The sequence below is a fragment of the Rhinatrema bivittatum genome, chromosome 1 (genome assembly GCF_901001135.1).
Source record: "Rhinatrema bivittatum chromosome 1, aRhiBiv1.1, whole genome shotgun sequence".
Lineage (NCBI taxonomy): Eukaryota > Metazoa > Chordata > Amphibia > Gymnophiona > Rhinatrematidae > Rhinatrema > Rhinatrema bivittatum.
The window spans coordinates 511,746,657-511,885,400 of NC_042615.1; the positions used below are offsets into that span (position 1 = coordinate 511,746,657).

The 138,744-nt window shown below is 45.3% G+C and overlaps 2 protein-coding genes across 2 annotated transcripts; both read right to left on the reverse strand.

Annotated features, from left to right (window-relative positions):
* Window positions 1–5,781: 5,781 nt before the first annotated feature.
* LOC115096704 (mucin-2-like) lies at window positions 5,782–82,471 on the reverse strand. Its single transcript, XM_029611720.1, has 11 exons — window positions 74,043–82,471; window positions 69,768–69,866; window positions 63,386–63,504; window positions 59,022–59,080; window positions 58,628–58,776; window positions 36,179–36,238; window positions 24,989–25,151; window positions 19,457–19,633; window positions 18,929–19,029; window positions 18,308–18,384; window positions 5,782–6,451 (listed from the first exon to the last, which is right to left on the reverse strand). The coding sequence occupies exons 1-11, from the start codon at window positions 81,679–81,681 to the stop codon at window positions 6,407–6,409; spliced, it is 8,688 nt and encodes a 2,895-aa protein (XP_029467580.1). The 5' UTR covers window positions 81,682–82,471; the 3' UTR covers window positions 5,782–6,406.
* Window positions 82,461–112,319, reverse strand: LOC115098470 (mucin-2-like). The gene is made up of 2 exons (XM_029614986.1): window positions 112,189–112,319; window positions 82,461–89,551 (listed from the first exon to the last, which is right to left on the reverse strand). Exons 1-2 carry the CDS (start codon window positions 112,283–112,285, stop codon window positions 82,461–82,463), a joined length of 7,188 nt encoding a protein of 2,395 aa, XP_029470846.1. The 5' UTR covers window positions 112,286–112,319.
* Window positions 112,320–138,744: the final 26,425 nt, after the last annotated feature.

A 138,744-nucleotide genomic window follows, 5' to 3' on the forward strand; every position in this document is an offset into this window, starting at 1 on the left:
GTGTAATCTGTTCAGGGAAAGGGGAAGGAGAGACTAAACCATATTGATAACTTCAATATATGGCTCAACTCCTGGTGTAAGGAACAACGTTTTGGATTTATTGGGGGCTGGGGCCATGTATGGAATAATAAAAAGCTGTATGTCAAAGATGGCTTACATCTCTCTATGGCAGGAAAAAGAATCCTGAGATAAATTCAAATCCTATGTCACAAGGCATTTAAACTAGAAGCCGGGGGTGGTAGAAAGAAATTAGAATATCACCCCCAAATACAAATGCAATGGAAAAGGGTGAAGTGGATAACAAAACTCAACTAAATAAGTCACAAAAGGAGTCCAAGAAAAGCAGTAACCTGAACGAGAAAAGCTGGAAAGCTATGAGCACAAATGCTCGTAGTTTGGGCAATAAAATCCCAGATCTGCAAGTGGACTTGGACATTGTTGCTGTCACGGAGACGTGGTTCACGGAATCTCATGATTGGGATGCGGCAATACCGGGCTATAACTTATTAAGGAAGGACAGAAAGGCAGGAAAGGGAGAGGAGTGGCTCTTTATGTCAGAAACAATATCCAAACATCTGAGTTACAAAGAAGATGGAGCAAAGAAGAAGCACTATGGGCCGACCTAAAAAAAGATGATGGGGCTTCCGTTTCTATTGGAGTGGTTTACAGGCCTCCAAATCAAATGGAAGAGCTTGACAAAGATCTAGTTGAAGAGATCCAAAAGATGGGAAAGAAGGGAGAAGTGGTGATTGTTGGAGATTTTAATCTGCCGGATGTAGACTGGAGAATCCCTTCTGCAGAATCTAACAGTAGTAGAGAGATAGTGGATGCCCTGCAAGGGGCTCTGTTCAAACAAATGGTAATGGAACACACAAGGGTGGGAGTTATACTTGACTAAGTTCTCACTAATGGAGATAATGTCTCTAATGTCCAGGTGGGTGCCCACCTCAGCACCAGTAATCATCATACAGTATGGTTTCATATCACAAATAGGATACAGAGAAGTAGCACGAAGACTCAAGTTTTGCAGTTTAAAAACACGTACTTTGATGAAATGGGGAAGTACCTGGAGGAAAAACTAGAAGGCTGGGAGAATGAGAGAGATGTGGAATAACAGTGGACCAAACTAAAAGCAATTACCAAGGCAACTAATCTATATGTTAGAAAGGTAAAGATAAGCAAAAGAAAAATGAAACCTATCTGGTTCTCAAAGGAGGTGGCTGACAAAATAAAAGCTAAAGGAACACGTTCAAGAAATATAAAGAATCCCAAAGAGAGGAACACAAGGAAGAATATCTGGTGGAACTGAGGGAGATGAAGAAAGCAATCAAGAAAGTGAAAATTCAAGTGGAAGAAAGGATTGCCAAAGAGGTAAAGCGAGGTGACAAAACATTTTTCAGATACATCAGTGAAAGGAGAAAAGTCCAAAGTGGTATACTGAAATTGAAAGGTGAAAAGGATCAATGGGTGGAGACAGACGAAGAAATGGCAGAAATATTAAACGAATACTTCAGTACCGTACTCACTAAAGAAGACCCCGGAGAAGGACCGACACTAGTTAACAAGAAACTGGAGGGAAGCGGAATGGATGAAACTCCGTTTATGGAAGAGAATGTATGGGAAGATCTAGGAAAACTGAAGGTGGACAAAGCCATGGGGCTGATGAGGTTCATCCCAGGATACTGAGGGAGTTAAGAGATGTGCTGGCAGCTCCGCTGTGTGATCTGTTCAATAGCCCCCTGGAAACGGGAGTGGTGCCGAGTGATTGGAGAAGAGCGACGGTGGTCCTGCTTCACAAGAGCGGGAGCAGACAGGAGGCTGGAATCTACAGGCCGGTTAGCCTCACCTCGGTGTTGGGAAAGGTATTGGCGTCGCTGCTGAAGGAAAGAATTGTGAACTATCTACAAGCAGCAGAATTGATGGACCAGAGGCAGCATGGTTTCACCAAGGGAAGGTCCTATCAGACCAATCTGATCGACTTTTTTGATTGGGTGACTAAGGAATTGGATCGAGGAAGAGCGCTCGATTGTTATCTTTTTGGATTTTAGCAAAGCTTTTGATACGGTCCCGCACAGGAGGCTGGTGAATAAAATGAGAAGCTTAGGAGTGAGTGCCAAGGTGGTGGCCTGGATTGTAAACTGGTTGACAGACAGAAGACCTTGTGTGATGGTAAATGGAACTTACTCTGAAGAGAGTGCGGTGTTAAGCAGAGTGCCACAAAGATCGGTGTTGGGACCGGTCCTGTTCAATATCTTTGTGAGCGACATTGCGGACGGGATAGAAGGTAAGGTTTGTCTTTTTGCGGATGACACTAAGATCTGCAATAGAGTGGACATGCTGGAAAGAGTGGAGAGAATGAGATGGGATTTAAGGAAGCTGGAAGAGTGGTCGAAGATATGGCAGCTGAAATTCAATTCCAAGAAGTGCAGAGTCATGCATATGGGGTGTGGAAATCCAAAAGAACTGTATTCGATGGGGGGTGAAGGGCTGGTGTGCACGGAGCAGGAGAGAGACCTTGGGGTGATAGTGTCTAACGATCTGAAGTCGGTGAATCAATGTGACAAAGTGATAGCTAAAGCCAGAAGAATGCTGGGCTGCATAGAGAGAGGAATATCGAGTAAGAAAAGGGAAGTGATTATCCCCTTGTACAGATCCTTGGTGAGGCCTCACCTGGAGTACTGTGCTCAGTTCTGGAGACCATATCTCAAAGGAGACAGAGACAGGAAGGAGGTGGACCAGAGAAGGGCGACCAAAAAGGTGGAGGGTCTTCATTGAATGACTTATGAGGAAAGATTGAAGAATCTAAATATGTATACCCTGGAAGAAAGGAGGAGCAGAGGTGATATGATACAGATTTTCAGATACTTGGAAAGTTTTAATGATCTAAAGACAATGACAAACCTTTTCCATTGGAAAAAAATCAGCAGAACCAGGGGGTCACGATTTGAAGCTCCAGGGAGGAAGACTCAGAACCAATGTCAGGAAGTATTTCTTCACGGAGAGGGTGGTGGATGCCTTGAACGTCTATTTTTGAAAAATAAGTGGGAGACTTACTGTCCCATGTTGGAACATGAAAGGAGGTAAAACGAATATCCAATTGTAAGATGATATACTTAGGCTCCTGATGAAGCGGGTAATGCGAAACTTCAGCCGTCATTGAGCTAACTTAGACGAATGTCCTGGATATTCAACTCTCTTAGTTTTCCTCCACTGTAATATGAGATATTCAGTGCCTTGAGATTTTTTTCAAAGACTGTGGGGAGGTATGATTTACACCATCTAAAACCGAAATGATTGAATATACCGGGCGATCTCTGACTTAATTGCAGAAACACGCTGACAGGCTTACTGATGCGGCATTAATATTAATAATAATACTTACATTTTGATAAATTATTTAAGAAATAAAATTCAAAAAGAAAATACAAAAAAAGAATAATAAGTGACATTTTTTGGCAACTACATAGTGAAGTTACGTTGCATTTCCTTTTTTTTGTGTTCGTTTATATCTGTTTCTAGCAGGAAAAAGGATAGTAAGGGATAAATTCAAATCCTATGTCATAAGACATTTAAATTGAATGATGGAGGTGGTAGAAGGACATTGGAATGTCACCCTCCAAAAATAAAAATAAAACCAAATACAAAAACAAAGGAAATGGGCGAAGAGTGTTATGTTTTAAGGTGTTTGAGTGGATTCTTGGGTACTGTGGTGATGACTACACCCACAGGGAGGAGCCCTGTGAGGAACCACAGTACTAGGCTAGACTCGAGACATGCAAACACTGAGATTTGTCTTTTATTATACAGCTGATGTGTTCCATCAGAAGTGGCAGTAGTGAGGTGATCCAGAGGTAGCAGTCCTGGGATCCTCGGTAGAGGAGATGCGTCTCACAGAGATAGTATAGGGAGATCCAGTTGCAGGCTCCCAGTGCAGCAGAGCTGTAGATGAGACAGACTGACAATGTTAGATTACTCACTAAGTTGGTAGCTGATTAGGTGGTGATTCCAGCAGGCAGAAGTAGTTGAATACAGGCACCGAGCCAGGGAGAACAGGCCCTCAAGGAGAGAGTACCTGATCCCATATAGGCACCTGAAAGAAAGCAAAGGGCCCCGGAGGAGCGGGTACCCAGGATACAGAAATACCCCAAAGGGCAGAGAGAGCTTCCAGCAGCAGCAAGGAAGCAGCAGAATAGCTCAGACTGGAGGCTTTTGATCCATTCACCAATCCAATCTCAATCCTTGCTAACTCGATTAGCTAGCAAACAAGGGCAGGCTAAATACCTGGATGGCGTGACGTCACTCGAGGGGGATGCCCCCAAGGTTCCCACCATGACGTGGATAAAGACGTGGGTGGCATGCGCGCGCGTACCCTAGGAGGCCCTTAGGAGATCATGGCATGAGGCTCTGCCATAGCCGTTCCGGGGACGCCGGAGAGAGCAGCAAGCAGACACGGCAGTAGCCATCTTCCCAAGGGTAGTGGGGAGAGCAGAGAGAAAGGTGAGGCACAAAAGTCGAAGCCATCTGAGACTGATGGACGCAACAAAGAGGATTACAAAAGTCAGCTGAATAAGGCCAAAAAACAAGTCCAAGATAAGCAGTAAACTGAACGAGACACTGGAAAGCTATGAGCACAAATGCTTATAGTCTGGGCAATACAATCCCAAACCTGCAAGCCCTAATGGTGGAGGTGGACTTATACATTGTTGCTGTTATGGAGACATGGTTCATGGAATCTCACGTTTGGGATACGACTATAACAGGCTATAACTTGTTGAGCAAGGAAAGAGAGGACAGAAAAGGGGGAGGAGTAGCTTTTTATGTCAAAAACAATACCCAAGCTACTGAACTGCAAGGAATGTGGGGTAGAGAAGAAGCATTATGGGCCATCCTAAAAAAAGATGATGGTGCATTCATTTTTACTGGTGTGGTTTACAGGCCTCCAACTCAAATGGAAGAACTAGACAGAGATCTGGTCGAAGACATCCAAAAGGTGGGAAAGAAGGGAGAAGTGTTAATTGTTGGAGACTTTAATCTGCCGGATGTAGACTTGAAAATCCTTTCCATGGAATCCACCAGAAGTAGAGAGATAGTGGATGCCCTGCAAGGGGCTCTCTTCAAACAAATGGTAATGAAACCCATGAGGGAGGGAGTTATACTCTACCTAGTGCTCAGTGACAGGGATAATGTCTCAAATGTCCGGTTAGGTGCCCACCTCAGCACCATTGATCATCAAATAGTATGGTTTGACATCGCAAACAGGATGCGGAGAAGTCACACGAAGACTCGAGCTTTGACTTTCAAAAATACACACTTTGTCGAAATGGGGGCATACCTGGAGGTTGAATTAGAAGGCTGGGAGAAAAAGGAGAGGTGGAACAACAGTGGACCAAACTAAAGGGAACATGGACTCTGGCTATCCTTTTGCAGTTTTTGTTAATTGCAATAAAAAATTTAACAAAACACAAGCCTGCTTACCTCAGCAGGGCTGGAAATAGAAAATCATCAATTTATGCACCTGAATGGAGGAGTAGCCTAGTGGTTAGAGCAGCGTGCTATGAACTAGGAGACCAGCATTCAAGTCCCGCTGTTGCTCCTTGTGACCTTGGGTAAATCACTTTACCCTCCATTGTCTCAGGTACAAACATAGATTATAAGCTCTCTGGGGATAGGGAAATGCCTGCAGTACATGAATGTAATCCACTTAAAAGGAATAAAAAAAAAATCATTTAGCAAAGTTCCTACTTTCTCCTAGTCGTGTCTGTGGCCTCCTATCCTCTCTGGGATCTGCCTTCTTAACACTCTCCCCAGAGGACATGCCTTTCAACCAGGATTTCCTTGTGGGTTGTCATAAAATAGAGGGTCTTACATGGACTCCTTTACATGAAATAAGTGGTTTTTATTTGCCAGTACATTTTAAATTATTATGAATATATGACACAAGAATCAGCATGGATAATTCTGCAATGTGAGAACAGTGTGTTGTGGGTCATCATCAAAACCCCATGTAGGTATCATGCCAAAACATGTAATATATCAATATATGACAGACAGCTGAAGAGCAGATCATCAAGAGAATCCCAAGCATATATAAAGCATGAATACAGCATGAATTAACCCCTGTCCAAAATCATCCATCAAAATAGCCAGGGAATGTTGACCATTCTGAATCAACATTGCCATCTGGACAAATTCCTTGTTTGCCCTGTAGACCAGAACTTCTCATAAAGTGCCAGAACCTTTCTTGAGGGGTCAAGTTTTCCTTGCTGTTCCATGGTTGGTTTCCATCGCATCATATCATCTGTTTCTATGACTTGCTCAGAAATGCCTAGAGCTGTGAACTTCATTATTAAGCTTGTGGAATTGACTCTTCTTGGTAAAGATTGCCATAGCTGATCCAAGTGAATAATTACTGTGGTAAGTCTATAATTATCTCAGGCCTTTTCACAGATACCTATAAAAGAGAGATTGATGAAAGGGATAAAAAAATTGATTGTGAGTTTGAATTAAAGAAGAGGTTGAAGATCTAAGCTTATAAAACCATATCTCAAATTATTCTCTGTCAACAAGCAGGCATGGAAGATGGTAGGAAAAAGGTTCTGGAATTGTTTCGGGAGGAACGGAGTTAGTTGGATAAAGTATCCAGCTAGCTCCAATATTCTGACCTGTCTAAAGTTAGATCGAGTTTAGCGCCCTCTTGGCAGCAAGGTGAGGTGGCCTCTGGGCATTTTGAGGGGCACTTTTTGCCACTCCAAAATTTTGCTGCTTCAGATGACCACATCACCCTACCTCATTAGAGAGCCGTCCCTGTATCTGGACCTATCCAGCTAACTTTAAGCCCGGTAAGTTTATCCGGTTAACTAGCTGAGCCACTGAGTGACTGAATATTGCCTCCCTTCTGTCTGCTATTGCTGTCTTGGCCTGGACCACATCTCCTCCAGCTGCTGCAGCTATGGTCAGATGTCTCCTAGAATGGAGCAACATCACACCTGGAAGGTGAAGTCCCTAAGGAAGGCACTGGCAAGTAAGAATCTAAAGCCTTTGCATGAGGATGAGCAGCAGGGCTGCTCCTCATCAGACTCCCAACATAGGAAATGAAAACAGGAATCTTTTCATTCTCATTCCTGTAAGCACAGAAAATTTCCCCCCTCTGTGGCACCAGTTCCTGGATCCATCTCAGGTCAGGGGTTGAGTTTGGTATGGAAGCTTATGGCACTGGGTGAGGCACGAAGAAAAGCACCTAAATAACGTGAAGGAACCCCTTCAGAGCCATCTCCCTTGGAGCCAAAGTAAAGATCAGCACCATAGGCAGGAGCAGGAACCTCCTCACCACCGAGGTGGGAGATAGCCTCATCAGTGCAGGTCCTATCATCCTTCATAGCTCAGAAGATTCCCCATGGCTCTCAGCTATTTATTTTACTTGGATCTGGGGCCAACCAAGGTGCCATCTTTCTCATTGCTGCAGAGCTCACATTCTAAGGGACAGTCATCACACTTGGCACAGCATGTGAAGGTGCCTTTATTGTGTCAGAGCAGAGCACTTCGGCACATAAGTTTGAGCTCCGCTATGATGAAGAAGGAGACACTGATGGTACCATCCATGAACTAAGGTGCTGTTCAATAGGAGCTGTAAACACCCAATGTGGAATGCCTCAGAGCCATTTGCTGTCACGGCAGATGTAGCTCCTTGGCTTTACAGGCAGCATTTAATGAGGATGATCCAATGCATATCCAGCATAACTCTCTGCTTCAACGGCAGGGGGAAAGAAGAAAAGTGGATCTATATACAGACAACAAACAACAAGGACTGAAATACATAGTCTGGGTAAACAAATAAGCATGGGTGTAGCTTGCTTATTGGGGCAGTTACTACCCCTAACTAATTAAGCTAGATATTTCATTTAGCTGCAGTTCCAACACAGCTCTCTACATTAATGGTGAGGGTGGAAGGGAAATAGAACCAAAAGGTTACTAAGAGCCAAGAGTAACCGATAAGTATGAGAAAAAAAAAAGTGCGAAACTTGCTGGGCAGACTGGATGGGCCGTTTGGTCTTCTTCTGCTGTCATTTCTATGTTTCTATGTTTCTATGTTTGAAGAGGACATCTCTCTTCCTACTCCAGCACAGAGGGACTCCCAGCTATTTTTTGAAGAAAATGGTTTAAAAACAATAGTTTATTCTCTAATTGTGACACCACTTGACTATTGCAACATATTGTATCTTGGTTTACCACAGACTACAATGAGCTTTTCGATATGTCCAAAATTTAGCAGCAAGAATTATTTATGGGCTTTCTTTACGACAACATATTACTCCAACTTTCACTCAATATCACTGGCTCCCAATAATTTGGCGAATCAGTTCAGGGATTTAATTTTCATTTTTAAAGGTATCAATGGGCTTGTATCTCTGGTTTTTAATTTGGATTTGAAACTCTATCAGCCTACAAGGTCACTACGTTCAGCAATACAATTACATTTGGAATTTTTCTCTTTTAAATGTATATGATTAGATGTATAACATGAGTGGTTATTTATGGTTCAGGGTCCTTTTTATGGAATATGTTACCAGTGAAAATTAAAAAAGAAATCTGTCTTAAAAGGTTTAGAAAGTTGATCGAAACTTGTCTTTTAATCAGGCTTATGATATCATATAGCCTTATTTTATCTGTTATTATATTTTATAGCTTGTTAGATATTATGAAGGGTTTTTCCTTGGAGAAACTAATTTAAAGAGAATGAGGGGTAATGATGTAAATTAAGAGACCCAAGAGGGGAAAAGGTGAAAGAAGAGGAGGAAGGGAAGGAGAGAGGGAGGGAGGAAGAAAGAAGGAGGAAAAGGGAGAGAGGAAGGAGAAAAGAAGTGAAAGGAAAAGGGAGAAAAAAAAGAAAAAATATATGCAGATGCCAATATTGTGCCTTCTGGTTGCCTGGAAATCTGGTCTCAAATACAGGCCCAGACTTCCACATAATTTGGAGTGGTCCAACTACCACACTATTCCATGGGGATTAAGTCAGTATTGAAGTGTGCTAGACACACTCATGATCAATCCAACACTCTTTAAGGGATCCATGCTGAGTTCCTGGATTCCAGTCTACCGGTTCCGGTTCCACATGGTGAAGAATTTGCAAAAATGCATGCACAACTAAAAGCCTTTGATGGAATCATCAGACCCAGAGAAGGCTGACTTCCATTGAGTAGTGAAGGTCATGGAGGAATGTGAGAAGCACCTTGTCCATATTGTCTACCACGCTTTTGATTCTATGATCAGGACTTTGGCTACCTCCATAGGAGCCTGAAGGCTTGCATAGTTGTGAGCAAGTGGGCTCCGAGAAGACTTGCATGATTGTCTTCCAGATGTATCCTACAACTTATTCAGCAATTAAATTCAAGAGACAGTGGCCCTGATTAAGGAAGACTAAGCCACTTTACAGTTGTTATGAGCTGCATTGGGGGACCAACTAGCTCCTACCCAATGCCAGTATTTTTCCTAGAAATGTCCATTCTTCTAAAGATAACCCTTCTGCTTTTTTCACTGTCATTAGGTTCCTCCCACTCTTCACCAGTAGCAGCTACCTGCTCAAGTTCATTAGAGGAAAAGGCATGAGCCAAAGGCTCAGCAGCAAATGCAGCCTAAGTTTAGGACCAGTTTTTGATGACTTTGATAACAACTTTCTGCCTCCTTCACTGGAGGGAAGGGTTGACTCCTTCTCAGCTTGTCTCTGAGTTACCAAGGACCAGTTGGGTTAGCAAGTAGCACATTTAAGACTAATCGGAGAAAATTATTTTTCACTCAACGCACAATAAAGCTCTGGAATTTGTTGCCAGAAGATGTGGTTAGTGCAGTTAGTGTAGCTGGGTTCAAAAAAGGTTTGGATAAGTTCTTGGAGGAGAAGTACATTAACTGCTATTAATCAAGTTTACTTAGGGAATAGCCACTGCTATTAATTGCATCAGTGGCATGGGATCTTCTTGGTGTTTGGGTAATTGCCAGGTTATTGTGGTCTGGTTCGACCTCTGTTGGAAACAGGATGCTGGGCTTGATGGACCCTTGGTCTGACCCAGCATGGCAATTTCTTATGTTCTTATGAAAATTGTGGAGTAAGGCTACTGCTTATATTACTTTTGCTTTCTTCTGAGCTAACAGATTTTAGTCTTCATCTCCAACACTTCTTAATCAGCCTAACTGCAGCTGGAGGTGGAAATGATCCTTCAGCATAAATCAGGGGGGTTGATGCTTATACTTGTGGATTGATGCCTAGACTTGTGGGTGACTGAACAAGTTGTTGGTTCAGGAGAGGTTCAGAATGAACTCCCTCAAAATTTTCTTTCATTCTACTGAGTGATCAGATATGTGATCTGGATCTGAAAGATGCTTATGTACACATTGCCATTTTTCTTGTCCATTGGAACTTCCTCAGATTTGCGGAGAAGAACACTCATTACCAATGCACAAATGTGTTTACAAAATGCCGAGTAGTCATGGGAATACAACTTCACTGGCAAGGAGTTTGCATGTTCCCATACCTGTATGATTGGGTGGTGACAGGTCCATCTTTGTCAGGAGTTTTGGAGTCCCTTGAAAAGACCATATGGCTCCTTAAGTCCCTGGGTTTCCTGGTCAACTTTTCTGAGTCAACATTTCTGAGTCAACCAGTTCATAGGAGCCTATATAGATTCACTTAAAGTACCACAATGCTCATGGGCCTAGTAAGGTCTCTTCTTCAACAGGACCGATTGTAAGCAAGGTAGTCCTGGTCCTTCTCAGACACATTGCTGCTGCAGTTTATGTGGTTCCTCTGACTTGCGTGCACATGCAGGGCCTTCAGTAGTGCACCAAAGCCAATGGGATCAGCAATACCAGCCTTTATTCCACAAATCTCCAATACCCTCAGAATAAGAACATCCCTTGAGTGGTGGATGAATCCAGAAGTTTTTAAGTTGGGACTCTCATAAGAATATAAGAACATAAGAATTGCCATACTGGGTCACACCAAGGGTCCATCAAGTTCAGTATCTTGTCTTCAATAGTGGCCAATCCAGTTCACAAGTACCTGGCAAAATCCCAAACAGTAAATATATCCCACTGTACGTATGACCACATCTAGTGGCTCTGTCTACCAATGCTTCCACCCAGGGATGGAAGACACATCAGTGTGGCGTGGACCCAGGGATCATGGTCTCCTGTGGTGAGTCATCTGCAAATCAATCACCTAGAGCTGTTATTTTGAAAATTATTTTCATCCCAATAGGGATAACAGTTCATGTATAAAAAAATTATTACTGGGATCAGTTGGAGATTGGTAGGGAAGGTGAGAAGCAGACACCTCTAATTACTTGTCAGTAACCATCTCACATCTTCTCAGAGCAAAGCATGCAGAATTAATTCAACTCTCAAACGAGCTTTTCCATATACAAAGTGTTGTGTTTGAGGCATTATGGACCCTTGGTCGCAATGGAGATGACTCCGCCCATGGGGAGGACCCCCATGGGGAACCACTGCGATAGGCTGACACAGATAGCAGCCACAGAATGGATAGAGTCTTTATTGTACTGCTGTAATAGATGGTGAAGAGGGAAGGTAAGGCACTGATCCACGAAGTGCCAATATGCCCAACAGACTCAGAAGTATAGTTTCACCCAGATGCTCATGATAGGTAGGAGGCTGCAGTGCGGGTAATGCCGTGGCTGGTGGGTGGAGTTGGAGCGCCGGATCATAGAGGTACTCACAGAATGAAGGCATCTTCGTGATTGTAGAATGGTGAGACCGAAGGTCCGTGGTGCAGGATATGAAGCAGACAGGCCCTCGAGGAGCGAGTACCCAATGGTCCAATATCCTGAAAATGAATAGAAAGAAAAGACCCCTGAGGAGAGGTTGTCTTGGTTAGTGAGGACCCTGAAGGGAAGTTGGAAGCGAGAGACCCACGAGGAGCGGGTGTCTAGACCTTCTGCTGGAGCGAGGCCCTTAGCGTGAAAGTGGCATCTAAGCATACAGCTTAGAGCAGGCAGAGTAGCGAAGTGAAGTCTTTGCTAACTCAAATTGGTAGCGGAAGCGGAGGCAAGATATACCCGGAGGTACTGACGTCATGCGGTGGGGCCACCACCGAGGTTCCCACCATGACGTGTATTTGAGCATCGGAGATGTGCGCACTCGTGCCCTACGAGGCCACGGGAGTGAGCATGGCGGATGGGACTCCCATACTGGTCTGGAAACGCCGAGGCCCTCGGCATTTGGCACCAGAGACAGCCATCTTGCCCAAACAGAGAGAAAGGGGAGAAAAAGAAGTAAGGCAAATCGGTTGCAGCCATCTGTGACCGACGATCGCAACAGTACCCCTCTTCAAAGGGCCACCTCCAAAACCTCTTCCAGGTGGTCTGGGTTTTGGGTGGGTGTGCCAGGTGGAACTGGCATAGCATCTCCTTGTCTGTAATATTGGGCAGTGGTTCCCAGGAGTTTTCCTCTAGGCCATAGTTCTATCAAGAGATGAGGTACTCCCATGTCTTGTCTCTTTTACGTACATCAAGGATGTCATCTACGGCATATTCAATGTCATCTTCTGTGTCCAGGCTGGTAGGCTCTGGATCTCTTCTGGAGAACTCTGAGAGTATCACTGGCTTTATTTATTTATTTATTTATTTATTTATTTATTTATTTATTTATTTATTTAAAAGCTCTTCCATACCGTCGTTAAGTTGGATAACCGTCACAATGGTTTACAGCAAGGCACGATAATGAATAAAGTAAGTGGTATATATTACAATTAATCAAGTGCCATCATAGTGTGGTAACAATTCACTTCAATAAACTATGTGTGTACATTAACCTTGTCTGTAGGGAGCATATTAGATGGAAAGAATTTAACCTTAATGTGCATTTGTTGGTTACAAATAACAATTTCTAGTTTGGTGCATCCTAATCAATCAACTGTTTTTTTCCTTCTCTTTATCTTTATAAAAAGCTTGTTTAAATAGCCAGGTTTTCAGATTGGATTTGAATATTTTGAAGTTTCTCTGCAGCCTTATTTCGAGTGGCATGGTGTTCCATAGCACGGGGCCAGCCAGTGATAGTGCTCTCTCCCTAACTTGCGTGAGGCGTGCTGTTTTGACAGAGGGAACAGTTAGTAGAGCCTTATTAGCAGATCTTAGGTTTCTTTGTGGGACATGTACGCGCAGAGCAGTGTTAAGCCAGTCAGCTTTTTCATCGTGGATTAGTTTATGTATTATGCATAAAGCCTTGTATTGAATTCTTTGTTCAATTGGGAGCCAGTGTAAATCGGCAAGTGTTCCTGTAGTGTGATCATTCTTTTTTTTGCCAGTCAAAACTCTAGCAGCTGAATTTTGTAATATTTGTAGTGGCCGAATTGTGGATTGTGGTAGTCCTAACAGTAGGGAGTTGCAGTAGTCTGTCTTTAGTAGAGATACATGAAATGCATTGTGTATCTTCATTGATGGAGGCAGTTTGAGACTGTATGTTAAATTTCCTAATAGCGAAGGATGGAGCAAGGTCCCACAAAGCGAGGAGCAAATCTTGCAGAAGGGAGCTTGAGTCAGAGGGATTTTGTGCTTAACCAAACCTTGTCTCCAACCTGGAACTGGGGTGCCTTTTGATGATGAGCATCATAGGTCCTCTTTGCCTTTTGTGCTGCTTTAAGAAGGAACTCCTTCGTCTGTCTCCAAAGCTGGGATAATTCTGCTGCGGTACCCTGGGCAGCAGGAGAGGCTACTGAAGTAGCGGAGGTAAAGGTTGTCTCCCGTAGACAAGCTGGAAAGGGGAAGACCCCGTTGAAGACGCAGGATGTGAATTGATGGCAAATTCTGCCCAAGGCAGTAATTGAGCCCAGTTGTTCTGTCTAGAGTTGACCGTTAGACTGAGGATGGTAGGCAGAGGTTAAATCCAAGGCGATGTCAAATTTTTGACATATTGCTCTCCAAAACTTTGCAGTAAATTGCACTCCTCTGTCGGATAGGATATGTTTGGGCATCCCATGAAGACGGAAGATGTGTTTAATGAAGAGTTTTGCTAACTCAGTAGCAGAGGGTAATCCTGGTAATGCTACAAAGTGTGCCATTTTAGAGAAACGGTCGACCGTAACCCATATGGTGTTATTGCCGCTGGATGATGGCAGGTCTACTACGAAATCGGTAGTGATATGGGTCCATGGTTCATCCAGTGATGGTAGATGTTGTAATAAACCCCAAGGTTGCCTGGGTGGTGGTTTTTGCTTGGCACAGACAGCGCAGGAACCCACATACGCTTTCATGTCCTTCTTCATGGTTGGCCACCAATAGTATCTTTGCAACATTGCTAAGGTACAACTCTGTCCAGGATGGCCTGCCAGACAGGAATCGTGTGCCCATTTCAACAGTCTTTTTCTTAAACCTCTGGCCACCACCATCTTCCCAGCAGGTACCATGTGGGTGGCTACGAGAACAACTCTTGCGGGATCGATGATATGATGGGGTTCATCTGGCACGTCCTGTGGTGAGAAGGAGCACAATAGGGCATCAGCCTGGGTGTTCTCTCCTGGACGGTATTTCAGTAGGAAATCGAACCTGTTGAAAAACAGACCATCTTGCTTGACGGTGGTTGAGTCGTTGAGCATGTCGAAGGTACTCTAGATTCTTGTGATCGGTGTATACTACTATTTGGTGTTGTGCACCTTCTAGCCAGGGATGCTACTCTTCAAAAGCCAGTTTGATCCCGAGAAGCTCCTTGTCTCTTATCCCATGGTTTCTCTCAGCAGGCGAGAATCGCCTAGAAAAAAAGGAGCAAGGATGGAGCACATTGGATTCGCTGTACTGACTTAGAACTGCCCCTACACCAACGTCGGATGCGTCAACCTCCATGATGAAAGGACAGTGTGGGTCAGGGTGGCGGAGACAAGGCTTCTTTTGAAAAGCCTCCTTGAGCGTCATGAAGGCTGAGATGGCTTCATGAGACCAATTGGCAGGGTTGGCTCCCTTCTTGGTCATAGCAGTTAGAGGGACTGTCAGTGATGAGTAGTTTTTAATAAAGGATCGGTAGTAATTGGTGAATCCCAAGAAGCGACGCAATGCCTTCAGGCCTTTGGGTTGAGGCCAGTCCTGGATACTTTCAAGTTTCTTGGGATCCATTTGAAAACCGTTCTTTGAAACGATATATCCCAGGAAGGGTACAGCTTCTTTGTGAAATTCGTACTTCTCAAGCTTTGCGTAAAGGTGGTACTCATCAGGCATCTTAGGACTTTCGTAACATCCTCCTGATGACTTTGCAGATCCTGAGAAAAGATCAGTATATCATCAAGATATACTACTATGCATTGATACAGTAAGTCCCATAAGATGTCGTTCATCATATTATGAAAGACTGCAGGTGCGTTACTTAAACCGAAGGGCATGAAGAGGTATTCAAAGTGTCCATCATGGGTGTTAAAAGCAGTCTTCCATTCATCTCCTTCTTGAATACGCACCAAGTTGTAATTTCCTTTTAGGTCCAAGTTGGAGAATATTTTGACCCCTTGGAGTCTATCAAACAGTTCAAATATTAAGGCGAGGGGATACCTATCCTTGATAGTAATCACATTCAGACCCCTGTTGTCGATGCAGGGGTGTAAGTTGCCATCTTTTTTTCCTACAAAAAAGAAGCCTGCACCAGCAAGGGATTTGGAAGGTCTGATAAATTCCTTTTGTAGATTTTCTTGTATGTAGGTAGACATAGCTTTGGTCTCAGCTACAGAAAGAGGGTAGACTCTTCTTTTGCGAGGTTCAGAATTTGGCTTCAGTTTTATGGCACAATCGAACACTCTGTGTAGCAGAAGAATATCAGCTGCTTGCTTAGGAAAACATCCTGAAAGGAGGCGTATTGTGGAGGTAAGTCAGGTAAAGATGGAGTGGTAGGCATGCAGATGAGCAGTGAAACTTCAGCAAGGCACTGACCATGATAGTCTGGTCCCCACCGGGACAGTTCCAAGGTAGCCCAATTAAATTGTGGCATATGGTCTTGATGCCACGCAGGCCCAACACCACCGGCTGCATGGCTTTTTCCAACACTAGAAAAGAAATTGATTCTGAGTGTAGGGCTCCAGTGCACAGGCCAAAGGCCTGGGTGGTCAATGAAACTTCTCCAGGAAGTGGTTCTCCATGGATGGATGACAATAGCAGAGGCTTAGCTATTGGTGTGGTAGGAATCCTCAGATGTTCGACCAAGCGCTTCAGAATAAAATTACCTCCGGCACTGGAGTCAATGAGAGCAAGAGTCTAAAATTCGAGACCTCCGCAAAGCAGAGATACAGGTAAAGGTAATGGAGGAGTAGGAGAGGTGAGGCCCAGGAGAAATCCTCCCACAGATCCTAGGTCCGTCAGTTTCCCAGACAAATGGAACAGGTTTGGACAGCATGACCCGATTGGCTACAGTACATGCACTACCCCATGTGCTTGCAATAACGTCTCTCCTTAGAGGTCAAGTGGCTTCGGCCTAGTTGCATAGGCTCTTCCTCCTCTAGGGATGCAGACGGTAAGCTGGAAGTAATAGGACGGTTAGAAACCTCTGTAGACTTTCGTGGACTCTTAGCCTCTTGAGTATGATGCTAGTTCCATCAGGGACTCAAGGGAATCAGGCAAATCACGAGCCACTAATTTGTCCTTTATGTGAGAGTTGAGACCCTCCATGAATATGGAACGTAAGCATCCAGTGTCCCAATGAAGTTCGGATGCTAGAGTCTTAAATTCAAAAGCAAAGTCTGTAAGTGTCTTGTTACCTTGCTGAAGGTTGAGCGAGGCAGATCCAGTGATGGTCTGGCGAGCCGGGTCATCAAACACAGACTTAAAAAGTTGTAGAAATCCTGGTAGGTCATTCAGAATAGGATCTTCACGTTGCCATAGCGGTGAAGCCCAGGCCAGGGCTTGACCTTCAAGGAACAACAGGATGTAGGTGGTCTTTGAAGCCTCAGTGTGAAAGAGGGTAGGCTGTAATGAAGAATGCATACTGCATTGATTGATGAACCCTCTGCACATCTTGGCTTCACCCATGAAGCATCTAGGTGTAGGATAAAGGCACATTGGTCTTAAGGGTTACCACTGGCAACAGCACTTACTTCACAGGAGGAGCTGAAGAGTTCAGTTGAGCATGTAACTGATTGAAGGCAGTAGCTAGGTTCTCCAAAGACTTTTGTTGTTCTGTAATCTGCTGGGCTAGGCCAGGGATGACCTGCAGGGCTGCGAGCCGAGCCGAGTCCATGGAGTTAGCAATCTGTTGTGTTTGAGGCATTGTGGACCCTTGGTCGCAATGGAGATGACTCCGGCTACGGGGAGGAGCCCCATAGGGAACCACTGCGATAGGCTGACACAGATAGCAGACACAGAATGTATAGAGTCTTTATTGTACTGCTGTAATAGATGGTGAAGCAGGAAGGTAAGGCACTGATCCACAAAGTGCTGATACGCTGAACAGGCTCAGAAGTATAGTCTCACCCAGATGTTCAGGATAGGCAGGAGCCCGCAGTGTGAGTAACGCCATGGCTGGTGTGAGGAGTTGGAGTTCCAGATCATAGAGGTACTCACAGAGTGAAGGCATCTTCCTGATGGTAGAATGGTGGGACTGAAGGTCCGTGGTGCAGGATATGAAGTAGATAGGACCTCGAGGATTGAGTACCCAATGCTTCAATATCCTGGAAATGAATAGAAAAGACCCCAGAGGAACGGTTGTCTTGGTTAGTGAGGATCCTGAAGGGAAGTTGTAAGTGAGAGACCCCCGAGGAGCGGATGTCTAGAGCCTCTGCTGGAGCGAGGCCCTTAGCGTCAAAGTGGCGTCTAAGCATACAGCTTAGAGCAGGCAGAGTAGCGAAGCAAAGTCTTTGCTAACTCAAATTAGTAGCGGAAGCAGAGGCTAGATATACCCAGAAGTACTGACGGCATGCGGTGGGGCTGCCCCCGAGGTTCCCGCCATGACGTGTATTTGAGCATAGGAGATGTGCACCCTCGCGCCTTAGGAGGCCACCGGAGTGAGCATGGAGATGGGACCATCCATGCTGGTCTGGAAACGCTGAGGCACTCAGCACCGGAGACAGCCATCTTGCCCAAAGAGAGAGAAAGGGGAGAAAAAGAGGTAAGGCAGAGCAGTCGCAGCCGTCTGTGACTGATGGACGCAACACAAAGATACACTGATAATTCATTTTAAACCTCAAACTCAACACAGAATTAATTCAACATTATATCAACACTCAGACTACTTTTTCTGTATACAAAGATACCATCAGAATTAAATTAAAACTTCTAATTACACACCAAATTAATTCAACTCTCAAACTATTTTCGTAGCACACAAAGATACATACCTGCAGAGTTGTGTCCACATTTTCAAGACAGGACTTGAAAAGTTCTCTGCTGGAATAGAGGTTGCTGTTTTCTGTCCCTGCAAAAGGAGATTTAAAGGAAAATAAAATAATAGAGATAAAAGACCTATTGATGTATAGCTATTAAACTAGGAATTTGGGACAGAGAGAGGGAGCAGTGCAGTAAATATGTATTTAGATTTAGATGTTTTGCTATTTATTTGCTATTTATTTCTTTATTTCTTTATCACTTATTTAAATTCCTAAGTGGTTCACAGTGACACATTCACATTAAATTAACATAAAACATAAAATGAATATTGGCTCAAAAAACAAAACATAAAAATCAAGAAAACAAAACATAATTAAACCTCTGCAATACAAGCCTTATCTTTTGACTCAGTTAATTATCAGAGATTGATATGAATTTTAGGCAAATACTTGTGAGTTTGTACATTTCTTATATTTATTGTATATTATTGCCTTTGTATTTGTTGTATACTGTTATTTTATTGTATATCACTTTGGAATCTTTTTGGGAAGGTGATAAATAAATGAATATGAGAGTCTGGTGATCTATTCTCTCTGGAGAATGAAGGACAGATTGGAATGGATGGACCTTACCTTCCCATAAAGCTGATTCTGGATTTATGTAGCTAAAATGCTGTGGGGATGTCCACTCATGGTCTTCTTCCAACCAGTTCTTATCATCTGCTAATTTTTTCCTACAAACATCCACAGAATACACTGTTAATCACTTGAATCAGAAGTTTAATTTTCTGTGACAAATATTAAATTTAATAATTTTTTTTCCTAAAAATTAGCTCATTGCAATCCATTCAGTTCCCTAGAAGAGTTCATCATGTAGTCATCATAAAATGATATATCAGGTTGGATTTAATTTTGGGGAAAGGGGTAATTGGTAGAAATCACATGCTGCAAACTTCTCCACTGCAATCACCTTTTCTGCAGTGATGGTTTGATCAAATTAGAACCAGCTAAACTCAATTCAGCAAAATCCATTCCAAAAGGATATTCTGCATAAAATCAGTATTAATCATGGCAACACCACTATTGCCACTTGTTAGAGAAATAAGAATGAAAAATCCTTTCTAAGTATTTGAGTAAATATTCATCAAAAATTTGACCTACTGAGAATGGATTATGAATTTGTGAGCCCTCCTTGACGGCCAGAACATGAAAGTGGTGATGGCGATGATGATGATGAGCACTAACACAGCTGTTGTAATGCCTCCAATCAGCCCAGGCTTGTGGAGCCTCGAGTCACATTGCTGTCCAAAGTAGAGGTACATGTCTGAATTAGGACACCTGTGGAGAAGATATCAAGTCAGAAGAGCTTTAGGAAAAACCTGAAAAACACATAGGTGTGGCAATTCTGATCTGGCCTCCAGTAAAGACCAGGCTCAAATCTGTGTTGAGCTAGTCTAACCTAAGCTGTCATCCATTCCTATAATGAGAACTTCCACTTTTTTAATGAGGGGTGTCTATAGATATGATGCGTGCACCTTCCACTTTTCAGTGGTTGGTGCCCATTAGAAGACTAGTACAGGCAGCAACTCAGAGATCAGTAAACAAGCTAACCTGAATCCACTTCCACTCATGCCTTAGAAAACATTTATGAAGTTGACATTGAAAAGGTTTTGTCCATAGCCCCAGGACTGGTGGGGGGGGGGGGGGTGCAAGGGGGCAGCTGCCCCGGGTGTCAATAGCAAGGATGCTTTTACCTATGGGCGTGAGCACACAAGGCTATGTCCTGATGTCTTTATTGGCCAGTGCCCAAAATGTAACGCAGCAGAGATCAGCCCTCTCCTTCCTACTCTAGCCCCTCCCAGGCAGCATACAAGGAACTGGATGGATATGAACCTAGATTAAATAGAGTACAGTGCAAAGCAAAGAAGGATCCTCCCTAATCCAAGCCCCCTCCCTCTCTTGGTCCCCCTCTCCTCCAATCTGCAGGGAACAGAAAGAGGAAGGGGGCGGGAAATGGAGAGGATAACAGAACAAAGAAGAATTCAGTTTTTATCTGCGTATTTCTATTTCTAATTTGTGATTCCCCTATTCTGTATTTGGTGAGCATCTGTGGGAGATGGAGATGAACTATTCTCCTAGCATGTAGGTTCTGTGTAGGGATCTGTATAGGTCCGTCTTGTTCTTTTTCCCACTAGAAGATGTATTGGTGTTTTAGGCCCAGGTGGAATATTTACAGTGTTTCCTTTTCATGCAAGGTTGTTTCTGTTTGAGCTCTGGGAGTTATTGCTGTGTTGGTATGGCAGGCGTTCTATATAGGTTCTGAGTGACTTTTTGTAGAATTTGTGTGTTACTTCACAAAGTACCAGATAATTGGGTGACTTTGTGTCACTGTAACTCAAGTGAGAACATAATTTGAATGTTTCCTATTTTGAGTAGTAAAGGGAAAAAATTCTAGTTCAGCCCAGCCAGCCACAGAGATTAACTTTAACCAATATAGTATGTATACCTTTTAGAGGTCCATATTCAAATGCATTTGAAGTTATCCAGCAAAATTAAAATTTGGCCAATTACTTGGCTAAATTCTAGATGGCTATTTGTCCAGCAAGAATTTGACCTGATAAGTGAGAGGCGTTCCGGGGAGATACAAAGTTAGCCAGATAAGTTATCTTCCTAACTCCGATATTCAGATTTATTTATTTATCTGGCTAACTCTGGTCATCCTGCCTAGCTGTCCTAAAGTTGGCCAGATAAACTTATCCTGCTAACTTTAAGATAGCTGGGTGTATTCAGTCACGCAGCTACGCAACTGAATATTCAGCACTACTTAGGGGGATTCATTTAGCCAGCTAATTAGCAGAACCTCACAGCAGCTGAATATAAATTTCTTGATAAATTTAGGTATTCCTTGGGATCTTTTTTTTTACAGTCTTTTTCCAGTAATCAACAGACACTGTGACATGATTTCTTAATCATATATTTTGCAAAACAAAATACATTATTTAAAAGTATGATGACCTGTTATGTGATTTTACAGGATTCTTCTGGGAACGATTGCGGTGGGGACTTGCAGAGTTTAATTATAAACACGCAGGAAGAGCCTTTGAGCCTGAAAATTAATTGAGGAGGATGTGCAAGGCTGAAGGACCTAGGGAAGTGGTTACCTAATCTGTTCTGGGGGACATCCTCAGTCATAAGAACATAAGAAATTGCCATGCTGGGTCAGACCAAAGGTCCATCAAGCCCAGCATTCTGTTTCCAACAGAGGCCAAACCAGGTCACAAGAACCTAGCAATTACCCAAACAATAAGAAGATCCCATGCTACTGATGCAATTAATAGCAGTGGCTATTCCCTTTGGGGCGGATTTTAAGAGCCCTGCTCGCCTAAATCCGCCTAAATCCGCCCTGCGCGCCGGTGCGCCTATTTTACATAGGCCTACCGGCGCGCGCAGAGCCCCGGGACTCGCGTAAGTCCCGGGGTTTTCTGAGGGGGCGTGTGGGGGGCGGGCCCGTTCCGCGCGGTGTTTTCGGGGCGTTTCGGTTCGGGCCCGGGGGCGTGGTTACGGCCCGGGTCGGTCCGGGGGCGTGGTCGCGCCCTCCGGACCCGCCCCCAGGTTGCGTCCCAGCGCGCTAGCGGCCCGCTGGCGCGCGGGGATTTACGTCTCCCTCCGGGAGGCGTAAATCCCCCGACAAAGGTAAGGGGGGGTTTAGACAGGGCCGGGCGGGTGGGTTAGGTAGGGGAAGGGAGGGGAAGGTGAGGGGAGGGAACGGGGGTAGGCTGCGCGGCTCAGCGCGCGCCGGCTATACGGAATCGATAGCCTTGCGCGCGCCGATCCAGGATTTTAGCGGATACGCGCGGCTACGCGCGTATCTACTAAAATCCCGCGTACTTTTGCTTGCGCCTGATGCGCCAGCAAAAGTACGCCAAATCGCGTGGTTTGAAAATCTACCCCTAAGTAAACTTGATTAATAGCAGCTAATGGACTTCTCCTCCAAGAACTTATCCAAACCTCTTTTGAACCCAGCTACACTAACTGCACTAACCACATCCTCTGGCAACAAATTCCAGAGCTTTATTGTGCATTGAGTGAAAAAGAATTTTCTCTGATTAGTCTTAAATGTGCTTCTTGCTAACTTCATGGAGTGCCCCCTAGTCCTTCTATTATTCGAAAGTGTAAATAACCGAGTCACATCTACTCGTTCAAGACTCTACTCGGTCACACATGATCTTAAAGACCTCTTATCATATCCCCCCTCAGCCGTCTCTTCTCCAAGCTGAACAGCCCTAACCTCTTCAGCCTTTCCTCATAGGGGAGCTGCTCCATCCCCTAATCATTTTGGTTTCCCTTCTCTGTATCTTCTCCATCGCAACTATATCTTTTTTGAGATGCGGTGACCAGATTTCTACACAGTATTCAAGGTGTGGTCTCATCATGGAGTGATACAGAGGCATTATGACATTTTCCGTTTTATTCACCATTCCCTTTCTAATAATTCCCAACATTCTGTTTGCTTTTTTGACTGCTGCAGCACACTGAGCCGACGATTTTAAAGTATTATCCAAATATCCACTATGATGTCTAGATCTTTTTCCTGGGTGGTAGCTCCTAATATGGAACCTAACCTTACTACAGCAAGAATTGTTTCAGTATACTGCAATGAATAAACACGTGTAGGAGAAAGCTAGGGGCTGCCTCTTAGCTCACTGACCCTGTGTTGATTTTAAGTTTCTTCACCTCTTGCTGCTGCCACTGCAGAAAGATCTCCAGCATTGCAGCCCTGAGGAGCAGAGGAGAGAGGAGAGACAGAAATAGGGAGAGGAGAGGGTGCTGCCACTTGGCAGGCGTAAAGAGGGGAGCCAAAAAGGGAGTGCTGCTGTGCAGTAGGTTATGGAGGGGGCAAAAAGAGAGAAGGGGCTGCTGTTGCTGGGCAGGGAGTGGGTGGAAGAGAGGGGACTCCCGCTGCTGGGCAGGGGTTGGGCGAGGATGAAAAGGGGATGCAAAACAAGTAGTGGGTGGGAAAAAGGAAGACCTTAGGCAGGTGGTGGTGGTGGTGGTTGGGGGGGGGGGAATGCAGGGCAAGGAGTGGGGAGAGAAAGAAGGGGACTCGGGGCACAGAATGGAGTGGGGTAGAGGGGATACAGGGAAAGCAGGGGAGGGGAAGAGAAAGGATTGGTGGGCATGGGGTGTGGGAAGAGAAAGAGCTGATGCTGGGTAGGAGGGGTCGAATTACTGAAGCTGCCACCACTATAAGGATAGTTGTGCCTTTGTTGATAAAGGGGAAAGTGCTGTATCAGAGCAGGCACTGTTAAATGAAAGGGGGGGGGGGGGGCATAATTCTGTATTGCGGCCCCGGGAACAGAGAAAACTGGTTCCATTTCTGTTTTTGTCCACCTAACTTTAGCAAGCTGGACAAACCCCAAGACTTCAATTTCCTGCCCCACTGTCTGGCAGAATTGTATCTGGGTAACATTTTGCCCAGGTAAAATTTAGCTGAGTAAAAAGAAGAGTAGTGGGGGGGGGGGGGGTGTCCTAAATTTATTTGGGTAGTGCTGATATTCAGCATTGTCTGGAAAAATTTAGGTGGTTAATTCTGGTTAGCTAAATCACAGTCCTAAAGTTACCTGGGTGAGTATATTCAGGTAAGTCCTGCTGAATAATATCCCGGCTGTTGTTGCCTGGGTAACTTTCTGCTTGCTTCTTCACTCAATGTAAATCTCTAACAGGCCGATGCAATATCATGCTCGTAAAAAATGTGTGTCTAAACTGGGTGCACATTTTTGAATGCGCACATCCACCTCTGCTGAACACTTGATGCAACAGGCAAATGAGCTGCTGCGCTAAAAGGGACACGCAATGGATAATTTGTGCGGCCCTAGTGCTCTGCATTGAATGCCCAGGAGACGAAGCTGTGCACCCGCAACAGCCTGGCCAGAGCTCCCTCCCCACCCTGGCAGGGCTGTTTCCGATTGCAGTGAAAGGACCAATCTCCTTTCAGGACATCATTCTGAAAGGGGATTGGTCCTTTCACTGTCATGTGACCGTGAATGGACCAATCGGCACTGTGATGGAGTAACTAAATGCATTTTTAATCGTCGGCACCTTCCCTCCGCAGCAGAGCCGCCTGGGCAAGTGCCCCTGGAGCCCGCTAGCCTGGCCAGCTGGAGGGTAGCGCTCACCTCTCGGTTTGAGCGGCAGCTGAGCTGTCTTCCCCGCCAGACAGCACGCCCAGAAATTCTCTTTTTGTCAAGACTTGCATGATGCTGCTTTCTTTGCTTCCTCCTACTTATTATCACATCGATACTAACAGAAGAAACCACAGAAAGCAGGATTTTTGTTTTGTGTGGTTGAGCCCTTGAGCGTGGCATGCCTTAACGCCAGCTCCCGGGCTGGTGCTAAACTTTGTATGTTACAACGGGCGCGTTGGCTGCGTGGGAATTTTTTAAATCGCGGGGTAATAGCTAATAGCCTCATCTACATGGAATTTACATGTGATGAACACTGTTAGCTACACGCTGGTTTGGACGGCGTTAACCCCCATATTGCATCAGGAATTATTTTAGCGCATCCAAAATGCTCATCCAATTGTGTGTTAAGCGGTGCGCTAGCCCGAGGGCACAGTATTGCATCGGCCTGTAAGTGCGGTGTCTGAGTCTCGGAGACTTTGAACTCTCCACTTCGGGTTCCCAAACTTACCAACATGTGGGTCCTTGAGTCATTACACTGCAGGTCCCATAGTTGCAGTTCATCTTCCCTTCAATCCCTGCAGTGCAGTTGGTCACACAGAACAGTCCACTTGTGTTTCGGTAAGGGAAATAGTATTGGGCAAATTCACTGGATATGATATTACTACATGTTCCTGTGGAGGAAGAAGTAAAAGACTGAAACTATTTGTACTTGTAGAATATAAATTTTGGTACTATAGTTACAGTTGTTCATATCAGCCTAAGAATAGTTACAGAAAATGTGGCACTCAAAGGAAATGGTCACCCTTTAATCAGTTAATTTTTCTTCATAAACTTCAGTGGCATCACCCTCTTAAATATCTCTCCCCTACATTGTTTACTTCTTGAGATTTCAGTGGTATTACTGTTCTAAATATCTTTTCCACATGTTGTCAACCAGCATAGACTTTAATGGCATCATCCTCTCATAGAAAAAAAGATAGAATAAAATAGCAGATAAAGACCCTAAAGTCCAACTATTCTGCCCATTTACCTTTCTGTCTGCAATACCTCAGAAGCCACCCTACCTCTGACTTTCTAATAACTAAGAATGCTCTATAATTTATGTTTTCTTGAGTCTGTTACTGTTTTTTGACCCCCATCCCCTCACGTCCCTTACCTGGGAGGCTGCTCCATTTGTCCACCACCTCGTCTGTTAATAAATGTTCTGTTGCTCCTTAATCTAGTCCCTCCCCACCCACCCCCACCCCCCTGGAGCCTCAGATTGTGCCACCCCCACCCCCACCCCCGTTCCAAAATGACCTTTCCACTGAAAAATACTTATATTATTTTCTTTATGGTATATAACATCTAGTACTGTGCCCATTTCTGGGAGCAATACTTCCAAAAGAATATAGTAGAGGCACCCAGAGGGATGCTATTAAAATGGTAATTGGTTCTATTCTCCCGTTACTGCCTGTAAGTAAAGTTTGTGGCCTGCATGCCCCGGACCTGCGCTTCCCTTCCCTTCCCTCCCTCAAATCAGACCTCAGTTGTCTCCTTGGTAGCCTCTGCCTACCAGTGTCCTCGGAGCTTGGCTCTCCTTTCCCCCTCCGCTTTGACTGCTCCTCCCAGGATTTGGCAGGGTAACTGATTTCTGCAGCTGTGACGCTGGCAGGAATGCTAATGCACTTCAGTTTTCCTGTGGCTATGTGTGTCCGACCTTGACCTCATTGTTCTACGTAAAATCCTGTGCGGCCACCAGCTAGGCAGTGCTGATGCAGTCACATCTCACCTGCCTGCAAGCTGCTACTCGGTGCCTCCACCTCCTTCCCTGTCCACTAAGGCCGGTGTGAGTGGAGCTGCTGGCCCAGCCCTCAAAAGTAAAGTTGCTGTTTCCTGCACCCGGCTCTGCAAAAGAAAGGTGCGTACCTCTCTGTGCTGCTGGCTGCTGCTATGCTCAGTGCCTGCCTTCCTCCCTTCACCATCTCAGCTCTGCAAAGAAAAGTTGTGTGTGTATGTGACAGAGAGAGTGTATGTGAGTGTGGGAGTGGGAGCATGTGTGATGGAGGGTGTGAGTGGGTGGGAGCATGTGTGACAGAAAGAGAGTATGTGTGTGATGTGTACTGTGTTTGTGTGAGAGAAAGAGAAGATGAAAGTTTGTGGCTCTCCCCCTCAGTCTACAACAATCTCAGGAGGACAGGTATGGAAGGCAGGTAATTGTTTTATCTTTATTAATTTGGGTGTTTGATGTGCCTGCTATTTTGAAATATATTAATCCTGCTTGGGAAATTTTTAAAAATTTGTACATGAGTTTTTAATTATTGGATATTCTATTTGTCAGCTGTTTTAAAATACTTATTGGGCCAGATTTTCTAATCTACGCCCGATTTTATAACATGCACGCGCAGCCACACACATGTCATAAAATCCGGGGGTGGCGCACGCAAGGGAATGCACCTCGGCCTTGGAGGAAACTTTCCTTTTGCCCCCCCCCCCCGCACCTTCCCCTCCCTTCTCCTATCTAACCCGACCCCCAGCCCTACCTAAATCCCTCCCCTACTTTATTATTTAAGTTGCGTCTGCCTCTGGGCAGGCATAGGTTGCGCGCGCCGGCTAAGTGCCGGCGCACAATTCCCCAGCTTAGCAGGCTTTCGGAGGCCTCTGGCCACGCCCCCGCTCCGGACCACCCAGCCTCGCCCCTTTTTTCAAGCCCCGGGACATTAACGTGTCCCGGGGCTTGTGCACGTTGCCGAGCCTATGCAAAATAGGCTCGGCACGCCCAGGAGCGGGTTTTCGGGGTTACGCACGTAACTCTTTGAAAATCCGCCTCTTATTCTTTTTATTAGTAGGTTTTACTGTTATAGATGATATATATTTCTTGATTTTATTATTTGAAGTTTTATGAGAAAATGGTAACGCTTCTGTTTTTCCATTGTTGCATTGCATGTGGGGTCTGGCTTCCTGTGTTTTCCAGTTCAGATTGTGTCTGTATGTTTCTATTTATACTTTATATTCTTTTTCTTAAGAACATAAGAAATTGCCATACTGGGTCAGACCAAGGGTCCATCATGCCCAGTATCCTGTTTCCACCGGTGGCCAATCCAAGTACCTGGCAAGTACCCAAACATTAAATAAATCTCAAGCTAATATTGCTTATTAATTAATAGCAGTTTATGGATTTTTCCTCTAGGATCTTATCCAAACCTTTTTAAAACCCAGCTTCACTAACTGCTGTATCCACATCCTCTGGCAATAAATTCCATAGCTTAACTATGCGCTGAGTGAAAAATAATTTTTGATTTGTTTGAAATGAGCTACTTGTAAACTTCATGTAGTTCCCCCTAGTCCTTCTGTTATCTGAGAGAGTAAATAACCGATTTACATTAACTTTTTCAAGTCCTTTCATAATTTTGTAGACATATATCATATCCCTCCTCAGTCATCTCTTCTCCAAACTGAACAGTCCTAACTTCCTTAGCCTTAGGACAGCCGATCCATGCCTCTTATCATTTGGTCGCCCTTCTCTACACTTTCTCCAGTGCAACTATATCTTTTCTGAGATGCCTCTCTCACTAGTCTCCATGCCAACCTGTCTCTCTCCCACCTGTCACCTGTATTTGGTGAGGGTCTGTCTGTGTTCTGCATGCGTGACGGAAGAGAAGTATTCTGCTAGCATGCAGTTTCTGTGTAGGGATTTATAGCAGTTTAGCTTGTTCTGTTTTACTAAAAGGAGGTGTATTAATGTTTTAGGGTCTGGTGTAATATTTGCAGTGTTGCCTTTTCATAGGTAAGGTTGTTACTATTTGAGTGCTGACAGTTAGTGCTGTTTTGCTATGGGAGGTTTATTGTATTGTAATTGTAATTGTAATTTACTCCTACAGAGAAGCTGAGTGGCAGGAACCCTCCATTGCTTCCATATGTGGAGCCTTAACAGATCATTGCCCTTTAGTGCATACATAGATACACTGCTTACGTAGTTTGCTGGCAGGATCTAAACAAAAAAAAGTGAAATAAACTTGTGGAAGTTTGAAGCAGTTTTCAAGGAAGGGCTATTTTTTTTTAATATTAGCTTTAGTGTCAATATAATTAGTACTACTCTTCATATTTCACAGAACATTCATAATTGGGCTGGTTTTAGTTTTCCTTGTGTAGAGAAAGACAGAAGGTGCAGAGGGGATAGACGAGAGAGAGGATGCAGGTTCATGGAGGTAGGGACAAATTTATGCAGATGAGAGGAAGGAAAGGGAAACCCCTCCCCCTGAGACCTCAAGTGTCCAGTCCTGGCCTGTGGAAAAGTTGATGACTCTGACTTTAGCATTGTTTTGCTAATCTCAAGCAAATCCTATTGCATAAACCTGTGAATCATGTATGTAATGCGCTTTGAACAAGTTAACCAAGTATACTTATTCTCTTAGAAAAACTGAATGGTTTCATATGGTAATAAGTTGTGCAGTTTCAATACTGATGCTGGATTAATGACTGAACTAAAAGTGCATGCACTGAACATTACAAAATCTGAGCCTTGCAAAGCCATAGAGATAGTATTGTATAAAAGCAACATACGTACAAATTAAGCAATATTTTTTCCAGAGAATAAATTCATTCCATATAACTCTTTTCACTGATGTTTGTGAGACATGTTCCTCATGTTGATTACATATGCCCCAAAAAGATTTCAGGACTGCCACTACTCTGGTTTTCAGGACATCCACAATGACTTTAGCATTGATTATGTATAATCTTGCCGTTGCGGCCGTCGGTCGCAGACGGCTGCGACCTCTCTGCCTTATCTCTTTTTTACCTCTCTCCTCTCCCTTGGGAAAGATGGCTGTCTCCACTGCTGTTTGCCGACCTCTCCAGCGTCCCCGGACTGGCATGGAAAGGTCCTGTTTCCTCCTGAGGCCTCCTAGGGTGCGAGTGCACTTCCCGCACATTTGAATACATCATGGCGGGAACCTCGGGTGCGGCCCCACCACATGACATCCCTACCTTCGGGTACTTAGTCTCCGCTCACCCACAGTGCTATGAGTTAGCAAGGATTACGGTCCAGCTAATTCTGACCGCTTCTAAGCTGCCCACTTGGAACACCTCCTTCTACCCTCCGGAGTATCTCGCTGATTCCTGGAAGCTCTGGGTACCTGCTCCTCGGGTGCCCTTCTGCTTCTATCCACCCTTCGGGGTTGCCTCTCTCTAACTATTCAGGACACCCGCTTCTCGGGGGTCTTGTTTGTTCCTTTCCAGGTGCCCTGCCGGACGACCTTAGGCACTCGCTCCTCGAGGGCCTATTCCTTCCCGGGTAACCTGCACCACGGACCTCAGGTCCACCTCGTTGCTCGTATTCTACAGAGGAAATTACCACCTTGACTACAGCTACGAATCCTGGGAGTACCTCAGCTCTTCACTCTCTCTTTTCTTTACCTGGCCAGATTCTCGGCATACTCCGCTTGCGGACCACTACCGGATCTGTCTACATCTACCATACTATTGGGACCGGGTTCTCTGGTTACCCTGCTCTGCGGACCACTACCGGACCTGGATCTCTCTACCTGGGTGAGAGTTACGCAACACCGGAATATATTGAGTCTCTTCAGAACCCATTGCAGAGGTACTCTGAGCTCGCCAGCACTGTCCACTTCTTGGACAGCAACGTTGCTGTATAATAAAATTTCTTTCTCCTGTGTCCGCTTACTACTGAGGTCAGCTTATCATTGTGGTTCCCCATGGGGCCCCTCCCCATGGGAGAAGTCATCACTGCAACGACCAAGAGTCCACAAAACATGCCTCAAATCTAACAGATGCTAAGTCCATGGACTTGGCTCAGCTCACAGCCCTACAGGCCATTCCTGGTCTGGCTCAGCGGATCTCCGAGCAGCAAAAGTCTTTGGAAAATCTGGCTGCTGCCTTCAATCAGCTACATGCTCAACTGAATACCCCGACAGTTCCAGTTAAGGAACTAGTACCTCCAGTAGTGACTGTCAAGACTACTGTACCTCTATCTACTCCTACACGCTTCACGGGGGAAGCACGAAAGTGCAGAGGTTTTATTAACCAATGTAGTATGCATTTCTCTTTGCAGCCTAACTACTTCCCCACAACGATTTCCAAGACCACCTATATCCTATCACTACTTGAAAGAAGAACCCTGGCCTGGGCTTCATCACTATGGGAACGCGGTAACCCGATTTTGAATTACTTGACTGGTTTCCTGGATCTCTTCAAGTCTGTCTTTGATGACCCAGCTCGTCTGACTATTGCAGGATCTACCCTGCTACGCCTCCAGCAAGGTAACAAGCCATTAGCAGACTATGTGATTGAATTCAAGACTTTAGCATCTGAACTGCACTGGAACCTAGGATGTCTACGTGCTATTTTCTTGGAGGGTTTCATCTCCCGATTAAAGAACGAATTGGTGGCTCGTGATTTGCCTGATACCCTTGAGTCTCTCATAGAATTGGCTGGAAGAATTGACCACCGTATTCGAGACCGGACTCAGGAGGCTAAGAGTCCCCGGAAGCCCGACCCAGGAGGTAATCGTCCTAAACCCATGCATACTACTCCTAGGCCATCATCTACTCCTACTGAAGAGAATGAGCCTATGCAACTAGGCTGGAGCCATTTAACTTCAAAGGAGAGACGTTTTCGCAAGTGCATGGGATTATGCATGTACTGTGGCCAGTCCGGTCATGCCGTCTAAACTTGCCCCATCTGTCCGGGAAACATGCAGACCTAGGATCCGCCGGAGGACTCCTTCTAGATCTAACTACACCCACACCTCCATTATCTATTCCAGTCTCACTTATCTGCGGGAGTCTTGATTTCCAAACCCTTGCCCTTGTAGACTCCAGGGCCGGAGGGAATTTTATATTAAAACGCTTGGTGGAACATCTGCGAATTCCTACTACACCTATGGCCACGCCATTGCTGCTATCATCTATACACAGAGATCCAATTCCTGGGGAGTTCTCGCTGACTATGCAGGTCATAGGCCTATGCACTGGAGCTCTACATTCTGAGACCATCTCTTTCCTGGTGTTGGAGAAGGCTATGCACCCATTGGTGCTTGGACTACCCTGGATGCAGGACCATATGCCACAATTCAACGGGGCAACGCTGGAACTATCACAATGGGGCCTTGGCTGTCATGGCTGATGCCTTTCGGAAGTCTCCCCAATATCCTGCATGCCTACTACACCATCTTTACCGGGCCTACCTCCTCAATATGCCTCATTCCAGGATGTATTCTCGAAACAAGCAGCAGATGAATTACCACCTCACAGAGTTTTTGACTGTGCTATTAACCTGAAGCCTAATTCGGAGCCTCCCAAGGGAAGAGTCTACCCTCTCTCGGCAGCAGAGACTATGTCAGCCTATATACAAGAGAACCTCCAAAAGGGATTCATCAGACCTTCTAAATCCCTGGCTCGTGCAGGATTTTTCTTCGTTGGGAAAAAAGATGGTACCCTTCGTTCTTGCATTGATTACAGAAGTCTGAATGAGATTACTATCAAACCGGTATCCCTTGCTTTTAATATCGGAATTGTTTGACATATTCCAAGGAGCCAAGATATTCTCTGAATTAGATCTCAAGGAGGCATACAACCTGGTGCGAATTCGTTCCAGAGACAAGTGGAAAACAGCCTTTAAAACCTGCGATGGACACTTCGAGTATCTTGTCATGCCCTTCGGATTAAGCAACACACCAGCAGTGTTCCAAAATATGATGAATGATATCCTACGGCACCTGCTATATCAGTGCAAAATGGTGTATCTTGATGACAACCTGATCTTTTCTCAAGATCTACAGACACACCAGGAGGATGTGAAGAGGGTCCTGAGACGCCTGCATGAGAATCATCTTTACGCGAAGTTTGAGAAATGTGAATTTCATAAGGAGTCTGTGCCATTCTTGGGATACATTGTTTGTAAGAACGATTTCCAGATGGACCCCAAGAAATTAGAGAGCATCCGAGACTGGTCTCAACCCACAGGCCTAAAGGCATTACGCCATTTTCTGGGCTTCACGAACTACTACCGTTCATTCATTAAGAACTACTCCTCCTTGACGGTTCCACTCACTGCCATGACCTGGAAGGGGGCTAATCTCACTAATTGGTCTCCTGAGGCAGTATCAGCCTTCTTGACACTCAAATAAGCCTTCCAAAAAAGCCATGTCTCCGCCATCCAGATCCGCATCGCCCATTCGTCATCGAGGTCAATGCTTCAGACATTGGCGTGGGAGTATTCTTAAGTCAATACAGCGAATCCAATGTGCTCCATCCTTGTTCCTTCTTCTCAAGGCGATTCTCACCTGCTGAAAAAAATTATGGAATTGGAGACAAAGAACTGCTCGCTATAAAACTGGCCTTTGAGGAGTGGCATCCCTGGCTGAAGGGTGCTCAACATCAAATTCTAGTATACACCGATCACAAAAACTTGGAGTATCTCCGACATGCACAGCGGCTCAATCGCCACCAGGCAAGATGGTCCCTGTTTTTTAACAGGTTTGATTTCCTACTCAAATATCATCCAGGAGACAAGAACGTCCGAGCTGATGCCTTATCACGATCCTTCTCCCCTGAGGATGTGCCTGATGAGCCCCGTCACATCATTAATCCCGAAAGGGTGGTTCTTGCCGCCACTCATACTATACCTCCTGGGAGGATGGTAGTGCCTCAGAGTCTAAGGAAGAAGCTGTTGAAATAGGCACACAATTCCCGCCTGGCCGGCCATCTTGGACAGAGCCGTACACTCGCCATGCTCTAACGATATTATTGGTGGCCAGCAATGAAAGAGGATGTGCAAGCCTATGTGGCTTCCTGCGCCAAACAGAAACCTCCTGCCATACGTCCCTGGGGCCTCCTACAACCCCTGCTGGTTCCAGATGAGCCTTGGACACATATAACGACCAATTTCGTGGTAGACCTACCACTCTCCAGTGGGAACAATAGTATTTGGGTCACCATTGATCGTTTCTCTAAAATGGCACATTTTGTGGCTTTGCCAGGCTTACCATCTGCCGCTGAACTAGCAAAGCTTTTTGTCAAGCATATTTTCCACCTCCATGGGATACCTAAACACTTCTCGTCTGACAGAGGTGTGCAATTCACCGCCAAATTCTGGAGAGCCCTTTGTCAAAAGTTTGACATCTCCTTGGACTTAACCTCTGCTTACCACCCACAGTCTAATGGGCAAACTGAAAGGATGAACAGAACGCTTAAGCAATTCCTGCACTTGTATGTGAATAGTAGACAAAGTGACTGGGCAGAACTACTTCCATGGGCAGAATTCGCTATCAATTCTCATCCTGCCACATTCACAGGATCTTCTCCATTCCAACTTGTCTGTGGTCGCCAACCACTTCCTCCTCTACCACTACCTTTATCAGTGGCTTCCCCAGCAGCCCAGGCCACCTCAGCAGAGTTATAACAACTCTGGAGACAAACTAAATATCTGCTCCTTAAAGCAGGCCAGAGAGCCAAGAAGACCTATGATGCTCACCATAGGAACGCACCTCAGTTTCAACCTGGAGACAAGATCTGGTTGAGTACCAAATTTCTCCATCTCAAACTGCCATCGGCACGTTTTGCAACTCGCTATGTCGGACCCTTTGCGATTCTCCGACATTTGGGGAATTTGACGTACAGCCTGAAACTACCTCCATCCATGAAGATACACAATGCCTTTCATGTGTCTATGCTAAAGCCACTTATTCTTTCTGAATTTTACAAGAAGACCCCAGAATCAACGGCTCTGGATGCTGAAGATGACATCGAATACCAGGTTGACGACATCTTGGATGTGCGTAAGAGAGGCAAGACTTGGGAGTATCTCATCTCCTGGGGGGGTATGGACCAGAGGAAAACTCATGGGAACCACTTGTCAACATCATTGATAAGGACATGGTACGTCGGTTCCACCAGATGCATCCTCGAAAACCCAAACCTCCAGGAAGGGGGCCTGGAGGGGGCCCTTTGAAGGGGGGTACTGTTGCAGCCGTCGGTCGCAGACAGCTGCGACCTCTCTGCCTTACCTCTTTTTTACCTCTCTCCTCTCCCTTGGGAAAGATGGCTGTTTCCGCTGCTGTTTGCCGACCTCTTTGGCATCCCCAGACTGGCATGGTCGATTGCGTTCACCATGTTTCCTCCTGAGGCTTCCTAGGGTGCGTGTGCGCTACCCGCACATTTGAATACATCATGGCGGGAACCTCAGGGCGGCCCCTCCGCCTGACGTTACTACCTCCGGATACTTAGCCTCCGCTCACCCACAGTGCTACCAGTTAGCAAGGATTACGGTCCAGCTAATTCTGACCTTTTCTAAGCTGCCCGCTTGAAACACCTCCTTCTACCCTCCGGGGTATCTCGCTGATTCCTGGAAGCTCTAGGTACCCGCTCCTCGGGTGCCCTTCTGCTTCTATCCACCCTTCGGGGTTGCCTCTCTCTAACCACTCAGGACACCCACTCCTTGGAGTTCTTGTTTGTTCCTTTCCAGGTGCCCTGCCGGACGACCTTAGGTACTCGCTCCTCAAGGGCCTATTCCTTCCCAGGTAACCTGCACCACGGACCTCGGGTCCGCCTCCTTGCTCGTATTCTACAGAGGAAATTACCACCTTGACTACAGCTACGAATCCTGTGAGTACCTCAGCTTTTCGGACTCGCTCTTTGCTTCACCTGGCCAGATTCTTGGCGTACTCCACTTGCGGACCACTACCAGATCTGTCTACATCTACGATACTATTGGGACCGGGTTCTTGGGTTATCCCACTCTGTGGACCACTACCAGACCTACGTCTCTGTACCTGCGTGAGAGCTACGCAACACCGGAATATATTGAGTCTCTTCAAAACCCATTGCAGAGGTACTCCGAGCCTGCCAGCACTGTCTGCTTCTCGGACAGCACCTTTGCTGTCCGAGAAGCAGACAGCAAAGGTCATTTCTAGGTTAAAGCACTCAGCCTTAACCCGTTACTCAGTTGTATCTCTCTATAATTATTCTTCTGCCTTTATCTTTCTTCCAGCTTGTTTAAGCCTCCAAGTTTTCCATTCCTTGTTGATTGTAACTTTGACTTATTCCTTTCGTTTGTTATCTTTTGTTTACCAGAATTGTTACCCCAGTTTTTCCTTTGTTAAATGTAAACCGATCCGATATGGTTATTTACTATGAAGGTCGGTATAAAAAACTGTTAAATAAATAAATAAATAAATAAATAAATAATAAAGTTTCTTTCTCCTGTGTCCACTTACTACTGAGGTCAGCCTATCGTTGTGGTTCCCATGGAGCCCCTCCCCGTGGGAGGAGAAATCACCGCAGTGACCAAGAGTCCACAAAACATGCCTCAAACATAACCCTTGTAATGTATGTTTTGTATGTATGTGAGAGTGTTGATATATATATATATATATATATATATATATATATACATATATATATTTAGCCACAATGAAGTACCATCCCTCCCAATATGGAACAGTTAGACCCTCAAAGCTCCCCAAACCTGTCCATATGACTCCATAGCTAGTTGGGTTTTCAGGATATTTACAATTAATATCCATGAGATATACTTGCAAATATTGGAGATCCAGTATAATCACATTTATCTCATGCATATTCATTGTGAATATCCTGAAACCCCAAATGACTATGGGATCACAAGGAGAGATATGGGAAGCCCTACCATAGGTTTTCAGCCACTAAGAATATCTGAAGTTATCACTTTTATTTACCTTTGATGTCAATTTCACTTTGACCAATACTTGTTGCATTAGAGTTGAAGCATATGGAATCTGAAATAGAAAATAAAAAGAAAGAAGAAAAATGGAAGACAAAGTGGGAATTCATTTTCCAAAATAAATCTCTGTTCTATTTTTCTTATCTGAAAAGTTACCATGATCCACTGTATTCAGTGTATCTCTATTACTTGCCCATTATTTTCCCTCTCTGCCTCTCTCTCTCTCTACTTCTCAGAAGGTTCCTCTTTATTACCCCTGCTTGTCTGCTACCTGCTCCTCCCTCTCTCTTCCTCTCTCTGCAGAAGTTACAGTACCTATTTATTAACCCTGATTTTCCCCTCTCTGTTCCTCTCTCTCCTCTCATCAGTTACTCTGTCTAGGGACAATGTTGAAAACTGAAGAGAGATCAGGCTGACTACAAACTAGGTCGAGTGTATAAATAGATGGGAGTCAAATCTCAGGCTAAAAAAGTGAGATTCATGTTCTCATCAGATGATAATTCCAATGACTCTGATGAGGGTGAAGAAACAGGTAATGTGGGTACCAATGAGGGTATCATATGAGGTAATGTGATGGGCAATCCACAATCAAGGCAAGGGACTCACTGGTCATACCAGGGGAGAGGTAGGAAGTTCGATCAAGGAGATGGTGAAGAACCTCGACAAACAAGACAACAACATAAGAAATGACCAGATCTTCCCAAGGAGGACAGCTGATTTACACAAGTAGAAGGATCAGCAGTAGTAAATTTGTCATCTATTCCTCTCACAGTTGAAGTTTTGAACCAGGGACTCTCATTTGTCCCAACAACCAGATATTCCAAGTTTGATAGTAGAGTTTCCATTCAGCGATTTATTCGCAAATTAAATCTTAGGTTGTTTTTTTCGGGTGAAAATGAGGGAAGTACAGACATATCAATAGTAAAACCTCACTTTAATTGGCAGCCTCCTGATGCTCCAGATCCATATATAAAAACTTTTCATAAGTTGGTTTTGCAAGAGTTAACAAATTGCGAAACTAAGCCAGTTTATGTCGACAAAATTTATCGCAGATACAACGCGACGCTCTGGAGAGCCTAACCCGTTCCTCACAAGTAGTCATTCAACTTGCAGACAAGGGGGGCGCTGTGGTGGTCCAAGTTAGGGAAACATATATCAGTAAGATGATGGTACATTTACAAGACTCAAAATACTATGTACCAGTGCAAGGTGATCCCACGCAAGGCTTAGTTGATATGGTAAAGGAAGTGGTCCAGAGAGCCACCGGTTTAACACAAAAAGAGAAATCTGGAATTTACAGCACAAACATCGCAGAAGCATATTACATTCTTGCATGTAGCAGTAACTCTAACTAATGGACAGTTTTGCACCACGGTACACCGCAAACTAACAGAGAGGAACATTTTATTGAGATTCCCCAGCCATCATGCTCGCAACTTCAAAATTGGCTTACCAATAAGCCAGTTTTTTAGAATAAGACATATATGCTCTACAGAAAAAGAATTTGAAACCCAGGCGAACATACTGAAAAACAGATTTCGAACTAGAGAATATCCCCAGAAAGCAATACAGAGGGCATATAAGAGAGCAAAATGTAGTGACTGCCAACAGTTACTCTTTTATAAACCCAAAAAGGAAGTATCCCTTTTGGTTTGCATGCTCCAGCTGTCTACAGCAGTAGGAGTTGTAATCTCAGTCATAAAAAAAAACTGATCTATTTAACAGCTATTTGAAGAATGTTTTAAAATATTCGGAAAATTCCTTTCCAATAATATCTAAGATCTATTACTTACAACAACCTCAAGAAGGGAAAAATTAGCAAAGTAAAGAAAATCTGAATTTAACAGATTTTCTTGAAAAATCATATGAGCCTAAATAGATAATAGGGCTACGTTGTTAGTCCAATTTTCATTCCTTCTGGAGAGAGATGCAGTGTTAAAACTGCATTTTAAATATCAAAAACAAGATTTCTATGGATATCCCATAAGAATATTTCCTGATGTAGTTCACACAACTCAGATGAGATGGAAAAAATTCATAGAAATGTGAAAAGAAGTACTGGAAAGAGGTGCTCAATTTACCCTAAAATATCCCTGTAGATGTTTTATAAAGCATTTAGATGCTAGATACATCTTTAATTACCCAGATCAGCTTCGTGCTTATTTAGATACACACTCTTAAATACTCTTAAATACTGTTTAAAGTGGGATAAGTATATTAATGTGTGGGGAAGACAATAATTGATTAGAGTGAACAATCACTTATTTTCTTCTGTTGTGCTTCAAGTTTACTTAACCTTAATTGCTCTCTAATTTCCTATTGATTTCGTATGTAGGGGATATTATGATAATATATTATTAATGTAATTTTGAATTTTTTTTTAAGAGATTTGTGATCATGATTATCCTATGAAATGCAATAAAAAAAACAAAACATTGGCACGTCTTAACATTTCATGGTGTTCAAAGAACTACCCCTTTTTGCCACCTCATGGGGTCGAAATATTAGAGACAAACTAGTGCATGCCCAATTAGACCTCAGTGCTCTCTCAGGGGAAATTTTAAGTCATCAGATCCGTGGACATTGCAGTTGGTGCAAACGAGCCATAGTAGGGAAGGAATGGGTGGATCCCGTTACCAACTACAGAGTTTGGAGAAAATCTAACACCGACTGCAATTCAAGCAATGTCATCTATGCAGTAATATGCCCCTGCCCCAAGATGTATGTGGGCCGGACCACTCGCCCGGTATGAGTAAGGCTGGATGAACACAAATCGTGGTTCAACACCGCTAAAATGTCAGCACCAATGGTACAACACTTGAAGGAGGCAGGACATGTCATCACAGACATGAATTGGACCATACTGGAACAAGTTAGAGTTTCATCAGTACACTCTTGTGAAGATTTGATGTCCTTCAGAGTGAGGAAACTCACACAAAGATGAGATTTGTACAATGTTCGCTCACCCTAGCTTGATGAACTCTCTACCTGGGTAACATCAAGCTAGGCTGAGAGAACATTGTGCTAATCACATCTTTGTGTGAGTTTCCTCACTCCGAAGGACATCAAATCTTCACAAGAGTGTACTGTGCTGTTCGTACATCTCACGCTGCATGTAAAAGTGGCCCCTAACCCCTACACTACTACCTAAACCTCACCTCAAATTACTAGATGAGCCTCCTATAGAGATATAAATAGCACTTTGAGGTATGAAAATGGAATTATGGAGGTATTAATGCAAAGCACTAACATACAGGCCAATACAGAAAAACGCGCAGGAGAGCCAGCGAGTGCCCGCTGTCCTGATGCGCGCACAGACCACTCTTCTGGGAGCGTGATACAGAAAGCCCAGGTATGTAAATTAGGGCCCACATAAAAGAAGGCGCTAAGGATACTAGCGCATCCCTAGCACCTTTTTGACAGAAGCGGCGGCTGTCAGCGGGTTTGACAGCCGACGCTCAATTTTACCGGTGTCAGTTCTTGAACCTGTTGACAGCCATGGGTTCGGAAAATGGACGCTAAATTGAGTGTCAGTCTTCCAATCGCGGGCAGAGTTTTAATTTTGTTTTTTTTTAATTTTTGATTTTTTTTTAAATTTGGGGGCCTCCGACTTAATATCGCTATGATATTAAGTCAGAGGGTGTACAGAAAAGCATTTTTTTCTGCTTTTCTGTATACTTTCCCAGTGCCAGCCAAAACTGATTGGGTGAATGTCACATCAGAACATACTAGAAAGGTAAAGTTCCTATATGAAGTAAAGGACTGCTTCATGGAGCAGCTGGTACAAGAACCTACAAAAGGGGGAACTATTTTAGATCTATTCCTTAGAGGAACATAGGATTTGGTGTGAGAGGTAACAGTGTTGGAGCCATTTGGTAATAGTGATCACAACATGATCAAATCTGAGTCAATAACTGGGGTGAGGACACCTAAGAAATCTACTGTGACAGCATTTAATTTTCAAAAGGGTGACTATTAGAGATGTGCATTCGTTTTTTCCGAATTGGATAATTTTAACGAAATTGTCCAATTCGGCATGTTTCGGGGACCCTGAAAACGATCGGGATTTTCCCATTTTTTCACGAAAATTCATTTTTTTTATTAGTGCGCACTAACGGGAGTTAGTGCGCTAACTCCCCGTTAGTGCGCACTAACTCCCGTTAGTGCGCACTAACAAAAAGTAACAAAAAATAACAAAATCTAACGGTTTTTGTTAGTGCACACTAACGGGGAGTTAGTGCGCACTAAGTCAAAAAACGATTTTTTGCGAAAAAACCCGAACCGCAAAAAAAATGACATTTTCAGTGGCAGCCGAAAAACCAAGAATGACACGAACACAAAAAACAATTCACATCTCTAGTGACTATGATATAATAAGGAAATGGTTAGGAAAAAAACTGAAAGGAGCAGCTACAAAGGTAAGAACATAAGAACATAAGAAATTGTCATGCTGGATCAGACCAAAGGTCCATCAAGCCCAGCATCCTTTTTCCAACAGAACCCAAACCAGGCCACAAGAACCTGGCAGTTTACATCAGGAATTGATCTTATTAAAAAATCCCTTAATCAACCCTCATATGAGTTAGCAATTATACAATATAAGTCAAGCGCAAAATTGAACAGTGACCTGTCAAACTAGATACTACCGGAAAAAATTAGCCTTCATTGCTTTATTCATAATCACAGGTCACTTCAAACAGTCCAATATTATTTTAGTAGCCTGTAATCACTTCTTTGAACACCTTAAACCCTAACACAGGTCTAAGTTTCATAATTTGCATCAAATTCATAACAAATTCACAAGGTAACTTCAATAACATTTTCTTATGTAATAAAAACTTGAACCTGTCACGGTTTAGTTTGCCATGCAGCCTGAGCCTCACCGTGCCCTGATGCTGCCTACTATACCTCCCCACCAGCAGAGGCCTCTAGTGATCTCTGCTTTGTTCCCCAGCAATTTCCTCACTAGCCACCTGATCCAGTCTGTTGTTCAGCCTCTACTCTACCAAGGGTCCTCAACGAGCTTAACCTCTAGCCTTTCCAAGCTCCTCCTCACTACTCATACCACATCCAAGCTCCAGACCCATTCAGTCCTGCTTTGCAAAGCCCAAGATGCCTTTTCATGAAGTCAACCTTGGCTCTCTGACCTGGCCACTCTAGTCTTATACCTTGTAGCCTCTAGGCCTTCTGCTTTCTTGCTCTTTGTCCTGTGGCCTATCTAGGGCTTATCTTGCTTTCTGGCCTCAGACTTTTTGTTTCTTGCTCCTTCACTCATGGCCTACTCTAGGCCTTGAAATTGCCTTGGGGCCTCCAGGCCTGCTCTACACTTGTATCTTGCCTTGCGGTCTATCCAGGATTCTCTGTATCTAGGGGCCTTTGGGCCTACAGCCTACTAGCCTTCAGGCCTCCAGTCTTACTGCCTTTGGGCTTCTATATTCTTTGTTCTGTGTTGTCTTGCCAAGTCCTTGTCCGGTCTTCTCTTAGTCTGTCTTGTCCTGTCCTGATTCTGTTTGGTCTCGCCATGCCTAGCCCAGTTCTGTTTCTGGTATTCACTCCCTGTCTTGTCAATCCCTTATCTTGCCCCCAGCCACTGGCTAGTTCCAGTTCCTGTCCAGTATCCTGCCTTGCCTGTTTATCCCCCAGTCCACACTCAGTACCTTGCCTTGTTCCTGTATGTGTTCAGTTCCAGTCCAAGCTCAGTGTCCTGCTCCAGTAACTGCTCCAGCCTGTCTCTGTCCACAGTGCAAGCCTTGCATCGTCCAGCCTGTCCAAGTCTTGCCTCGTCCAGCCTGTCCAAGCCTTGCCTCGTCCAGCCTGTCCAAGCCTTGCCTCATCCAGCCTATCCAAGCCTTGCCTTGCCCAGCCTTGCCCAGCCTTGATCTAGCCTGCTCTACCAGTTTATCCAGAACTCACAATGATGTATTGCCATAGCAAAAACCTACTGGTCCCCAGAACCTAAGGACTCAACCTATGGGAGAGGGGGGCTGTTTAAGTGGAAGTCCTTGCCTTGTAGTCCTGTACTACACCTGGGGTGGTGTACCCTGAGTCCAGCACCGCACCCCATGACAGAGACAGTATCTTGAATCTTTTTGCAATACAAAATCTATTTAAAAATTTATTGGACTGTTTGAAGTAACCAATGATTAAAAAATGCATATAACCTAACTTAAAAACATCAGAATGCAGAAAACTACAACAGCAATAAGGACAAGAGATAATAATTGAAGAATGAGTAATAAATTAATGGGAGACCTTAAGTATCTTAAGACAACATACTGACTATTATGTGAAAATTGTTAAATTATAATTCCTGTACTACTAGCCTGATGTCTTAGACCTTTAATTAATATGTATTAGAACATCTCATTAAATGTATAATAATCCCTATTTATTAATACTACCTCCATAAACTGTCATTAGTTGTTGATTTCTAGCATGACTGTTTCTTCTGTAAACCGTTATAATCTTTATATGGAACGACGGTATATAAAATGTCTAAATAAATAAGGCAATAAAGGCTAACTTTTGCCAGAAGTGCCTAGCATGACAGGCCACTGTTCAGTATTACTCTGGACTTATAATGTATATCCTGACAAGTACTTGTGACTTGGATTGGGCACTGTTGGAAACAGGATATTGGGCTTGATGGATCTTTGGTCTGACCCAATATGGCAATCTTATGTTGTTATTATGTACTGGATGAAGGGCTATTTCAGCTTATGTGAGCAAACTCATCCAAACTATCTTTTATTACTTTCATTATGCTCACTGCTTGGAGACATTTTTTAAACTTAAAAGTATTGGGGAGAAGTAAAACTTTTGGGGCAGCGCTTCTCAACCGGTGTGTCGCCAAGCACCGGCAGGCATGTCGCGTGCTCCCGGTCTCTCCCGCTGCTCTTCCTTCCCTGCTGCCATTGCCACCGCGCTATCAGTACGTTCAAGCCCAGTGGGAATGGCAGCGGTGGTAGAAGAAGCAGTGGCATCTGCGGCTGGCCTTTTCTTCTTCCCGCGTGCCCTCCCCGTGACCCGGAACAGGAAGTGATACACTGTGCGCGGGAAGGAGAAAGAGCTGTTCCATGTGGAAAAATAGCAGCGGCAGCAGCAGCAGTGGCCCCCGAGCAATCGAAGCAGCCGTTAATCGGGAAAGGAGACAGCAGCATGAGCGTCCCGCGGCCGATGGGATTCTTCTTTCTTGGCCTGCGGGGACTGGAGGAGGAGGCTGCTGCAGCTACCATTTGTGCTCGGGGGGGGGGGGGGGGAGGGAGGGAGAAGAGGAAATGAGTGAGAGAAAGAGAAGCAGCCAGCCAGCCAGCCTGTGTGTGATTGAGAGAAACTGGTCAGAGAGTTGATGTGTGTATATATGTGAGAGACAATGAAAGTGACTGCTCAGGGAAATGACTGATGTGTATGTGGGAGTGTGAGACATTAGTCATGGAGGTGACTGATGTGTTTGTATGAGAGAGAGAAAAAGCATGGAAGTGAGAAATCTGGGTATGTGAGAAAGCATGGGCGTAAGAAGCCTGGTGTTGTGGGGGGGGGGGGGGGGAGTGAGTGAGTGAAAGAAAGCATGGGAGTGAGAAGTGGGAGTGGGAAGCCTGTGTGTGTGTGTGCATGCATGAGAGAGAGACTGGTTGGTAAGGTGATGGTGTGTGTGAGAGAAAGAGACTGGTGTGTGTGAATGTGAGAGAAATAATGTGATTCAGGGAATGAGAAGCCTGTGCACGTGGAGAGCGAGCATGGAAATGAGAGAGAGACTGGTGTGTGTGTGTAACAGAGAGAAAGTGATTATGGGAATGAGAAGCCTGTGCATGTGAAGAGTGAGCATGGGAGTGAGAAACCTGGGTGTGTGTGAGATACATCATGGGAGGGAGAAGCCTGTATATCTGAAAGAGAACATGGGAGTGGGAAGCCTGTGTGTGTGTGTATGCATGAGATAGATCAGATGACTGGTGTGAGTTTGTGTGTGTATGTGTGTGTGAGAGAGAGAGAAAGAAAGTGATTATGGGAATGAGAAGCCTGTGCATGTGAAGAGTGAGCATGGGAGTGAGAAACCTGGGTGTGTTAGACACAGCATGGGAGTGAGAAGCCTGTATATCTGAAAGAGAACATGGGAGTGGGAAGCCTCTGTGTGTGTGTATGCATGAGAGAGGTCAGGTGACTGGTGTGTGTGTGTGTGTGTGTGTGTGAGAGAGAGAGAGAGAGAGAAAAAAAGTGATTATGGGAATGAGAAGCCTGTGCATGTGGAGAGAACAAGCATGGGAGTGAGAGACTGGTAAGTGTGTGTGAGACAGAGAAAGTGATTATGAAAGTGAGAAGCCCATATATGTAAGTAGAACATGGGAGTGGGAAGCCTGTGTGTGTGTGTATGGCATGAGAGAAACTGTTCAGGAAGGTGACTGGTATGTGTGTGTCAAAGACTGTTTGGGAGATGATTGGTGTGTGAGAGACAGAAACTGGTCATGGGGGCATGACTGGTATGGTGTGTGTGTGAGAGACATGGGCACTAAGGAAGAGGACCATGAGTATAGAGCTTAACTTCTACTGCTGCTTCTGGTGTGTGCCACGGCCTGCATGGAAGAGGAGTAGGAGAGCTGCTGGAAGGGGTAAGTAAAGGTGGCTTTTTAAGTTTATTTTTCTTGATTGACTGCCATTTTAATTATTTAATATTATGTGATGTCTGCTTTTTTGAAATATTTTATTGGTGTTTGGAGAATGTTTAATAGTTTTTATGTTTTTAATTGTTGGATGTTATTCTGTTCATAGCTGTTTTGAAACATTTATTCTGCTTATTAGTATAGTTTTACAATTATTTCTGTGTGGGGAACTATAGCTGCTTACTAGTTCTGTTTTCCTAATAAGAGGTGTATTGGTTTTTAGGGCCTGATTTAATATTTGTAGTGTTTCCTTTTCATAGATAGGGTTGCTCCTGTTTGAGTGTATTTCATAATACAGGTGTAACTGTGTACGGATTAGTTTATGTGCATTACTACAGATCCTGGGAGTATGTTAGGTCGGTTCTGTGTCTGTTACCGAGATGAGATATTTTACTAGCATGTAAGCGTTTGTATCAGTCTTATTTGTTGTGTTTTCTCAAGAGGACATGCATTGGTGGCAAACTACTGTCTTTTCATAAGTAGGGCTATTGAGCCTGGAAATAGAAGGAGTTTGAGTTGCTGTTACTGAGATGACACCAGAACCAGAATATCTTTTTTGTAGGGTGAGTTGTATGGGGAATGTCATAATTCTGCTTTACATCCATTATTGTGGGTCAGGGGGGTTCCCGTGGATGCAAACTGTACTTTTACATCTAGCCCCGTGACGATCATGGGTCAGTGTGTCATGCATGTGAGAACCATCTGTCAGGTGTGTCCCGACAGAAAAAAGGTTGAGAACCACTGTATTGGGGTATATTATTTAGTGTGCTTGTGTGTCTGTTGTCATAATCCGCTATGCTGGTGGGAGGAGCAATCAGATAGGAGGAGCAATTTGATGTATTCCGTAGGTGGAGTCAGCAGTCTGTTGTTATAGACTGCTGGAGATAGTAGTGGTGGATCCTTGGGCCGGTGGCAGATGACCACGCCCCCGGGGGAAGATCCCGAGAGGGACCACAGGCTAGGCTTAGAGTATGGAGACAGACACACACTAGTTCTTTTATTAAACAGGTTTTGAAACCACCAGAGGTGGCAGTAGTGAGCTGGAGTGCCCGGCAGGGCTGACGTCCCTCAGATAATGAACAGCTGAGCTGCTGAGAAACTGTAGACAGTGAGTAGGCAGGGTAAGCCGAGTTCATGAACAGAACGTAGATGACAACACTCACATATATTGGTCTCATGGAGCTCAGGAGCTGGAAAGGTTAGGCCCTCGAGGAGCGAGTACCTGGTTCCAGGGAAAGCTCTGAGAGAGCGATGGAAACTCACGATATTGTAGATGGTGATGGCTTCCAGGCAGAAGAGAATAGCAGATAGTCAGGAACAGGGCCCTCAAGGAGCGAGTACCGATTCCTGTTTGTAACCCGAAAGCCAAAAAGAGAGAGCGAGGCCCCCGAGGAGCAGGTACCTTTGGTAAGTCTGAGGAGGCAGAGTAGTTAGAAGAGTCCTATCCCTTGCTAACTCTTCTGTTAGTGATATCAGAGACCTTAAATATTGGAAGCGGATGATGTCATCTCAGGGGCGCCCCTGAGGTTCGCGCCCTCGCTGGTACTTCACTCAAAGCGCGTGTGCTTGTGCGCCCTAGGCTTCAGGCAACATGGCAGATCTGCAGGGTCAAGCCGGTCCGGGGACGCCGGAGGGAGATGGCAGGGAGACACCGTGGCAGCCAGCCGTCCTTCAGACCTGGAGGGAGTCGCCACAGAGGTAAAGAGGGCAGTGTGAAGACGTCGGGCAGCAATGGTTGTAATATCTATATTGAATAGCTAGTCAGAGGTCAGGCAAAAACCAGCAGCTTTCTGTGTTTTGTGTTAAATAGGTAGTTAGAAAGGCAGGCAAAAAACAAGTTTGTGTATTCTGTATTAAAGAGATAGTCAGAAAGGCAGCAAAAAAACAAGTTTGTGTGATTTGTATTAAAATAGGTAGAAAGGCAGGCAAAAAACAGAAATTTGTGTGTTTTTATTAAATAGGTAGTTGAAAGGCAGGCAAAAAAACCAGAATTTTGTGTGTTTTGTATTAAATAAGTAGTCAGAAAGACAGGCAAAAAACAAAAGTTTGTGTGTTTGTATTTCCCTACCCTCCCACCCCTTTTCCACCCACCTCAGCTCACCCTTTAATTTGTAGGCAGGTGACACTTTCACACACACAAAAATAAATAAATAAAATTTTAAATTTTAAATAATAATCAGCCTTTTAAATTAGTTTCAGAAATTCTCCACACCTTAATAATTCCCTTGTAGGTCACTAACAGATATAGGGGCGGATTTTAAAAGGGTTACACACGTAACCCTTTAAAAACCCTCCTGCGTGTGCCGAGCCTATTTTGCATAGGCTCGGCGATGCGCACAAGCTCCGGGACGCGTGTATGCCCCAGGGCTTTGAAAAAGAGGTGGGAAGGGGGCAGGGGCGTGGGCTACGATTTCGGAGCGGCTTCAAAGGGAACGGGGAAAGCCATCGGGGTTCCCCTAAGGCTCAGCGTGTGCAAAGAGCACAAGTGTGCACCCCCTTGCGTGTGCTGACCCTGGATTTTATAACATGCGTGCGCCTGCAACCGGGCGTGCACAAATCTACGCCTGCACATACCTGTTAAAATCCGGCCCATATAGTGCACACACTAATACATGTAAAGGACACTAATTGTACACAGTCCTACTCCCATAGCAACCTAAATCTTAATTAGGAACTGAACAAATTTAAGATGAAGGCAGCAGTCCAGCAGCAAGAGGGGAGCCTCCCAGTCTTCTGCATCAAGTAGCACATGTATAATTTTTTATCCACTGTGAAGAATTGTAAGTGCAAAGAGCTCCTGTCCCTCATAGAATGAGTGATCTCTGGAGGATAGAGTGGCAGACCTGGAGGAGAAGAGGCAGACAGAGAGGTATATAGATGAGACCTTGAGAGACATCGTAGCCAAGTCCCAACTCCAATCTGGCAGCCCTGGTGCTGCCTTGGAGGAGGAAGATCTCATGATTGCAAAGCATCAACCTGGTGCAGCAGGAAATGATCCTGTAGCAAGGACCCGCTCTCCAGGTACATTGTCCTCTCACATCAAAGATGTGCCCAGGAGGGAAAGGTTAGGTCGGCTGTCATAGTTGGTGATTCGATTATTAGGAATGTAGACAGCTGGGTGGCTGGTGTGTGTGAGGATTGCCTGGTAACATGCCTACCTAGTGTGAAGGTGGTAGACCTCCTGCGTCACCTAGATAGGATTTTAGACAGTGATGGGGAGGAGCTGGCTGTCGTGGTACATGTGGGCACTGACATACGAAAATGTGGGAGGGAGGCTCTGGAAGCCATATTTAGGCTCTTAGGTAGAAAGTTGAAATCCAGAAACTCCAGGGTAGTGTTTTCTGAAATGTTCCCTGTTCCACGCGCATGTCCCCAAAGGCAGGCAGAGCTCCGGAGTCTCAATGCATGGATGAGACAATGGTGCAAGGAAGAGGGATTCAGATTTGTAAGGAACTGGGGAACCTTTTGGGGAAGGGGGACACTTTTTTGAAGGGATGGACACCACCTTAAGCAGGTTGTAACTAGGGATGTGAATAGTTTTTCAACGATTAAAATTATCGTCCGATAATGTTAATATCGTCTTAAATCGTTATAGAACACGATACAATAGAAATTCTAACGATTTATCGTTAAAAATCGTTAAATCGTGTTAGTGCGAACTAACGGGAGTTAGTGCGCACTAACTCCCCGTTAGTGCGCACTAACTCGATTTAGTGCGCACTAACTGAAAATGATACAAATAAACACTTTCCAGGTCACTGAAGGTCAGTTAGGAATGAATATGTGTTCCTATTGGCTGGCTGCCCTCTTATCTATTGATGTTACCAAGGTTACCACTGAGGTGATGGTTGGGGGGATGGGAAATGGAACTGGAAACTAACGAACACCAACAGAAAATGAAACAAAGTGTTCACACTTCCCAGGTCAGTAAAGGTCACTTAGGAATGAATATGTATGTATGTATTCCTATTGGCTGGCTGTGCTCTTATCTATTGATGTTACCAAGGCTAACACTGAGGTAATGGTTGGGGGGATGTGAAATAGAAACAGTTGGAAGCTTGACAAAAAAAGTAATGTAATGATCAGCACTCACGTGACTAGAACTTGTTTGTTTATTATTTTTGTTAGCAGGCACCTGAAATGCTAGTGCATGTTGAATTTGCCAATCACTGTGCATTTTAGAAAGGTGGTCCTGGCTGGAACTGTACACAGTTCAAATATATGTAATTGATTGTTGGTAAGTGTATTTTTTAAGTAGCCACGCTGGCACAAGTATGTTTACTTTTCCTCCTACTTAACTCACTATCTCAGCTTTGTAAGAAGGGCTTCTCTGCTTGTGTGTTGTTTTTGTTTGGTGTGAGGAGAGCAGAAACATCAGATCTTTATTCAATCTACTACAGTCATCTCTTACAGTGCCCTATCCCTATTAATACCAGGAGTGTTGTGATCTTCCTGCACACAGTGCCCTAACCCTGATACCAGTCTGAGACAGCTCCCTCCCTGCATTACTAGTGAGAGGCTGGCTTCACAGACAGGGGGGAGCTGCCTGACCCTCACTCCTGACTTCCCCCATGTCCCAGCTAGTGAATGGTGTGTGGGTGAGGGGGGGGGGGGGAGGATGGTGAAGTCTGAGACAGCTCCCTCCCTGCATTACTAGTGAGAGGCTGGCTTCACAGACAGGGGGGGAGCTGCCTGACCCTCACTCCTGACTTCCCCCATGTCCCAGCTAGTGAATGGTGTGTGGGTGAGGGGGGGGGGAGGAGGATGGTGAAGTCTGAGACAGCTCCCTCCCTGCATTACTAGTGAGAGGCTGGCTTCACAGACAGGGGGGAGCTGCCTGACCCTCACTCCTGACTTCCCCCATGTCCCAGCAAGTGAATGGTGTGTGGGTGAGGGGGGGGGGAGGATGGTGAAGTCTGAGACAGCTCCCTCCCTGCATTACTAGTGAGAGGCTGGCTTCACAGACAGGGGGGAGCTGCCTGACCCTCACTCCTGACTTCCCCCATGTCCCAGCTAGTGAATGGTGTGTGGGTGAGGGGGGGGGGGAGGATGGTGAAGTCTGAGACAGCTCCCTCCCTGCATTACTAGTGAGAGGCTGGCTTCACAGACAGGGGGAGCTGCCTGACCCTCACTCCTGACTTCCCCCATGTCCCAGCTAGTGAATGGTGTGTGGGTGAGGGGGGGGGGGAGGATGGTGAAGACTGAGACAGCTCCCTCCCTGCATTACTAGTGAGAGGCTGGCTTCACAGACAGGGGGGAGCTGCCTGACCCTCACTCCTGACTTCCCCCATGTCCCAGCTAGTGAATGGTGTGTGGGTGAGGGGGGGGGGGGAGGAGGATGGTGAAGTCTGAGACAGCTCCCTCCCTGCATTACTAGTGAGAGGCTGGCTTCACAGACAGGGGGGAGCTGCCTGACCCTCACTCCTGACTTCCCCCATGTCACAGCTAGTGAATGGTGTGTGGGTGAGGGGGGGGGGGGGAGGAGGATGGTGAAGTCTGAGACAGCTCCCTCCCTGCATTACTAGTGAGAGGCTGGCTTCACAGACAGGGGGGGGCTGCCTGACCCTCACTCCTGACTTCCCCCATGTCCCAGCTAGTGAATGGTGTGTGGGTGAGGGGGGGGGGGGGGAGGATGGTGAAGTCTGAGACAGCTCCCTCCCTGCATTACTAGTGAGAGGCTGGCTTCACAGACAGGGGGGAGCTGCCTGACCCTCACTCCTGACTTCCCCCATGTCCCAGCTAGTGAATGGTGTGTGGGTGAGGGGGGGGGGGGAGGATGGTGAAGTCTGAGACAGCTCCCTCCCTGCATTACTAGTGAGGGGCTGGCTTCACAGACAGGGGGGAGCTGCCTGACCCTCACTCCTGACTTCCCCCATGTCCCAGCTAGTGAATGGTGTGTGGGTGAGGGGGGGGGGGAGGATGGTGAAGACTGAGACAGCTCCCTCCCTGCATTACTAGTGAGAGGCTGGCTTCACAGACAGGGGGGAGCTGCCTGACCCTCACTCCTGACTTCCCCCATGTCCCAGCTAGTGAATGGTGTGTGGGTGAGGGGGGGGGGAGGAGGATGGTGAAGTCTGAGACAGCTCCCTCCCTGCATTACTAGTGAGAGGCTGGCTTCACAGACAGGGGGGAGCTGCCTGACCCTCACTCCTGACTTCCCCCATGTCCCAGCTAGTGAATGGTGTGTGGGTGAGGGGGGGGGGAGGAGGATGGTGAAGTCTGAGACAGCTCCCTCCCTGCATTACTAGTGAGAGGCTGGCTTCACAGACAGGGGGGAGCTGCCTGACCCTCACTCCTGACTTCCCCCATGTCACAGCTAGTGAATGGTGTGTGGGTGAGGGGGGGGGGAGGAGGATGGTGAAGTCTGAGACAGCTCCCTCCCTGCATTACTAGTGAGAGGCTGGCTTCACAGACAGGGGGGAGCTGCCTGACCCTCACTCCTGACTTCCCCCATGTCACAGCTAGTGAATGGTGTGTGGGTGAGGGGGGGGGGGGAGGATGGTGAAGTCTGAGACAGCTCCCTCCCTGCATTACTAGTGAGAGGCTGGCTTCACAGACAGGGGGGAGCTGCCTGACCCTCACTCCTGACTTCCCCCATGTCCCAGCTAGTGAATGGTGTGTGGGTGAGGGGGGGGGGGGAGGAGGATGGTGAAGTCTGAGACAGCTCCCTCCCTGCATTACTAGTGAGAGGCTGGCTTCACAGACAGGGGGGAGCTGCCTGACCCTCACTCAAGCAGAGAAGCCCTTCTTACAAAGCTGAGCTAGTGAGTTAAGTAGGAGGGAAAGTAAACATACTGGTGCCAGTGTGGCTACTTAAAAAATACACTTACCAACAATCAATTACATATATTTGAACTGTGTACAGTTCCAGCCAGGACCACCTTTCTAAAATGCACAGTGATTGGCAAATTCAACATGCACTAGCATTTCAGGTGCCTGCTAACAAAAATAATAAACAAACAAGTTCTAGTCACGTGAGTGCTGATCATTACATTACTTTTTTTGTCAAGCTTCCAACTGTTTCCATTTCACATCCCCCCAACCATATTGGTAACATCAATAGATAAGAGCACAGCCAGCCAATAGGAATACATACATACATATTCATTCCTAAGTGACCTTTACTGACCTGGGAAGTGTGAACACTTTGTTTCATTTTCTGTTGGTGTTCGTTAGTTTCCAGTTCCATTTCCCATCCCCCCAACCATCACCTCAGTGGTAACCTTGGTAACATCAATAGATAAGGGGGCTGCCAGCCAATAGGAATACATATTCATTCCTAACTGACCTTCAGTGACCTGGAAAGTGTCTATTTGTATCATTTTGAGTTAGTGCGCACTAATCGGAAAAAACGATTTTTAACGATTTTTCAACGAAATAATCGTGCCAAACACGATTTTCTTCTCCTGCCACACGATTTCTATCGTTAAGACGATATGGAAAACGATTCACATCCCTAGTTGTAACCAGGCTGCTGGCACTAACCTTTAAAAAGGAGATAGAGCAGCTTTTAAACTAAATCAAAGGGGAAAGCTGACAGTCACTCAGCAGTGCATAGTTTGGAGGAAGGTAACTTAGAAGGATACTAATGAAGCATTAGATGTAGGGCATCCCAACAGTGAGGTTCCAATAATAAGAAAAGTAGTCCAAGTGCCTATAATTAAAAACTCAGCTGAACTAAAAGATTCCAATTTATCCCTGTCAACTGAAAAGCAGAATGTTAATACAAACAAAAAACACACTTTGAAATATTTGTATACTAATTCCAGAAGTCTAAGAAGTAAGATGGGAGAATTAGAGTGTATAGCAGTGAATGATGACATAGACTTAATTGGCATCTCAGGGACATGGTGGAAAGAGGATAATGAATGGGATAGTGCTGTACCAGGGTACAAATTATATCGCAGTGACAGAGAGGAGTATATTGGTGACAAGGTGGCGCTTTATGTTTGAGATGGTATAGAGTCCAACAGGATAAAGCTCCTACATGAGACTAAAAGCACAATCGAATCTTTATGGGTAGAAATCCCTTGCATGTTGGGGAAGAGTATAATGATAGGAATATACTCCCGTCCACCTGGCCAAGATGGTGAGACAGACAGTAAAATGCTAAGAGAAATTAAGGAAGCTAACCAAATTGGTAGTGCAGTAATAATGGCAAATTTCAATTACCCCAATATTGACTGGGTAAGTGTAACATCAGGATATGCTAAAAAGATAATGTTTCTGGATGAAATAAATGACAGTTTTATGCAGCAATTGGTTCAGGAACCAACAAGAGAGGTAGCAATTTTAGATGTAATTCTCAGTGGAGCACAGGATTTGGTGAAAGAGGTAATGGTGTTGGGGCTGCTTGGCAATAGTGATCATAATATGATCAAATTTGAATTAATGATTGGAATGGGGACAGTAAGCAAATCCACAGCCCTAGTGCTAAACTTTCAAAAGGGAAACTTTGAGAAAATGAGAAAAATAGGAAAAAACTGAAAGGAGCAGCTACAAAGGTAAAAAGTGTGCAAGAGGCATGGCCATTGTTAAAAAATACCATCCTAGAAGCACAGTCAATATGTATTCCACACATTAAGAAAGGTGGAAGGAAGGCAAAACGATTACTGGCATGGTTAAAATGTGAGGTGAAAGGAGCTATTTTAGCCAAAAGATCTTCATTCAAAAATTGGAAGAAGGATCCAGCAGAAGAAAATAGGATAATGCATAAGAGTTGGCAATTTAAATGTAAGACATTGTTAAGTCAGGCTTAGAGAGAATTAGAAAAGAAGTTGGCCATAGAGGCAAAAACTCACAGTAAAAACTTTTTAAAATATATCCGAAGCAGAAACTTGTGAGGGAGTCAGTTGGACCATTAGATGATCAATGGGTTAAAGGGGTACTTAGAGAAGATAAGGCTATCATGGAAAGATTAAATTATTTCTTTGCTTCAGTGTTTACTGAAGAGGATGTTGGGGAGATACCCGTACCGGAGAAGGTTTTCATGAGTAATGATTCAGATGGACTGAACCTAGAAGATGTGGTAGGCCTGATTGACATACCGAAGAATAGTAAATCACCTGGACCGGATGGTATACACCCCAGGGTTCTGAAGGAACTAAAAATTGAAATTTCAGACCTATTAGTAAAAATTTGTAACCTATCATTAAATTATCCAGTCAACTAAGCGCACAATAAATTTGATTTGGTCGTGGTTATAATAACTTCATTTATTTTAAATGGTGACTCCTTCTTTACATCCCACACAGATAAGGCATACAGTTTAACAGCAGTCCCCGACACGGTCCCGTGTTTCGCCTGTCAGCTGCTTCGGGGGGATTCTTAGTATATCTTAGTGGTTACAATCTTACAGGTCTGCAAATCAAATTTTTTGTGCGCTTAGTTGACTGGATAATTTACGTTGTAAAGTGCACTTGGAGCTCTGGTTGTTTTGTTTGGACTAACCTATCATTAAAACCATCCATTGTACCTGAAAACTGGAGGGTGGCTAATGTAACCCCAATATTTAAAAAGGGCTCCAGGGGCAATTCGGGAAACTACAGACCAGTTAGCCTAACTTCAGTGCCAGGAAAAATAGTGGAAAGTGTTCTAAATATCAAAATCACAGAACATATAGAAAGACATGGTTTAATGGAACAAAGTCAGCATGGCTTTACCCAAGGCAAGTCTTGCCTCACAAATCTGCTTTACTTTTTTGAAGGAGTTAATAAACATGTAGATAAAGGTGAACCGGTAGATGTAGTGTATTTGGATTTTCAGAAGGCATTTGACAAAGGTCCTCATGAGAGGCTTCTAGGAAAAGTAAAAAGTCATGGGGTAGGTGGTGATGTCCTTTCGTGGATTACAAACTGGCTAAAAGACAGGAAACAGAGAATAGGATTACATGGACAATTTTCTCAGTGGAAGAGAGTAGGCAGTGAAGTGCCTCAGGGATCTGTATTGGGACCTGTACTTTTCAATATATTTATAAATGATCTGGAAAGAAATACGATGAGTGAAGTAATCAAATTTTCAGATGCTGCAAAATTATTCAGAGTAGTTAAATCACAAGCAGAATGTGATAAATTGCAGGAAGACCTTGTGTGACTAGAAAATTGGGCATCCAAATGACAGATGAAATTTAATGTGGATAAGTGCAAGGTGATGCATATAGGGAAAAATAACCTATGCTATAGTTACACAATGTTAGGTTCCACATTAGGAATAGGAGCTACCACCCAAGAAAGAGATCTAGGCATAGTGGATAACACATTGAAATCGTTGATTCAGTGTGCTGCAGCAGTCAAAAAAGCAAACAGAATGTTGGGAATTATTAGAAAGCGAATGGTGAATAAAACGGAAAATGTCATAATGCCTCTGTTTTGCTCCATGGTGAGACCACACTTTGAATACTATGTACAATTCTGGTCGTCGCATCTCAAAAAAGATATAGTTGTGATGGAGAAGATACAGAGAAGGGCAACCAAAATGATAAAGGGAATGGAACAGCTTCACTATGAGGAAAGACTAAAGAGGTTAGGACTTTTCAGCTTGGAGAAGAGACGGCTGAGGGGGGATATGATAGAGGTGTTTAAAATCATGAGAGGTCTAGAACGGGTAAATGTGAATTGGTTATTTACTCTTTCGGATAATAGAAGGACTAAGGGGCACTCCATTAAATTAGCATGTGGCAGATTTAAAACTAATCAGAGAAAGTTCTTTTTCACTCAATGCACAATTAAACTCTGGAATTTGTTGCCAGAGGATATTGTTAGTGCAGTTAGTGTAGCTGGGTTTAAAAAAGGATTGGATAAGTTCTTGGAGGAGAAGCATTACCTGCTATTAATTAAGTTGACTTAGAAAATAGCCACTGCTATTACTAGTAACAGTAACATGGGATAGACTTAGTTTTTGGGAACTTGCCAGGTTCTTATGGCCTGGATTGGCCACTGTTGGAGACAGGATTCTGGGCTTGATGGATCTTTGGTCTGACCCAGTATGGCATGTCCTTATGTCTTAAAGAACTTTCTACGAGCCTTTGTGAACAGTGGTCAAGACAACTGGTCCTCACTACTCCCATGGGCCGAGTTTTCACACAACTCACATGTCCAGTCTTCCACCGGCTTTTTGTCCTTCTTGGTGGTCTATGGGAAGCAACCAGTTCTGCCACTTCCAAAGGCGCTCCCAGTGCCTTCACCTGCAGCCCAGATTACCGCTCAGCAACTGCATACCCTGTGGAACTGCACTCAAGGGCATCTGTGAAGGGTGGCCGAGGAGTCAGAAAAGACGGTCAATAAGCATCAATGGCCCTCACCCCTCTTCAGTCCTGGAGACTGGGTATGGCTTAGCACCTGCCACATCTGGCTACTGGTATTGTCTATGAGACTGGCTCTCCGGAACATCGGCCCCTTCTCCAACAAAGAACGAATCAGCCCAGTTACCTAACGTCTGAGGTTACCATCCTCATTAAGGATACCTAACACATTCCACGTCTCCCTCCTTAAACCCCTGGTGTCTTCTTGGCCATGCTGCAGTATCATGGAACCACAGGACCTAACAGCCAAAGAAGAGATCTATCAGGTCAGGGAGATATTGGTCATGCGACGCCATCACAAGAGATGGGAATACCTGATCACATGGGAGGGCTTCGGCCCCAAGGAAAACACGTGGGAGCCTGCAGCCAACATACTTGATAAAACTCTGCTCTGTCAGTTTCACACCTCGCATCCTGACAAACCCGGGCCTTCTAAGAGGGGACGTGAAGGGGGGGTTCTGTTAAGAATCCCGGTCACGCCAGCCGGCACGACTGGACCCCCCTCACATGCGCCAGCTGGAAGCCTGATTCAGCCGCCACTCCTGGCCTCAGACTCTGCTCGCGGCCTGCTCCGGCGGCGACCAGGACGCCGCCGACTCCAGCTCCTCATGGTCGTTTCCCTAGGTGCGTGCACACACCGAAGCGCAGTATTTAAAGGGCGAGCGGCAGGAAAGTTCCCCGCGGCCCGGATTGATGATGTCAGCCTTACAGGGTATTTAAACCCTGCCTCCTATCCCATGACTTTTTAGTTTTCTTAGAAGCCTCTCATGAGGGACTTTGCCAAATGCCTTCTGAAAATCCAAATACACTACATCTCCCGGTTCACCTTTATCCACATGTTTATTAACCCCTTCAAAAAAATGAAGCAGATTTGTTAGGCAAGACTTCCCTTGGGTAAATCAATGTTGACTGTGTTCCATTAAACCATGTCGTTCTATATGTTCTACGATTTTGATCTTGAGAATAGTTTCCACTATTTTTCCCGGCACTGAAGTCAGGCTCACTGGTCTATAGATATTTTATCATGGATTTCCTCTGTCTTTATCTTAACAGTTAATTCCTTATCCACCTAAATGGTCATTGAGATCTGTAACCAGGACTTTTGATTATATCATATTAATTTCAGATAAGACTGGAAGGCACATCTTGCATATCATCTAATTATCAGGGTCCACTGCTTTGGAATGGAATCCCAGAGAATGTATGGAGGGAATCCAAGTATCTTAAATTTAGGAAACACATAACGGCGTTATTTAAACATGCATTTGATGTATATTAATGCAAAGTACCTACTGAGATTTATTTCAAGGTCTATTACTTTGAACTGGATTTTCTGTTATTGTGATTGTTTTTTTAATTGATGTCTTTAGCTTAGTAATGTTAATGTTATGTATTACATTATTTTTTATTGATTTGGTTTTAGTTACTTTTGTACACCACTTTGATTTATGCTGAAAGATGGTCAAATAAGTGAATAAACTAAACTAAACTAAACATGGCCTGCACATGCTCAGCTCTGAAGCTCTTGAAACTATAAAATCAACTATAATAGTGAGGCTCTCTCTCATTATATCACCTGCCTGTGAGGATTCTCACATCCCCCATATGCTTGAAAAACAAGAAATCAAAATTGTAAATTAAGCTTTTGGTCCTTTGAGAAAATAGGTGCTTCATGATCATGATATCAGATCCAAAACCATGATTTGGTTTTGGATTTATCTAACAATTGTGTTCCCCACCCTACTCTTATCAATCTGAAACTTGAACAACATACAGGATACATTAGAGAAGTATCATCAGCCCTGCCTGAGGAAGAATCTTCAGATTCAGGTAGAACACAGATGTACCGACATTAGCATCCTCTTGAAGCAAACACTACGAGCCTCAAGGCAATGATAATCCAACTTCAACTTTGCTGTGTGAGTCCTATCATCTCAATGTCTAATTCCAGATTCAAAATGCAAGTTCAATCCTCCCAGCTCAGTAAAGGAATGCACTCAAGAGGAGAGCAGTGAATGTGCTTCAAGGACATCTGTAAAGTCAACATGAAGTAGTGCAACCTGACATCAACTTATGAGAGACTATTGCCTAGCATTGCCACAGATAAAGAAAAGGTTTGCAAGAAGGGTCTCTGGATTTTGAAACCCTATGATAGCAATATGAAAAAGTAAAGCGGGAGTGACAGAAATATCATGTGGTAGAACAAATTAATTCGCCAGAGCTATCCATTCCACTTAGAAATACATGCCCAAATTGCTTCATCAGCTATGCTCAGACCCACTGATAGGATAATCCTGGAAGACAATCATGCTCAACTGCAAGGAATTGTGGAAGAAGGAGAAGGTTATATCTATTCATTGCCCCTGCTCTTCCTCTGCTTTCTCCTCCATCTTTTTCTGAAGCAACTCCTGTATCTGTTTATTGCCCCTAGTATTAGTACTGACGGTTTCTAGAGCAAAGTCATCAGGGCCCTGCCAAACTTTACACTTACTATTCTTTGTTTCGCAGTCTTCCTGTGATTGTGTGGAATTCTTTAATTCATCCTGTAACTTCTCCACTGTCTGCTGGAGCTCCTCTGTGATATTAGGCTTGTTTGGCAGTGTCACAATGACCCTGTGATCAACCACAATGCTGCCCTTTCTGCATAAATATAATAATGTTTAGTACAGTTTGATCATTCGCAGTACTGGGTTATTCACATTTTTGTAAAGTGCATTGCTGTTTAGTTCTTATTCTCAAATCTCAATTTTTATCAAAGTTTTTTCTTTCTTGTACAGAAAGAATATTTCTTTCAGGCGAGGTTTCAGAACCCAAAACATCTGAAAGTTTTAATTAAAACAGGTGGCCCATTACTCATATGGGTGCACAAGCTGACAACACGCTACCTGATTGAAATAATCTCCACATCTTTGAACCCTTGTATGTTCTGATAGACTTCTTGCATCTGGAAAAAAGTGAGAATATGGATGTAAGACATAAGGATGCCAAGAACAATTTGGCTTTATTTTTCTCCAGTCAAGAGCCCAAATCATTTGCATTATATTTCAAGGAATTGTGCAGCCACCTTTGGAATGGAGGCTTAGCAATATGTTAAGTAACATGGGCCAAAGAGAGATAAACTGACTCTCCTGAGATCACACACATAGATGCAATAAAGTGCACTCAGCCTAGCACACAGGTTTATGTGCAGTTGGATGTGCATTTTGGATGCACTAGACTCAGGGCTGGTGGAAGCACTAGGCAAACTAGGCCTGGGCCTAGGGTGCCGAGTATTAGGGGGCTCCGCGAGCAGTGGTATCTCGAGGGGAGCCAATGCCCCCGGGCACAGGGAGGCTCATGTGGCCGCCGGTAGACCTCATCCCACTGGCAGCTGAGCAGCGACACATAGCAGGCAGATCGGCAGGGCCGTGGTGGAGCTCACGTCACCATGGCCCAAAGCAAAAGATCGAATTCAAGCCTGCAGGTGCTTCTCCTCCTTCCTGCCTGCGCGTCCTCAGAAGAAAACGTTGCTGGAGCCGCATGGGCAGGAAGGAGGAGGAGCATCAGCCGAGTGCAGAAGAGGAGCAGCGCTTATGGGCTGCCGCGAATCCCAAGTCGCAGCAGCCTGAGAAGAGGAAGAGGCCCGGTAGCAGGGCCGCCGTGGCCCGAGAAGATCAGGGCCTCTGCAGAGCCCATCCTGCGGCGACCCGTAAAGAGGAGGCCCAGAGGTGAGAGAGAGGCTGAGGGCCTGTAGAGTGTGTATGTGTGCGTGTATGAGATGAGTTGAGAGATTGTGTGTGAGAGTGAGTTGAGAGACTGTGTGTGGGAGTGAGGACCTGAATGTTTGCAGAGACAGCATGTGAGAGTCTTTGTGTGTGAGAGAGACAGCATGTGACAGTGAGCGCCTGTGCTTGAGCAAGACAGCATGTGGGAGTGAGACAGAGCCTGTGTGTGTGAGTCAGACAGCATATGCCAGTGAGAGACTGTGTGTATGAATGATTGTATGAGAGAGAGCATGTGACAGTGAGAGCCTGTTGTGTGTGTGTGTGAGAGAGAAATGCATGTGAGAATGAGAGCCTGACTGTGTGTTTGAGGGAAGAAGATGGAGAGAAAAGAAATAGAAAAAAAGACAATATAAAAGAAATTGGCAAAAAAATAAAAAGAAGGTGGAAAAAAATAAGAAAGGGAAGGTGGGAAAAAAAAAAGCCTGTGATCAACCGATTAGAAAAATAAGATCAGACAGCAAAGGTAAAAAAAAAATAATTACTTTTTAGTGATTGGCACATGTAAACTTTGGGAATGTGCAAGAGTAGCACTTTCTCTATGCGGATCTCACAATGTACGAGATCAGCATGGAGGAAGTGGAAGCCCACGGGGCCTGCACAGAGGAGGCAGAAGAATGGGCTTCTGTGCCAGTAGCAGCAATCAGCGCCTCCCCAATAGTCATGCGGCAGCAGTGACAGTGACAGCAAAGGAATGAGAGAGGTTCCGAGGTTTCTGGCAAAAGAAAGAGAGGGGGTTCTGCCTTTAGTGTGTGCATGTGTATGAATGGGACTCTGCCTGGGGGTGTGTGTGTGTGTGTGAATGCATGGGTGCCTGCCTGGGGGTCTGTGTGTGTGAGAATGAGTGTGTGCATGCCTGGGGGATGGGGAGGGAGTGGTGTGAAAATGAATGGGAGCCTGCCTGGAGGTCAGTGTGTGTGTGAGAATGACTGGGAGCTTGCCTGGGTGTGTGTGTGTTTGTGTGTATGTGAGGAAGCCAGTGAGTGTGAGAGCATGAGTGTGTATGAGAAAATCCAGGGGAGTAAGAGTTTGTGTGTGGGGGGTGTGTGGAGGGGGAGAGAGTGTCTTAGAGCCTGTGAGTGTGTCAGTGTCTGTGAGAGCGAGAGGTTATGGTGGATATAAGAACATGAATGTGTATGTATGTGAAAGTGTATGTGTGAGAGAGAATGGACATGTGAGTATGTGTGAGAGAGAGAGGATAACCTCTTAATCCTTGACAATATCAGGGTGACTGGAAATCATGAGCTCCCACAGGGAACATCAAGAGCTTATTGAATGTTATTTGATATATGTGCTGTTTTGAAATATTTTATTGGTGTTTGGGAAATTGTAAAAAAATGTATATGATTTTAATTAATAGAAATTCTATTTATCAGTAGTTTTAAAATATTCTTTTATTATGGTTTTACTATTATAACTGATGCTTTATGTTTCTTGATTTTATTTGTTTTATGAGGAATGGTGGTTCTGTTTTTCCATTGTTAATACATGGAGTCTGGTTTCCATTTCAGTTTTTGTCTAATTTGTGCTCCTTTATTTTGTATTCCATATTTGGTGAGAGTCTGTCTCTGCTCTTTGTGTGTGACCATGATGAGAGATTCTGCTAGTATATAGTGTCTGTATAGGGATCTATAGCAATTGGGTTTGTTTTGTTTCCTCAGTAGGTGGTGTATTGGTATTCTAGGACCCAGTGTAATATTTACCCTTGCTTTTTCACAGGTAGGGTTATTGTTGTTTGAGTCCTTGGTGTTATTACTGTTATGTTATGATGGGATTGCAGTATAGATTTTGAGTGTCTTTTTTCGCGGGGTTATGTGTTAGTTCACAATGTGCCTGGCAGTGGAAGGTGTTTGTGCTGCTGTTACTGTGAGGTGACACCAGAATTTGAAAATATCTTTTAGTATGATGAGCTGTAAGGGAAACATCCAAGCTCCATTGTTTGGGGGAATTTCAGTGGATGCACAGAGTTACAGAAGTGGAGGTGCAGGATTTATATTGACATTCTGTCCCTTTCTATATATTCCAGACTTCACTCTCATAGCCATATAGAATTAGTTGAATGAGGCTATCAAATAATTTTATAGTAGTTTTACTAGAAGTGTGAAACTGGCCAGCTTTTTAAAATTACGCAGAAGACCCTTTGCACTTTTTTATTAATACTTTTTTTTTAATAACCAGTTTTAAAGCAGGATCCATGCTATAGAGGTGGGTGTGGTGAAGAAGTGTCATTTTGACTCCCCCCCCCCCCAAAAAAAACCCAACTCTTCTGTCTAGAGATGCCACTGATTTTCTGTGACCTTAAGCATTAGTACAAGAAGGATTAAGGGGGGGATGCTGGAGAGGCACACAAATGCATTGGCCCCCGGGTGCTGGAGACCCTGGGTGCGAGTCATATGGGGCCGCAAGCGGTGGCAAAGAGGAGTGGAGATTTGGCAGGCCGCGAGCAGTGCCCAACCTGCTCGCGACCCAGAAAACCACACAGTCGGTGGGTGTGATCGAGAACAGTATAGGAGTCGGGGCCAAGACCGGGGGGGGGGGGGCGCAAGGGAGAAGGCTCGCCTAGGGCACCTAATCCCCTTGCACCGGCCCTGACTAGACTAGCATCCGATGCAATGAAGAGATTAGCACTTCCAAAACCGCACCCACCCGCACTCATCACAGGTAAATTCCATGTAGATGAGGCTAATAGCTATTATCTCCCAATGCAGAAAATCGCTGGGCAACCAATACACATTTTTTAATGCGCAAATTTAACTCCAGCCCTAGAGCTGGCGTTAAATCAATCCTTGAGTCAAGGGCTCAGGAGAATTTTAAAAATATTGTCTTGTGTGGTTCCTACTTTTATTCTTAAACACCTACACCTGCTGTGTTTAAGAATAAAGGTGTAATGTAATAGCTTGATGAAAAAAAAAATCTGGATGCATAATATACACGCACAATAGACACGCTCCAGGCCGATTTTGTTCCTTGCTATTGTGCGTGTATATTGGGCATCCAGAAATTGACCTGAAGCGGGATAAAATGGATGCTTGTATTGATTGCCCTATGCAATTGTGGGCGCACAGCCACGTGTCCTGGGTGCTCAATGCATTTGAACATTAGGGACACATAATTCTTCTTTAGCGCGTACTTTTAACACAGCAACTCATTAAAATATAGCATCGGGCGTCTTTGAGATGTGGTTGTGCGTGCAGTAGGAAAATGGGTGCTCAATACGAGCACCCATTTTAAACCACTTCTGGTTGCATTGGCCCCAGAAAGTTAGGGGCAGACTCAAGGATAAGAACTCTTATCACTAAGCTTTCCTATTATATACGCTTTAACTACCCAAGTCATGATAGGTGCTCAGTATATTTTCCTTTAGTGCAAAGAGCCCATGCACAACTTCCTTCTATGCAGGATACATAGTGGGTCTGGCCATCTTCCTCTCCAATCTTGCCCTCTCTGTTTCCCTTGATTGTTCTTGCTCCCAAGCATCTTTTTCTTGCCTGTTTTTTAAACTCCGTCTCAAAATCCTTGTATTCTGAGCTGTTAAAGTTGTTGAGTTCTTCAGTGAAAGGCCGATTCGTGATGGTCACATTCACAGGAATGCTGGCATTAACAGTTTCTAGCAAAATCAATACACAAGAAAAAAAATTAATATGGAGGGCAATTTAAAAAATGTCATAGCACTTTCAAAATTACCAGTGGGAATGCAGGCACATTTTCAAAGGGAACCCACTTGCTCTGCACATTTCTTTTTGCCATGGATAGAAGTCCCTGTTTTGTGTACTACATGACTGTTTTGTATGGATGCTTTTCAAATACATCATTTTCGTTGGGTTAAACACTCATGGGGTATGTCATTGAGTTCTTCAACAGGGGAAGGTGTGCTGCCTGGTTCTCCAGAGGTGTGGGTATTCTTGTCCCTTGAGCTCTGTGAATGGGAGAGGCTCTTGGTGGACTGATGCAGAAGGGCCACACCTAAGAATCTGTCCCTTAGAGCAGCGGTTCTCAACCGGAGTGTCGCGTCACACTAGTGTGTTGCGAAGCACCGGCAGGTGTGTCGCGCACCCGCTGTTCTTCCCCGGGCTATCAGCACATTAAAGCCCCGAGGGGAACGGCACCAGTGTTTTGTGGAAGCCGGCAACAGGAACGTGACCTTTTCTTCTTCCCGCCCCTGTGGCCCGGAAGAGGAAGTGATGTCTACCGGGCACGCGGGAAGAAGAAAAGGCCTGCCTGGATGCTGCTTCAGAAGGAGCATGGCACCGCTGCCCCCCCCGCCCCGGCTCTGACCAGCATGACACATGGGGAGAAAAGAATAAAATTACAATCTTAGCTGACTGCTCGGTGCCGCGATCGATTGCAGCACAAGCAAACAGCTGAGTGCTGTCTTCTTAGCGCTGTGGGACTGGGGAGGTCATTCCTGCTGCAGTTTCTAGCCTGTCAGGACTCTGCTTTTAATAGCAGTGTACCGGCTCCCTTGTGCTGTAGCTGCCATGTGTGCTGTGGGTGGGGGTGAGTGAGACAGTGAGTGAGTCAGCATGTGTGTAAGTGTATGAGAGAATGTGTGTGTACGCAAGATAAATGTGTGAGAGCAAGAGAATGCTCAGGAAAGTCACTGGTGTGTGTGAGAGAAAGAGATTGGACAGGCAGGTGACTGGTGTGTGTGTCTGAGGAAGAGAAATTGGTCAGGCAGGTGACTGGTGTGTGTGTATGTGTGTGAACAAGGGAAATTGGTCAGGAAGGTGATTGGTGTGTGTGTGTGTGAGAAAGAAATTGGTAGGCAGGTGACTGGTGTGTGTGTGTGTGTGTGAGAGAAAGAGAAATTGGTCAAGCAGGTGACTGATGTGTGTGCGTGTGTGAGAAAGAGAAATTGGTCAGGCAGGTGACTTGTCTGTAAGAGAAATTGGTCAGGCAGGGGACTGGTGTATGTGTGTGTGTGCGTGTGTGTGTGTAAGCAAGAGAAATTGGTCAGGCAGATGACTGGTAGTGTATGTGTGAGCAAGAGAAATTGGTCAAGCAGGTGACTGGTGTGTGTGTGTGTGTATGTGAGAGAGAAATTGGTCAGGCAGGTGACTGGTGTATGTGTGTTTGTGAGAAAGAGAAATTGGTCAGGCAGGTGACTGTTGTGTGTGTATGTGTGTGAACAAGAGAAATTGGTCAGGCAGGTGACTGGTGTGTGTGTGGGTGTGTGTGTGTGTCTGTGAGAAAGAGAAATTGGTCAGGCAGGTGACTGGTGTGTGTGTGTGTGTGATTATTTTATATTTCTCGGGGAATGTATAAATAGAAATGTTGAGACAAAAAATGAACTGGAAACAGCAAGAAGCCAAACTCTGTATGCAGTAAAACAATGCAAAAACAAAAACATTAGCTTTATGGTCACTTTATTCTGTATTTCGTGAGGGTCTGTCTGCGTTCTGCGTGTGTGACCCAGCTAAGGGTGTTCTGCGAGCTTGACTTGTTCTGTTTTCCTAATAGGAGGTGTATTGGTGTTTAGGGCCTGGTGTAATTTTTGCAGTGCTGCCTTTTCATAGGTAGGGTTGTTACTGTTTGAGGTCTATAATGCAGGTGTAACTTTGTGTAGATTATTTCAGATCCTGGAAGTCTGATAGGTGCTACATTTTTGTTTTGCACAGAATGCAGATGGCTTTTTTGAGTTTCCATTCCAGTTTCTGTTTCCATATTTGTAATCTGTGGCTTTTCTGTACTTGGTGAAGGTTGATTCCATGTATGTGACCGAGGTGAAGTATTTTACAAGCGTGTAGGCATTTGTATCAATATTATTTGTTGTGTTTTCTTAATAGAACATGCATTGGTGGTAAATTACTGGTTTTTCATAAGGAGGGCTATTGCACCTGGTAGGAGAGAGTGTTTATGTTGCTGTTATTGAGATGTCACCAGAAATATCTTTTTTTGTATGGTAAATTGAATGGATGTCCTAGTTCTGCTTTGCACCCATTGTTGGGGGTCGAGGGGGTTCCTGTGGAATGCAGAGAGTTTGTTTACATTTAGCCTGGTGATGGTCACATGTTCAGCGTGCCACGCATGTGAGAACCATCTGTGAGGTGTGTCCCGACCGAAAAAAGGTTGAGAACCTCTGTATTAGAGAGTACTTGGGCTAATGAACAAATAACTGAATAATGATCTGATATCACTAAGGGGCCAATAGCTGCAGATTCTATATTTTGAAACAACTAATCAGTCAATATAAGAACAGTGCAAGATTTAGTCAAATGGGCTCTTGCATGATGCGTGTAATTCCTCTCGCCTGGGTGAAGAATTCTCCATATATCTAACAATTGCAGCACAGAACATAAAAAATTAACCGCCTTGTTCTCATTACTAGGATTTGTACTCAAAGTAGGCCACCAGTCCAAGACATTGTCTGCGATTAAATTTAAGTCCCCTCCCAAAATTCCCAGGCTGTACCCATATCTTGCAGATTGGTGCTAAGTTGTATGAAGAATTTATGGTTATAGTTGTTGGGAGCATACACGGATGCCAGAATAACATTGTTCGCATTAAGCTTCCCCCCCACCCCCGACCAGAACAAAGAGACTCTCAGAATCAACTTTGACCTTTTTCGTTTGAAACGATGCATCTTTATGTATTAAGATAGCAACTCCACACCTTTCAGTAGAACCTTGTGTTGAGAATACTTGGGAAACCCACTTCCTACCTACAGTACCTGAATGTAAACCGATGTGATATCTCGAGCGAATGTCGGTACATAAAAATAAAATAATAAATAAATATATAAAAAGCTTTTAAGTATGCTTTTTATTTATTTAGTTAGTTAGTTAGTTTTGTATACCGATATTCTGATACAATCATACCGGTTCACAACAACATATAAATAAATCAGATTAAAACATCCATAAATAACATAATAAAAACATCAAATGTAATCTAAAAATAATGGGGTAGATTTTAAAAGGGTGTGTGCCTGCGTCTATGTGCGCGCACACATGGACACGTGATTTTATAACATGCGCGTGCAGGCATGCCATGTTATAAAATCAGGGGTCGGCGCGAGCAAGGGGGTGCAGAATTGTGCACCTTGCATGCGCCAAGCCCGCGCTGCCTTCCCCTGTTCCCTTCTCCCCCACCCCACCCAACCTTCCCTTCCCTTCCCCTAACTCTTCCGTCCCCCAACCCTAAGCTAACCCCCCAAAAAAATTTGTCTTACCCAGTTACGCCTGCCTTGGGCAGGTGCAAGTTGCACGCGCCGGCTGAATGCCGGCACGCGATCCTGGGCATAGCAGCAAATGGCCGCTCTACCTGGAGGCTCCATTTCCACCCACGCCCTGCCCCCGGACCGCCCCGCCCCCCAGACCACCCCTTTTTGTAAGCCCCGGGACTTACACGCGTCCCAGGGCTTTACGCACACCGCCGGGCCTTTTTAAAAATAGGCCCAGTGCGCGTAACCTTTTGAAAATCCGGCCCAATATAAATACATCAAATTATATAAAATTCAAATATTAACAAATAAAAACTTCAGTGTGACTATATCAGATTGGAAAAAAAAAATGCTCCTAAAACCATATATGAAATTAACATGTGCGTCTCTTGAAGGAAAATAATGCTCCCTTTTAGCCTTTTCAATTGGGAAAGTATTTTTTTCCCACTTTATTGGTGTGCCTAGTCCTGCTACGTTCCAGGATATTATTTCAACCGGGGTCCCCATCCCACACCTCTGTTGCCCATCGTAAGGCTGAGTCTCGACAGCTGGAGCTGCAGTCCCCCGTGGCACTCAATAAGCATGACCAGGTGCCCAGAAAACGTTCTCTCCACCCCTCATGCTGCGCAACTACCTGCAAAATATACAGCATATCCCCAATAACATCTTTAGAATACGCACCGCTAGCGCATCCCCTTCCCCTTCCCAAACCCCCTCATATTAACCCTCTGCAGTATGTTTCCCCACACAAAAAGAAAGAACAAAGAACTTGTCTCCCAAAAATGGAAGGTCAAGATCACCCTGAATGCATTCAGGTGTCCTCCCCAAATAAGATAATCCATAGAATTAGTAACATGGCCTTGTCAATAGACTGACGCCCAACTTCTGGTAACTTAAAAATAACCAAAATCGCATTTCACTGTTATCAACAACAGTGCAAACCAGCAAATTAGATCTGTGCGGCACAGCCGGTAAAGAAATAAACTAACGACATGCCCTAATTGAAAATCCATCATGTTCATAACAAATGACCATATTAACTACAGTCACTATCACATAGCCGGGCATTAAACACCCACTGCGTATATATAAATCCCGCTGATGTTACAGCGACAGATACTTCTGCAGCTCAGTCTCCACTAACTGGCAAGCCATCCAGACATTTTAGTGCCATTCCCACAGACTCAAATGTCAGAGCAGAGTTTTGGTGCCAGACTCTTAAGCGCACTGAGTACAGTAAAGCAAAGCGAATTTGCCTGTTCACCAACGCTGAGCACACCAAAGCAAATTCTTTCCTCTGCAGCGAGACCCGTGGTGAAAAGTCCTGGAATAGCAATATACGCTGGTCAAACAGCCACAGCTCTTTGATTTTGTGATATGCCTGCAAGATTTCCTCTTTCTGTACATAGCTCAGGAGCTTGAAAATCACCACTCTGGGTCTGGTTCTTCCTGCCACGATTCCTCCCAAGCGGTGTGCACGCTCGATGATTATAGGCCCACTCTCCACCGGTAGACACAATGCTTTAGCCAGCTCTCTTTCAAGGGAGAACTTCAGTTGTTTATCTTCGATCGACTCTGGGATGCCCACCGCTCGCAGATTATTGCACCTGGAGTGGTTTTCCAAGTCCTTGAGTTTGTCCGATTGCTCATGCCAAAGTTTCTCCAGCCATTGGATTTTTTGCTGCGGCTGCTGTAGAGTCATCCTTTACAATGCTGACTCGTCCCTCCATCATATCGAGACGTGACCCAAAGTCAGCTATAGATGTTTGAACCGCCGCTATTTGTGCATAGATCACGCCAAATCTATTGCACAGGGCAGCCACAACTGCTTTGGTAAGTGCCATTATATTCGCACTTTTACCCACAAGCGGCGGAGAGTTCTCTTTTGCGGTGGCCATTTTGCAGTCAGATAATCGCAACCTCTCCTTCTCTTTTCTGGAGAATCTAGTGGACAAAACTTTAGGCACTCACATAATAAATCTGTCCATACACTGACGAGGTTATCCACTTACACCTGGGCAAAGAATATGTGGCATCCTTTGATGATGGCACTCTATATTATTATTTAGGGGGAGATGCCCAGATTTACATGACCATCTGAGCCCACTGCATCACGTGAACAGTTATTTTATTTTTAATTGTTTCTTCAAGTATTTCGGATCTATCTTTTTTTCTGTATGTGAAAGACTGGTTATTATGTGAGTTTGGTCACTGTGTGGTGAGGAGGGTTATTTCTGTTTTTTATTAGTTGGTGATCGATCAGATAAGGGCAATGTGCTGTGAGAGGAATTGATTACGCAGTTATTGCGACTTTTGAGAATTAGGTCAAGGATGTATCCTGCTTTATGAGTGGGGTTGGTTGCTAATGTATAGCTATGAATGTTATTTTTGTAAACCGGTGTGATCTTTACATAGAACGATGCTATATAAAATGTCTAAATAAATAAATAAGTAAATAAAATAAATAAATGCTGCAACCCTGGGTCAGTACTGGCTTGGAGGGAAGAAGAACTCCCCCCCCCCCCCCCCCAAACCATTATACTACATTACATTATATTTTCAATTTATATTGCCGCCTTCCTCCACAAAGGAGTCAGAGCGGCTTGCAACATAACATGTAACATACGACATTGTCCATTCATTATAGAGTCTATATTGGGGCATTGGGTCAGTTACACTATATATATTTATAAATTTCAGTTTCTTACCCACAGTGATGGTATCATAAGCAAATTCACAGAGTGGCCCATAGAAATCAGCAGGACAGATGCATTTGATGCCGTCATAGCTTCCTCCATTCTGACACTCTGCAAATGAGGAATAATCTTCACTGAGGTGGCATTTAATTCAGGATGGGAGCAGAGCTCGAGGGGGAGCCTGAACACCATCCCAGTACTTCCCCTCCTACGTTCTGATCAAAGTAGCACTTATTATGAACTTGCTTGAAAAGCACTTTAGGACTTGCATCTTATTCTTAAATAAGAGCTCTTAAAGCCAAAAGTATCTCAACACCTTTTTGCAGATGTTTTACCTTTTCGCAGATGTTTTTCCTTTTTGCACAGTATTTACTTTTAACTATTTTCCTCCTTTTTCAGAAGTTAAGACTTTGACCAAAGACTCACTTTGAAAATTGTGCAAGCTCTGTGTGCTTTTTGTGGTGAATTTTCAAAGCAATTTCCCTGGATGAAATGAGCTTTCTGAACATTGCTCTCGCTTAGTCCAGCCAAACGTACATGCAGCATTCCATTAGCTGGGCTTCAAAGAGATGATCCCAGGCATGGGGGATTTGCATGTTTGGGGCAGGGGACTAAAATTGCACACATACTTGTGCATTTTCAAAAGCATGCATGCCATTTTACCTCTGCTAGGACATCTGCAGAAACAGTGGTTGCAAAATATGTGGGCACTTTTACTGCATGTTCTTTATGCTAGTTAGCCTTCAGTGGGAGTAGTTTGCCTTCTAAAAACAACTAAAAAATATTCATATTAACAAAGAGGTTGGTATTCAAAGAGTTAGCCAGACAAACCCTGAAGTTTAAAATGTCTTCCTCTCCTCCTGCCCCAGCTGAATTTTGTCCAGGGAAATCATTGCCAGAGCAAAAGTTTATCTGCACACAAAAAGATGGCACCGGGGGTATTCCCAGGGCACAGTTTCATTTTGTCCTGGCAGTGCTGATATTCAGTGTTGCCCAGACAAATTTAAGTGGGTAACTCTATCTGGATAAATAATAGGCGTTTGGGCTTACCTGGACAAAGTTAGTGCAGGTGCTTTTACCCAGACACAGCCTCAGGGATGGTAACTTTAAAACATGCATGAGCATACCTATATATGCAGGTATATGGACACACGCACACATGCACATGCATTTTATATTGTGCTCACAAAATAGCCATAAGTCTACCCAACAACATGCTCGCATATCAAAAAATACGTGGTATGTAATGCATTTTAAACACACTCACATAAATGATGACTTATCTGACTAAGTGGTGACAAATATCTGGCTAAGTAGAGTTATGTAAGATAACCGGATAAGTAAAAGAAAAGAGCTAAATAGTCAGATAAGTAAGATAGATGGATAATCAGCATTTGAAGACTTATCCGGCTATCTTACTTATCCGGCTACATAGTGCTTTTTAAGACTTAATTGGATAAGTGGAACCACTTAGCTGGATAAGTAAAAAATTATCTGGATAAGTAGTGGACATATGCTATGTGCACATGTTTGTGCTCCTAATTTTAACCATTTACATGAGAAAATGTAATTCGCGTAATTTCCTTAGTTTTTATCAGCTTTTACGTGTTTAAATCATCCAGTTTTATAACACACGCAAGTAAAGGAAATTACCAGTTTTACCACTTGGTACACCAGTTTGCCCAGTCTATATCTAGGTCATCAAGACACCCCCCCCCCCCCCCCCCCCCGGTACTTCAACCTGAACTCTCCCCAGTTTATCCAGACCCCTCACCCTTTCAATATATGGCTATAAAGAGTTTTATTCTGACTTACACCAGATAATTAGCAGGTATAATTATGCACAGGTAACAGTTGTACTTGTGCTACTTTCACTTGTTAGAAAATAGCAACTTATGGGCCAGATTTTAAAAAAACTTACGCGAGCCAGGCCTATTTTCAAAGGCCCGGACACGAGCGTAAAGTCCTGGGACGCGTGTAAGTCCTGAGGCCTTAGGAAAGGGGCGGGGAGGGGGCAGGATGGGGCAGTCTGGGGGAGGGGCGGGGTTGGGCTAGAGGCCCCTGGCACAGCGGCTATTTACCGCTGTGCCGGGGGATCGCGTGCCGAAAGGATGCTGGTGTGTGTAACCTGCGCCTGCTCAAAGCAGTTGCAACAGGTAATATAAGGATTTGGGGGGGTTAGGATATGGCTAGGGGGCAGGAAGGTTAGGGGAAGGGGTAGGAAGGTTAGAACAGGGGGTAGGGAAGTTCACTCCCAGGCCGCTTCTAAATTGAAGTAGACTGGGAGGGAACTGGGGAAGGCCATGGGCACCGGCGCACGCAGGTTGCACAAATGTGGACCCCCTTGCATGCGCTGACCCCCAATTTTATAACATACACGCACCGGTGCGCTCATGTTATAAAATTGCGGGTCCATGTGTGTGCGCTGAGTAGTGCGCACATATGGACACGTGCGTGCTAGTTTTGAAAACCTACCTCTAAGCTTGTAAATATTAGCCCACCCAGGAACGCCCCTCACCTGCCACTCTTTTACATGAGCATATTTATTCACGCACCATTACTTGCATGTGTATGTATGGGATTTATAAAATAGCGCTTTCACGAATATGCACTATGGGGTAGATTTTTAAACAGCGCGAATAGGCCTACTTTTGTTTGCGCTCCAGGCGCAAACAAAAGTACGCTGGATTTTAGCAGATACGCGCGGAGCCGTGCGTATCTGCTAAAAACCTGGATCGGCGCGCGCAAGGCTATCGATTTTGTATAGCCGGTGCGCGCCGAGCCGCGCAGCCTACCCCCGTTCCCTCCAAGGCCGCTCCGAAATCGGAGCAGCCTTGGAGGGAATCCTCTAACGCCCTCCCCTCACCTTCCCCTCCCTTCCTCTACCTAACCCACCCGCCCGGCCCTGTCTACACCTCCCCCTTACCTTTCTCCAGGGATTTACGCCTCCCGGAGGGAGAAGTAAATCCCCGCGCGCAAGCGGGCCTCCTGCGCGCCGGGCTGCGACCTGGGGGCGGGTACGGAGGGCGCGGCCACGCCCACGGACCGCCCCGGGCCGTAGCCACGCCCCCGTACCCGCCCCCAAAACGCTGCCGACACGCCCCCAAAACGCCGCGACGACCGGGCCCGCCCCCGACACGCCCCCCTCGGAGAACCCCGGGACTTACGCGAGTCCCGGGGCTCTGCGCGCGCCGGTAGGCCTATGTAAAATAGGCTCACCGGTGCGCAGGGCCCTGCTCGCCTAAGTCCGCCCGGTTTTGGGCGAATTTAAGCGAGCAGGGCTCTGAAAATCCGCCCCTATTTGTGCACTCATCTCTATTAAAAGTTGCCTTTAAGCAACTAAAAACTGACCCTTTTATTGCCCAGATTCTCCCGAAAGCTTAAATCTGGCCCCAGATCTCTGAATAACTATTTTAGTATTTAAAAAACGTGAAAAAGAAGACACGTATCTCCTTTTCCAACAGCAAAAAATTGGGCAAACCTGATATTTATTTGCTATACACCTAGTGGAGGTCCATACCTCCGGTGGATCAAGCCCTAAATTAGTAGAAAGGGTCAAAGATCAATTCTTCATAACAAACTTGAAAAGATGCTTCTTCAGCTTTTCTCATTCTGATGCTACCTAAAGTTTACTCCCAATTCAGTGTAACTTGATAAAAATAAAATTGACAAATATTTATTACTAAATGTGATAGTGTTGGCTTGATATTGATGAGCCTGATGGTCCATAAGTGCCCATACATCTAAAATTGGCAACTGTCATTAAACACAAAGGGGCGGATTTTCAGAGCCCTGCTCGCCTAAATCCGCCCAAAACCGGGCGGATTTAGGCGAGCAGGGCCCTGCGCGCCGGTGAGCCTATTTTACATAGGCCTACCGGTGCGCGCAGAGCCCCGGGACTCGCGTAAGTCCCGGGGTTCTCCGAGGGGGGCGTGTCGGGGGCGGGCCCGGTCGTTGCGGCGTTTCGGGGGCATGTTGGCAGCGTTTTGGGGGCGGGTACGGGGGCGTGGCTACGGCCCGGGCGGCCGGCTATACAAAATCGATAGCCTTGTGCGCGCCGATCCAGGTTTTTAGCAGATACGAGCGGCTCCGCGCGTATCTACTAAAATCCAGCGTACTTTTGTTTGCGCCTGGAGCGCAAACAAAAGTAGGCCTATTCGCGCTGTTTAAAAATCTACCCCAAAGTAGATAAGCATGGCAGTGTATTAAACTAAATCCCTATCTTTGCTGACCCTTAATGATATCCTATGCAACTAAATATAGATAAGTAAGGAAAATGGAACTTACCTGGTGAGGTGGCTGTGGTAGTTGGTGCCTTAGTGATCATGGTGGATACGATGATTGTGGTGGATGGTGCCTTGGTAGTGGTGGTGGGGGAAGTAGTTGTAGTAGTTGGTGCCTGAGAGGTGGTGGTGGTGGAGGCAGTAGATGAGGTGGATGGTGCCTTGGTAGTGGTGGTGGGGGACATAGTTGTAGTAGTTGGGGCCTGAGAGGTGGTGGTGGTGGAGACAGTAGATGAGGTGGATGGTGCTTGTGTAGTGGTGGTGGGTGACATAGTTGTAGTGGTTGGTGTCTGAGAGGTGGTGGTGGTGGAGACAGTAGATGAGGTGGATGGTGCTTGGGTAGTGGTGGTGGGGGACATAGTTGTAGTGGTTGGTGTCTGAGAGTTGGTGGTGGTGGTGGAGGCGGCAGTAGATGAGATAGTTGTTGCTTGAGTGGAGGTGGTGGAAGTAAACGTTGTGGTGACTGGTGCCTGATTGGTGGTGGGAGAAACAAAGGTTGGGGTGATTGATGATAGAGAGGACATAAAGGGCTTTGTGGTTTTAATGGGGACTTTTGTAGTGATCACCAAAGAAGTAGTTGGTGACTCTGCAGTACTTATACTATTAGTAAAAGTACTTATAAAAGGTTGTGAAGTGGTGTTCGTCACTTTCGTTACTGTAGCAGTGATTGTCCATGGGATGGTACGTGTGGATCTCACAGCAGTGCTGTTCACTGTAGACATCATGATGGTGCTGCCAGCTTCTGTCCCTGGTGCTTCTGTCTCACATGGAGGGCAGGTGGTGGAGAAATCCCACCAGTGTGTGGTGGTGACCAAAAGATTCTGAGTCATAGTGATAGACATAGTGGAAGTATATGTAGTAATAGTGGTAGAAATCATGGAGCTTGTAGATATCTCTGTGGTACTAGAAGTAAATGGTTTCTCAGCAGGCAAAGTGGTGTATAAATTCCTACTGGTGTAAATAATGCTTGGGGTAGTTATAGTCTGAACAGTGTTATTATACTCGGTGGTGGTGATCTTTGGTGCCTCAACGGTGATGGTTTGGTCCATTGTTGTGGTGCTTGGTGCCCAAATTGTGGAATTGGAGACTCTAGTAGTCGTGGCTGATACTTGAGCTGTTGTGGAGGAAGCATAATTTGTGGCGGTTGAAACTGGGATATAGATGGTAGATTGTTTGATTGTTGTAGTTGGCTCCTGAATAGTAGTGGTGGAGAAGGTATTACTGGATGTAGGTGACTGAATGATAGTGGTGAGGTATGTGGCTGTGTTAGTGCTTGCCAGAGAGGTGATAGTAGACAAGGTTGTTGTATGGGGTGGAGCCTGATCAGCAGTGGTTGAAGTGGTGATGCCTGATACATCTAAGGTGCTTGATTCAGTGATTGTAATTGATTCAGCTTGAAGAGTGGTGGTATAGTCAGTGGTTGTGACAGTTTTGGTCATTTGTGCCTCATCAGCAGTGGTGGATTCAGTTATTTTAGTAGTTGGCACCTGAATGGTAGTGGAGGAGACTGTGGTTGTGGTCAATGATACCTGATCAATTGGTTTAGTTGATGTGTGACTGGTTGTTGTGTGTGCATAGGTTATGGTCGTTGTGATCGGGGAGATCAATGTGGAGGATGGTCCCCCTGCATTGGAGATAGTTGAGGTGGCTCTGGTAATTGGTGTTTGAGTAGTTGTGGTAGAAGATACTGTTGTGGTTGTTGGTTCCAGAACTATTACATTAGAGGAAGTTATTTTATTGCTTGATTCCTGGGCGGTGGAACTGAAGAAAATGATTGTGGTTTTTGGTGCCTGAGTGAATGCACTCAGTGTAGTGGATATGGTATTTGGAGTTTGAATTGTAATTGTTGGGAGAATAGTTACTTTTGTAGATTCCTGAGAGATGGTGTTGGAGGCAGGGACTGTTGTGGCAGTTACAAATAATGTGTTTGAGGAGATATTGGTTATTGTGGAAGGTGAATCACCTCTGGTGGTGTCTGTTGTAATTTTGGTTCTCAGACTCTCTGTGATGGTAGCAGAGTTCAAAGTTGTGTTTGTTAGTGTTTGAGTAGTGGTAGTAGAGGCAGTAAATGTGGTAGATGGTACCACACTGCTTGTGGTAGAGGCTGTTGTTATTATGGATGGTACCAGAGATGTTCTGGTGGGGACCATAATGGTGGTAGAGGCAGTAGTTGTGTTGGTTAGAACCAGATTGGTTGTGGTGGGTTCAATGGTTGTAGTCTGTTTCTGTGTGCTTATGGTAGAGAAGATGCTTGTAGTGGTTGGAACCTTAGCAGTGTTGGTGTAAGTAGTGGGTGTAATCGTTAAAACCTTAGGAGTGCTGGTGGAATCAGTGATTGTAGTGGTTGGTACAGTGTTACTGTCCTGGGTGGTGGTGGTCTCTGGTTCCTCAATGGTGATGGTTCGGTCCATTGTTGTGGTGCTTGGTGCCCGAATGGTGGAATTGGAGACTCTGATCGTGGTGGCTGATACTTGAGCTGTTATGGAGGAAGCATAATTTATGGTGGTTGAAACTGGGATATAGTTGGTAGATTGTTTGATTGTTGTAGTTGATTCCTGAATAGTAGTGGTGGAGAAGGTATTACTAGATGTGGGTGTCTGAATGTTAGTGGTGAAGTATGTGGCTCTGGTAGGGGCAGCGCCTGTGCTGCCTGGTGCATGGGAGATGGTGTTGGAGGGAGTTATTGCGGAGGAAAGGTCATGAATTGTGGTGCTTGGGGGGATCAATGTGGAGGTTGATCCCCCTGCACTGGAGATAGCTGAGGTGTCTCTGGTAATTGGTGCTTGAGTAGTTGTGCTAGAAGAAATTGTTGTGGTTGTTGCTTCCTGAACTATTATGTTAGACGAAGTCATTTTATTGGTTGATTCCTGGGTGGTGGAACTGAAGAAAATGATTGTGGTTTTTGGTGCCTGAGTGAATGCACTCAGAGTAGTGGATATGGTATTTGGAGTTTGAATTGTAATCGTTGGGAGAATGGTTACGCTTGTAGTTTCCTGAGAGATGGTGTTGGAGACAGGGACTGTTGTGGCAGTTACAAATACTGTGTTTGTGGGGATATTGGTTATTGTGGAAGGTGATTCACCTCTGGTGGTGTCTGTTGTAGGTTTGGTTCTCAGACTCTCTGTGATGGTAGCAGAGTTCAAAGTTGTGTTTGTTAGTGTTTGAGTAGTGGTAGTAAAGGCAGTAAATTTGGTAGATGGTACCACACTGCTTGTGGTAGAGGCTGTTGTTATTATGGTTGGTACCAGAGATGTTCTGGTGGGGACCATGATGGTGGTAGAGGCAGTAGTTGTGTTGGTTAGAACCAGATTGGTTGTGGTGGGTTCAATGGTTGTAGTCTGGTTCTGTGTGCTTATGGTAGAGGAGATGCTTGTAGTGGTTGGAACCTTAGCAGTGTTGGTGTAAGTAGTGGGTGTAATCATTGAAACCTTAGGAGTGCTGGTGGAATCGGTGATTGTAGTGGTTGGTACATGAGCAAGGGTACTGGAGGAGGTGATTATGTTTGTTGGTTTCTTAGTGTAGGTAGTTGAGATGGTGGCTATGGTGATTGAAGCCTGAGTGGTGGTAGTGGAGCTGGTTGCTGTTATCTGAGCAGAGGTGGCTGCTGCATTGATTGATGTGGATGGAGCCTGAGAAATAGTGGTGTAAGTAATGCTTGGGGTGGTTATAGCCTGAACAGTGTTATTGTCCTGGGTGGTGGTGGTCTCTGGTTCCTCAACGGTGATGGTTCGGTCCATTGTTGTGGTGCTTGGTGCCCGAATGGTGGAATTGGAGACTCTGATCGTGGTGGCTGATACTTGAGCTGTTATGGAGGAAGCATAATTTATGGTGGTTGAAACTGGGTTATAGTTGGTAGATTGTTTGATTGTTGTAGTTGATTCCTGAATAGTAGTGGTGGAGAAGGTATTACTAGATGTGGGTGTCTGAATGTTAGTGGTGAAGTATGTGGCTGTGTTAATACTTGCGTGAGATGTGGAGTTGAACGTAGTCGTTGATGACTGAGTAGTGGTAGTAGAGGAGGTTGTTGTGTTGGGTGGAGCTTGATCAGTAGTGATTGGAGTGGTGATGGCTGACAGAGCTAACGTGCTTGATTCAGTGTTTGTAATTGACTCAGCCCGAAGAGTGGTGGTGTAGTCAGTGGTTGTGGCAGTTTTGCTCATTTGTGCCTCATCAGCAGTGGTGGATTCAGTTGTTGAGGTAGTTGATACATGAATGGTAGTGGAGGAGGCTGTAATTGTGGTGAATGATAACCGATCAATAGATTTAGTTGATGTGTGACTGGTTGTTGTGTATGCATAGGTTATTGTCGTTGGAGCCAGAGGAATGGTGATAGAAGTATTGGTTGTGGATGCAAGTGCCTGAGAGGTGGTGCTGGAAATGAATGTTTTGTTTGTAGGTAATGGAGTGAATGTGGTAGGGGCGGCGCCTGTGGTGCCTGGTGCATGAGAAGTGGTGTTGGAGGGAGTTATTGCAGAGGTAAGGGCATGAACTGTGGTGATCGGGGAGATCAATGTGGAGGTTGATCCCCCTGCACTGGAGAAAGCTGAGGTGTCTCTGGTAATTGGTGCTTGAGTAGATGTGCTAGAAGAAATTGTTGTGGTTGTTGCTTCCTGAACTATTATGTTAGATGAAGTTATTTTATTGGTTGATTCCTGGGTGGTGGAACTGAAGAAAATGATTGTGGTTTTTGGTGCCTGAGTGAATGCACTTAGAGTAGTGGATATGGTATTTGGAGTTTGAATTGTAATCGTTGGTAGAATGGTTACTTTTGTAGTTTCCTGAGAGATGGTGTTGGAGGCAGGGACTGTTGTGGCAGTTACAAATACTGTGTTTGTGGGGATATTGGTTATTGTGGAAGGTGATTCACCTCTGGTGGTGTCTGTTGTAGGTTTGGTTCTCAGACTCTCTGTGATGGTAGCAGAGTTCAAAGTTGTATTTGTTAGTGTTTGAGTAGTGGTAGTGGAGGCAGTAAATGTGGTAGATGGTACCACACTGCTTGTGGTAGAGGCTGTTGTTATTATGGTTGGTACCAGAGATGTTCTGTTGGGGACCATGATGGTGGTAGAGGCAGTAGTTGTGTTGGTTAGAACCAGATTGGTTGTGGTGGATTCAATGGTTGTAGTCTGGTTCTGTGTGCTTATGGTAGAGAAGATGCTTGTAGTGGTTGGAACCTTAGCAGTGTTGGTGTAAGTAGTGGGTGTAATCATTGAAACCTTAGGAGTGCTGGTGGAATCGGTGATTGTAGTGGTTGGTACATGAGCAAGGGTACTGGAGGAGGTGATTATGTTTGTTGGTTTCTTAGTGTAGGTAGTTGAGATGGTGGCTATGGTGATTGAAGCCTGAGTGGTGGTAGTGGAGCTGGTTGCTGTTATCTGAGCAGAGGTAGCTGCTGCATTGATTGATGTGGATAGAGCCTGAGAAGTAGTGGTGTAAGTACTGCTTGGGCTGGTCGTTGATGACTGAGTAGTGGTAGTAGAGGAGGTTGTTGTGTTGGGTGGAGCTTGATCAGTAGTGGTTGAAGTGATGGCTGACAGAGCTAAGGTGCTTGATTCAGTGGTTGTAATTGACTCAGCCTGAAGAGTGGTGGTGTAGTCAGTGGTTGTGGCAGTTTTGGTCATTTGTGCCTCATCAGCAGTGGTGGATTCAGTTGTTGTGGTAGTTGGTACGTGAATGGTAGTGGAGGAGGCTGTGGTTGTGGTGAATGATACCCGATCAATAGATTTAGTTGATGTGTGACTAGTTGTTGAGTATGCATAGGTTATAGTCGTTGGAGCCAGAGGAATGGTGATAGAAGTATTGTTTGTGGATGCAAGTGCCTGAGAGGTGGTGCTTGAAATGAATGTTTTGTTTGTAGGTAATGGAGTGAAAGTGGTAGGGGCAGTGCCTGTGGTGCCTGGTGCATGGGAGATGGTGTTGGAGGGAGTTATTGCGGAGGTAAGGGCATGAACTGTGGTGATCGGGGAGTTCAATGTGGAGGTTGGTCCCCCTGCACTGGAGATAGCAGTGGTGACTCTAGTAATTGGTGTGTGAGTAGTTGTGGTAGAAGAAATTGTTGTGGTTGTTGGTTCCTGAACTATTATGTTAGATGAAGTTATTTTATTGGTTGATTCCTGGGTGGTGGAACTGAAGAAAATGATTGTGGTTTTTGGTGCCTGAGTGAATGCACTCAAAGTAGTGGATGTGGTATTTGGAGTTTGAATTGTAATCGTTGGTAGAATGGTTACTTTTGTAGTTTCCTGAGAGGTGATGTTGGAGGCAGGGACTGTTGTGGCAGTTACAAATACTGTATTTGTGGGGATATTGGTTATTGTGGAAGGTGATTCACCTCTGGTGGTGTCTGTTGCAGGTTTCGTTCTCAGACTCTCTGTGATGGTAGCAGAGTTCAAAGTTGTGTTTGTTAGTGTTTGAGTAGTGGTAGTGGAGGCAGTAAATGTGGTAGATGGTACCACACTGCTTGTGGTAGAGGCTGTTGTTATTATGGTTGGTACCAGAGATGTTCTGGTGGGGACCATGATGGTGGTAGAGGCAGTAGTTGTGTTGGTTAGAACCAGATTGGTTGCGGTGGGTTCAATGGTTGTAGTCTGTTTCTGTGTGCTTATGGTAGAGAAGATGCTTGTAGTGGTTGGAACCTTAGCAGTGTTGGTGTAAGTAGTGGGTGTAATCGTTAAATCCTTATGAGTGCTGGTGGAATCAGTGATTGCAGAGGCTGTTGTTATTATGGTTGGTACCAGAGATGTTCTGGTGGGGACCATGATGGTGGTAGAGGCAGTAGTTGTGTTGGTTAGAACCAGATTGGTTGCGGTGGGTTCAATGGTTGTAGTCTGTTTCTGTGTGCTTATGGTAGAGAAGATGCTTGTAGTGGTTGGAACCTTAGCAGTGTTGGTGTAAGTAGTGGGTGTAATCGTTAAATCCTTATGAGTGCTGGTGGAATCAGTGATTGCAGTGGTTGGTACATGAGCACGGGTACTGTAGGAGGTGATTATGCTTGTTGGTTTCTTAGTGTAGGTAGTTGAGATGGTGGCTATGGTGATTGAAGCCTGAGTGGTGGTAGTGGAGCTGGTTGCTGTTATCTGAGCAGAGGTGGCTGCTGCATTGATTGATGTGGATAGAGCCTGAGAAGTACTGGTGTAAGTACTGCTTGGGCTGGTTATAGCCTGAACAGTGTTTTTGTACTCAGTGGTGGTGGTCTTTGGTGCCTCAACGGTGATGGTTTGGTCCATTGTTGTGGTGCTTGGTGCCTGAATGGTGGAATTGGAGTCTCTGATCGTGGTGGCTGATGCTTGAGCTGTTGTCGAGGAAGCATAAGTTGTGGTGGTTGAAACTGGGATATAGGTGGTAGATTGTTTGATTGTTGTAGTTGATTCCTGAATAGTAGTGGTGGAGAAGGTATTACTAGATGTGGGTGTCTGAATGTTAGTGGTGAAGTATGTGGCTGTGTTAATACTTGCGTGAGATGTGGAGTTGAACGTAGTCGTTGATGACTGAGTAGTGGTAGTAGAGGAGGTTGTTGTGTTGGGTGGAGCTTGATCAGTAGTGGTTGGAGTGGTGATGGCTGACAGAGCTAACGTGCTTGATTCAGTGGTTGTAATTGACTCAGCCTGAAGAGTGGTGGTGTAGTCAGTGGTTGTGGCAGTTTTGGTCATTTGTGCCTCATCAGCAGTGGTGGATTCAGTTGTTGTGGTAGTTGGTACGTGAATGGTAGTGGAGGAGGCTGTAGTTGTGGTGAATGATACCCGATCAATAGATTTAGTTGATGTGTGACTAGTTGTTGGGTATGCATAGGTTATAGTCGTTGGAGCCAGAGGAATGGTGATAGAAGTATTGTTTGTGGATGCAAGTGCCTGAGAGGTGGTGCTTGAAATGAATGTTTTGTTTGTAGGTAATGGAGTGAAAGTGGTAGGGGCAGTGCCTGTGGTGCCTGGTGCATGGGAGATGGTGTTGGAGGGAGTTATTGCGGAGGTAAGGGCATGAACTGTGGTGATCGGGGAGATCAATGTGGAGGTTGGTCCCCCTGCACTGGAGATAGCAGTGGTGACTCTAGTAATTGGTGTGTGAGTAGTTGTGGTAGAAGAAATTGTTGTGGTTGTTGGTTCCTGAACTATTATGTTAGATGAAGTTATTTTATTGGTTGATTCCTGGGTGGTGGAACTGAAGAAAATGATTGTGGTTTTTGGTGCCTGAGTGAATGCACTCAAAGTAGTGGATGTGGTATTTGGAGTTTGAATTGTAATCGTTGGTAGAATGGTTACTTTTGTAGTTTCCTGAGAGATGGTGTTGGAGGCAGGGACTGTTGTGGCAGTTACAAATACTGTGTTTGTGGGGATATTGGTTATTGTGGAAGGTGATTCACCTCTGGTGGTGTCTGTTGTAGGTTTGGTTCTCAGACTCTCTGTGATGGTAGCAGAGTTCAAAGTTGTGTTTGTTAGTGTTTGAGTAGTGGTAGTGAGGCAGTAAATGTGGTAGATGGTACCACACTGCTTGTGGTAGAGGCTGTTGTTATTATGGTTGGTACCAGAGATGTTCTGGTGGGGACCATGATGGTGGTAGAGGCAGTAGTTGTGTTGGTTAGAACCAGATTGGTTGCGGTGGGTTCAATGGTTGTAGTCTGTTTCTGTGTGCTTATGGTAGAGAAGATGCTTGTAGTGGTTGGAACCTTAGCAGTGTTGGTGTAAGTAGTGGGTGTAATCGTTAAATCCTTATGAGTGCTGGTGGAATCAGTGATTGCAGTGGTTGGTACATGAGCACGGGTACTGTAGGAGGTGATTATGCTTGTTGGTTTCTTAGTGTAGGTAGTTGAGATGGTGGCTATGGTGATTGAAGCCTGAGTGGTGGTAGTGGAGCTGGTTGCTGTTATCTGAGCAGAGGTGGCTGCTGCATTGATTGATGTGGATAGAGCCTGAGAAGTAGTGGTGTAAGTACTGCTTGGGCTGGTTATAGCCTGAACAGTGTTATTGTACTCAGTGGTGGTGGTCTTTGGTGCCTCAACGGTGATGGTTTGGTCCATTGTTGTGGTGCTTGGTGCCTGAATGGTGGAATTGGAGTCTCTGATCGTGGTGGCTGATACTTGAGCTGTTGTCGAGGAAGCATAAGTTGTGGTGGTTGAAACTGGGATATAGGTGGTAGATTTTTTGATTGGTGTAGTTGATTCTTGAATAGTAGTGGTGGAGAAGGTATTACTAGATGTGGGTGTCTGAATGTTAGTGGTGAAGTATGTAGCTGTGTTAATACTTGCGTGAGATGTGGAGTTGAACGTAGTTGTTGATGACTGAGTAGTGGTAGTAGAGCAGGTTGTTGTGTTGGGTGGAGCTTGATCAGTAGTGATTGGAGTGGTGATGGCTGACAGAGCTAACGTGCTTGATTCAGTGTTTGTAATTGACTCAGCCTGAAGAGTGGTGGTGTAGTCAGTGGTTGTGGCAGTTTTGGTCATTTGTGCCTCATCAGCAGTGGTGGATTCAGTTGTTGTGGTAGTTGGTACATGAATGGTAGTGGAGGAGGTTGTAGTTGTGGTGAATGATAATCGATCAATAGATTTAGTTGATGTGTGACTGGTTGTTGTGTATGCATAGGTTATAGTCGTTGGAGCCAGAGGAATGGTGATAGAAGTATTGGTTGTGGATGCAAGTGCCAGAGAGGTGGTGCTGGAAATGAATGTTTTGTTTGTAGGTAATGGAGTGAATGTGGTAGAGGCAGCGCCTGTGGTGCCTGGTGTATGAGAAGTGGTGTTGGAGGGAGTTATTGCGGAGGTAAGGGCATGAACTGTGGTGATTGGGGGGATCAATGTGGAGGTTGATCCCCCTGCACTGGAGATAGCTGAGGTGTCTCTGGTAATTGGTGCTTGAGTAGTTGTGCTAGAAGAAATTGTTGTGGTTGTTGCTTCCTGAACTATTATGTTAGACGAAGTTATTTTATTGGTTGATTCCTGGGTGGTGGAATTGAAGAAAATGATTGTGGTTTTTGGTGCCTGAGTGAATGCACTCAGAGTAGTGGATATGGTATTTGGAGTTTGAATTGTAATCGTTGGTAGAATGGTTACTTTTGTAGTTTCCTGAGAGATGGTGTTGGAGGCAGGGACTGTTGTGGCAGTTACAAATACTGTGTTTGTGGGGATATTGGTTATTGTGGAAGGTGATTCACCTCTGGTGGTGTCTGTTTCAGGTTTGGTTCTCAGACTCTCTGTGATGGTAGCAGAGTTCAAAGTTGTGTTTGTTAGTGTTTGAGTAGTGGTAGTGGAGGCAGTAAATGTGGTAGATGGTACCACACTGCTTGTGGTAGAGGCTGTTGTTATTATGGTTGGTACCAGAGATGTTCTGTTGGGGACCATGATGGTGGTAGAGGCAGTAGTTGTGTTGCTTAGAACCAGATTGGTTGTGGTGGATTCAATGGTTGTAGTCTGGTTCTGTGTGCTTATGGTAGAGAAGATGCTTGTAGTGGTTGGAACCTTAGCAGTGTTGGTGTAAGTAGTGGGTGTAATCATTGAAACCTTAGGAGTGCTGGTGGAATCGGTGATTGTAGTGGTTGGTACATGAGCAAGGGTACTGGAGGAGGTGATTATGTTTGTTGGTTTCTTAGTGTAGGTAGTTGAGATGGTGGCTATGGTGATTGAAGCCTGAGTGGTGGTAGTGGAGCTGGTTGCTGTTATCTGAGCAGAGGTAGCTGCTGCATTGATTGATGTGGATAGAGCCTGAGAAGTAGTGGTGTAAGTACTGCTTGGGCTGGTCGTTGATGACTGAGTAGTGGTAGTAGAGGAGGTTGTTGTGTTGGGTGGAGCTTGATCAGTAGTGGTTGAAGTGATGGCTGACAGAGCTAAGGTGCTTGATTCAGTGGTTGTAATTGACTCAGCCTGAAGAGTGGTGGTGTAGTCAGTGGTTGTGGCAGTTTTGGTCATTTGTGCCTCATCAGCAGTGGTGGATTCAGTTGTTGTGGTAGTTGGTACGTGAATGGTAGTGGAGGAGGCTGTGGTTGTGGTGAATGATACCCAATCAATAGATTTAGTTGATGTGTGACTAGTTGTTGGGTATGCATAGGTTATAGTCGTTGGAGCCAGAGGAATGGTGATAGAAGTATTGTTTGTGGATGCAAGTGCCTGAGAGGTGGTGCTTGAAATGAATGTTTTGTTTGTAGGTAATGGAGTGAAAGTGGTAGGGGCAGTGCCTGTGGTGCCTGGTGCATGGGAGATGGTGTTGGAGGGAGTTATTGCGGAGGTAAGGGCATGAACTGTGGTGATCGGGGAGATCAATGTGGAGGTTGGTCCCCCTGCACTGGAGATAGCAGTGGTGACTCTAGTAATTGGTGTGTGAGTAGTTGTGGTAGAAGAAATTGTTGTGGTTGTTGGTTCCTGAACTATTATGTTAGATGAAGTTATTTTATTGGTTGATTCCTGGGTGGTGGAACTGAAGAAAATGATTGTGGTTTTTGGTGCCTGAGTGAATGCACTCAAAGTAGTGGATGTGGTATTTGGAGTTTGAATTGTAATCGTTGGTAGAATGGTTACTTTTGTAGTTTCCTGAGAGGTGATGTTGGAGGCAGGGACTGTTGTGGCAGTTACAAATACTGTATTTGTGGGGATATTGGTTATTGTGGAAGGTGATTCACCTCTGGTGGTGTCTGTTGTAGGTTTCGTTCTCAGACTCTCTGTGATGGTAGCAGAGTTCAAAGTTGTGTTTGTTAGTGTTTGAGTAGTGGTAGTGGAGGCAGTAAATGTGGTAGATGGTACCACACTGCTTGTGGTAGAGGCTGTTGTTATTATGGTTGGTACCAGAGATGTTCTGGTGGGGACCATGATGGTGGTAGAGGCAGTAGTTGTGTTGGTTAGAACCAGATTGGTTGTGGTGGGTTCAATGGTTGTAGTCTGTTTCTGTGTGCTTATGGTAGAGAAGATGCTTGTAGTGGTTGGAACCTTAGCAGTGTTGGTGTAAGTAGTGGGTGTAATCGTTAAATCCTTATGAGTGCTGGTGGAATCAGTGATTGCAGAGGCTGTTGTTATTATGGTTGGTACCAGAGATGTTCTGGTGAGGACCATGATGGTGGTAGAGGCAGTAGTTGTGTTGGTTAGAACCAGATTGGTTGCGGTGGGTTCAATGGTTGTAGTCTGTTTCTGTGTGCTTATGGTAGAGAAGATGCTTGTAGTGGTTGGAACCTTAGCAGTGTTGGTGTAAGTAGTGGGTGTAATCGTTAAATCCTTATGAGTGCTGGTGGAATCAGTGATTGCAGTGGTTGGTACATGAGCACGGGTACTGTAGGAGGTGATTATGCTTGTTGGTTTCTTAGTGTAGGTAGTTGAGATGGTGGCTATGGTGATTGAAGCCTGAGTGGTGGTAGTGGAGCTGGTTGCTGTTATCTGAGCAGAGGTGGCTGCTGCATTGATTGATGTGGATAGAGCCTGAGAAGTACTGGTGTAAGTATTGCTTGGGCTGGTTATAGCCTGAACAGTGTTTTTGTACTCAGTGGTGGTGGTCTTTGGTGCCTCAACAGTGATGGTTTGGTCCATTGTTGTGGTGCTTGGTGCCTGAATGGTGGAATTGGAGTCTCTGATCGTGGTGGCTGATGCTTGAGCTGTTGTCGAGGAAGCATAAGTTGTGGTGGTTGAAACTGGGATATAGGTGGTAGATTTTTTGATTGGTGTAGTTGATTCTTGAATAGTAGTGGTGGAGAAGGTATTACTAGATGTGGGTGTCTGAATGTTAGTGGTGAAGTATGTAGCTGTGTTAATACTTGCGTGAGATGTGGAGTTGAACGTAGTCGTTGATGACTGAGTAGTGGTAGTAGAGCAGGTTGTTGTGTTGGGTGGAGCTTGATCAGTAGTGATTGGAGTGGTGATGGCTGACAGAGCTAACGTGCTTGATTCAGTGTTTGTAATTGACTCAGCCTGAAGAGTGGTGGTGTAGTCAGTGGTTGTGGCAGTTTTGGTCATTTGTGCCTCATCAGCAGTGGTGGATTCAGTTGTTGTGGTAGTTGGTACATGAATGGTAGTGGAGGAGGTTGTAGTTGTGGTGAATGATAATCGATCAATAGATTTAGTTGATGTGTGACTGGTTGTTGTGTATGCATAGGTTATAGTCGTTGGAGCCAGAGGAATGGTGATAGAAGTATTGTTTGTGGATGCAAGTGCCTGAGAGGTGGTGCTTGAAATGAATGTTTTGTTTGTAGGTAATGGAGTAAAAGTGGTAGGGACAGCGCCTGTGGTGCCTGGTGCATGGGAGATGGTGTTGGAGGGAGTTATTGCGGAGGTAAGGGCATGAACTGTGGTGATCGGGGAGATCAATGTGGAGGTTGGTCCCCCTGCACTGGAGATAGCAGTGGTGACTCTAGTAATTGGTGTGTGAGTAGTTGTGGTAGAAGAAATTGTTGTGGTTGTTGGTTCCTGAACTATTATGTTAGATGAAGTTATTTTATTGGTTGATTCCTGGGTGGTGGAACTGAAGAAATAGATTGTGGTTTTTGGTGCCTGAGTGAATGCACTCAAAGTAGTGGATGTGGTATTTGGAGTTTGAATTGTAATCGTTGGTAGAATGGTTACTTTTGTAGTTTCCTGAGAGATGATGTTGGAGGCAGGGACTGTTGTGGCAGTTGCAAATACTGTATTTGTGGGGATATTGGTTATTGTGGAAGGTGATTCACCTCTGGTGGTGTCTGTTGTAGGTTTCGTTCTCAGACTCTCTGTGATGGTAGCAGAGTTCAAAGTTGTGTTTGTTAGTGTTTGAGTAGTGGTAGTGGAGGCAGTAAATGTGGTAGATGGTACCACACTGCTTGTGGTAGAGGCTGTTGTTATTATGGTTGGTACCAGAGATGTTCTGGTGGGGACCATGATGGTGGTAGAGGCAGTAGTTGTGTTGGTTAGAACCAGATTGGTTGTGGTGGGTTCAATGGTTGTAGTCTGTTTCTGTGTGCTTATGGTAGATGAGATGCTTGTAGTGGTTGGAACCTTAGCAGTGTTGGTGTAAGTAGTGGGTGTAATCGTTAAAACCTTATGAGTGCTGGTAGAATCAGTGATTGCAGTGGTTGGTACATGAGCACGGGTACTGGAGGAGGTGATTACGCTTGTTGGTTTCTTAGTGTAGGTAGTTGAGATGGTGGCTATGGTGATTGAAGCCTGAGTGGTGGTAGTGGAGCTGGTTGCTGTTATCTGAGCAGAGGTGGCTGCTGCATTGATTGATGTGGATAGAGCCTGAGAAGTAGTGGTGTAAGTACTGCTTGGGCTGGTTATAGCCTGAACAGTGTTATTGTACTCAGTGGTGGTGGTCTTTGGTGCCTCAACGGTGATGGTTTGGTCCATTGTTGTGGTGCTTGGTGCCTGAATGGTGGAATTGGAGTCTCTGATCGTGGTGGCTGATACTTGAGCTTTTGTCGAGGAAGCATAAGTTGTGGTGGTTGAAACTGGGATATAGGTGGTAGATTTTTTGATTGGTGTAGTTGATTCTTGAATAGTAGTGGTGGAGAAGGTATTTCTAGATGTGGGTGTCTGAATGTTAGTGGTGAAGTATGTGGTTGTGTTAATACTTGTCTGAGATGTGGAGTTGAACGTAGTTGTTGATGACTGAATAGTGGTAGTAGAGGAGGGTGTTGTGTTGGGTGGAGCTTGATCAGTAGTCGTTGAAGTGGTGAAGGCTGACAGAGCTAACGTGCTTGATTCAGTGATTGTAATTGATTCAGCCTGAAAAGTGGTGGTGTAGTCAGTGGTTGTGGCACTTTTGGTCATTGGTGCCTCTGCAGTGATGTTGGAGTCCATATTTTTCGTAGTTGATGCCTGTGTGGTGGTTTTGGAGGCTGTAGTTTTGTTGCTTGATTCCTGATTTGTTGTATCTGCATATGTTATTGTCTTTGGGTGATAATCACTTGTGGTGAAGAAGATAGTTATGGCTGTTTTTACTTGAGCAGTGGTGATCGAGGTGTTGACTGCGTTTGTTAGTGCCTGAGTGGTGCTGATGGAGTCCACCCTTTTAGTAGTTGATTCTAGAGCAATGGTTGTGGAGGGTCTGGTTGTGTTCATTGGTACCTGTGTGGTGGTGCTGGAAGCAGTGCTTCTGCTTGTTAAAGGTTGAGCAGTGATGTTGGAACTGATGGTTATGGATGTTTGTGGATGAGTCATTATGGTGGAGGATGTGATGGGTGGTGCCTGAGCAGTGGCGTGTATGGTTGTTATTTTTGTTTCCTGGGCGGTAGTGGCAGAGGCAATGTCTGTACTTTTTGTTTCAGTCATAGAAGGAGTTGTTGCTTCAGTAGTTTTAGCAGTTGTGGTTGTACTTGTTATAGTGCCTGTCATTGTAGTGGTCACCGATGATGTGGCAGCAGTTGGGCATGGAGAACAGGTAATATGCATATGGTGCCTGGTGTCAACAAGATTGTGTTTTACTTCTGCACCTCCAAACTTTTCTTCTGAAATTATCAGGCTTTTTTGTCTCTCTGTTTCTTCTTCTGCCTTCGAACCGTGGTTGATTCCATTTGAAGCAGATCTCCTTGCTCTGAAATTATGATTCGTTGCCCCTGGATCTTCCATGTTCGCCTTCCATCTGAGCCCTGGAGTAAGAATTTATATTGGTCAGACTGCTTGAGATTAGACATAATTATTGGGGAGCAATTTTTAAACTGTCTGCCTAGGTGCAAAGTCTGCTGGCATTTTGTACCCACAGCCCTTGCACCTAATTTTCAAAGCTAACATTTGGGCATACTTTTTCTTTGAAAATTGCTATGGATGTGAAGTTCTTGCAGATGTTTGCACCTGCTTTGAATGCCTCCACTCAGTTCGGCTAAATAAAATATATATGGCTTGCAAAACTATTTCACCTGCTAAAAACAGCAGATTTGTGTGGATTACAAATGACACATACATAGATTGTTCCACAGTATGCTTATTGCAAACCAATATGCTCTTAAGTAAAATTTCAAAGTCTCAATTCATTATTTCTCTGCATTTTTTGTAACATAAAGTTAAAAACTGAAAAATACTGCTTGCATAAGTATTCAACCCTTGTGCTGTGGAAGCTCCAAGTTTACACAGATGAAAGATATTAGGGATGTGAATCGGGCTTCGACAAATGAAAATATCGTACGATATTTTCAAAATCATCAGAAATTGGGGGCTCCCCCAAAACGATAAGAAAACCCCATGATATTGTTCATGGGGGTTCTCTTATCATTTTGGGGGAGGGCGGGAAAAACGGCACTCAAAAATAACCCCTAAACCTACCCCGACCCTTTAAAACTAATCCCTTAGCTTCCCCCACCCTCCCGATCCCCCCAAAAACGTTTTACAGGTACCTGGTGGTCCAGTGGAGGTCCCGGGAGTGATCTCCCGCTCTTGGGCCATCGGTTGCTATTAATCAAAATGGCGCCGATGGCCCTTTGCCCTTACCATGTGACAGGGTATCCGTGCCATTGGCCGGCCCCTGTCACATGGTAGGAGCACTGGATGGCCCGTGCCATTTTTAAAGATGGCGCCGGCCATCCAGTGCTCCCTCTATGTGACAGGGGCCGGCCAATGGCACGGATACCCTGTCACATGGTAAGGGCAAAGGCCATCGGCGCCAATTTATTAGTGGCAGCCGACGGCCCGAGAGTGGGAGATCGGTCCCGGGACCCCCACTGGACCACCAGGTACCTGTAAAATGTTTTTTGGGGGGTCGAGAGGGTGGGGGAAGCTAAGGGATTAGTTTTAAAAGGTCGGGGTGGGTTTTTTGTTTATTGGCTCAGGCGCAGCCGATAAACAAAACCGCGATCGGGCCGGACGAAAAAAAAAACCACAATGTGAATCGGAACCGGAATCCGATTCACATCTCTAAAAGATATTACCCTAACAATTGGCTTACAATTGGCCTCTACCTGTGAATCATTAATAAAAGGTCAGCTTTTCTGGATAAAAGACCCCCTATTTCCAGTACCATTGGTCAGATTCTGAATTTGAAGGTAAGCTGTGAAAATGAAGACCAGAGATTCTAAGGAAATTAAAGATAAAGTTATCAACATGCACAAGATAGGAAAAATCTACAAAATAATATCCAAGGGCTTGAATATCCCAGTGAGCACTGTTGGATCAGTTGTGAGGAAATGCATCATACCACCCAGACCCTGCCTAGACAAGGCCATCTCTCAAAACTCAGTGTCAGAGCAAGAAGGAGACTTGTAAGAGATGACACAGAGAGGTGAACAAACACTTTGAAGGAGCTACAGAGTTCAGTGCCTGGGACTGGAATGGAGGTGCACCAGTCAACCATATCAAGAGCTCTGCTTACAATGGCCTGCATGGGAGGGTGGCTAGGAAGAAGCTATTACTGAAGAAAAAGCACATCAAAACATGTCTGGAGTTTGCCAGAAAGCAGCAGAGTCACCCAGCTAAAATGTGGGATAAGGTTTTGTGGTCAGATGAGACACAAAGTTTTTTGGCCAAAATTCAAAATGCTATGTGTGTTGTGTGGCACAAACCTAACACACTGCCCATTCTTCAGCAAACACCATCCCAACAGTAAATTATGGGAATGGCAGCATCATGTTGTAGGGATGCTTTTCCTCAGCAGAGACTGGGCATCTTGTTAAAATTGAAGGAGGGATGGATGGTGCAACATGCAGGGAGATACTGTAAGACAACCTGCTTCTGTCTGCTAAAAAACTAAAACTTGGGAGAAAGTTCACCTTTCAGCAGGACAATGATCCCAAGCTCAAGGCCAAATCAACACAGGAGTGATGGAATAACAAAAAGGTGAATCTCTACCATAGCCAAGTCAAAGTCCAGATCTCAATCCAATCAAGAATCTGTGGCACTGTTTGAACATTGCAGGCCATAAGTGTCATTCAACCAACCTGAACAACCTGGAGCAAATCTGCCAGGAAGAATGGGCAAAAATCACTCCCAGTGTACAAAACTGGTAGGAACTTACCTCAGCAAGACCACTATTGCCTATCTAGTTTGCTTTACAATTCCCATCACCCCCTCAGAGATCCCCTTGTTTAATCCTATGCATTCTTTAATGCAAATACCAGTTTTTCAGGTAAATGGCTTTTAAAATTGTCTTTCATTGGAACAATTTTGCAAATATCCCACACAGTACAACCTGCTTGGGTGCCTTTAACATGTGCACTTTAGGGAAATTTTCACAGAGCAGACAGCCACATTATGTTTTTTTTATTCACATGAGCAGAGTCTGTGTATTAAGAATCTGGACACTTTGCACCTGCTGTTTGTGGGGGCTGACGGGAGAGCTGCAAAATAATGCGAATGCATTGAAAAATTGAAGGGACGTGTGTTGTTTTTCCTCCCCCAACATAAACACCTCTTTTTAAGGCAGGTAGAAGTATACACACTCTGCAGCCCATGGGCATTTTAGAGAAGAGCCGGCTTTTAGTGCAGCCATTTTACCCCTGCAAATTACTATTTACCCAGGTTAATGTATTTGAAAATTGCCCTTCTTGTTCAGTAGCTCAAAAAGAAAAATTTAAGGAGCAGGAATAATTCATGCAATGATTCTTGCACATAATTTTTCTTAGTGCTACTTTTTTCTGGAATTTTGTTTTTCTTTTTGGACGCTGCAGGAAAGTAATTACTTGGCACAAATATCTCAATGATGGATCTGCTTCTGGGACCTGGAGAGTATTTTCCCCTGATTGCAGTTGAGATGTGGTGTCTGGTTCTCACTCAAAGAAGAAACTTCTGGCCATTGAAGCTAGCAGGCCAACACCTACTTGATTTTTTGACAGACCATTGAATCTCCTTTGCAGACAAATAAGATGAAAAGAGTTTTGCATGTTATCTTTTCAGCGATTCTGTGTCAGTCAGCAGACACTCTCTTGTTTTTGGTGTTCTTTGCTATATTTTCTACTGTTGATTTGGTATGAGGGTAGTGGGGGGTTACCCCATAGCATTGATAATGTTATTGCCCTCGTGATGGGGGGGGGGGGGGGTTTCTCCGTTCCATTTGTAAGGATGGGAGTTGGGAAGGAGCATAGGTGCTAGCAGGTGTGGGAGGAGATGGGGTGGGGGTTGGGGAGTGGGGATGTTCTGGATGGGGGAAGGGAAGAAGTGTAGATTTAGGGATCTGAAGAGGCTAGAGCGACTAAAAGAAGAACTTGAGTATTATTCCTATATATGTGTGGGGGATCTTAGAATATTCTTTGAAGGACTTGCCTCAAGGTAGTGAGGTGGTCCTGACTTTCAATACTTTCTAAACTTTGGGCATTTATTTCTCCCCTTTAGTACAGAGGGCATTAGAATCATCTCATGGAATGTAGCAGGTCCGGGATCACCAAATGAAATGGCTCAAGATATTAAGGAGTGACCAGACTGATATCGCTATGATCCAAGAAGCACACATAAGCAATTTGGAACATAGTAAACTGCAAAGTTGGTGACTTGGAGAAGTGTATTGGATCTCCTTTGGTTCCAGAAAGGCTGGTGTTGCTATTTTGACCCAGATGGAGATACTCATTAAGGATCCCAGGGCCAGATATATTATTATACAAGTTCTTCTTTTAGGGGCCCCAATAATTCTTTGTAATGTATATGCCCCTAGTACTTATGACTCTGCTTTAAAAAAAAACAAAAAAAAAACTTTTTATTTAAACAGAACCAGTCCAACACACACAAGAAAGAGGCATTATATCTGTAAAAAGAGCAAGATGTGATATTCAGAAAATAAATTCCCTCTGAACAGGAAGCAACAGCTTTTTATGCTAATCTCAAGAAACTACGAGATCTGCAACCTGGGCTTTTATTCTTGGACGTGACCTAAATATGGTGTTGTGGAGCGCTAGGAGAGCGATCCCACTCCTGGGAGATGTGTGTCCTTGGGCCACGGCTCGACCCCAGAGGAACTCTGAAGAGGTGCCGCGGGAGGCGTGGCATGCCCGAGCATGGGCTGGACGGGAGCAAGGCTGGAGTGATGACTGGAAGACAGGCCCTCCTCCGGACCTGCACGCTTCGGAAGACCCAACAACGCAATGTTGGTCTTGAGAACAGTCCTCCGACCGTTCCCAGCCCTTTCGGACCTGCCACAGGGTACGGCACGAAGCGGCAGGCCGGATGGAGGCCAGGGCAGCGAAGACTGGAACATGGATTCAGACGAGACTCAGGAACAACGTAGACTCAGGCAAAGACGTGGACTCAGGAACGAGGTGCAGGATGCAAAGACGTGGACTTAGGCACAGACGTGGACTCAGGACGAGGTACTGGATGCACAGAGGTGGACTCAGGAACGAGGGCTGAAGGAAGACATGGGCACTGTCCCTCAGGGCGCCCTACTCAGGCCACCCGCGGGACTGAGTCGCGGACCACCCTGTCCCATGCGCGCCCTACACAGCCCTGGAAGGCTGGTCGCAGACCATGCTGAGAGCGGGAGAGCACAGGGAAGAAGCAGGTTGCTGCACTCCTGGCAGCCAAAGGCAAGGTTTGCTGCACTCCTGGCAGCCTAAGGCAGGTTTGCTGCACTCCTGGCAGCCTAAGGCAGGTTAAAGCATCAGGGTCAGGAACAAGTACTAAGACAGACCTCAGGGCTGGAACAAGGACATCTGGAACAGCAGGTAACATCAGGACTGGAACACGGGTACTGGATCAAGAGACAGACCTTGGGACTGGAACAGCAGGCGGACGTCAGGACTGGAACAGAAGGCAGACATCAGGACTGGACAAGGAGCTCCAACAGGGAACAAGAAACACAGGACCTTGCAGAAGTGCTGGAACACGGACGACTTCCTGGAGCAAAGGATCTCAGGAGTGACCAACTCCTTGCGAAGGCAAAGATAGACTGGACGCTGAGCCCTTTTGTAGGGCTGATGAGGACAACGCCCAGGGAGGGGTCAGCAGGGGGCCACACCTGGCTGGCCCTTGAAGAGGAGCAGAGAGGCGCACGCCCGCGCCCTAGGGAGCTGGAGCGAAGAGCTGGAAGCTGGTGGCGTCCTCAGCCACGTGGAAGGCCCAGCGACGCAGCGGAGCAGCCCTGGGCTGGAGCAGCTCCCAGCCACAAGGACTGAAGCAGGAAGAAGCAGAGAGAGGTAAGGCTGGCTGCAGGGGAAGCAGGGAGCCGTAGCAGGCTGCAGGCACCGCTCCACGCTGCAAGGCTGAAGAGAGAAGTGCTGGCTGCAGGGAGCTGTGAGAAGCTCCAGGCACCGGCAGGGACGGCTCCCTGCCGGGCGAGGACCGGGGTTGAAGCAGGCACCGGCAGGGACAGCCTCCCTGCTGGCTGAAGGTCCAGGGATCGCAGCAGCACGTCGGGGGAAGGCAGAAACAGCAACAGAGGAGCCAGCCGCATGGCAACAGCTGCGGGGACGGCCCCAGCTGATTCAGGGAGAGAGAAGCAGCAGCGTCAGTGGCCTGACTGGCCGTGAAGGTAAGAGCCTGCCCACGCTCCTCGCGGGCAGGATCACAACATATGGTGCATGATCTTTTGCTAGTATAATGCCTTTTTAAACAAGCCTTCACTTAGCATCATTTTAATTTTACCTTTTTAATTCATGCTTATATTTGTATTTGTTTATCAGTATTTTAGGAATTGTATGCACTTTCTTTTAGTTTTTAATATTTAATTACATTCCTTATTTATTAGAATTTTACAGGTCATGATGACAAATGACCTCTTATGTTGTTACAGATTTATGCATTAGAAATTGACTGAATTTATGATGTTTTATTGTTTTATAATGTCCTTATTCCTGTTTCGCTTTTATTGAATGTTTTAGCTTTTATTTGTCATGTAAACCGATGTGATATATTTTTGAATGTCAGTATATAAAAATGAACAAATAAATAAATCTCACATAAAGGTATTTCTTTACTTTATAAACAACTAGGCCCATTAGATGCATGGCATATCCTATACTGGACTGAGCGTGATTATACGTATGTATCTCAGGCACGTGCATCCCTGTCTCAGAATGATTATCTTTTAGTGTTTTCACCTAGGACCAAATTTTAAAAGCATTGCTCTTGCTAAAAAGCCCATATATGTAAGTATGTGGGCTGCGTGCGAGCGCCATGTATTTTAAAAGCCGGAAGTTACAGGTGTATATACTCATGCGCAAGTAACAGAAAGGGAGCGGAAAAGGGGAGGAGTTGCAGGTGGAGCATGAACATTCTGCGGCAAAGTCCGTATTTTAAAACCAGAGGCTGCAGCGCATGGCAGCTTGAAAGCTACATAATTTTACTACTGCTCCTGATGAGGTACAAGTCTGCAGATCTCACGCTTTTCGGTTTACATGACAGGATAAGGGATCATGTCCACTGGTGGGTGTTCAGGATGAAGAACCAGAGGGGTCTGTATGACCTCAAAATTGACTGGGCAAACCTGTGGATTAATTAAAAAAAACTGGGAATGCCCCTCACGAGAGCATGTTTTAAAATCCGCTTACATATGCGTGTAAAGCTGGCAAAGTCCAATGGAAGATACATGAGGCAGTTTGAGCAACCTCTTAGAATCAGGACCATGCTGATGCACACGAGGCATATTTTAAGTCTTATGCATGTAAATGCGTGCATGGCTTAAAATTCCAGCATATCTCTGCTTGTGCACCCGGACACACATGGCTCGGGTTGAGCCTTTAGGTGTCAGGGCTAGCAGAATTTAGGCAAGGGTCTCTACTGATGACTGGAGGTATGGTCTGAGGCCAGGCGAAGGTCATAGGCAGGTGGCAAGTAGAGGTCTCAAGGTCAGGGCAAAAGTCAGAGGCAGGTAGTGGTCAAGCATATCCAGGGTCCAAGCAGAGGTCAAGAGCAGGCAGCAATGAGGCATATCCAGAGTCCAGGCAGAGGTGAAGATAGTCTGGATTAAATAATAAATAATAAAAGGACTAACTCAGCAAAAATGGAGCACAAGTGAAAAACAGGCATTTCTGTGAGAAACATGAGCAGCCCAAGGCCAGAAGCCAGTGTAGAGAAAAAGTATATCTCAGATAAGACACTTGGCAACCTTTAACATTAGCCATAGTTTTAGAGAAGATTCAGTATTTTTCCATCTCTTATATGGAAGTCCCGGAAAAGAAAAAAAATAGTAAAGCACTTTGCTATCAACGATTGTATATAAGAAAGCAGTATGCCATGTATCATTTGAGTAGATTCTGAGGCAAGTCATTGTTGGAACTGTCTCAATCTACTCCCGAGAACCTACTATATTTCTCGCATTCTCAACTGTCTCTTATTTCCTACTTTTACTTAATAAAAGATAATTGCTTAGTTACAAGACTGAGAAATTTCTTTACCAACAATACAACCCAAGAGGAAAGGCCCTCGAGAGGTAATCACAGGAAGGAAAGGTCCCCTGGAGGGACATTTACCTGGAGACACCTTCCCCACAGATGAACAGAGGTCAAACCAAGTATCCATTCGAGGAAGAAAAAGAGGAATGGATAGGGCCGACAGGCAAGGTGGGATCAGGTTGGGCAGGCAAGGACTTGAGTAGATGGAGCTGAGAACTGGGACAAGCTGAAGTCGAGGACTGGAACAGGCTGAAGATAAAGACTGAAACAAGCTAGGAAGGAGCACGCACTACTCACGATAGCTGAACTCATTGCTGAAATAAGTTGCTTCTGGGGAGCTGCCTTTATATAGGGCAGCTCTGATGATGATGTTATATCTAGGGGCCATGGGGACTTTCCTGCCTCTGTCCCTTTAAATGCTAGGAAATGGTATGCATGGGTGCCTAAGCGAAGGCATGGCACGTGCTGTTGGCGGCATCCTACTGGCAGCATCCCGCTGCATCAGGGAGTAATGTCCTGTCACCTGGCTAGATGGTGATGTTTCACTGCGTTGAGAGGCAGCTGGACTGGCCCAGCCGGTGAAAGAGAGTGCGGCGGTTCGCAGGAGCAGCCTGCGGACTGCCAAATGCAACACTCCTAAATTTTTTATTTTTGATCATAGGCGGTTTTATAATTTCTAACATAAGCATGACATTTGTGCTTTATCCTTGAACTTGTTTTCTTAGACACACAGATGCTGTAAGTTAGATAAGATGCTGAGCTATAAGGTTATAGAACAGACATGAGGCCAGTTGACATTCCATCTAATATTATAGAACAGGGGTCCCCAACCACCGGTCCGCGGACCGGGAGCGGGCCGTGGGAGATTTTTGCGGGTCCGCGGCACCGCCAAGCACCGGCAGGTGTGTCACGCGCTCCCGGTCTCTCCCGCTGCTCTTCCTTCCCTGCTGCCGTTGCCGCTGGGCTATCCCAGCGGGCACGGCAGCGGTGCAAAAAAAAAAAAGCTGTGGCATTCGCGGCTGGCCTTTTCTTCTTCCCGCCCCCCCCCCTGACCCGGAACAGGAAGTGATACGCGGTGCGCGGGAAGGAGAAAGAGTCGTGCCGCATGAAAAAAATAGCAGCGGCGACAGTAGCATCGGCCCCCGAGCAATCAAAGCAGCTGATAATAGGTAAAGGAGACAGCAACGTGAGCCTCCCGCGGCCGATGGGATTCTTCTTTCTTGGCCTGCGGGGCTGGAGGAGGAGGTGCAGCTACCGTTTGTGCTGGGGGGGGAGGGGAGAGGAAGTGAGTGAGAGAAAGAGAGAGAAGCAGGCAGCCAGCATGTGTGTGATTGACTGGTCAGAGAGCTGATGTGTGTGTGAGTGTGTGTGTGTGTGTGTATATGTATGTGAGAGACAATGAAAGTGATTGCTCAGGGAGATGACTGATGTGTATGTGAGAGGGTGAGACATTAGTCAGGGAGGTGACTGATGTGTGTGTGTGTGAGAGAGAAAAAGCATGGAAGTGAGAAGTCTGGGTATGTGAGAAAGCATGGGCGTAAGAAGCCTGGTGTTGTGGGGGTGAAAGAAAGCATGGGAGTGAGAAACCTGGGTGAGTGTGCATGCATGAGAGAGAGAGACTGCTTGGTAAGGTGACGGTGTGTGTGAGAGAAAAAGACTGGAGTGTGTGAATGTGAGAGAATGTGATTCAGGGAATGAGAAGCCTGTGCACGTGGAGAGTGAGCATGGAAATGAGAGAGACTGGTGTGTGTGTAACAGAGAGAAAGTGATTATGGGAATGAGAAGCCTGTGCATGTGAAGAGAAGTGAGCATGGGCGTGAGAAACCTGGGTGTGTGTGAGACACAGCATAGGAGGGAGAAGCCTGTATATCTGAAAGAGAACATGAGAGTGGGAAGTCTGTGTGTGTGTGTGTATGTGTGTATATGCATGAGAGAGATCAGGTGACTGGTGTGTGTGTGTGTGTGTGAGAGAGAGAGAGAGAGAAATAAAGTGATTATGGGAATGAGAAGCCTGTACATGTGAAGAGTGAGCATGGGAGTGAGAAACCTGGGTGTGTGTGAAACACATCATGGGAGGGAGAAGCCTGTATATCTGAAAGAGAACATGGGAGTGAGAGACTGGTGAGTGTGTGTGTGTGTGTGTGTGTGTGTGACAGAGAAAGTGATTATGAGAGTGAGAAGCCCATATATGTAAGTAGAACACGGGAGTGGGAAGCCTGTGTGTGTGTATGGCATGAGAGAAACTGTTCAGGAAGGTGACTGGTGTGTGTGTGCCAAAGACTGTTTGGGAGATGATTGGTGTGTGAGAGACAGAAACTGGTCATGGGGGCATGACTGGTATGGTGTGTGTGTGAGTCATGGGCACTAAGGAAGAGGACCATAAGTCTAGAGCTTAGCTTCTACTGCTGCTTCTGGTATGTGCCATGGCCTGCAGGGAAGGGGAGTAGGACAGCTGCTGGAGGTGGTAAGTAAAAGTGGCTTTTTAAGTTTATTTTTCTTGACTGCCATTTTAATTGTGTGATGTCTGCTTTTTTGAAATATTTTATTGGTGTTTGGAGAATGTTTAATAGTTTTATGAGTTTTTAATTGTTGGATGTTATTCTGTTCATAGCTGTTTTGAAACATTTATTCTGCTTATTAGTATAGTTTTACAATTATTTCTGTGTGGGGATCTATAGCTGCTTGCTAGTTCTGTTTTCCTAATAAGAGGTGTATTGGTTTTTAGGACCTGATTTAATATTTGTAGTGTTGCCTTTTCATAGATAGGGTTGCTCCTGTTTGAGTGTATTCCATAATACAGGTGTAACTGTGTGCGGATTAGTTTATGTGCATTACTACAGATCCTGGGAGTATGTTAGGTCGGTTCTGTGTCTGTTACCGAGATGAAATATTTTGCTAGCATGTAAGCGTTTGTATCGGTCTTATTTGTTTTGTTTTCTCAAGAGGACATGCATTGGTGGTAAACTGCTGTCTTTTCATAAGTAGGGCTATTGAGCCTGGAAGTAGAAGGAGTTTGAGTTACTGTTACTGAGATGTCACCAGAACCAGAATATCTTTTTTGTAGGGTGAGTTGTATGGGGAATGTCATAATCCTGCTTTACATCCATTATTGTGGGTCAGGGGGGTTCCCGTGGATACAAACTGTACTTTTACATCTAGCCCCGTGACGATCATGGGTCAGTGTGCCATGCATATGAGAAACTATGGTGAGTTGAGTCACATTCACATTATAAATGTCATAATTAAATGATAAGTGTGCACTAAAATCCAACCCCCTCCATAACCCCGCCCTCATATGACCAAAGCCCCGCCCCTGCCCCGCCCTGCCGGGCCATGGAAAAATGGTCTTGCTTGAAGCCGGTCCCTGGTGCAAAAAAGGTTGGGGACCACTGTTATAGAACATTCTTGAATTTTCAAGAACAGTTGACATACCAACTAATTGTGAGCCATAGATAACATCATTTACATATGAGGCAAGTATAATTAGTATGGAGGCTGAAAGCAAATTACCATATGGCCATTCAGATTATTTGTTTATAATAGAAAGCCAGTCACAGAAAATTTGACAATTATGTAACCTAGTTTGGGGATGAAAATATACAAGTAAAAATTCTATATAAAGCTGTGTTATCAGTATAATTATTTGAGAGGGAATTTATGGTGATGCCTTGCGTGGAACTCTGCTTCTCTAAAAGGCACCGTTTTATTTAATATTTATATTATTTTATAACATTTAAATAAAGAACTTTTTCTCTACAGCTGTTGGCTCTAAACATCTATTTTCAGAGAACCACAACAATATGGACAAGAAAATAATAAGATTAGAGAACCAGGTACGTCCTGACATGCTACAGATGATGGGAAAATCTACAGAGGAGGCGAGAGCTAATTTTATTTGTTCCCAAACAGCATTTGACTCGCTAATTCACCAAAGAGCACAGAAATCTATGTTCTACTACAATCAGCAATTATACCAATTTGGGAATAAGACAGGCAAACGTCTGGCATCAATGGTCAAGAGTAAGATGGGCACCAAATATACTGCAGCAATTAGAGGCAAAAGAAATCAGTGATTAACTCTACAGCAGGACTTCAAAATGCATTCCTAAATTATTTTATATAGCTCTGTTCCAGAGAACCTATCAATGAGGAAGTCAGAGACGCTTTTTCTGAGGCTTGCACTCCCATGGTTTACAACCTCTCAATGGAGGTGCTGAATGCTCCGATCACTACTCAGGAGATTCAGAAGATACAGAAGACTCCTCTCTAAAAGGCGCCTGACCCTAATGTTAATGGGGAGGGGGGGAGAGAGAGTTCTATAAAATGTTGCAGACCTGTGTCCCTTTACCTTTGAAGGCCATATTTGCATATCTTAAAGAGCTACAACATTTTCTCTATTGACTCTAACAAGGCTCTAATCACCATGCTGCCAAAAAGTGGAATCCTACAGTCCTATATCTCTGCAAAATTTCGAGTTGAAACTCCTGGCAAATATTCTCGCAGATAGACTAGCGCTTTCCATGCCAAGTTTAGTGGCTGAAGACCATGGGATTTGTGAGAAGACAATTTTTTTTTTTTTTTTAAATGTGTGGAAGGTTTTGTCCCTCCTGAACAGAAGTAAAAGTTCTGTCATGCCTTTTCTTTTGATAAGTTTTGACACTGAGAAGGCTTTTGATCATGTAGCCTGAGATTACCTCTTTTTTGTGCTGGAGAACACACTGCCCTTACAGTTCCAAAAAAGAGATGTCAACCTGTTATGCTATGTGTTCCCACATTATTTGGTGGGGTAAAAGAGCAAGAATACCCATCAGGTATATGTTGGGGGGCCTGGCATGAGGGAAATGCTCTCCTCGACTAAAGGAGTATAATGAGAGGTGTTACACAGCTAATCCTTTCCATGCCACACGAGGCATTCTGTATTATAGCCCTCGATACTGGGAATACCTAGTTAGTAACTCCTCTGCATCTTAGATAAATCCTCCATGCCAACTTCTTAAAGCTGCCACCTGCATTGCGCCTTAGAGGAAGCCTTGGCTAATCTTTGTGTGAAACTAGAACATATAGTGCCAGGGAATCTATATTTTTACCAATACAAGAAAATCGGGGGTTTTTTTGTTTTTTTTTAAATCAGGTAGCCATTTACATACAGGTACATCACATAGCTCATGCAGTTGATGCAGATGGAGATGTCTTGATTTTTCAGGATCTGATCTCTCAGTTTGCTTAGGACACTAAACAGGTCTATGGATATCTGCATTTAAAATATTATATATGTACTTTGTCTAAAGACAGCATGGCAGATGACTTCCAGGTGAAGGTTGAGGGATTCTCTCAAACTGAAGAACAGGAAAGAATAAGTATCGCACAATTATATCAATCTCTTGTCCGACTAGGTAGTACCCCCTACTGATTACAAACCGCAGCGGTGCGATTGCTGCCAGCTAGCGCAGGACCGCCCCCCTGGGTTGACCCCCCCCCCCCCCCCCCCCGCCCCTCATTACCTAAAGCATTGCAGGCCTGGGATACTTTAGAAAATGAGGCCCTAAGTTTCTCCAAGGCTGGAATAATGCAGTCATATAAATTCAGGCCCAGTGGTGCTCAGCTGTTCAGACTTTCCTATTCTCTAAAATCAGATTCTGTGAAAACTAAAAAACCCTATTCTTATGGTTTTATAAAGAAACTAGGAGTGTGTGCAGCAAAAAGTTTTGTATGGTTAATTGTGTCATTTCGTATGTGTCCTTTTTTCATTTCTTTTGAGTTTTGTTTTGTTTTGGTTTGCTTTGGTTTCAGAAAATAAAGAAGGAAAAAACCCAAGTCTCAGAACCCAGGGATCTCCGGATAGCCCCCTGTCCCATCTCCCCCCACCCCAACCGCCTCTGGAGGTGGTCCTTTTCCTATTGGCCTTCTTTCCCGCCTTCCCTAGAAACCCCCTCCCCTTGCCTGTCCCTTACTCTCACCGATCTCCCCAAGTTATACACACCGCACAAGACAGGCTTGCACGGCTTCTCTTTAATGCGCGCAATAAAAAGAGGGACATGTCTATTCTAATCGGCGGCCTGCTGCATCACATAATGTATGCAGTGTTGTGGCTTCGTGTGCAGCGTTGTGTCATTGTGTGCCACATTGCACCATCACCCAGCACGTTGCATCATCGCGCAGCGAGTTATTTGTCGTGGAGCCACAGGCCCCTGAGTTAGGTACTATTTTAGAACCACAGGTTCTCTTCACAATTCTCTGTAATTTAAACATATACACTTTTCTTCCTTCCCTCTGGAGGCTTTGGCTTTTTCTCTGTGCGATGCTTTAGAAAATATATCTCAAGAATGACACCATATGTGGGACCCGGACAATGATCCCCCCAGGCCTGGAGGCACAAACTAAGTCTGACTCCAGCCTTTCAAAAGCATATTGAACTTTTATTTGCAGCTTCAACAAACAAACATTAGTAGACTGTCTTAACTTTATAACAGTGTACTTCCATTGCTCACAGTCTTGTACTGTTTCCCTTAGTACTCACAGCTTCGTTACAGCTTCATTGTTTGGATAGCATTATTCCACAGGAGTTGCCTGCCTCCAGCAGATCTGGGCCTGGTCTGACTATCCCCACTTGGGTCCCAGTTCTCGTTCGTCCCCTGCTGGGCCCTGCCCACAGAGTTCTCTCTCAAGGGAATTAAGGTGGACCAGGCATCTAGACTAGTCCCACACAGGTTTAAGGGGGAAAATTAGCATACTCGGTCACAGGGAGTAATATTCAGCATGCAAAATTGGAACTAACACGTAAGTAGTAGGTACACATACAAGTAGTATTTTGTAAAAGTCTAAAGTATATGTGCACCAGCAATGTCACTCATAAGGATAAACAAACAAAAAAAAAGGCAGTGGTTTGGGGCATTCAGGGATAGGGTTCAGCAGTTTGTGCACAAGTTAGTATTTTGTAAACAGTATACATGCATACACTGTCAAACTTATATGCACACTTTTGTATCTGTTAATTGAGGTGCAGAAAAAAAATTGCACTTGCCTTTTATCTACAGTATTTGGATGGGAGGTCTAGGTTAAATGGTGTGTAGCATGGTGAAGTGTTGAAGGGTCTGGGTGAACTGATGGAAGTGTTGGTGAACTGGTGATTAAAGGTGCTGCACAAGTAGTTTCATAAGTGGAGTTAGTGTCTCCACAAATTAACTGTGGTAAATGCGTACATATCGTAGAATCACTTTGCACATAAAATATGTGCATGTACCTTTATGAAATAGGCATAGAAAATATGCAGTTCCTTGCATTAAAAAATGCACTGAAGCATACAAGTATACTTTCTGGGCAGCCCCGTCACAGTTTATAAAATACAGGCATAACCTTGTGTGCACATACTTATGAACACTGTTGAAAATTACACGCCCTAAGAGCTTTCAAATTGTTTGAGTCTCTTCAACCTTAAGAACATAAGAACATAAGAACATAAGAAATTGCCATGCTGGGTCAGACCAAGGGTCCATCAAGCCCAGCATCCTGTTTCCAACAGAGGCCAAACCAGGCCACAAGAACCTGGCAATTACCCAAACACCTAGAAGATCCCATGCTACTGATGCAATTAATAGCAGTGACTATTCCCTAAGTAAACTTGATTAATAGCAGTTAATGGACTTCTCTTCCAAGAACTTATCCAAACCTTTTTTGAACCCAGCTACACTAACTGCACTAACCACATCCTCTGGCAACAAATTCCAGAGATTTATTGTGCGTTGAGTGAAAAAGAATTTTCTCCGATTAGTCTTAAATGTGCTACTTGCTAACTTCATGGAATGCCCCCTAGTCCTTCTATTATTCGAAAGTGTAAATAACCGAGTCACATCTACTCGTTCAAGACCTCTCATGATCTTAAAGACCTTTGTTTATCATTGTAATGTGCCTAGAATAGTAGGTAATTAGAATACCAATATTTCAAATAAATAAAACATAAAAATGTTATCAATATACTTTTTCTCAAAAACTACTCCCAAAACATATGAGGGAACTGTAAAATACTGTTACACTTGAGCAATGGTCCGGTGTCGTGAACACCACCCAGAAGGGTGGCCCCAGGCGGAGAGAGACAGGGGCAACCGGAAGGCCCCCGATGATGGCCGGGAGAGAAGTGCCGCGGCAGGAGCACACAGAGCTGGGCAATGGCTGGCAAATGGAGCAGAGCACCCACTGGGACAAAGTCCAGGCCGGGTCTAGGCAGGCAGCAGGCAAACAGTGTCAAAGTCCAGGCTAGGTCAGGGCAGGCGGCAGGCAAGCAGAGTCAGAGTCCCGGCTGGGTCAGGGCAGGCGGCAGGCAAGCAGAGTCAGAGTCCAGGCTGGGTCAGGGCAGGCGGCAGGCAAGCAGAGTCAGAGTCCAGGCTGGGTCAGGGACCTAGTAGCAAGGTAGAGAGCCCAAAGGCCACACACACACACACACACACACGGCAGGGCGGAGGGCCCGAAGGCCACACACACACGGCAGGGCGGAGGGCCCGAAGGCCACACACACACACGACATGGCGGAGGGCCCGAAGGCCACCCACACAGCAAGGCAAGGCAGGGCAGAAGGCCCGAAGGCCACACACACCGCAAGGTAAGGCAAGGCAAGGCAGAAGGCCTGAAGGCCACACACACACCGCAAGGTAAGGCAAGGCAAGGCAGAGGGCCCGAAGGCCACACACACACCGCAAGGTAAGGCAAGGCAAGGCAGAGGGCCCGAAGGCCACACACACCGCAAGGTAAGGCAAGGCAAGGCAGAAGGCCCGAAGGCCACACACACCGCAAGGTAAGGCAAGGCAAGGCAGAAGGCCCGAAGGCCACACACACCGCAAGGTAAGGCAAGGCAAGGCAGAAGGCCTGAAGGCCACACACACACCGCAAGGTAAGGCAAGGCAAGGCAGAGGGCCCGAAGGCCACACACACCGCAAGGCAAGGCAGAGGGCCCGAGGACCACACGCACAGCAAGGCAACGCAGAAGGCCCGAAGGCCACACGCACAGCAAGACAAGGCAGGGCAGAAGGCCCGAAGGCCACACGCACATTGCAACCTCATTTTCTGGTATATCCAGCTAGCCAAAACTATTTACATGGATGATAAGGAGTTTCACAAGACACTGAACAAGTCAGAAAAAAATCATCGGCTTCCTTACAGTGAATATTACAGTTACTGCTGACCTCGGGAGTCACCATGTTATACTTTTCACTACCTTTTCTCTCCTTCAGCCCTATGGGAGAGCTGGTTGGTTTTTCCTTCAGGCATACCCATGTCAAAACTGTCATCCAAGGGGCACACAAATACATTAGCACAAAAATTCCATGACGATACAATACACCATCCCTTTTACCAGGGCACTTTTCACACCCCACGACAGTCCTAAACCTATTTATACAAATCTCCCCTTCCAGGCTGGTTTTCCCCAAACACATCACTAGTAAGGACTTCTTGAGACAATACCTCAATACACAGTTCTTTCCTTCTCAGAACAACCAGCTCTGCACCTTTTTGGGTAAATTCTTGGGAGGAAGTCAACACCATTCCACTCGCTGACCACTGGCCTCTCCACTTCACCACTATGGAAAACTCCTCTGGAGAAGGAGGACATTTCTCCTTTACATCTATATTAGGTTCCGCGGACCCCACACAGAAGGAGAACCTCAGGGCAGCTCCCCACTGGGTGAACTCACCCTACTCCTACACTTTTCCTTTTGATGGATGGTAGTTCCCTTGGGAGGGAAGATCCCAGTTCCTTGCATTCTGGTTCTTCTTGGCTTCCGGTCCAGTCCTGGTGAATGGACGTCTCCTTCAATTCTTCTCATATTTGGGTGTCTCCCCTTGAGGGGAAGAGCCCCTGCAGGTTCCCATTCCATTTGAAGGGTCCCCCGGGCCTCACAAGCCCTATATTGGGTACTCCAGTGTGATCACATTCCTGGAGTCCCTGCTTCCCAATCTATACAAGAGAGGGCAAGGGAGGAAAGGGCAAAAACCACTAAAACCCCACTCTTTTATATCTTTTGCTTCAAACTTGGGATCTAATAGGAATCCTTTCCGCCCCCAAATTTTAAAGGAAAAGACATACATCTTTTCCCCAAATGCATTACATCACATCACTCAATGCTCTCTTTATCAAGAAATGCCATCCAGTGGCCAAACATCATTATTACAAACTATAATTATTTTAAACACTTTTTCCTCCCACAAATAGATACATCAGAATTTCTGGGGGTATCTCCCACCCAGATCCTCTGTACTCCCGAGCTCAAATGACAGACACAAATGGATAGCTCCCTACATTTGCAGAAAAACCTGTATCTCTAGTAGAAAACCCGGACTCTGGATCTTCTGTTTTTTGCTTCTCAAGTAATACCTCTGATAACTGTGTGGCTTGTCGGCCACCTGCATAAGTGACTCCAGCCCTAGCGCCAGAGAAGGCAGCCTCTGCTGTTTGTACAGCCTCTGTGCTTGTCTCATTAGTGAAGTCATCTCTGGCACCCAAGAATTGTATGCCTTCCAAGCCAGAACCTCTTCCTGCTGGGGCCTTGTTATCTATGTTTCAAGACCTACACCTTTCCTCTGAAAAGGAGTCAGATTATGCTTCTAGCTCTATGCTTGCTCCAGGCTCTGCTTCTGGAAATCCAATCCATGCTACTCCAGACTCCATTCCCAGGAATGTACTCCCAAAGGCAGCATCAGCATTAGTTCCACAGCCCACTCTGGAGACCTAGCTAGCATCCTATACCAGCACCACCAGCAGCTGTTCCACAGTTCACTTCACAGACTCCACTCATCCAGCAGCAGCAGAAGCTGTTCCAGGCTCTGCTCTGCAGACTCCACTTCAGCCAGACTCTGTTTTCAGTTGGGCTTGGGGGAAGGGGGAGGGGGGGCATATATGCTAGGGCATATAGAAGCTTCCCTTTTTAGGGGGTGGTGATGTAAGGCTCTGTGAGCAATGCTCCCCTTCTGTCAGCGGGGGGCGCTCAGTGAGGATCATGCAGGTGGCCATGTTTCCTTGCACTGCCACAGGATGTAAGCCTTTCCCTTGGTGAGTTCAGTAGCTCAGCTTGCATCCAAATCTGGTCCTTTTTGTGGCCCTCCATTGCTCTAGCTCTGTCTCTAGTCTTGTATTTGGCCTTCTGCTTTATCTGTTTGGCCCTAGTTTTACGGCCTTCTTGATCTGTGTATTTGTTCTGTCCTGTTGGTTGTCCTTGTCTGTTTGTCCCTAGTTTTGTGGTCTTCTGGTTTTGTTTGTCCTGAATCTGTCTAGTCCTGGGTTTGTTCTGTCTGGTTTTGTGGGCACCCTTTCATTTCCCTGACCCAGTGGCAGCCCAGCCCTGCCCTTGTAGGTGTCCTCTTAGCTCTCATGGGTGCACCTCCTGCTAAGTCCTGCTGGCCACAGAACCTGAGGGGGGAGCTGGCCAGTCCAGGCAGAAGATCCCGGTGTCAGGCCAGTCCTGGTCTTGTTCTAGCCAGCTCTAATTGGGTCCAGGCCCAGGCCCATTCCTACTCTGAGGGTTATCAAACAATGACAGTCCCACCATCATACCATAGTCAAGAAATATACTAAAGGTTAGTCCAATAAAAATATATCATCTTTTATTATTATTATTATTATTATTATTTTTATTATTATTCATTCACCTCTATTTCCTTGGAAAGGGAGAATGTAGAAAAGTTATAGATGCTTTGTCATAGACTGCTCTCCTTCTCTTTTCTATGTTTCTTTAAAATATATCTTTCTATTTCAATACCTCCATAACCTTTTCTTTGCACTGAGTCTGTAACTGTACACACACTCTCTCCCTTCTCAAAGGCGTTCGTATCACTGTTACAAATCAAGAACACAGCCCAGCATAATCGTGTCCTGCCTACTTACAACTTGGGGTGGAGGAGCACAGTCAGGAAACTGGGAAGGGGGGAAGAGAGGTAATGCCCCCTAATGTCTGATGATGATGCTGGTCCTGAACCTGTCCTCCTAGGTCATATTACCTCTCTGGTTTCTCCATATCATCCATGAAAACTGGGGCCTAGAACTGGACAGAGTATTCTAAGAATGGCCTTACCTATGTTGAGTAGAATTAATTCACACATCTTACGTGTGATATTCCTTGTACAATATCACAGGACATTGCTAGCTTAGTTATAACAGCACAACATTAATGTTATGTCACACTTCCATTCAGACAAGGTCCAGTAGCGATAGTGATCATAAATCTACATTCATTTCATTGACTGGTTAGCATTAGAAGACGTATTTTGAGTTAATGACTTACTTGCTGAAAACTAATGGTATTTGTCAGGTACTGAAACAGAAACCCACAGAACCTAGTCCCATTATTAAGTTTTAGACCTTTGCACATACTGTTTTGCAAGTTTATGAGCTTTCATTTGGCACTTCACTTATGACTATATATCCAGAAGGAGTTTGCACAGAAGACAGATAAGAGCCTCTTTTATTATATCTGTAAATAGGTATACAGCTGTGATAACAGGCTGTTGGATATTTAATTAGCAAAAGAAACATTTTTCTTTCATAGGCAGAGAGTTTTTCCACTGTTTAAATGATAAATATGCCAAAATTGTAACATTTTGGCTGCAGAATTCCAGTTGTATAAGCGGTCACTAATTAGTTTAGCAGTTTGGGGATAGACTGATCCACTCCTGGTTTTATGCCAGGTGCATGCATGGTTTTATAGTTCAAATTTACTTAAATGCAGAGTTCTAGTAAACTATCATTCTTGGAGAAAACTCGATTTGTTTGCAAGCTACAATACCTTTTATTGACCAGATATAAGAATTATCCAAAGATGTTGTGCAAGAGCTTTTGAGACCCAATCATTTGTAGGACTGCATTCTGGCTGCATTTTTTTTTTCAGGACAGGTTGATCCAGTTTTGATTTTGCCTCACTGTATGTATGGCCTTGTCAGTCCAATTTCCCCAAGAAAAGCGGGACTACAGGTTCTTGTTTCCAGGAAATTAGAACTTGGACTGGATTACCCTGCCCTGTTCCTGTTCTTTGGAACCCTGCTCTGCTCGTCGGGGTCCTGTCGCTGCGCCCCGCTCCTCGGATTCTGGCCCTGCGCTTTAACCTCTGGGATCCTACCTCTGCACTCCCGCTTCTCGGGCTTGCCTCAAGCGCTGCTACGTCTGGGACCCTGCCACAGCGCTCCCGCTCCTCGGGACCTGGCTCAGCGCTGTTACAGCACTAGACCCTGTCTCGGCGCTTCTGTCCCTCGGGGTCTGACTCAGAACTTCTACATCACGGGATGCTGTCTCTACACTCCTGCTCGGGACTTCTCAGCACCTCTTCATTACAGGACTGTGTCTCTGCGTTCCCGCTCCTTGGGGTATCTCTCAGCGCTTCTATTTTACTAGTTCCTTCTACTGTGCTTCCGCACTTCAAGCAGTGCCTCAATGTCTCTACTCTGCGGATTCCCCGCTCAGAGTCAGCCCCACATGGTCCTGCCTTACTGTGTCTAGAACTGCTGCAGCATCTCCTCCCTTGAGGCTGTTGCTCTCTCTCTCCTCAAGGGTGCCTCGACCTGAGACTGAAACTGATCTCTCTGACACTCCCTGCTTCCAGCCGCCAGTTTCCTCTGGACCAGCTATACAGAGGCTCACCTAAGACCAGCCGGCCCGGCACCCAAGGGCTCAACCTGCGGGGAACGAGGGCTGGTACTGCTGAAGTTCCTGTTTGCCTCTGTTCCCATCCAGCCTCGCCCCCCGACGGTGGGGGACCTGTGGGGCTCAACCCCACAGGTAGCATCAACCCCACCTCGGGGCAAGGGTCCACAATTCCTAACAACAAGGCAGAACAGATGAAACATGTTATGGACATGGAAAAGCAGAAGGAAGTGGAGGGAATGAGATACAAAGGAAAAGAATAGAAATGGAGAGAGGAAAATAGAGAGGAAGGGTAGGTGAGCGACTAGAAAGATGCAATGAAAGATATGATGAAGGAAGAGAAAAGATGGCAATGAAGGGAAGGCCATTGGAAGTAAAGAAGAAAAATGGGATGGGAGGTCAGAGAGTATCATGGACCAGACCCAGTATGGAGAGAAAAAGGGAGAACAAATCCATGATGGAGGAGAGAGCGTTGACTAGGAAAGGAGAGAATACAGAAGACCGAGTCAAAGGGAAAGCACTGGGGATGAGGGGTGAGAAAGAGAGGACTGTGGATTTGGTAGAAAAGGGCAAGGAATCTAAGGAGATATTGGAACAGGAAGAGAATGAGAATTGAAGGAGACAGCATAGGAGAAAGGAGAAGAGGAATGGGGAAAGCATACAGGAAAAGAAGACAAGCAGAAGAAGGAAGCAGAAAGAGAGAAGGAAGAGAAAGTGTTAAAATATTAACTCGGAGAGGGAAATGAAACAGAAACGAAAATGAAAGAAAGACACCTGCAAGAATGAGGATGCAGAGATAAAACTACGAGATGAGGGAGAATAAACAGAAGTGCAAGAACAGAAATCAAACTGTACACATACAAGATGAAAAATCATTTATTTTAATTCTGGCAAGGTTTTCTGCCCTTTTTTTTTTTTTTTTTTTTTTTTTACATGTACTAGGTAGCTAGTCTAAATCAAGAGACTCCCCCAGAGGTAGGGGAAACAGCTGATATCTGTTCTTCTCATTTATCCCTGTTGTGATCCATGTAAATAAGTTCTTTTTTCTAGAAGGACTGGGCTAGGGACTGTGCCACACCCTGCTATGCCCTTTTCAAAATCCCCCCCCCCCCCCCGGCACCTCTGCATCTTTGACAATGACTTTGGATAATTCTTATGTCAATAGAAGATGAATGAGCCAGTTGTTGCTAAATATGAAAACACAAACTTCAAGAACAAAAGGAATATAAAAAAAACCCTGCATCCCAGAGAAGTAAGAAAAAGGTCACAGAATTTATCAGTTTTACTGAGTCTGGGATTTTCCAGTGCCCTGTAGTTGTAAGGAGGTGTTCCTGCTAAAAGCTCCAATCAAAGGTGCACTCACCTGCAGAAGAAGAAGTGAAGATACAACGGGAAAGCAGGAGGAATGTTAAATAATAATTCCTCCACATTCGTACACCGTGCACTGCAGTCTGAGCCATCCAAGAGAAGAGAGAACGAGGAGGCAGGGAAAGAGTAGAGGACACTGTGCCTCTCAGTACAGACTTAGAATGAAATGATTTATCAAAGAAGCAATGCACGTCCCAGCCACTCCTCAGACTTTTGAACTTTAGCTTATGCAGGGTATTGATAGAGTCCTCCATTCTCATAGTATCAGTTATTTCTAAAAGGTAAATTATAAATAAAAATCCTATCCAAATAGTGCAGGGTTACATTCAAAACATTTACCACCCCTTTCTACTGGGTAAGGAATACTGTAAATTATTTCCCAAGAGGTAAGGAAGACTGGAGTAAAAAAAAAAAAAAACAACTAACTAAAAGAATGCTAAATTCTAAACATTAACATATAACTATATCACTTCAATCTCCAATCTCCTCTAAAAAGACAATGACTCGCACCATTTAAAGTTTTCAAATGTAAACCTTTTATTTTAACAGCTGGCGCTTCTAAGCTGGCAAAAGAGTTGTAAAGGAACTTTAGAACAAATAAATATTGCATGGGTACAACATATGATACAGTGTGTACACATTTAACATATTTTTAGCTAAAAAACGCATCCAATAAATATAGGGGTAAATTTTCAAAGGGTTGTGTGCATAAGATACACGCGCAATCCCTGAAAACCTACCCCTGACTCCCCCTGCGCGCGCCGGGCCTATCTTGCATAGGCTTAGCGGCGCGCGCAAGCCCCAGGACGTGGGTAAGTCCCGGGGCTTGCAAAAGGGGGCATTCTGGGGGCGGGGCCGTGAGCGGGGCACCGGCTTGGGGGCATGCCGGGGGCAGGACCGAGGCCTCCGGCACAGCCTCCCTGCTGGGGGAAGGAGATCAGGCAGGCGTAACTTCTTCGATAAAGGTTAGGAGGGGGATTCAAGTAGGGCTCGGGGTGGGTTAGATAGGGGAAGGGAGAGGAAGGTGGGGGGAGGCGGAAGGAAAGTTCCCTCGGAGGGAACGTAGGCAGGCTGCTCGTCTCGGCGCGCGCAGGTTGCACAATTGTGCACCCCCCTGTGTGTGCCGGGTTGCGCAAACAAATCTAAGCCCGCACACATGTTATAAAATCTGGCCCATAATGTGCATTAGAAATCTTAAAAGTTGACGCTTCTGTCATCAGAGCTGGGGCAGTGCTAAGTCAGCATTCCCCAAAAGAGGTCCTGCGCATGTCCTCCTTCTATTCTCACAAGTTCTCCCCCATGAAGCGAAATTATAGCATCAGGGATCGAGAATTCCTAGCAATTAAACTTGCTCTCGAAGAATGGCGCCCTTGGCTGGAGGGTGCCCAACATCGGTTTACAATTTTCACAGACCACAAGAACCTTGAGCATCTCTGGTACGCCCAGCATTTAAACATTCGCCAGGCCCGCTGGGTGTTATTCGTAACCCTATTTGACTTTGACTTTCAATACCGTCCTGCCGAAAGGAACCTCCAGGCTAATGCCATCTCATTCCTTCGAACCTGAAGACTTCCAAGAAGAGCCTCACCACATAATCGATCTTGCCTGTATCTCTCTGTCCACCACCATGACCGTACCTGCAGGGAAAATGGTGGTGCCCTGCAGTCTTCGTGAAAAAGTGCTACAGTGGGCACATGATTCTCGAGTAGCTGGCCATCCTGGACGCGCTCAGACTTTGTCCCTCTTACAGCGCTACTATTGGTGACCCACCAAGTCCTCTGATACATGTGCATACGTAGACTCTTGTCCTTCATGTGCTCAAAAAAAGCCTTTGGTGGGCCAACCGTGTGGCCTGCTGCAGCCTTTACCTGCCCCTGAAGAACCCTGGACTCACCTGTCCACCGATTTTGTGGTGGACCTTCCGATGTCAATGGGGAACATTGTCATCTGGGTAATCATGGACAGGTTCTCCAAGATGGCTCATTTTGTGCCATTTCCCGCCTTGCCTTCAGCGCCCAAACTTTCACGTCTATTTTTCCTCCATATTTTTTGCCTCCATGGGCTACCTGTAGATATTGCCTCTGATAAGGGACATCAGTTTGTCGCCCGCTACTGGCACTCCTTATGCCGAAAATTTGGGATTACTGCCTACCATCCCCAAGCCAATGGCCAAGCCGAGCGAATGAACCGCTCCCTCAAGTGCTTTCTCTGTGCTTACTCCAACTACCATAATTCCCACATTGCTACAGCCACGGGAGTCAACCCTTTTTCTCTGGTGTACAGCAGACAGACACGGCCTCCTTTGCCAATTTCTCACTGTGCTCTCACCAGCAGCCCAGGCTACTGTGGACGCCCTTCAGGCCTTATGGACGCACACTAACCAATGATTGTGCCAAGCGGCCGCACGTGCCAAGAAATCCTCGAATGCCCTTCGCAGACCTGCTCCAGAATTCCAACCAGGTGACAAAGTATGGCTGAGCACCCGCCATATTTGTTGAAGCTCCCCTCCTAGCGCTTCACTCCCAGGTATATTGGGCCTTTCCCGGTTACTCAACGCATTGGCTCAGTGACCTACCAGCTCCATCTGCCACCCACGCTGGGAGTACAGAATTACTTTCATGTCTCGCTATTCAAGCCTCTGGTGCTCTCTTGGCCTTCCTATAAGGCTCCTGTACCTTCTCAAGTTACCTCGGAGACCGACACAATCTACTGAGTTCCAGATGTCCTGGACGTCCGGAGGAGAGGCCGTCATTGGGAGTCCCTCCTCTCTTGGGAGGTGTACGGCCCTGAAGAAAATTCCTGGGAACCATCTTGTAACATCTTGGATAAAGGGCTTTTTCAGCAGTTTCACCAAGTCCATCTGGGCAAACCCAGACCTCCAAGAGGGGGGGCGTAAAGAGGGAGGTACTGTTGCATATCCTGGCCGTGGAAGCCCTGAGACTGGCACTACTCACCCCCGATGCCCAGGTCTTGGACCTGGCCCTTCCTCTTTGGCAGCGGTAGGCAGTCGCCTATGTGCTCGCGCTCCTGCTATACTCCCAGGTTCCTCTCGCCTACTTGCATGCCTGAGCTTAACACGTTCCTGACTCCTAGCCTGCTTCAGCCTGTCTGGGCTTCTGATTCCAGGCCTTGTCTTGAACCCAGCTTTGTTGGACCCTGTGTCATCTTCTGCTTCCTGGCTCCCTGCCTCGAGCATCCTCCATGGGATCAACCACGTGGAGGCCTGCCTAAGACCAGCCGGCCCTGGCACCCAAGAGCTCAACCTGCGGGGAACGAGGGCTGGTATTGGCGAAGCTCCAATTGGCCTCTGCTTCCCGTTCTGCTTTGCCTCCCGACGGTGGGGAGCTGTGGGGGCTTCCCATGGGTAGCGTCAACTCCACCTCGGGCGAAGGGTCCACCTCCGTAACAGAACTGATGGCCCTTGGTACCTGGGACTCAATAACCAACCATTGGGAGAGAAGTGTCTTTCATTCTAAGAGAAACAGAAGTGTGGAGAAATTCTTCTGGAGGAAAGGCTCCCAGCAAAAGACACTAAAGAAATGAAACTAAAGAATATAAAGTAAAGGTAACAAGAATTTTGTTGCTGCTATAAGAAGTGTTACATAAGGGGAGAGTAAGGTGCCCACCAGGAGTTTATAAAGAGGTTTCAGGAAGAGTATAAACTTTGGGATTAAGTTCTGATAAATTATTGGGACTGCTAATCTAACCACCTTCAATGGGAAGAGCTAATGATACAATTGTGGCTGGAAGGAGGATTGAACTAATTTCATTCTGATAAACTTGGAGAAAAGAGGGAATTCTGTGTAAATAAACTACTTCCAGAGAAAAGTAGAGACTGTGCTAATAAGTGGAGTCACAAGTTTATTAATATTTCTGCTGTCTTATTATTAATTGACTTTGAGAAATGACTTGGAGCTGTAAATACTATTCCGTCATCTAATCGAATATCAGTAAAGAAGTTGGAATCCACCACTCTTCTCATGTGTGTTTACTGGATGCAGAGGCAGAGTTAATTATCAGAGCTATGTACCAAGGACAGAGAAAGGGCAGGTCTTGCAAAGAACAGGGTATAAGAACCACATTGGAATCAGGGGACTCAGAAATTAAAGCTATTTGGTGGGGTGAAAGAGAGACTGAGAGATGGTGAAGGAGTATTGTGCAGAAAGGGTCCGTCTCTTTTCTTTTTCCTATGTGCCCCAGGGTGCAAGTCAAAGGATTATTTATTTTATTTATTTATTTAACAGTCATTTTTATACCGCATTATCACAAAAAGGTGAATGCCATTTTCAAACCTCCTAGCAGATACATAAAATATAAAATCTAAAACAATACTAACAGTACAACATCTGGAAGATTCATCCTGCCCATGGGTTACACTCATATCACCTCCCCTTTAGTATTATTTTTTTTTTCAAATAAGTATAAATTCCCTTCCTTTTGTCACACAGCATTCTCATTAGAAAACAGGCTTCTCACACTGCCATTTAGGACTGCTCACAGCCCTGCCCACACCTGCCACAGCTTAAGTTTCTAGCCTTACTGTGCTACTTCAGAGAGCTCCTGCTGACTTCCTCACATATCAACTCCAGTTCACTGCCATAAAACATAAATCCTTCACTGTCAATCTTCCTGCACTCTGGGGGAGGGGAGGGGGGGGTGTCTCCACATGTTTAACTCCGGGTCTGATTTAAGATTTTGGTGCCTATAGGCAGAGTTTCACAATGGAACTCATTTGAAGCATCCAGATGCAGGATCCTCTTTGGCCTGGATATTTGCCACCCTAGACAGTTGCCTATGCCTAAATTCAGACCTGGTTTAACCAGTATCTCGCTATCAGATTCTTGTGATAGTGTATCTTTGATCATTTATATAAGTGGGACTTTGTTCCCTTGTCATTTTATTTTTCCCTTGTTTAACTCTAGAAAGAACTTTGGCACTTTTTAATCTAATCCTAAGGTTTTCCCTCGCCCATTGAGTTGGAATTGGTCAGACTTTGTCCTTAAAACCTGGCTGAGCATGTAAAAAAGTGTGGTTCTCTTTTTAGTTTCAGAAGGAGAAGGAGATTTTGCTTGTAGATACTTTTCTTAGGCCCCCCCCACGGCCTATGGCACAAGGCAGGGGTGACCCAACTGGTGTTTTGCAAGCTGCATGCAGCTCTTTGGCACACAAACTGTGGCTCACGAGAAAAATCTAGCTTGCACCTCTGACCATCCCTTCTACCTGCTGCATTCTGCCAACCTCCCCATTCCTAGCAGCCAGTTCATGGACGGAAGTTGCACAGAGGTGCAAGCTAGATTTTTCTCGTGAGCCACAGTTTGTGTGCCAAAGATACACTATCACAAGAATCTGATAGCGAGATACTGGTTAAACCAGGTCTGAATTTAGGCATAGGCAACTGTCTAGGGTGGCAAATATCCAGGCCAAAGAGGATCCTGCATCTGGTTGCTTCAAATGAGGCCAAAGAGGAGCTGCTCTGGAGAAAGAGGGAAGATTGCTGTGCGCAGGAGCTGCCTGCCACATCCACATTTATTTATTTATTTATTTTTAATTTTTATATACCGGAATTCCTGTATGCAATACAAATCATTCCGGTTTACAAGTAACGAAAAGGTTGCCCTGGTCTGGGAGGTTAGACCGGGGTTTTGTACATAGAACATTGAACAATAACAATAACAATCAACCATTAAACATTATTACAAGGAACATTGAAGGTAAAAATAACATTTAGCAAATGGCAATTAACATTATTAGTGTTTTGGAATAGAATGTGTGTGTACAACTTTTTACAAGGAACTTTAGTAGTGAAGATAATCTGCAAATGTACTGTTATATAGTTTGTAAATAATGTACTGTTATATAGTATGTAAATAATGACTGTTAAATCAACATAACGAATAAGCAAGTATTTATATGTAATTAAGTGCAAGGTGTTAATGTCAACCTGCAATGGTTGGAACTGAGAGTCTATGCTGAGGTGCCTATTTACCCTCTGGGCATTGAAAGGCTTGACTGAAGAGCCAGGTTTTTAACCGTTTTTTGAACTCTGGTAGACTAGGTTCGAGTCGTAGGACTGGTGGGAGCGCATTCCATTGGTGTGGTCCAGCAGTTGAGAGTGCTCTTTTTCTTAGAGTTGATTTGGTTGGAGCTGCGACTAATGTGCCTTTGTAGATGCTTCTGATGGGTCTGGAGGGTAAGTGTAGACGTAGTTGAGTTTGTAGAGATACAGGTGCGATGTTATGAATTGCTTTATGAATAATAGTTAAGGTTTTATATAGGATTCTCTGCTTGATGGGTAGCCAGTGGAGGTTGCTCAAGATGGGGGTAATATGATCTCTTCTATTAGTGTTAGTTAGGATTCTGGCTGCGGTGTTTTGTACCATCTGTAGAGGTTTGATGCTGTTGGCGGGGAGTCCAAGTAAGATTGAGTTGCAGTTTCGAAAAAATAATGGATTGGAGAATGAGGCGAAAGTCATTGAAGTGAAGGAGTGGCTTTAGTTTCTTTAGGACCTGTAGTTTAAAGAAGCAATCCCTGGTGGTTGTGTTTATGAATTTTTTTTAGGTTAAGTTGGTTGTCTAGCCATGCTCCTAGATTCCTTACGTCTGCAGAGAGCTCCATGTTTGAAGGTGTGGGTTGTGCGAGGCTAATTGGGTGGGTATTCGGGTTGTGTGAAATCAGTAGCAGCTCTGTTTTGCTTGAGTTTAGAATCAGGTTCAGGCTGGAGAGTAGTTGTTTAATTGGTTGGAGACAATTATCCCAGTAGGCGAAGGCTTTTTGAATTGATTCTGTGATGGGGATGAGGATCTGAATGTCGTCTGCATAGAGGTAATGCGTGAGCTTGAGTTGTGATAACAGATGGCAGAGGGGGAGGAGGTAAATGTTAAACAGGGTGGGAGAGAGCGATGAGCCTTGTGGTACACCTTGATCTGATAGGATGGGGTCAGATTCTTTGTTGTTTATCCACATCATCCTCCTTCCCCCAAAATGACAGCTGAAAATGAAGTCCAGCTTGGCCACTGTAGAATCCATTGCATGATGGTCAAAGAAGAAGCCTACTGATGGTCATTGGTCACTAAATCCTATCTGGACCCTGAGAGCTGATTCATTCTGTTAGAAGTACTTGGGAGTCCAAAAGCCTTTAGTGACCTTCAGGTCATTTATTTAAATAGCAGCAATAAAGACGTACACACAAGCAGTTTTAAAGCCAGGTATGAGTATTGATGCACCTGGAAACAAGCTAGTATGTAATATGTAAACAGCAGAGGTTTTGCTTTAATCAGGATTCCCAGGGGAGAAGTGAATAATTCAGTTAGGATGTACCCAGACTCTTCTCCGCTATTACATCATAGGTTCTGTCCTTATATTGGCAAAACTGCTCCAACTGAATGCATAGAAAAGAGGAAGTTAGAAAAACTAGGTATACCAAAATAGATATCACTAGAAGGTCAAAATAACAGAATAACAGTTGCAAAATAAGTTCATATCTAGAAGCTTATAGCTAGAAAGAAAGAGGCAGAACAAAACTTTATTTAGAAGGGGCAAGTAGGAGGGGGAAAGTAAAGAGCAAAGAGCAGATTTATACTTCAATAGCTTTCCATCATAAACCCTACACCTGCAGAATATGTAAACTAAAGTTCTATGGGGGGCTTTGCAGAGAACAGAGTGATGTTTGCTATTATGGGCTCAAAAAAATAAATGTTATTATGGCCTGTCTTCTTCAATCACGGAAAATATTGTGACACATGCACACAGGTGTCCTCTGCACCACCAAGTTTCCTTTTAGTCTTTATATCCATCTACTTACAATCTCTGTTTGTATTACAAGTTGTATTATAAAACGGTGGTTAGTATCACAAAATGGAAGTATCAGTACATACTATGGTACACAATAGTGACAATTTCCTTCTATTCAGAGGTCCATACCTCCTTCCCACCGGTGGAACCCTGGCATCCCAGTGAAGTGGCAGAAAGAATGAGAGGTCCAGAACATTAGTAAATTGTCCTGGGAATTGTGCGGCCCCTTTATTTAGTCCATCAAATGAAGAGTGGGTTACATAAGTAATATTTTTACCTCAGAAGACTACTTTGAATGTCTTTCTTCATGTAAAATCTGTTATTATAAATGCATCATTTTTAATTATGTCTGTGGTGAAAGAAGGTGGAGGTGCAAGGCTATAAAGTATGCCAACTGTGCCCAATCTCCCTGGACTGCCCTGGAGAGAGTGTATAACATTCACCATTCACCCATCTCCCACTTCTCCAGGGGGCGAATACTGGGGAAAGGTGAGAGGCAAATGGTAGGGCTCCTGAGAGTGTGACAGAATTGCCAGCTTTCTAGAAAAATTATCTCTAACACTTTATCTGCCACTCCTCTGGGAACCCTGACCGCTGCCTCTCTCTTTTCCAGCATTTCAAATTGCCAAAAGGGCCAGACCCCCCCCCCCTTTGCCCCCTTGATGATTTCACCTGTGCCACACCTTGGGAGGGGGGGGGGCTCCATGTATTTCCTCAGGCAGCAGATTGCTTTGAGACGCTCCATGGAACAGCATTTCCTAGGGCACCCTCTGGTGCCCTACAACCTTTGCTGACAGCATTATTAATACAGCTTGTGGATGAACATTACACATGCCAAACTACTGAACATTATACTCCAGATCACAGAGAAGAATCCGATACCACAGAATAAGAGAAAGGTAGTAGCACTTGTTTGATTGGCAAGAATGAGACAGCTCTGATGGGCTGATCTGAACTCTACTGCTATCTGGAAACTGTACTTATCTACCTAGGCTGGGGCTGGATTTTCCACAAGGTAGAGCAGATTGCCTGAGCTATTTCTCCTTTGATTACTTGGACTGTATCCAGATGTCGTTATTGTGAATTCTTCTGAAGATTTTGAAATCTATGGACTTTAAATACATTTTATTCTTTTGGAAACAACAAACCTGTGTGGACATTGAATTCAGGGTAAGTCTCCTCTTGGGCCTACCAGAAGATTTCAGGTCCCCAATTGGAGATCCCTGGTAAACTAAGACTCATGACAGGGCTGCAGCAGAGTAACTCACCACCTCTGCAGTCTCTGAAGGTGACCCTTTTGGAAAGGGGGATTAAATTATGGTGCCCAAATAGGGATCCAAGGAGAAGTGAAGAATCAAGTCATTACCTGATTCTGACCTGTTTGTAGAGGATCACCGTTCTTTCATCATTTTGGGTGATTTTGGAGCTTCCCGTGAAAATTCCAAGATGGCCACCATTCCTGCAGGTTGGCTGCAATGAAGCATCATATGATTACAGTGTGCTCGCCACTGTGGAAGACCAGAGCCAAACAGAAGACATCATTCCACGTGGGGGCTGAGGACCAGTCACCTATATGGAGTGCACTAAAGACAAGTGCAGGAGTGCCCAGTGTTAGGATTCATGGGTTTCATGGACCCTTGGCCCGAGGTGAGGGTTGATACCACCTGTGGGGAGGAGCCCCACAGGTCCTCACCATCTGGAGGCGAGGTCAGCTGCAGCAGGAGATATGGTGGTAGTGGTAGAGAGGTATGACGTCATGTGTCACAGTCATGTGACCACAGGAGCTGTAGAGAAAGTACTGTGAGGAGTCCCGCGAAGCGGGTTAAGAGACACAGTTCGGAGAGAATCACAGTATTCAGGCAGGTTGGAGATGTAGGTACCAGTGCAGAAGCCTCCGACAGAGGAGTGTTAGACAGGCCCCGAGGAGAGGGGAGTGCGAGAAAGGAACTACTGGAGGATTGCAGCGGAGACTTCCTGAGGGGTGGGGCAGCGCAGCAAGAGAGGCGCTGGTGTGATGATATAGGCTGACCCGAGGAGCGGGGAAGCCTTAGTCGAATTTCCAAAGTAGTGACGTAAGCCACCCCGAGGAACGGGGCTGCGCATAATGGAATCTCTGGTTAGAGAACAAAGGCACTGCCCTGAGGAGTGGGGAGGTGCTGAGTACAGGCACTGGTGTAGAATGTAGGCACTGCCCCGAGGAGCGAGGGAGCGTGGAGTCGAGTCTCCAAGTAGTAAGGTAATTCGAGGGACAATCCCAAGGAGGAGGGAAGCCATCAGGCAAGAATTCTGGAAGGCGCAAGGGCTACTCCGAAAAGCGGTTGTTATTTTGATGGAGGAGAATGTGGACCCCTTGCCCGAGGGGGAGTTGGCGGTACCTGAGAGGGTCAATCCCTGCAGGTCCCCACCGTTGGGAGGCGAGGCTGAAATGATGAAAGGGCCGGCTGGAGCTTCACCAATACCAACTCTGCCCCATGGGTTGAGCCTTTGGGTGCATGGGGCCGGATGGTCTTAGGTGGGCCCTAGATGGGCGAATATCCAATATTCAGTCTAAGGTCGGAAGCCGGAGAGTCTCCAATAGCCAGTCCAGGGTCAGAAGCCAGAGAATTGCCGATTTCCAGTCCATAGTCAGCAGCCAGAGAGTCGCGATAGCCATTCCAGAGTCAGAAGCCAGAGAGTTGCCGATAGCCAGTCCAGGGTCAGAAGCCAGACAATCTGTCCGTGGGAACCAAGAGAAGGGAGCCGGAGCAGGAGCAGCATTCGGAAGGCAGGGACAGGAGTCAGAAGCACTGAAGACTCCACCAAGGCGAAGCAGACTCATTGCCAAGTCAAGGAACCTCAAGAGGGAACTCCCTTAAGTAGTCCCAGGCCTCAGATTTCATCCGGGAGGCTTGACTACACTTAGTGTGGCTGGCCCTTTAAAAGGTTGCAGGAGGCACGGCCGCATGCCTAGGGAGGGCCCTGCCCGGTGGGGGTTGCAGGAGGCGTCGATTTGCAGCCTTGTGCGCAGCCAGAGGTCGGCTCCCTGTCACGGAGAGCGGTGCAGGCCCGGTGGCAACAGCCTCGAAGACAGATGGGGCTCAATGCGGGCATCAAGGGAGTCTCCCCGTGGCTGCGTAGGAGCCATTGAAACTCCCGGCGCCAGGGTGGAATGTGGGGGTGCCGGCCACAGTCTCCCGTGGCTGGGATGCCTAACAATTCTCCCTCCCCCTTTTAGGGCGCCTCCCTGGGGGTTTTGGTTTGGATGGATGGATCAGGTAGAACTGAGCGAGAAGACCCTTTTCCAGGAAATTGGCGATTGGTTCCCAAGTATTTTCCTCAGGTCCGAAACTTTCCCAAGCCAGGAGATACTCTCACCTCTTCTTGCGTTTCCTGCCATCTAGAACCTCCCAGACTTGATAGGTGGATTCATCTTCAGAGGAGAGAGGCTGTGGCTCAGGTGGAATCCTGGGTGGCCATGTCAGCTTCACCGGTTTTAAGAGCGACACATGGAAGGTGTTGTGGATTTTAAGGGAGGACGGGAGTTAAAGCTGATAGGATACTGAGCCTACGCGGCGGAGTATCGGAAAAAGACTGATGAAGTGAGGAGCAAGACGCATAGAAGGTAGTTTCAGGTGGATAAACCGCAGACTCAACCACGCTTTCTGGCCGGGTCTAAGAAGTGGACTAGATCTTCGATGTAGGTCAGCAAACCTTTTGGCCGTCTGACTAGCTTTGTGCAGGGTTTGCTGGGTGAATGTCCAGAGTCGATGCAGTTCGCTGGCGGACAGCTGGGCGCCCGGTGAAGGGACGATAACGGGAATGGGTAGAGGTGGGAGAGGTTGCTTGCCATATACTATCTGAAAGGGCGAAGAGACGGTGGCGGCATATGGGTGGGAGTTGAAGGCGAACTCAGCCCAGGGTAGTAGATCCGCCCAATCATCCTGTTTGTTATTCATGTACGCCCACAGAAATTGTTTAAGGGTCCGGTTTGTTCTTTCTGTTTGCCCATTGGTTTGTGGGTGGTAGGCAGATGTAAACTCCAGGGTAACATCGAATGTCTGACAGAGGGATTTCCAAAATTTGGTGGTGAAATGAGGTCTGCGGTCTGATAGGATGACCTTGGGCTGGCCATGAAGACGGACGATGTGTTGGATAAACAGCTGGGCTAAGTGAGGAGCTGATGGTAATCTTGGTAATGCCACAAAGTGTACCATTTTTGAGAAGCGGTCGACGATGACCCAGATAGCAGTATTGCCTTTGGACGGTGGCAAGTCGACAATAAAGTCATTCGAGATATGTGTTCACAGTTCGCTGGGAATAGGTAGTGGATGAAGTAACCCCCGGGGAAGGCCCCTGGAGTTTTTGTGATGGGCACACATGTGGCATGATTCCACATAGGAGCGGGTATCCTTGGCCATCCCGGGCCATCAGTAAAACCTGCGAAGTGCGACCAAATTGGGGGGAATGCACTTGTAGCCAGGGAAGCCCTAGCACAATGGGGTGTATGGCCTGATCAAGTACGTGGAAAGCTAAATACTCCTCGTGGAGCACCCCAGTGCGGAATAGGATAGGTGAGATAATGTGGGTGACTCGACCCACTAAGGGCTCACCCTGGATGGACGAGAGCACCAGCGGGACCGGGGAGCGATGAAACGGAAGTCGGAGATGTTCCACCAGGCTCTTCATAATAAAGTTACCTCTCTGACTCCTGAGTCCACCAGGGCCAAGGTGTGGAAGTCGAGGGATTCCATCTTCAAGGTAACAGGTAATGTCAGTGGAGGAGCGGGTGAAGCAAGGCCTAGGAAGAGTCCCGGACACACCGGGCATGAGGCCAAGACATGACCTGCACCGCCGCAGTAGAGGCAGAAGTCGCCTTGCTGGCATCTAAGGCATTCCTGAGGGGATAGTTTGCCCCCACCCAGTTGCATGGGTTCTTCTGTTGTGGTTCCCGGAGAGCTCGCGTCATCCTTTGGTGAAGGGGAACGCCGAGGATGCCTGAAGTCAGTGGAAGATTTCCTTGAAACTTGGACCTCCCAGGAACGTTCTTGGAGGTGTCGGTATATGCCCCCGGTCAGGTCAATGAGGGTGTTTAAAGACTCCAGTAGCTCAGAGTAGGACAGAGTAGGACAGAGTTCAAAACTCGATCACGTATTCATCCAGAGTCCGGAAACCTTGGCGCAAGTGCAGAAGAGTCGCCCCAGAAGCCGCCTACCAAGTGGGGTCATCATAGACGGTACGGAAGCGAGCCAGGAACTTATTCAAGTCCCGCAAAACAGGGTTGGTGCGCTCCCACAGGGGAGATGCCCAGGCTAGGGCTTTCCCATTGAGAAGAGACAGGATGTAGGTTGTCTTCGTAATGTCTTCTGGAAAAAGGGCTGGTTGTAGACAGAAGTGCATGCTGCACTGGTTGATGAAGCCCCTACAGGACTGCGGGTGTCCAGCGAAGCGGTGAGGAGCAGATAGAGGAATCCCCTGGCGGCCACCAAGCATCTCAGGATCCATGGACTTGGCAATCTGTTACAGTGACGGAGAAGAATGTGGACCCCTTGCCCGAGGGGGAGTTGGCACTACCTGAGAGGGCAAACCTCCGCAGGTCCCCACAGTTGGGAGGCGAGGCTGAACTGATGCAAGGGCAGGCTGGAGCTTCACCAATACCAGCCCCGTTCCCTGTGGGTTGAGCCTTTGGGTGTCTGGAGCTGGCTTGTCTTAGGTGGGTCCTTGTGAAGATGGTTGAATTGCCGATATTCAGTCCAAGGTCAGAAGCCAGAGAGTCGCCGATAGCCAGTCCAGAGTCAGAAGCCAGAGAGTCGCCGATAGCCAGTCCAGAGTCAGTAGCCAGAAAATCTGTCCGTGGGAACCAAGGGAAGGGAGCCGGAACAGGAGCAGCATTTGGAAGGCAGGGACAGGACTCGGAAGCACTGAAGGACTGAAGACTCCACCAAGGCGAAGCAGACTCATTGCCAAGTCAAGGAGCCGGAAGAGGGAGCTCCCTTAAGTAGTCTCAGGCCTCAAATGTCATCCGGGAGGCTGGACTACATTTAGTATGGCTGGCCCTTTAAAAGGTTGCAGGAGGCGCGGCCTTGCACCTAGGGAGGACCCTGCCCGGAGGGGGTTGCAGGAGGCGTCAATCTGTGGCCTTGTGCCACGAAGAGGCAGTCAGAGGTCAGCTTCCCTGCCACAGAGGGCGGCACAGGCCTGGAGGCGGCAGCCACAAAGACAGACAGGGCTCAGTGCAGGCGTCGAGGGAGCCTCCTCACGGCCGCGCTGGAGCCATCGGAACTCTCGGTGCTGAGGAGGAAGTTAGGGGGAGCTGGCCGCAGTCTTTCGCTGCCAGGACGCCTAACAGCGATGAAGCCTGGAAACAAGGTCTCCAACTGGAGTGCAAGCAGGCCCCCGAGGAGCGGGGTACCCGAGCTAGAGTTTGCAGATAGATCCGGTAAAGGAACCATGGGTCCGAGGAGACAGGAGCAAGCACACCAGGGGAAGGAACTCGTTGCCAAGACAACTAGCAAGGGGCGAGAGAGGTGCTTATGAATCCCAACTTTGTGATGTCATCAGTCGGGGACGCCCCTGAGATTCCTGTCATCGGGCCTTTAAAGAGAGGCCTGGTGGTGCCTGCATGTGCCTAGGAAGGCATGAAGTTGGCGTGGGCGATAGCGGCTAGCCCCAGCCACGAGTTGACCCGAAGAGGAGAACAGGGCAGCGCATGACGTGAGTTGAATCATTCACAGCCATCTGCGACCAACAGTTATAACACCCAGGGGGGCTATAATATGTAGTGCGGCCGCACTGCGGAAGGCAAACTGCCACCACTGTGATGCAGCTGGCTGCCCATTATGGCCCCCACCCTTTTTTTTCACAGCACAGAATGATGAATCCAGGGGTTAGTGTTTAAGTTGCATGCAGATCTTCTTCAGGAATCTCAGAAAGAAATCAGGAACCCAGTCATTCTTTCACACATTCTTTGAAATCCCTCATTATAGTCATTCAGGATATCAGACTATCAATATTTATACTCAGGCAAAATTCCAATTTCCAATTACAGCTAAGTAAAGGTACTAATTTTTCTACATTAGTTTTACCCTTTCTCTAAAATTAGGAAACTGATTTATCTACATCAGCTTTACATTCCCTTCTTAAAAAAATAGTGAGATACTGGTTTATCTACACCAGTTTTATATCCCCAGATTTTTTATTTAGAATTTAAAAGTTCACTAAATGTGGAAATTTATAAAAATATTCTACCATTCCTCCATCCATACAACATTCAGTCACTATCAAGAGTGACAAATAAATTCCGTGAGTCAGTCAAATTAAAATTATTGTTAAAACTTCAATCTTTCTTCCTTACCTCGGGATAATCTATATAAATAAAAATGTAAATGTTTGTTTGTTCAAAATCTTAAATCTCCAAACGTTCTTCACCAATTGCTTTGAAATTTTGACACAACGTTGCATTCGAATACACGCGTGTTTTCATATACCTATGTTATATAGATGTCACACCTGTGACAGGTAAAAACATGCTTTTTGGGAAAAGCAGCACCATCTGTTGGACGTAAAAGCAACACACGCTATCTACTAGATAAGGGAGCCCTGACCGACGTGCCGCAAATGCGCAGTAGAGAGCAACCCTACCGTGCATGCGCGGGCGAGCACGTCCGTCAGAGCGCAGCGTGCCCAAAAAAAAAAAATGGCGCTGGGTCCAGGAGCAGAAGCGGCAGCGGCGACGACGACAATGAGCAGGAGCGGCGGCAGCGAGAGCAGGAGCAGGAGGAGCCAGTACCAGCGGCGGCGACAAGCAGGAGCGGGAGGCAGCGACGACGTGCACGCGAGGGAGGGACACCCCACGTCCTGCCGATATGGATGAGCTGAAAGGGGAGGGGAGCTTGAAAGAGGGGGAGTGAGTGAGGGGAGGGAGGAGAGAGTGAGCGGAGCTGAGGGGAGGGGAGGAGGGAGGAGAGAGAGGGGGGAGTGAGGAGAGGGTGAGCGGAGGAGAGGGGAGGGTGAGTGAGGAGAGAGTAAGGGGGAGGAGTGAGGGAGGAGGAGGAGAGGGTGAGTGGAGGGGAGGAGAGTGAGGGGGAGGGGAGGAGAGAGTGAGGGGGGAGGGTGGAGAGAGTGAGGGGTGAGGGGGGGAGAGTGAGCGGAGGGGGGAGGGAGGACAGGGTGAGCGGAGGGGGGAAGGTGAGAGGGAGGGAGAATAGAGGGAGGAGTGAGGGGAGGGAGGGGGGGGGGGAAATGAGGGGGAGCGTGTGGGAAGGAAATGGACCGAAACATTTTTTTTAATGTTGCCCGTTGTTAAGGGCTTAACGGCTAGTCTTTAATATAAATGGGCTGTGACCGACAGACCGCAAATGCGCAGTAGAGAGCAGCTCTTCCGTGCATGTGCGGACCATAGAGCTCCGCACTACATGCTGGATGTCACAGAGGGGAGGAGAAAAAGGCATTCGAGTCGCCGCTCCGAGAAACGGCTCAGCCTGTTCCTCCACTGCTGGGGAAGGGGGGAGGGAGTAGGGAGTAGGGACTGCCGGACAGTTACACACAGGAGGAGGAAAGGGTAAAAGAGTCGCCGAGTCAGTCTATCCACCGCCGGGGAAGGGGGGGAGGGAGTTGGGACGGCCGGAGCAGAGCTAATGCGCATTGTGAAATTAAACCAGACTGAGCCACGGCAACACGTGGCCGGGTACAGCTAGTAAATAAATATAATCACAAACACCTTCATAATCATTCGGTTGTATTCCCTAGCTATCTTTAGCTAGTAAGTGTTTCTGCTAGACCTCTGTGTACAAGCAGCAGCAGCAGTGCAGGTCTTGTCCTCTCCTCGGTCAGCTCAGGAATCCCCCCAATATTCTAAACTGAAACTACTATGTCAGATTCAAGGAATTATTACTCTGAATGAAGTCATTAAATAAAATCTTTCCTTGTCTCTTGTTTTTAGGTAAATAAGAACATATATTTAACAATCCTATTAGTGAATAATAAAACAATACATTTTTAATCCACTTTTACTTTTATCTTCACAAGGAAAAATATTTTAAAAGTGCTTTTTACTTTAAGAATTTTAACAAGACTCCCTTGTCAAAGAGACTCTATAGCAATGGCCTCCCCTGTTACAGTTGCTCTGATGTTTAAACTAATGGATCCCATTCTTGCCAAAGTGGCAGAGACTGGATTTTTAAACAAAATTAAAATCTATAGTTTTCAAATAAAATGTTACTTTTCCCAAACAAACACTTCCAATCCTCATCATTCACATTACTACAGTACTCATTTATTTGAAATCCCATGAAAACCCCTTTAATTCAATATCTGAATTTAGAAACATTTCAGAACAGTTTTAAAAGTAGCAAAAGTTTCTTTAAAATGTCTTAGATGTTTATTAATACAAAACACATTTTTCCTATTAATCTGTATTTTATATCTGGACTCCAGAAATACTTGTAAATAATATTTTTTAATTAAACTGTTTTCAAAGTCTCATTTTTACATGAATCACATTCTAAATAAGTCTTCTCATGACCACCGCTATCAAAACACTGAATTTTTAAAGTTTTATAGGCCCTCTAATCCCTTCCCACAATGGATATTAAAATGAATGTGTAGCCCTTTAAAAATTTTATGGGAGCCTAATTAATTATTACATGATAAAAATGCTAAGTTTTTGAACTTTAAAATGTCCCAAAAACTTTTATTTTTAACTTAAAAAGAGCTTCCAGGCATTGTGCATGGCAGCTGCTGATGTCATTGATGACATCATGTAGGGTCCTCACTCTTGAATGCACCAGGAACTTTCCCAGGGCTCCTAGCACCAAGTGTATATTTTTTTATAATTAATATATGCAACTTCTCCTACGGCAGCTTCCCAGGCTACCGCTGCCTATTGAGGCAAACACATGATGGCGCTGACACACTTTTTTTTTTATATTAAAATTTTTATCGGTGGCTCTGGGCTGCAAGGAGAGAGGAGAGAGACCCAAAGCAGCAGCACTGACATCCGCAGCCTGCTCCAGTCTCCCCTCAGCTTGTGGTGGTTTTTCTTTTACTTTTATTTCCATGCCCACGGTAGTCCCCACTCTCCCGTGTCACTTCTAGCAAATGCCGGCACTCCGGTGTACGTTAGTGCGCGAACATCAGGACGCATCGGCGCAGTCATTGGGACTCTTAGAGCAGCCATGGCACCAAAACAGTCGCCCTCTCTGAGTCCTGATGTCTGCCTCCAATCACACGCGGAATACGCTGCTTTCTCGCAGCAAATACTGCTCAAAAAAATCAACACAGGGCTCATGCCACCGACGCTCGGGACAGACACCTTTCTCTCAGCCTTGTTTTCTTCTTCAACCTGCCGCTCCCAACTTTTAAATGCGGCAACCAAGCGCTGAAGCACTCTCTTCTGGCCCCAGACTCAGTTTTTTTTCTTTTCTCACCTTCTACATTATTCTAATTTCCAAGTCTGTTATTGAATAGAGGAACTCAGAATACAAGTTTATACTAGAGATTGGGGATGCTTTGAAACTAATTTGAAACTATAACACAGCTGGAGGTAGGCAATTTCTAGTTTGAGCAGGTATCTCCCAGCATGCCCTACCTGGCTGGGCTTTGAGCTTATACTTCAGTCCTACTGGGCACAGAGCAGTTACCTGACTCCTGCAAGTTTAAAAATATTTCTTTCTTTTTATTCCAAGATATTTTGCTTTCTCTCTGTTCTGAATCTGTTGTTGTGGTGCAAGACTGCATAATTGAGTTCTGAATAGAGATTATAATATTCTGTTCTTACTAACTGACTGGTTGGTAAGCTGGGGGGGGGGGGCAAAAAAAAGGTGGAATAATATTTGCTAGTTTTTATTTTAATTTCTGTTTTTTGCTTTGCTAGTTATTATTCTAATTTCCAAGTCTGTTACTGAATAGAGGAACTCAGAATACAGGTTTCTACTAGAGATTGGGGGTGCTTTGAAACTAATTTGAAACTATAGTGCCCACTGTTTAATTTCCTCCCACCCCTAGGCTAGTTCTTCTAATATTGAGGTTATTGTCTCTCAAATTACATTGAAGACAATAACCTCCTATTCCCATCACAATACGGATTCCGCAAAACCTTAAGCACGGAAGCCCTCCTCATCTCCATGACTGACCACATCATCTTAGGCCTAGACAAAGGACAAGCCTTCCTTCTGATCCTACTCGACCTTTCGTCTGCATTTGACACGGTCAATCACTCCCTTCTCATCAACCAACTAACAACCATAGGTATCTCAGGAACTGCCCTCTCGTGGTTCAGAACCTTCCTCAGCAATAGAGGATACAAGGTTAAGATTCATAATAAAGAATCTTCACTTTACCCTGCGTCAGTAGGAGTACCTGAGGGCTCATCCTTGTCCCCTACATTGTTTACATTTATCTGTTACCCTTATGTCAACTTCTCACTGACCTCAATCTCAAACATTTCCTCTACGCTGATGATATTCAGGTCCTGATCCCCATCAAGGAGTCTCTCGCAAAAACACTGTCTCACTGGGAAACATGCCTCCAAAATATCAAACAGCTTCTCACAAGCCTCAACCTGATACTAAATTCATCAAAAACGGAACTTCTACTCATCACACCAGAAAACAGCTCCTTCACACCCACTCATCCAGCCATACCAAATACTACACAAGTGAGAGACCTAGGAGTTCTAATTGACAATCGCCTGAACCTGAAAGCCAACATCAACAAAACCACCAGAGACTGCTTTTACAAACTCCAAGTGCTGAAAAGAATAAGACCCCTGTTCCATACACACGACTTTAGAACGATTCTACAATCAATCATCTTCGCAAAGCTGGACTATTGTAACACCATCTTGCTTGGCCTCCCCTCATCACACACCAAACCACTGCAAATGGTCCAAAATGCCTCCGCCCGTATACTCACTAACACCAGGAGAAGAGAACACATAACTCCTATCCTGATGGGCCTCCACTGGCTGCCCATCCACTTCAGAATAATCTACAAGGCCATTCTCACCATATTCAAAAACATCCATCAATTAGCCCCAATTGATATTCACATCCCCCTCCGATTACACAACTCAACAAGACCGACAAGAGATGCTTACAAAGGATCACTTCAAGTACCCCCAGCTAAAACCACCAGACACATTACGCTAAGAGATCGGGCCTTCTCCACAGCCGGTCCTACCTTATGGAACTCCATTCCCCCAGATCTTAGAATGGAACCCAGCATCTCAACCTTCAAAAAAAGACTCAAGACCTGGCTGTTCACGCAGGCCTTTCCTAACTCCAACATTATTTAACTCCCATCAATCAACACACTTCGCTAGCAATATCATTAACAGCCACCTCTTACAATGTTATTATATGTAATTATCTGATCTTCTTTTTCCTTCTTACTCCAAGTTCTATATTTCCTTGTTACATGTAACTGCTTTTTCTACACTACTGTTCAAGTTGTTAAGTTATTATAATTGCACCCCTGTTTCTTGTGAACCAGCATGATGGGACCTCGTCTTGAATGTTGGTATATAAAAAACTTAAATAAATAAAAATAAATAAATAATATAGTCCACTTGGATAAAGAATTAGAAACAAGATAATTTAGAAATTTAGCAATTCCTTAATATCTGAAAAGAAAGAAGAAACCCAATGCATACAGAAATTCCAAAATACAATCAATAACCAAAGAAGAAAGCTCATTGTGCTGGGTGACTATCATCAGAGGCACTAATTTGGGAACTCTTCTAGAGGGAAGCATTACAGTTAAATGCCTCCCAGGATCATTGGCCGGCAGAAATGCCTTTCAGATAGAACGATCCAAGAAGACAGCAAAAACTCTAAAGCTGATATTATCATCCATATGGGAACCAACAACCTTGCTAGTAACAGCATCCAAGCGGTACAGAGAGATTTCCAGTCTCTATCGAAACAGATTAGTCACATGGCCACAACCATCGCTTTTTCAGAAGTGTAATCTGTTCAGGGAAAGGGGAAGGAGAGACTAAACCATATTGATAACTTCAATATATGGCTCAACTCCTAGTGTAAGGAACAACGTTTTGGATTTATTGGGGGCTGGGGCCATGTATGGAACAACAAAAAGCTATATGTCAAAGATGGCTTACATCTCTCTATGGCAGGAAAAAGAATCCTAAGAGATAAATTCAAATCCTATGTCACAAGGCATTTAAACTAGAAGCCGGGGGTGGTAGAAAGAAATTAGAATATCACCCCCCAAATACAAATGCAATGGAAAAGGGTGAAGTGGATAACAAAACTCAACTAAATAAGTCACAAAAGGAGTCCAAGAAAAGCAGTAACCTGAACGAGAAAAGCTGGAAAGCTATGAGCACAAATGCTCGTAGTTTGGGCAATAAAATCCCAGATCTGCAAGTGGACTTGGACATTGTTGCTGTCACGGAGACGAGGTTCACGGAATCTCATGATTGGGATGCGGCAATACCGGGCTATAACTTATTAAGGAAGGACAGAAAGGCAGGAAAGGGAGAGGAGTGGCTCTTTATGTCAGAAACAATATCCAAACATCTGAGTTACAAAGAAGATGGAGCAAAGAAGAAGCACTATGGGCCGACCTAAAAAAAGATGATGGGGCTTCCATTTCTATTGGAGTGGTTTACAGGCCTCCAAATCAAATGGAAGAGCTTGACAAAGATCTAGTTGAAGAGATCCAAAAGATGGGAAAGAAGGGAGACGTGGTGATTGTTGGAGATTTTAATCTGCCGGATGTAGACTGGAGAATCCCTTCTGCAGAATCTAACAGTAGTAGAGAGATAGTGGATGCCCTGCAAGGGGCTGTGTTCAAACAAATGGTAATGGAACACACAAGGGTGGGAGTTATACTTGACTAAGTTCTCACTAATGGAGATAATGTCTCTAATGTCCAGGTGGGTGCCCACCTCAGCACCAGTGATCATCATGCAGTATGGTTTCATATCACAAATAGGATATGGAGAAGTAGCACAAAGACTCGAGTTTTGCAGTTCAAAAACACGTACTTTGATGAAATGGGGAAGTACCTGGAGGAAAACCTAGAAGGCTGGGAGAACGAGAGAGATGTGGAATAACAGTGGACCAAACTAAAAGCAATTACCAAGGCAACTAATCTATATGTTAGAAAGGTAAAGATAAGCAAAAGAAAAATGAAACCTATCTGGTTCTCAAAGGAGGTGGCTGACAAAATAAAAGCTAAAGGAACATGTTCAAGAAATATAAAGAATCCCAAAGAGAGGAACACAAGGAAGAATATCTGGTGGAACTGAGGGAGAAGAAGAAAGCAATCAAGAAAGTGAAAATTCAAGCGGAAGAAAGGATTGCCAAAGAGGTAAAGCGAGGTGACAAAACATTTTTCAGATACATCAGTGAAAGGAGAAAAGTCCAAAGTGGTATACTGAAATTGAAAGGTGAAAAGAATCAATGGGTGGAGACAGACGAAGAAATGGCAGAAATATTAAACGAATACTTCAGTACCGTACTCACTAAAGAAGACCCCGGAGAAGGACCGACACTAGTTAACAAGAAACTGGAGGGAAGCGGAATGGATGAAACTCTGTTTATGGAAGAGAATGTATGGGAAGATCTAGGAAAACTGAAGGTGGACAAAGCCATGGGGCTGATGAGGTTCATCCCAGGATACTGAGGGAGTTAAGAGATGTGCTGGCAGCTCCGCTGTGTGATCTGTTCAATAGCTCCCTGGAAACGGGAGTGGTGCCGAGTGATTGGAGAAGAGCGATGGTGGTCCTGCTTCACAAGAGCGGGAGCAGACAGGAGGCTGGAATCTACAGGCCGGTTAGCCTCACCTCGGTAGTGGGAAAGGTATTGGCGTCGCTGCTGAAGGAAAGAATTGTGAACTGTCTACAAGCAGCAGAATTGATGGACCAGAGGCAGCATGGTTTCACCAAGGGAAGGTCCTAAAAGACCAATCTGATCGACTTTTTTGATTGGGTGACTAAGGAATTGGATCGAGGAAGAGCGCTCGATTGTTATCTTTTTGGATTTTAGCAAAGCTTTTGATACAGTCCCGCACAGGAGGCTGGTGAATAAAATGAGAAGCTTAGGAGTGAGTGCCAAGGTGGTGGCCTGGATTGTAAACTGGTTGACAGACAGAAGACCTTGTATGATGGTAAATGGAACTTATTCTGAAGAGAGTGCGGTGTTAAGCAGAGTGCCACAAGGATTGGTGTTGGGACCGGTCCTGTTCAATATCTTTGTGAGCGACATTGCGGACGGGATAGAAGGTAAGGTTTGTCTTTTTGCGGATGACACTAAGATCTGCAACAGAGTGGACATGCTGGAAAGAATGGAGAGAATGAGATGGGATTTAAGGAAGCTGGAAGAGTGGTCGAAGATATGGCAGCTGAAATTCAATTCCAAGAAGTGCAGAGTCATGCATATGGGGTGTGGAAATCCAAAAGAACTGTATTCGATGGGGGGTGAAGGGCTGGTGTGCACGGAGCAGAAGAGAGACCTTGGGGTGATAGTGTCTAACGATCTGAAGTCGGTGAATCAATGTGACAAAGTGATAGCTAAAGCCAGAAGAATGCTGGGCTGCATAGAGAGAGGAATATCGAGTAAGAAAAGGGAAGTGATTATCCCCTTGTACAGATCCTTGGTGAGGCCTCACCTGGAGTACTATGCTTAGTTCTGGAGACCATATCTCAAAGGAGACAGAAACAGGAAGGAGGTGGACCAGAGAAGGGCGACCAAAAAGGTGGAGGGTCTTCATTGAATGACTTATGAGGAAAGATTGAAGAATCTAAATATGTATACCCTGGAAGAAAGGAGGAGCAGAGGTGATATGATACAGACTTTCAGATACTTGGAAAGTTTTAATGATATAAAGACAATGACAAACCTTTTCCATTGGAAAAAAATCAGCAGAACCAGGGGGTCACGATTTGAAGCTCCAGGGAGGAAGACTCAGAACCAATGTCAGGAAGTATTTCTTCACGGAGAGGGTGGTGGATGCCTGGAACGTCTATTTTTGAAAAATAAGTGGGAGACTTACTGTCCCATGTTGGAACATGAAAGGAGGTAAAATGAATATCCAATTGTAAGATGATATACTTAGGCTCCTGATGAAGCGGGTAATGCGAAACTTCAGCCGTCATTGAGCTAACTTAGACGAGTGTCCTGGATATTCAACTCTCTTAGTTTTCCTCTACTGTAATATGAGATATTCAATGCCTTGAGATTTTTTTCAAAGACTGTCGGGAGGTATGATTTACACCATCTAAAACCAAAATGATTGAATAGACCGGGCAATCTCTTACTTAATTGCAGAAACACGCTGACAGGCTTGCTGATGCGACATTAATATTAATAATAATACTTACATTTTGATAAATTATTTAAGAAATAAAATTCAAAAAGAAAATACAAAAAAAGAATAATAAGTGACATTTTTTGGCAACTACATAGTGAAGTTACGTTGCATTTCCTTTTTTTTGTGTTCGTTTATATCTGTTTCTAGCAGGAAAAAGGATAGTAAGGGATAAATTCAAATCCTATGTCATAAGACATTTAAATTAAATGATGGGGGTGGTAGAAGGACATTGGAATGTCACCCTCTGAAAATAAAAAGAAAACCAAATACAAAACCAAAGGAAATGGGTGAAGAGTGTTATGTTTTGAGGTGTTTGAGTGGATTCTTGGGTACTGTAGTGATGACTACACCCACAGGGAGGAGCCCTGTGAGGAACCACAGTACTAGGCTAGACTCGAGACATGCAAACACCGAGATTTGTCTTTTATTATACAGCTGATGTGTTCCATCAGAAGTGGCAGTAGTGAGGTGATCCAGAGGTAGAAGTCCAGGGATCCTCGGTAGAGGATCCCTGGACTGCTATACTATCTCACAAAGATAGTATAGGGAGATCCAGTTGCAGGCTCCCAGTGCAGCAGAGCTGTAGATGAGACAGACTGACAATGTTAGATTACTCACTAAGTTGGTAGCTGTATAGGTGGTGATTCCAGCAGTCAGAAGTAGTTGAATACAGGCACCGAGCCAGGGAGAGCAGGCCCTTAAGGAGAGAGTACCTGATCCCATATAGGCACCTGAAAGAAAGCAAAGGGCCCCGGAGGAGCGGGTACCCAGGATACAGAAATACCCCGAAGGGCAGAGAGAGCTTCCAGCAGCAGCAAGGAAGCAGCAGAATAGCTCAGACTGGAGGCTTTTGATCCATTCACCAATCCAATCTCGATCCTTGCTAACTCGATTAGCTAGCAAACAAGGGCAGGCTAAATACCTGGATGGCGTGACGTCACTCGAGGGGGATGCCCCCAAGGTTCCCGCCATGACGTGGATAAAGACGTGGGTGGCATGCGCGCGCGCACCCTAGGAGGCCCTTAGGAGATCATGGCATGAGGCTCTGCCATAGCCGTTCCGGGGACGCCGGAGAGTGCAGCAAGCAGACACGGCAGTAGCCATCTTCCCAAGGGTAGTGGGGAGAGCAGAGAGAAAGGTGAGGCACAAAAGTCGAAGCCATTTGAGATTGATGGACGCAACAAAGAGGATTACAAAAGTCAGCTGAATAAGGCAAAAAACAAGTCCAAGATAAGCAGTAAACTGAACGAGAGACACTGGAAAGCTATGAGCACAAATGCTTATAGTCTGGGCAATACAATCCCAGACCTGCAAGCCCTAATGGTGGAGGTGGACTTATACATTGTTGCTGTTATGGAGACATGGTTCATGGAATCTCACGTTTGGGATACGACTATAACAGGCTATAACTTGTTGAGCAAGGATAGAGAGGACAGAAAAGGGGGAGGAGTAGCTTTTTATGTCAAAAACAATACCCAAGCTACTGAACTGCAAGGAATGTGGAGTAGAGAAGAAGCATTATGGGCCATCCTAAAAAAAGATGATGGTGCATTCATTTTTACTGGTGTGGTTTACAGGCCTCCGACTCAAATGGAAGAACTAGACAGAGATCTGGTCGAAGACATCCAAAAGGTGGGAAAGAAGGGAGAAGTGTTAATTGTTGGAGACTTTAATCTGCCGGACGTAGACTTGAAAATCCTTTCCATGGAATCGACCAGAAGTAGAGAGATAGTGGATGCCCTGCAAGGGGCTCTCTTCAAACAAATGGTAATGAAACCCATGAGGGAGGGAGTTATACTCTACCTAGTGCTCAGTGACAGGGATAATGTCTCAAATGTCCGGTTAGGTGCCCACCTCAGCACCATTGATCATCAAATAGTATGGTTTGACATCGCAAACAGGATGCGGAGAAGTCACATGAAGACTCGAGCTTTGACTTTCAAAAATACACACTTTGTCGAAATGGGGACATTTTATTTATTTATTTAAAAGTATTTATATACCACTTTATAAAATCGGTTTTGTCAAAGTGGTTTACGTTGGAAAAGATAAAAATAAAAATAGAAATAAAAATTATAAAGAAACGATAAAAATAAATAAAAATTAAAATACATAAAATTAATTAATAGCTGGAACAAATTCTAGCTAGAAATAAATCAAATATCTACTAAGGTAAATAAAAAAATAGAATAAAATTGTTGCTGTGGGACTTGCTATTGTTATGGGACGGAAGGGAAAGAGAGGAAAGGTACAAAAGTAAAAATAAGGTAAATGGAAGAAAAAAATGGAGGTTGAATTAGAAGGCTGGGAGAAAAAGGAGAGGTGGAACAACAGTGGACCAAATTAAAGGGAACATGGACTCTGGCTATCCTTTTGCAGTTTTTGTTAATTGCAATAAAAAATTTAACAAAACACAAGCCTGCTTACCTCAGCAGGGCTGGAAAT

Excerpts from the sequence above, each read along its gene's own strand:
- LOC115096704 (XM_029611720.1), bottom strand. The coding sequence starts at position 81,681 with ATGACCAAAACTGCCACAACCACTGACTACACCACCACTCTTCAGGCT. Across the intron at positions 36,239-58,627 it reads AGACTGCGAAACAAAGAATA|ATTCCATATGCTTCAACTCT; the intron begins GTAAGTGTAAAG and ends TTTCTATTTCAG. Across the intron at positions 25,152-36,178 it reads AAGTGAAATTGACATCAAAG|GAACATGTAGTAATATCATA; the intron begins GTAAATAAAAGT and ends CTTCCTCCACAG.
- LOC115098470 (XM_029614986.1), bottom strand. The coding sequence starts at position 112,285 with ATGGCTCAGACTGCAGTGCACGGTGTACGAATGTGGAGGAATTATTAT. Across the intron at positions 89,552-112,188 it reads CTTCACTTCTTCTTCTGCAG|GGCTCAGATGGAAGGCGAAC; the intron begins GTGAGTGCACCT and ends TTCTTACTCCAG.